This window comes from Symphalangus syndactylus, chromosome 16 (assembly GCF_028878055.3).
Source record: "Symphalangus syndactylus isolate Jambi chromosome 16, NHGRI_mSymSyn1-v2.1_pri, whole genome shotgun sequence".
Lineage (NCBI taxonomy): Eukaryota > Metazoa > Chordata > Mammalia > Primates > Hylobatidae > Symphalangus > Symphalangus syndactylus.
This window is the reverse complement of record NC_072438.2, coordinates 7807826-7952004: the sequence shown is the minus strand read 5'-3', so window position 1 is coordinate 7952004 and position 144179 is coordinate 7807826.

The following is a 144179-nucleotide window of genomic DNA, read 5'->3' as shown; positions in this document are numbered from 1 at the left end:
AGAGGCCTATATTGGGAAAAAGAATATCTTCAAATAAAAACTACACAGATGCATTCTGTGAAACTTATTTCTGATCTGTAAATTCAGTTAACAAAGATAAAACATATTTTTGATTGAGCAGTTATGAAACACTCTTTTTGTAGAAAATGCAAGTGGAGATTCGGAGCGCTAAGAGGGTAATAGTGGAAAAAGGAATGTCTTCAAATATAAACTACACGGAATCATTCGGTGAAACTTCTTTCTGATCTGTGCATTCAGCTAACAGAGTTAAACCATACTTTTGATTGAGCAGATCTGAACACTCTTTCTGTAGAAAATGCAACTGGACATTTGGAGCGCTAAGAGCGTAGTAGTGGAAAAAGGAATATATTCAAATATAAACTACACAGAAGCATTCTGTGAAACTTCTTTCTGATCTGAGCATTCAGCTAACAGAGTTAAACCATACTTTTGATTGAGCAGTTTTGAAACACTCTGTCTGTAGAAAATGCAACTGGACGTTCGTAGCGCTAAGTGGGTAATAGTGGAAAAAAGAATATGTTCAAATATAAACTACACAGAAGCCTTGTATGAAACTTCTTTCTGTTCTGTGCATTCAACAAACAGAGTTGAACCTTACTTTTGATTGAGCCTTTCTGAAACACTCTTTCTGTAGAAACTTCAATTGGACATTCTGAGCGCTAAGAGGCCTATATTGGGAAAAAGCATGTCTACAAATAAAAACTACACAGAAGAATTGTGTGAAACTTCTTTCTGTTCTGTTTGTTCAACTAAAAGAGTTGAACCTTAGTTTTGATTGAGCAGTTATGAAACACTCTTTTTGTAGAAAATGCAAGTGGAGATTCGGAGCGCTAAGAGGGTAATAGTGGAAAAAGGAATGTCTTCAAATATAAACTACACGGAATCATTCTGTGAAACTTCTTTCTGATCTGTGCATTCAGCTAACAGAGTTAAACCATACTTTTGATTGAGCAGAACTGAACACTCTTTCTGTAGAAAATGCAACTGGACATTTGGAGCGCTAAGAGCGTAGTAGTGGAAAAAGGAATATATTCAAATATAAACTACACAGAAGCATTCTGTGAAACTTCTTTCTGATCTGAGCATTCAGCTAACAGAGTTAAACCATACTTTTGATTGAGCAGTTTTGAAACACTCTGTCTGTAGAAAATGCAACTGGACATTCGTAGCGCTAAGTGGGTAATAGTGGAAAAAAGAATATGTTCAAATATAAACTACCCAGAAGCCTTGTATGAAACTTCTTTCTGTTCTGTGCATTCAACTAACAGAGTTGAACCTTACTTTTGATTGAGCCGTTCTGAAACTCTCTTTCTGTAGAAACTGCAATTGGACATTCTGAGCGCTAAGAGGCCTATATTGGGAAAAAGAATGTCTACAAATAAAAACTACACAGAAGAATTGTGTGAAACTTCTTTCTGTTCTGTTTGTTCAACTAAAAGAGTTGAACCTTAGTTTTGATTGAGCCGTTCTGAAACACTCTTTCTGTAGAAAATGCAAGTGGAGATTCGGAGCGCTAAGAGGGTAATAGTGGAAAAAGGAATGTTTCCAAATATAAACTACACAGAATCATTCTGTGAAACTTCTTTCTGATCTGTGCATTCAGCTAACAGAGTTAAACCATACTTTTGATTGAGCAGATCTGAACACTCTTTGTGTAGAAAATGCAACTGGACATTTGGAGCGCTAAGAGAGTAGTAGTGGAAAAAGGAATATATTCAAATATAAACTACACAGAAGCATTCTGTGAAACTTCTTTCTGATCTGAGCATTCAGCTAACAGAGTTAAACCATACTTTTAATTGAGCAGTTTTGAAACCCTCTGTCTGTAGAAAATGCAACTGGACATTCGTAGCGCTAAGTGGGTAATAGTGGAAAAAAGAATATGTTCAAATATAAACTACACAGAAGCATTGTATGAAACTTCTTTCTGTTCTGTGCATTCAACTAACAGAGTTGAACCTTACTTTTGATTGAGCCTTTCTGAAACACTCTTTCTGTAGAAACTGCAATTGGACATTCTGAGCGCTAAGAGGCCTCTATTGGGAAAAATAATATCTTCAAATAAAAACTACACAGAAGCATTGTGTGAAACTTATTTCTGATATGTTCATTAAGCTAACCGAGTTAAACCATACTTTTGATTGCGCAGTTCTGAACACTCTTTCTGTAGAAAATGCAAGTGGACATTCGGAGCGCTAAGAGGGTAATTGTGGAAAAAGGAATATATTCAAATATAAACTACACAGTAGCATTCTGTGAAAATTCTTTCTGTTCTGTGCATTCAACTAACAGAGTTGAACCTTACTTTTGATTGAGCCGTTCTGAAACACTCTTTCTGTAGAAACTGCAATTGGACATGCTAAGCGCTAAGAGGCCTATATTGGGAAAAAGAATATCTTCAAATAAAAACTACACAGATGCATTCTGTGAAACTTATTTCTGATCTGTAAATTCAGTTAACAGAGATAAAACATATTTTTGATTGAGCAGTTATGAAACACACTTTTTGTAGAAAATGCAAGTGGAGATTCGGAGCGCTAAGAGGGTAATAGTGGAAAAAGGAATGTCTTCAAATATAAACTACACGGAATCATTCGGTGAAACTTCTTTCTGATCTGTGCATTCAGCTAACAGAGTTAAACCATACTTTTGATTGAGCAGATCTGAACACTCTTTCTGTAGAAAATGCAACTGGACATTTGGAGCGCTAAGAGCGTAGTAGTGGAAAAAGGAATATATTCAAATATAAACTACACAGAAGCATTCTGTGAAACTTCTTTCTGATCTGAGCATTCAGCTAACAGAGTTAAACCATACTTTTGATTGAGCAGTTTTGAAACACTCTGTCTGTAGAAAATGCAACTGGACATTCGTAGCGCTAAGTGGGTAATAGTGGAAAAAAGAATATGTTCAAATATAAACTACACAGAAGCCTTGTATGAAACTTCTTTCTGTTCTGTGCATTCAACTAACAGAGTTGAACCTTACTTTTGATTGAGCCGTTCTGAAACACTCTTTCTGTAGAAACTGCAATTGGACATTCTGAGCGCTAAGAGGCCTATATTGGGAAAAAGAATGTCTACAAATAAAAACTACACAGAAGAATTGTGTGAAACTTCTTTCTGTTCTGTTTGTTCAACTAAAAGAATTGAACCTTAGTTTTGATTGAGCCGTTCTGAAACACTCTTTCTGTAGAAAATGCAAGTGGAGATTCGGAGCGCTAAGAGGGTAATAGTGGAAAAAGGAATGTCTCCAAATATAAACTACACAGAATCATTCTGTGAAACTTCTTTCTGATCTGTGCATTCAGCTAACAGAGTTAAACCATACTTTTGATTGAGCAGATCTGAACACTCTTTCTGTAGAAAATGCAACTGGACATTTGGAGCGCTAAGAGAGTAGTAGTGGAAAAAGGAATATATTCTAATATAAACTACACAGAAGCATTCTGTGAAATTTCTTTCTGATCTGAGCATTCAGCTAACAGAGTTAAACCATACTTTTGATTGAGCAGTTTTGAAACACTCTGTCTGTAGAAAATGCAACTGGACATTCGTAGCGCTAAGTGGGTAATAGTGGAAAAAAGAATATGTTCAAATATAAACTACACAGAAGCATTGTATGAAACTTCTTTCTGTTCTGTGCATTCAACTAACAGAGTTGAACCTTACTTTTGATTGAGCCGTTCTGAAACACTCTTTCTGTAGAAACTGCAATTGGACATTCTGAGCGCTAAGAGGCCTATATTGGGAAAAAGAATGTCTACAAATAAAAACTACACAGAAGAATTGTGTGAAACTTCTTTCTGTTCTGTTTGTTCAACTAAAAGAGTTGAACCTTAGTTTTGATTGAGCAGTTATGAAACACTCTTTTTGTAGAAAATGCAAGTGGAGATTCGGAGCGCTAAGAGGGTAATAGTGGAAAAAGGAATGTCTTCAAATATAAACTACACGGAATCATTCGGTGAAACTTCTTTCTGATCTGTGCATTCAGCTAACAGAGTTAAACCATACTTTTGATTGAGCAGAACTGAACACTCTTTCTGTAGAAAATGCAACTGGACATTTGGAGCGCTAAGAGCGTAGTAGTGGAAAAAGGAATATATTCAAATATAAACTACACAGAAGCATTCTGTGAAACTTCTTTCTGATCTGAGCATTCAGCTAACAGAGTTAAACCATACTTTTGATTGAGCAGTTTTGAAACACTCTGTCTGTAGAAAATGCAACTGGACATTCGTAGCGCTAAATGGGTAATAGTGGAAAAAAGAATATGTTCAAATATAAACTACCCAGAAGCCTTGTATGAAACTTCTTTCTGTTCTGTGCATTCAACTAACAGAGTTGAACCTTACTTTTGATTGAGCCGTTCTGAAACACTCTTTCTGTAGAAACTGCAATTGGACATTCTGAGCGCTAAGAGGCCTATATTGGGAAAAAGAATGTCTACAAATAAAAACTACACAGAAGAATTGTGTGAAACTTCTTTCTGTTCTGTTTGTTCAACTAAAAGAGTTGAACCTTAGTTTTGATTGAGCCGTTCTGAAACACTCTTTCTGTAGAAAATGCAAGTGGAGATTCGGAGTGCTAAGAGGGTAATAGTGGAAAAAGGAATGTTTCCAAATATAAACTACACAGAATCATTCTGTGAAACTTGTTTCTGATCTGTGCATTCAGCTAACAGAGTTAAACCATACTTTTGATTGAGCAGATCTGAACACTCTTTCTGTAGAAAATGCAACTGGACATTTGGAGCGCTAAGAGAGTAGTAGTGGAAAAAGGAATATATTCAAATATAAACTACACAGAAGCATTCTGTGAAACTTCTTTCTGATCTGAGCATTCAGCTAACAGAGTTAAACCATACTTTTAATTGAGCAGTTTTGAAACCCTCTGTCTGTAGAAAATGCAACTGGACATTCGTAGCGCTAAGTGGGTAATAGTGGAAAAAAGAATATGTTCAAATATAAACTACACAGAAGCATTGTATGAAACTTCTTTCTGTTCTGTGCATTCAACTAACAGAGTTGAACCTTACTTTTGATTGAGCCTTTCTGAAACACTCTTTCTGTAGAAACTGCAATTGGACATTCTGAGCACTAAGAGGCCTCTATTGGGAAAAATAATATCTTCAAATAAAAACTACACAGAAGTATTGTGTGAAACTTATTTCTGATATGTTCATTAAGCTAACCGAGTTAAACCATACTTTTGATTGCGCAGTTCTGAACACTCTTTCTGTAGAAAATGCAAGTGGACATTCGGAGCGCTAAGAGGGTAATTGTGGAAAAAGGAATATATTCAAATATAAACTACACAGTAGCATTCTGTGAAAATTCTTTCTGTTCTGTGCATTCAACTAACAGAGTTGAACCTTACTTTTGATTGAGCCGTTCTGAAACACTCTTTCTGTAGAAACTGCAATTGGACATGCTAAGCGCTAAGAGGCCTATATTGGGAAAAAGAATATCTTCAAATAAAAACTACACAGATGCATTCTGTGAAACTTATTTCTGATCTGTAAATTCACTTAACAGAGATAAAACATATTTTTGATTGAGCAGTTATGAAACACTCTTTTTGTAGAAAATGCAAGTGGAGATTCGGAGCGCTAAGAGGGTAATAGTGGAAAAAGGAATGTCTTCAAATATAAACTACACGGAATCATTCGGTGAAACTTCTTTCTGATCTGTGCATTCAGCTAACAGAGTTAAACCATACTTTTGATTGAGCAGATCTGAACACTCTTTCTGTAGAAAATGCAACTGGACATTTGGAGCGCTAAGAGCGTAGTAGTGGAAAAAGGAATATATTCAAATATAAACTACACAGAAGCATTCTGTGAAACTTCTTTCTGATCTGAGCATTCAGCTAACAGAGTTAAACCATACTTTTGATTGAGCAGTTTTGAAACACTCTGTCTGTAGAAAATGCAACTGGACATTCGTAGCGCTAAGTGGGTAATAGTGGAAAAAAGAATATGTTCAAATATAAACTACCCAGAAGCCTTGTATGAAACTTCTTTCTGTTCTGTGCATTCAACTAACAGAGTTGAACCTTACTTTTGATTGAGCCGTTCTGAAACACTCTTTCTGTAGAAACTGCAATTGGACATTCTGAGCGCTAAGAGGCCTATATTGGGAAAAAGAATGTCTACAAATAAAAACTACACAGAAGAATTGTGTGAAACTTCTTTCTGTTCTGTTTGTTCAACTAAAAGAGTTGAACCTTAGTTTTGATTGAGCCGTTCTGAAACACTCTTTCTGTAGAAAATGCAAGTGGAGATTCGGAGCGCTAAGAGGGTAATAGTGGAAAAAGGAATGTTTCCAAATATAAACTACACAGAATCATTCTGTGAAACTTCTTTCTGATCTGTGCATTCAGCTAACAGAGTTAAACCATACTTTTGATTGAGCAGATCTGAACACTCTTTCTGTAGAAAATGCAACTGGACATTTGGAGCGCTAAGAGAGTAGTAGTGGAAAAAGGAATATATTCAAATATAAACTACACAGAAGCATTCTGTGAAACTTCTTTCTGATCTGAGCATTCAGCTAACAGAGTTAAACCATACTTTTAATTGAGCAGTTTTGAAACACTCTGTCTGTAGAAAATGCAACTGGACATTCGTAGCGCTAAGTGGGTAATAGTGGAAAAAAGAATATGTTCAATTATAAACTACACAGAAGCATTGTATGAAACTTCTTTCTGTTCTGTGCATTCAACTAACAGAGTTGAACCTTACTTTTGATTGAGGCTTTCTGAAACACTCTTACTGTAGAAACTGCAATTGGACATTCTGAGCGCTAAGAGGCCTCTATTGGGAAAAATAATATCTTCAAATAAAAACTACACAGAAGCATTGTGTGAAACTTATTTCTGATATGTTCATTAAGCTAACCGAGTTAAACCATACTTTTGATTGCGCAGTTCTGAACACTCTTTCTGTAGAAAATGCAAGTGGACATTCGGAGCGCTAAGAGGGTAATTGTGGAAAAGGGAATATATTCAAATATAAACTACACAGTAGCATTATGTGAAAATTCTTTCTGTTCTGTGCATTCAACTAACAGAGTTGAACCTTACTTTTGATTGAGCCGTTCTGAAACACTCTTTCTGTAGAAACTGCAATTGGACATGCTAAGCGCTAAGAGGCCTATATTGGGAAAAAGAATATCTTCAAATAAAAACTACACAGATGCATTCTGTGAAACTTATTTCTGATCTGTAAATTCAGTTAACAAAGATAAAACATATTTTTGATTGAGCAGTTATGAAACACTCTTTTTGTAGAAAATGCAAGTGGAGATTCGGAGCGCTAAGAGGGTAATAGTGGAAAAAGGAATGTCTTCAAATATAAACTACACGGAATCATTCGAATAAACTTCTTTCTGATCTGTGCATTCAGCTAACAGAGTTAAACCATACTTTTGATTGAGCAGATCTGAACACTCTTTCTGTAGAAAATGCAACTGGACATTTGGAGCGCTAAGAGCGTAGTAGTGGAAAAAGGAATATATTCAAATATAAACTACACAGAAGCATTCTGTGAAACTTCTTTCTGATCTGAGCATTCAGCTAACAGAGTTAAACCATACTTTTGATTGAGCAGTTTTGAAACACTCTGTCTGTAGAAAATGCAACTGGACGTTCGTAGCGCTAAGTGGGTAATAGTGGAAAAAAGAATATGTTCAAATATAAACTACACAGAAGCCTTGTATGAAACTTCTTTCTGTTCTGTGCATTCAACAAACAGAGTTGAACCTTACTTTTGATTGAGCCTTTCTGAAACACTCTTTCTGTAGAAACTTCAATTGGACATTCTGAGCGCTAAGAGGCCTATATTGGGAAAAAGAATGTCTACAAATAAAAACTACACAGAAGAATTGTGTGAAACTTCTTTCTGTTCTGTTTGTTCAACTAAAAGAGTTGAACCTTAGTTTTGATTGAGCAGTTATGAAACACTCTTTTTGTAGAAAATGCAAGTGGAGATTCGGAGCGCTAAGAGGGTAATAGTGGAAAAAGGAATGTCTTCAAATATAAACTACACGGAATCATTCTGTGAAACTTCTTTCTGATCTGTGCATTCAGCTAACAGAGTTAAACCATACTTTTGATTGAGCAGAACTGAACACTCTTTCTGTAGAAAATGCAACTGGACATTTGGAGCGCTAAGAGCGTAGTAGTGGAAAAAGGAATATATTCAAATATAAACTACACAGAAGCATTCTGTGAAACTTCTTTCTGATCTGAGCATTCAGCTAACAGAGTTAAACCATACTTTTGATTGAGCAGTTTTGAAACACTCTGTCTGTAGAAAATGCAACTGGACATTCGTAGCGCTAAGTGGGTAATAGTGGAAAAAAGAATATGTTCAAATATAAACTACCCAGAAGCCTTGTATGAAACTTCTTTCTGTTCTGTGCATTCAACTAACAGAGTTGAACCTTACTTTTGATTGAGCCGTTCTGAAACTCTCTTTCTGTAGAAACTGCAATTGGACATTCTGAGCGCTAAGAGGCCTATATTGGGAAAAAGAATGTCTACAAATAAAAACTACACAGAAGAATTGTGTGAAACTTCTTTCTGTTCTGTTTGTTCAACTAAAAGAGTTGAACCTTAGTTTTGATTGAGCCGTTCTGAAACACTCTTTCTGTAGAAAATGCAAGTGGAGATTCGGAGCGCTAAGAGGGTAATAGTGGAAAAAGGAATGTTTCCAAATATAAACTACTCAGAATCATTCTGTGAAACTTCTTTCTGATCTGTGCATTCAGCTAACAGAGTTAAACCATACTTTTGATTGAGCAGATCTGAACTCTCTTTCTGTAGAAAATGCAACTGGACATTTGGAGCGCTAAGAGAGTAGTAGTGGAAAAAGGAATATATTCAAATATAAACTACACAGAAGCATTCTGTGAAACTTCTTTCTGATCTGAGCATTCAGCTAACAGAGTTAAACCATACTTTTGATTGAGCAGTTTTGAAACACTCTGTCTGTAGAAAATGCAACTGGACATTCGTAGCGCTAAGTGGGTAATAGTGGAAAAAAGAATATGTTCAAATATAAACTACACAGAAGCATTGTATGAAACTTCTTTCTGTTCTGTGCATTCAACTAACAGAGTTGAACCTTACTTTTGATTGAGCCTTTCTGAAACACTCTTTCTGTAGAAACTGCAATTGGACATTCTGAGCGCTAAGAGGCCTCTATTGGGAAAAATAATATCTTCAAATAAAAACTACACAGAAGCATTGTGTGAAACTTATTTCTGATAAGTTCATTAAGCTAACCGAGTTAAACCATACTTTTGATTGCGCAGTTCTGAACACTCTTTCTGTAGAAAATGCAAGTGGACATTCGGAGCGCTAAGAGGGTAATTGTGGAAAAAGGAATATATTCAAATATAAACTACACAGTAGCATTCTGTGAAAATTCTTTCTGTTCTGTGCATTCAACTAACAGAGTTGAACCTTACTTTTGATTGAGCCGTTCTGAAACACTCTTTCTGTAGAAACTGCAATTGGACATGCTAAGCGCTAAGAGGCCTATATTGGGAAAAAGAATATCTTCAAATAAAAACTACACAGATGCATTCTGTGAAACTTATTTCTGATCTGTAAATTCAGTTAACAGAGATAAAACATATTTTTGATTGAGCAGTTATGAAACACTCTTTTTGTAGAAAATGCAAGTGGAGATTCGGAGCGCTAAGAGGGTAATAGTGGAAAAAGGAATGTCTTCAAATATAAACTACACGGAATCATTCGGTGAAACTTCTTTCTGATCTGTGCATTCAGCTAACAGAGTTAAACCATACTTTTGATTGAGCAGATCTGAACACTCTTTCTGTAGAAAATGCAACTGGACATTTGGAGCGCTAAGAGCGTAGTAGTGGAAAAAGGAATATATTCAAATATAAACTACACAGAAGCATTCTGTGAAACTTCTTTCTGATCTGAGCATTCAGCTAACAGAGTTAAACCATTCTTTTGATTGAGCAGTTTTGAAACACTCTGTCTGTAGAAAATGCAACTGGACATTCGTAGCGCTAAGGGGGTAATAGTGGAAAAAAGAATATGTTCAAATATAAACTACACAGAAGCCTTGTATGAAACTTCTTTCTGTTCTGTGCATTCAAGTAACAGAGTTGAACCTTACTTTTTATTGAGCCGTTCTGAAACACTCTTTCTGTAGAAACTGCAATTGGACATTCTGAGCGCTAAGAGGCCTATATTGGGAAAAAGAATGTCTACAAATAAACACTACACAGAAGAATTGTGTGAAACTTCTTTCTGTTCTGTTTGTTCAACTAAAAGAGTTGAACCTTAGTTTTGATTGAGCCGTTCTGAAACACTCTTTCTGTAGAAAATGCAAGTGGAGATTCGGAGCGCTAAGAGGGTAATAGTGGAAAAAGGAATGTCTCCAAATATAAACTACACAGAATCATTCTGTGAAACTTCTTTCTGATCTGTGCATTCAGCTAACAGAGTTAAACCATACTTTTGATTGAGCAGATCTGAACACTCTTTCTGTAGAAAATGCAACTGGACATTTGGAGCGCTAAGAGAGTAGTAGTGGAAAAAGGAATATATTCAAATATAAACTACACAGAAGCATTCTGTGAAATTTCTTTCTGATCTGAGCATTCAGCTAACAGAGTTAAACCATACTTTTGATTGAGCAGTTTTGAAACACTCTGTCTGTAGAAAATGCAACTGGACATTCGTAGCGCTAAGTGGGTAATAGTGGAAAAAAGAATATGTTCAAATATAAACTACACAGAAGCATTGTATGAAACTACTTTCTGTTCTGTGCATTCAACTAACAGAGTTGAACCTTACTTTTGATTGAGCCGTTCTGAAACACTCTTTCTGTAGAAACTGCAATTGGACATTCTGAGTGCTAAGAGGCCTCTATTGGGAAAAATAATATCTTCAAATCAAAACTACACAGAAGCATTGTGTGAAACTTATTTCTGATATGTTCATTAAGCTAACTGAGTTAAACCATACTTTTGATTGCGCAGTTCTGAACACTCTTTCTGTAGAAAATGCAAGTGGACATTCGGAGCGCTAAGAGGGTAATTGTGGAAAAAGGAATATATTCAAATATAAACTACACAGTAGCATTCTGTGAAAATTCTTTCTGTTCTGTGCATTCAACTAACAGAGTTGAACCTTACTTTTGATTGAGCCGTTCTGAAACACTCTTTCTGTAGAAACTGCAATTGGACATGCTAAGCGCTAAGAGGACTATATTGGAAAAAAGAATATCTTCAAATAAAAACTACACAGATGCATTCTGTGAAACTTATTTCTGATCTGTATATTCAGTTAACAGAGATAAAACATATTTTTGATTGAGCAGTTATGAAACACTCTTTTTGTAGAAAATGCAAGTGGAGATTCGGAGCGCTAAGAGGGTAATAGTGGAAAAAGGAATGTCTTCAAATATAAACTACACGGAATCATTCGGTGAAACTTCTTTCTGATCTGTGCATTCAGCTAACAGAGTTAAACCATACTTTTGATTGAGCAGATCTGAACACTCTTTCTGTAGAAAATGCAACTGGACATTTGGAGCGCTAAGAGCGTAGTAGTGGAAAAAGGAATATATTCAAATATAAACTACACAGAAGCATTCTGTGAAACTTCTTTCTGATCTGAGCATTCAGCTAACAGAGTTAAACCATACTTTTGATTGAGCAGTTTTGAAACACTCTGTCTGTAGAAAATGCAACTGGACATTCGTAGCGCTAAGTGGGTAATAGTGGAAAAAAGAATATGTTCAAATATAAACTACACAGAAGCCTTGTATGAAACTTCTTTCTGTTCTGTGCATTCAACTAACAGAGTTGAACCTTACTTTTGATTGAGCCGTTCTGAAACACTCTTTCTGTAGAAACTGCAATTGGACATTCTGAGCGCTAAGAGGCCTATATTGGGAAAAAGAATGTCTACAAATAAAAACTACACAGAAGAATTGTGTGAAACTTCTTTCTGTTCTGTTTGTTCAACTAAAAGATTTGAACCTTAGTTTTGATTGAGCCGTTCTGAAACACTCTTTCTGTAGAAAATGCAAGTGGAGATTCGGAGCGCTAAGAGGGTAATAGTGGAAAAAGGAATGTCTCCAAATATAAACTACACAGAATCATTCGGTGAAACTTCTTTCTGATCTGTGCATTCAGCTAACAGAGTTAAACCATACTTTTGATTGAGCAGATCTGAACACTCTTTCTGTAGAAAATGCAACTGGACATTTGGAGCGCTAAGAGCGTAGTAGTGGAAAAAGGAATATATTCAAATATAAACTACACAGAAGCATTCTGTGAAACTTCTTTCTGATCTGAGCATTCAGCTAACAGAGTTAAACCATACTTTTGATTGAGCAGTTTTGAAACACTCTGTCTGTAGAAAATGCAACTGGACATTCGTAGCGCTAAGTGGGTAATAGTGGAAAAAAGAATATGTTCAAATATAAACTACCCAGAAGCCTTGTATGAAACTTCTTTCTGTTCTGTGCATTCAACTAACAGAGTTGAACCTTACTTTTGATTGAGCCGTTCTGAAACACTCTTTCTGTAGAAACTGCAATTGGACATTCTGAGCGCTAAGAGGCCTATATTGGGAAAAAGAATGTCTACAAATAAAAACTACACAGAAGAATTGTGTGAAACTTCTTTCTGTTCTGTTTGTTCAACTAAAAGAGTTGAACCTTAGTTTTGATTGAGCCGTTCTGAAACACTCTTTCTGTAGAAAATGCAAGTGGAGATTCGGAGCGCTAAGAGGGTAATAGTGGAAAAAGGAATGTTTCCAAATATAAACTACACAGAATAATTCTGTGAAACTTCTTTCTGATCTGTGCATTCAGCTAACAGAGTTAAACCATACTTTTGATTGAGCAGATCTGAACACTCTTTCTGTAGAAAATGCAACTGGACATTTGGAGCGCTAAGAGAGTAGTAGTGGAAAAAGGAATATATTCAAATATAAACTACACAGAAGCATTCTGTGAAACTTCTTTCTGATCTGAGCATTCAGCTAACAGAGTTAAACCATACTTTTAATTGAGCAGTTTTGAAACACTCTGTCTGTAGAAAATGCAACTGGACATTCGTAGCGCTAAGTGGGTAATAGTGGAAAAAAGAATATGTTCAAATATAAACTACACAGAAGCATTGTATGAAACTTCTTTCTGTTCTGTGCATTCAACTAACAGAGTTGAACCTTACTTTTGATTGAGCCTTTCTTAAACACTCTTTCTGTAGAAACTGCAATTGGACATTCTGAGCGCTAAGAGGCCTCTATTGGGAAAAATAATATCTTCAAATAAAAACTACACAGAAGCATTGTGTGAAACTTATTTCTGATATGTTCATTAAGCTAACCGAGTTAAACCATACTTTTGATTGCGCAGTTCTGAACACTCTTTCTGTAGAAAATGCAAGTGGACATTCGGAGCGCTAAGAGGGTAATTGTGGAAAAAGGAATATATTCAAATATAAACTACACAGTAGCATTCTGTGAAAATTCTTTCTGTTCTGTGCATTCAACTAACAGAGTTGAACCTTACTTTTGATTGAGCCGTTCTGAAACACTCTTTCTGTAGAAACTGCAATTGGACATGCTAAGCGCTAAGAGGCCTATATTGGGAAAAAGAATATCTTCAAATAAAAACTACACAGATGCATTCTGTGAAACTTATTTCTGATCTGTAAATTCAGTTAACAGAGATAAAACATATTTTTGATTGAGCAGTTATGAAACACTCTTTTTGTAGAAAATGCAAGTGGAGATACGGAGCGCTAAGAGGGTAATAGTGGAAAAAGGAATGTCTTCAAATATAAACTACACGGAATCATTCGGTGAAACTTCTTTCTGATCTGTGCATTCAGCTAACAGAGTTAAACCATACTTTTGATTGAGCAGATCTGAACACTCTTTCTGTAGAAAATGCAACTGGACATTTGGAGCGCTAAGAGCGTAGTAGTGGAAAAAGGAATATATTCAAATATAAACTACACAGAAGCATTCTGTGAAACTTCTTTCTGATCTGAGCATTCAGCTAACAGAGTTAAACCATACTTTTGATTGAGCAGTTTTGAAACACTCTGTCTGTAGAAAATGCAACGGGACATTCGTAGCGCTAAGTGGGTAATAGTGGAAAAAAGAATATGTTCAAATATAAACTACACAGAAGCCTTGTATGAAACTTCTTTCTGTTCTGTGCATTCAACTAACAGAGTTGAACCTTACTTTTGATTGAGCCGTTCTGAAACACTCTTTCTGTAGAAACTGCAATTGGACATTCTGAGCGCTAAGAGGCCTATATTGGGAAAAAGAATGTCTACAAATAAAAACTACACAGAAGAATTGTGTGAAACTTCTTTCTGTTCTGTTTGTTCAACTAAAAGAGTTGAACCTTAGTTTTGATTGAGCCGTTCTGAAACACTCTTTCTGTAGAAAATGCAAGTGGAGATTCGGAGCGCTAAGAGGGTAATAGTGGAAAAAGGAATGTCTCCAAATATAAACTACACAGAATCATTCTGTGAAACTTCTTTCTGATCTGTGCATTCAGCTAACAGAGTTAAACCATATTTTGATTGAGCAGATCTGAACACTCTTTCTGTAGAAAATGCAACTGGACATTTGGAGCGCTAAGAGCGTAGTAGTGGAAAAAGGAATATATTCAAATATAAACTACACAGAAGCATTCTGTGAAACTTCTTTCTGATCTGAGCATTCAGCTAACAGAGTTAAACCATACTTTTGATTGAGCAGTTTTGAAACACTCTGTCTGTAGAAAATGCAACTGGACATTCGTAGCGCTAAGTGGGTAATAGTGGAAAAAAGAATATGTTCAAATATAAACTACCCAGAAGCCTTGTATGAAACTTCTTTCTGTTCTGTGCATTCAACTAACAGAGTTGAACCTTACTTTTGATTGAGCCGTTCTGAAACCCTCTTTCTGTAGAAACTGCAATTGGACATTCTGAGCGCTAAGAGGCCTATATTGGGAAAAAGAATGTCTACAAATAAAAACTACACAGAAGAATTGTGTGAAACTTCTTTCTGTTCTGTTTGTTCAACTAAAAGAGTTGAACCTTAGTTTTGATTGAGCCGTTCTGAAACACTCTTTCTGTAGAAAATGCAAGTGGAGATTCGGAGCGCTAAGAGGGTAATAGTGGAAAAAGGAATGTTTCCAAATATAAACTACACAGAATCATTCTGTGAAACTTCTTTCTGATCTGTGCGTTCAGCTAACAGAGTTAAACCATACTTTTGATTGAGCAGATCTGAACACTCTTTCTGTAGAAAATGCAACTGGACATTTGGAGCGCTAAGAGAGTAGTAGTGGAAAAAGGAATATATTCAAATATAAACTACACAGAAGCATTCTGTGAAACTTCTTTCTGATCTGAGCATTCAGCTAACAGAGATAAACCATACTTTTAATTGAGCAGTTTTGAAACACTCTGTCTGTAGAAAATGCAACTGGACATTCGTAGCGCTAAGTGGGTAATAGTCGAAAAAAGAATATGTTCAAATATAAACTACACAGAAGCATTGTATGAAACTTCTTTCTGTTCTGTGCATTCAACTGAGTTGATCCTTACATTTGATTGAGCCTTTCTGAAACACTCTTTCTGTAGAAACTGCAATTGGACATTCTGAGCGCTAAGAGGCCTCTATTGGGAAAAATAATATCTTCAAATAAAAACTACACAGAAGCATTGTGTGAAACTTATTTCTGATATGTTCATTAAGCTAACCGAGTTAAACCATACTTTTGATTGCGCAGTTCTGAACACTCTTTCTGTAGAAAATGCAAGTGGACATTCGGAGCGCTAAGAGGGTAATTGTGGAAAAAGGAATATATTCAAATATAAACTACACAGTAGCATTCTGTGAAAATTCTTTCTGTTCTGTGCATTCAACTAACAGAGTTGAACCTTACTTTTGATTGAGCCGTTCTGAAACACTCTTTCTGTAGAAACTGCAATTGGACATGCTAAGCGCTAAGAGGCCTATATTGGGAAAAAGAATATCTTCAAATAAAAACTACGCAGATGCATTCTGTGAAACTTATTTCTGATCTGTAAATTCAGTTAACAGAGATAAAACATATTTTTGATTGAGCAGTTATGAAACACTCTTTTTGTAGAAAATGCAAGTGGAGATTCGGAGCGCTAAGAGGGTAATAGTGGAAAAAGGAATGTCTTCAAATATAAACTACACGGAATCATTCGGTGAAACTTCTTTTTGATCTGTGCATTCAGCTAACAGAGTTAAACCATACTTTTGATTGAGCAGATCTGAACACTCTTTCTGTAGAAAATGCAACTGGACATTTGGAGCGCTAAGAGCGTAGTAGTGGAAAAAGTAATATATTCAAATATAAACTACACAGAAGCATTCTGTGAAACTTCTTTCTGATCTGAGCATTCAGCTAACAGAGTTAAACCATACTTTTGATTGAGCAGTTTTGAAACACTCTGTCTGTAGAAAATGCAACTGGCCATTCGTAGCGCTAAGTGGGTAATAGTGGAAAAAAGAATATGTTCAAATATAAACTACACAGAAGCCTTGTATGAAACTTCTTTCTGTTCTGTGCATTCAACTAACAGAGTTGAACCTTACTTTTGATTGAGCCGTTCTGAAACACTCTTTCTGTAGAAACTGCAATTGGACATTCTGAGCGCTAAGAGGCCTATATTGGGAAAAAGAATGTCTACAAATAAAAACTACACAGAAGAATTGTGTGAAACTTCTTTCTGTTCTGTTTGTTCAACTAAAAGAGTTGAACCTTAGTTTTGATTGAGCCGTTCTGAAACACTCTTTCTGTAGAAAATGCAAGTGGAGATTCGGAGCGCTAAGAGGGTAATAGTGGAAAAAGGAATGTCTCCAAATATAAACTACACAGAATCATTCTGTGAAACTTCTTTCTGATCTGTGCATTCAGCTAACAGAGTTAAACCATACTTTTGATTGAGCAGATCTGAACACTCTTTCTGTAGAAAATGCAACTGGACATTTGGAGCGCTAAGAGAGTAGTAGTGGAAAAAGGAATGTATTCAAATATAAACTACACAGAAGCATTCTGTGAAATTTCTTTCTGATCCGAGCATTCAGCTAACAGAGTTAAACCATACTTTTGATTGAGCAGGTTTGAAACACTCTGTCTGTAGAAAATGCAACTGGACATTCGTAGCGCTAAGTGGGTAATAGTGGAAAAAAGAATATGTTCAAATATAAACTACACAGAAGCATTGTATGAAACTTCTTTCTGTTCTGTGCATTGAACTAACAGAGTTGAACCTTACTTTTGATTGAGCCGTTCTGAAACACTCTTTCTGTAGAAACTGCAATTGGACATTCTGAGCGCTAAGAGGCCTATATTGGGAAAAAGAATGTCTACAAATAAAAACTACACAGAAGAATTGTGTGAAACTTCTTTCTGTTCTGTTTGTTCAACTAAAAGAGTTGAACCTTAGTTTTGATTGAGCAGTTATGAAACACTCTTTTTGTAGAAAATGCAAGTGGAGATTCGGAGCGCTAAGAGGGTAATAGTGGAAAAAGGAATGTCTTCAAATATAAACTACACGGAATCATTCGGTGAAACTTCTTTCTGATCTGTGCATTCAGCTAACAGAGTTAAACCATACTTTTGATTGAGCAGATCTGAACACTCTTTCTGTAGAAAATGCAACTGGACATTTGGAGCGCTAAGAGCGTATAGTGGAAAAAGGAATATATTCAAATATAAACTACACAGAAGCATTCTGTGAAACTTCTTTCTGATCTGAGCATTCAGCTAACAGAGTTAAACCATACTTTTGATTGAGCAGTTTTGAAACACTCTGTCTGTAGAAAATGCAACTGGACATTCGTAGCGCTAAGTGGGTAATAGTGGAAAAAAGAATATGTTCAAATATAAACTACCCAGAAGCCTTGTATGAAACTTCTTTCTGTTCTGTGCATTCAACTAACAGAGTTGAACCTTACTTTTGATTGAGCCGTTCTGAAACACTCTTTCTGTAGAAACTGCAATTGGACATTCTGAGCGCTAAGAGGCCTATATTGGGAAAAAGAATGTCTACAAATAAAAACTACACGGAAGAATTGTGTGAAACTTCTTTCTGTTCTGTTTGTTCAACTAAAAGAGTTGAACCTTAGTTTTGATTGAGCCGTTCTGAAACACTCTTTCTGTAGAAATTGCAAGTGGAGATTCGGAGCGCTAAGAGGGTAATAGTGGAAAAAGGAATGTTTCCAAATATAAACTACACAGAATCATTCTGTGAAACTTCTTTCTGATCTGTGCATTCAGCTAACAGAGTTAAACCATACTTTTGATTGAGCAGATCTGAACACTCTTTCTGTAGAAAATGCAACTGGACATTTGGAGCGCTAAGAGAGTAGTAGTGGAAAAAGGAATATATTCAAATATAAACTACACAGAAGCATTCTGTGAAACTTCTTTCTGATCTGAGCATTCAGCTAACAGAATTAAACCATACTTTTAATTGAGCAGTTTTGAAACACTCTGTCTGTAGAAAATGCAACTGGACATTCGTAGCGCTAAGTGGGTAATAGTGGAAAAAAGAATATGTTCAAATATAAACTACACAGAAGCATTGTATGAACCTTCTTTCTGTTCTGTGCATTCAACTAACAGAGTTGAACCTTACTTTTGATTGAGCCTTTCTGAAACACTCTTTCTGTAGAAACTGCAATTGGACATTCTGAGCGCTAAGAGGCCTCTATTGGGAAAAATAATATCTTCAAATAAAAACTACACAGAAGCATTGTGTGAAACTTATTTCTGATATGTTCATTAAGCTAACCGAGTTAAACCATACTTTTGATTGCGCAGTTCTGAACACTCTTTCTGTAGAAAATGCAAGTGGACATTCGGAGCGCTAAGAGGGTAATTGTGGAAAAAGGAATATATTCAAATATAAACTACACAGTAGCATTCTGTGAAAATTCTTTCTGTTCTGTGCATTCAACTAACAGAGTTGAACCTTACTTTTGATTGAGCCGTTCTGAAACACTCTTTCTGTAGAAACTGCAATTGGACATGCTAAGCGCTAAGAGGCCTATATTTGGAAAAAAATATCTTCAAATAAAAACTACACAGATGCATTCTGTGAAACTTATTTCTGATCTGTAAATTCAGTTAACAGAGATAAAACATATTTTTGATTGAGCAGTTATGAAACACTCTTTTTGTAGAAAATGCAAGTGGAGATTCGGAGCGCTAAGAGGGTAATAGTGGAAAAAGGAATGTCTTCAAATATAAACTACACGGAATCATTCGGTGAAACTTCTTTCTGATCTGTGCATTCAGCTAACAGAGTTAAACCATACTTTTGATTGAGCAGATCTGAACACTCTTTCTGTAGAAAATGCAACTGGACATTTGGAGCGCTAAGAGCGTAGTAGTGGAAAAAGGAATATATTCAAATATAAACTACACAGAAGCATTCTGTGAAACTTCTTTCTGATCTGAGCATTCAGCTAACAGAGTTAAACCATACTTTTGATTGAGCAGTTTTGAAACACTCTGTCTGTAGAAAATGCAACTGGACATTCGTAGCGCTAAGTGGGTATTAGTGGAAAAAAGAATATGTTCAAATATAAACTACACAGAAGCCTTGTATAAAACTTCTTTCTGTTCTGTGCATTCAACTAACAGAGTTGAACCTTACTTTTGATTGAGCCGTTCTGAAACACTCTTTCTGTAGAAACTGCAATTGGACATTCTGAGCGCTAAGAGGCCTATATTGGGAAAAAGAATGTCTACAAATAAAAACTACACAGAAGAATTGTGTGAAACTTCTTTCTGTTCTGTTTGTTCAACTAATAGAGTTGAACCTTAGTTTTGATTGAGCCGTTCTGAAACACTCTTTCTGTAGAAAATGCAAGTGGAGATTCGGAGCGCTAAGAGGGTAATAGTGGAAAAAGGAATGTCTCCAAATATAAACTACACAGAATCATTCTGTGAAACTTCTTTCTGATCAGTGCATTCAGCTAACAGAGTTAAACCATACTTTTGATTGAGCAGTTTTGAAACACTCTGTCTGTAGAAAATGCAACTGGACATTCGTAGCGCTAAGTGGGTAATAGTGGAAAAAAGAATGTGTTCAAATATAAACTACACAGAAGCATTGTATGAAACTTCTTTCTGTTCTGTGCATTCAACTAACAGAGTTGAAACTTACTTTTGATTGAGCCTTTCTGAAACACTCTTTCTGTAGAAACTGCAATTGGACATTCTGAGCGCTAAGAGGCCACTATTGGGAAAAATAATATCTTCAAATAAAAACTACACAGAAGCATTGTGTGAAACTTATTTCTGATATGTTCATTAAGCTAACAGAGTTAAACCATACTTTTGATTGCGCAGTTCTGAACACTCTTTCTGTAGAAAATGCAAGTGGACATTCGGAGCGCTAAGAGGGTAATAGTGGAAAAAGGAATATATTCATATATAAACTACACAGAAGCATTCTGTGAAAATTCTTTCTGTTCTGTGCATTCAACTAACAGAGTTGAACCTTACTTTTGATTGAGCCGTTCTTAAACACTCTTTCTGTAGAAACTGCAATTGGACATGCTAAGCGCTAAGAGGCCTACATTGGGAAAAAGAATATCTTCAAATAAAAACTACACAGATGCATTCTGTGAAACTTATTTCTGATCACTAAATTCAGTTAACAGAGATAAAACATATTTTTGATTGAGCAGTTATGAAACACTCTTTTTGTAGAAAATGCAAGTGGAGATTCGGAGCGCTAAGAGGGTAATAGTGGAAAAAGGAATGTCTACAAATATAAACTACACGGAATCATTCGGTGAAACTTCTTTCTGATCTGTGCATTCAGCTAACAGAGTTAAACCATACTTTTGATTGAGCAGATCTGAACACTCTTTCTGTAGAAAATGCAACTGGACATTTGGAGCGCTAAGAGCGTAGTAGTGGAAAAAGAAATATATTCAAATATAAACTACACAGATTCATTCTGTGAAACTTCCTTGTGATCTGAGCATTCAGCTAACAGAGTTAAACCATACTTTTGATTGAGCAGTTTTGAAACACTCTGTCTGTAGAAAATGCAACTGGACATTCGTAGCGCTAAGTGGTTAATAGTGGAAAAAAGAATATGTTCAAATATAAACTGCACAGAAGCCTTGTATGAAACTTCTTTCTGTTCTGTGCATTCAACTAACAGAGTTGAACCTTACTTTTGATTGAGCCGTTCTGAAACACTCTTTCTGTAGAAACTGCAATTGGACATTCTGAGCGCTAAGAGGCCTATATTGGGAAAAAGAATGTCTACAAATAAAAACTACACAGAAGAATTGTGTGAAACTTCTTTCTGTTCTGTTTGTTCAACTAAAAGAGTTGAACCTTAGTTTTGATTGAGCCCTTCTGAAACACTCTTTCTGTAGAAAATGCAAGTGGAGATTCGGAGTGCTAAGAGGGTAATAGTGGAAAAAGGAATGTCTCCAAATATAAACTACACAGAATCATTCTGTGAAACTTCTTTCTGATCTGTGCATTCAGCTAACAGAGTTAAACCATACTTTTGATTGGGCAGATCTGAACACTCTTTCTGTAGAAAATGCAACTGGACATTTGGAGCGCTTATAGAGTAGTAGTGGAAAAAAGAATATATTCAAATATAAACTACACAGAAGCATTCTGTGAAATATCTTTCTGATCTGAGCATTCAGCTAACAGAGTTAAACCATACTTTTGATTGAGCAGTTTTGAAACACTCTGTCTGTAGAAAATGCAACTGGACATTCGTAGCGCTAATTGGGTAATAGTGGAAAAAAGAATATGTTCAAATATAAACTACACAGAAGCATTGTATGAAACTTCTTTCTGTTCTGTGCATTCAACTATCAGAGTTGAACCTTACTTTTGATTGAGCCGTTCTGAAACACTCTTTCTGTAGAAACTGCAATTGGACATTCTGAGCGCTAAGAGGCCTATATTGGGAAAAAGAATGTCTACAAATAAAAACTACACAGAAGAATTGTGTGAAACTTCTTTCTGTTCTGTTTGTTCAACTAAAAGAGTTGAACCTTAGTTTTGATTGAGCCGTTCTGAAACACTCTTTCTGTAGAAAATGCAAGTGGAGATTCGGAGCGCTAAGAGGGTAATAGTGGAAAAATGAATGTCTCCAAATGTAAACTACACAGAATCATTCTGTGAAACTTCTTTCTGATCTGTATATTCAGCTAACAGAGTTAAACCATACTTTTGATTGAGCAGATCTGAACACTCTTTCAGTAGAAAATGCAACTGGACATTTGGAGCGCTAAGAGAGTAGTAGTGGAAAAAGGAATATATTCAAATATAAACTACACAGAAGCATTCTGTGAAACTTCTTTCTGATCTGAGCATTCAGCTAACAGAGTTAAACCATACTTTTGATTGAGCAGTTTTGAAACACTCTGTCTGTAGAAAATGCAACTGGACATTCGTAGCGCTAAGTGGGTAATAGTGGAAAAAAGAATGTGTTCAAATATAAACTACACAGAAGCATTGTATGAAACTTCTTTCTGTTCTGTGCATTCAACTAACAGAGTTGAACCTTACTTTTGATTGAGCCTTTCTGAAACACTCTTTCTGTAGAAACTGCAATTGGACATTCTGAGCGCTAAGAGGCCTCTATTGGGAAAAATAATATCTTCAAATAAAAACTACACAGAAGCATTGAGTGAAACTTATTTCTGATATGTTCATTAAGCTAACCGAGTTAAACCATACTTTTGATTGCGCAGTTCTGAACACTCTTTCTGTAGAAAATGCAAGTGGACATTCGGAGCGCTAAGAGGGTAATTGTGGAAAAAGGAATATATTCAAATATAAACTACACAGTAGCATTCTGTGAAAATTCTTTCTGTTCTGTGCATTCAACTAACAGAGTTGAACCTTACTTTTGATTGAGCCGTTCTGAAACACTCTTTCTGTAGAAACTGCCATTGGACATGCTAAGCGCTAAGAGGCCTACATTGGGAAAAAGAATATCTTCAAATAAAAACTACACAGATGCATTCTGTGAAACTTATTTCTGATCTGTAAATTCAGTTAACAGAGATAAAACATATTTTTGATTGAGCAGTTATGAAACACTCTTTTTGTAGAAAATGCAAGTGGAGATTCGGAGCGCTAAGAGGGTAATAGTGGAAAAAGGAATGTCTTCAAATATAAACTACACGGAATCATTCGGTGAAACTTCTTTCTGATCTGTGCATTCAGCTAACAGAGTTAAACCATACTTTTGATTGAGCAGATCTGAACACTCTTTCTGTAGAAAATGCAACTGGACATTTGGAGCGCTAAGAGCGTAGTAGTGGAAAAAGGAATATATTCAAATATAAACTACACAGAAGCATTCTGTGAAACTTCTTTCTGATCTGAGCATTCAGCTAACAGAGTTAAACCATACTTTTGATTGAGCAGTTTTGAAACACTCTGTCTGTAGAAAATGCAACTGGACATTCGTGCGCTAAGTGGGTAATAGTGGAAAAAAGAATATGTTCAAATATAAACTACCCAGAAGCCTTGTATGAAACTTCTTTCTGTTCTGTGCATTCAACTAACAGAGTTGAACCTTACTTTTGATTGAGCCGTTCTGAAACACTCTTTCTGTAGAAACTGCAATTGGACATTCTGAGCGCTAAGAGGCCTATATTGGGAAAAAGAATGTCTACAAATAAAAACTACACAGAAGAATTGTGTGAAACTTCTTTCTGTTCTGTTTGTTCAACTAAAAGAGTTGAACCTTAGTTTTGATTGAGCCGTTCTGAAACACTCTTTCTGTAGAAAATGCAAGTGGAGATTCGGAGCGCTAAGAGGGTAATAGTGGAAAAAGGAATGTCTTAAAATATAAACTACACAGAATCATTCTGTGAAACTTCTTTCTGATCTGTGCATTCAGCTAACAGAGTTAAACCATACTTTTGATTGAGCAGATCTGAACACTCTTTCTGTAGAAAATGCAACTGGACATTTGGAGCTCTAAGAGAGTAGTAGTGGAAAAAGGAATATATTCAAATATAAACTACACAGAAGCATTCTGTGAAACTTCTTTCTGATCTGAGCATTCAGCTAACAGAGTTAAACCATACTTTTGATTGAGCAGTTTTGAAACACTCTGTCTGTAGAAAATGCAACTGGACATTCGTAGCGCTAAGTGGGTAATAGTGGAAAAAAGAATATGTTCAAATATAAACTACACAGAAGCATTGTATGAAACTTCTTTCTGTTCTGTGCATTCAACTAACAGAGTTGAACCTTACTTTTGATTGAGCCTTTCTGAAACACTCTTTCTGTAGAAACTGCAATTGGACATTCTGAGCGCTAAGAGGCCTCTATTGGGAAAAATAATATCTTCAAATAAAAACTACACAGAAGCATTGTGTGAAACTTATTTCTGATATGTTCATTAAGCTAACAGAGTTAAACCATACTTTGGATTGCGCAGTTCTGAACACTCTTTCTGTAGAAAATGCAAGTGGACATTCGGAGCGCTAAGAGGGTAATAGTGGAAAAAGGAATATATTCAAATATAAACTACACAGTAGCATTCTGTGAAAATTCTTTCTGTTCTGTGCATTCAACTAACAGAGTTGAACCTTACTTTTGATTGAGCCGTTCTGAAACACTCTTTCTGTAGAAACTGCAATTGGACATGCTAAGCGCTAAGAGGCCTACATTGGGAAAGAGAATATCTTCAAATAAAAACTACACAGATGCATTCTGTGAAACTTATTTCTGATCTGTAAATTCAGTTAACAGAGATAAAACATATTTTTAATTGAGCAGTTATGAAACACACTTTTTGTAGAAAATGCAAGTGGAGATTCGGAGAGCTAAGAGGGTAATAGTGGAAAAAGGAATGTCTTCAAATATAAACTACACAGAATCATTCGGTGAAACTTCTTTCTGATCTGTGCATTCAGCTAACAGAGTTTAACCATACTTTTGATTGAGCAGATCTGAACACTCTTTCTGTAGAAAATGCAACTGGACATTTGGAGCGCTAAGAGCGTAGTAGTGGAAAATGGAATATATTCAAATATAAACTACACAGAAGCATTCTGTGAAACTTCTTTCTGATCTGAGCATTCAGCTAACAGAGTTAAACCATACTTTTGATTGAGCAGTTTTGAAACACTCTGTCTGTAGAAAATGCAACTGGACATTCGTAGCGCTAAGTGGGTAATAGTGGAAAAAAGAATATGTTCAAATATGAACTACACAGAAGCATGGTATGAAACTTCTTTCTGTTCTGTGCATTCAACTAACAGAGTTGAACCTTACTTTTGATTGAGCCGTTCTGAAACACTCTTTCTGTAGAAACTGCAATTGGACATTCTGAGCGCTAAGAGGCCTATATTGGGAAAAAGAATGTCTACAAATAAAAACTACACAGAAGAATTGTGTGAAACTTCTTTCTGTTCTGTTTGTTCAACTAAAAGAGTTGAACCTTAGTTTTGATTGAGCCGTTCTGAAACACTCTTTCTGTAGAAAATGCAAGTGGAGATTCGGAGCGCTAAGAGGGTAATAGTGGAAAAAGGAATGTCTCCAAATATAAACTACACAGAATCATTCTGTGAAACTTCTTTCTGATCTGTGCATTCAGCTAACAGAGTTAAACCATACTTTTGATTGAGCAGATCTCAACACTCTTTCTGTAGAAAATGCAACTGGACATTTGGAGCGCTAAGAGAGTAGTAGTGGAAAAAGGAATATATTCAAATATAAACTACACAGAAGCATTCTGTGAAACTTCTTTCTGATCTGAGCATTCAGCTAACAGAGTTAAACCATACTTTTAATTGAGCAGTTTTGAAACACTCTGTCTGTAGAAAATGCAACTGGACATTCGTAGCGCTAAGTGGGTAATAGTGGAAAAAAGAATATGTTCAAATATAAACTACACAGAAGCATTGTATGAAACTTCTTTCTGTTCTGTGCATTCAACTAACAGAGTTGAACCTTACTTTTGATTGAGCCTTTCTGAAACCCTCTTTCTGTAGAAACTGCAATTGGGCATTCTGAGCGCTAAGAGGCCTCTATTGGGAAAAATAATATCTTCAAATAAAAACTACACAGAAGCATTGTGTGAAACTTATTTCTGATATGTTCATTAAGCTAACCGAGTTAAACCATACTTTTGATTGCGCAGTTCTGAACACTCTTTCTGTAGAAAATGCAAGTGGACATTCGGAGCGCTAAGAGGGTAATTGTGGAAAAAGGAATATATTCAAATATAAACTACACAGTAGCATTCTGTGAAAATTCTTTCTGTTCTGTGCATTCAACTAACAGAGTTGAACCTTACTTTTGATTGAGCCGTTCTGAAACACTCTTTCTGTAGAAACTGCAATTGGACATGCTAAGCGCTAAGAGGCCTACATTGGGAAAATGAATATCTTCAAATTAAAACTACACAGATGCATTCTGTGAAACTTATTTCTGATCTGTAAATTCAGTTAACAGAGATAAAACATATTTTTGATTGAGCAGTTATGAAACACTCTTTTTGTAGAAAATGCAAGTGGAGATTCGGAGCGCTAAGAGGGTAATAGTGGAAAAAGGAATGTCTTCAAATATAAACTACACGGAATCATTCGGTGAAACTTCTTTCTGATCTGTGCATTCAGCTAAAAGAGTTAAACCATACTTTTGATTGAGCAGATCTGAACACTCTTTCTCTAGAGAATGCAACTGGACATTTGGAGCGCTAAGAGCGTAGTAGTGGAAAAAGGAATATATTCAAATATAAACTACACAGAAGCATTCTGTGAAACTTCTTTCTGATCTGAGCATTCAGCTAACAGAGTTAAACCATACTTTTGATTGAGCAGTTTTGAAACACTCTGTCTGTAGAAAATGCAACTGGACATTCGTAGCGCTAAGTGGGTAATAGTGGAAAAAAGAATATGTTCAAATATAAACTACACAGAAGCCTTGTATGAAACTTCTTTCTGTTCTGTGCATTCAACTAACAGAGTTGAACCTTACTTTTGATTGAGCCGTTCTGAAACACTCTTTCTGTAGAAACTGCAATTGGACATTCTGAGCGCTAAGAGGCCTATATAGGGAAAAAGAATGTCTACAAATAAAAACTACACAGAAGAATTGTGTGAAACTTCTTTCTGTTCTGTTTGTTCAAATAAAAGATTTGAACATAAGTTTTGATTGAGCCGTTCTGAAACACTCTTTCTGTAGAAAATGCAAGTGGAGATTCGGAGCGCTAAGAGGGTAATAGTGGAAAAAGGAATGTCTCCAAATATAAACTACACAGAATCATTCTGTGAAACTGCTTTCTGATCTGTGCATTCAGCTAACAGAGTTAAACCATACTTTTGATTGAGCAGATCTCAACACTCTTTCTGTAGAAAATGCAACTGGACATTTGGAGCGCTAAGAGAGTAGTAGTGGAAAAAGGAATATATTCAAATATAAACTACACAGAAGCATTCTGTGAAATTTCTTTCTGATCTGAGCATTCAGCTAACAGAGTTAAACCATACTTTTGATTGAGCAGTTTTGAAACACTCTGTCTGTAGAAAATGCAACTGGACATTCGTAGCGCTAAGTGGGTAATAGTGGAAAAAAGAATATGTTCAAATATAAACTACACAGAAGCATTGTATGAAACTTCTTTCTGTTCTGTGCATTCAACTAACAGAGTTGAACCTTACTTTTGATTGAGCCGTTCTGAGACACTCTTTCTGTAGAAACTGCAATTGGACATTCTGAGCGCTAAGAGGCCTATATTGGGAAAAAGAATGTCTACAAATAAAAACTACAGGGAAGAATTGTGTGAAACTTCTTTCTGTTCTGTTTGTTCAACTAAAAGAGTTGAACCTTAGTTTTGATTGAGCCGTTCTGAAACACGCTTTCTGTAGAAAATGCAAGTGGAGATTCGGAGCGCTAAGGGGGTAATAGTGGAAAAAGGAATGTCTCCAAATATGAACTACGCAGAATCATTCTGTGAAACTTCTTTCTGATCTGTGCATTCAGCTAACAGAGTTAAACCATACTTTTGATTGAGCAGATCTGAACACTCTTTCTGTAGAAAATGCAACTGGACATTTGGAGCGCTAAGAGAGTAGTAGTGGAAAAAGGAATATATTCAAATATAAACTACACAGAAGCATTCTGTGAAACTTCTTTCTGATCTGAGCATTCAGCTAACAGAGTTAAACCATACTTTTGATTGAGCAGTTTTGAAACACTCTGTCTGTAGAAAAAGCAACTGGACATTCGTAGCGCTAAGTGGGTAATAGTGGAAAAAATAATATGTTCAAATATAAACTACACAGAAGCATTGTATGAAACTTCTTTCTGTTCTGTGCATTCAACTAACAGAGTTGAACCTTACTTTTGATTGAGCCGTTCTGAAACACTCTTTCTGTAGAAACTGCAATTGGACATTCTGAGCGCTAAGAGGCTTATATTGGGAAAAAGAATGTCTACAAATAAAAACTACACAGAAGAATTGTGTGAAACTTTTTTCTGTTCTGTTTGTTCAACTAAAAGAGTTGAACCTTAGTTTTGATTGAGCCGTTCTGAAACACTCTTACTGTAGAAAATGCAAGTGGAGATTCGGAGCGCTAAGAGGGTAATAGTGGAAAAAGGAATATCTTCAAATATAAACTACACAGAAGCATTCTGTGAAACTTCTTTCTGATCTGAGCATTCAGCTAACAGAGTTAAACCATACTTTTGATTGAGCAGTTTTGAAACACTCTGTCTGTAGAAAATGCAACTGGACATTCGTAGCGCCAAGTGGGTAATAGTGGAAAAAAGAATATGTTCAAATATAAACTACACAGAAGCATTGTATGAAATTTCTTTCTGTTCTGTGCATTCAACTAATAGAGTTGAAACTTACTTTTGATTGAGTCTTTCTGAAACACTCTTTCTGTAAAAACTGCAATTGGACATTCTGAGCGCTAAGAGGCCTATATTGGGAAAAATAATATCTTCAAATAAAAACTACACAGAAGCATTGTGTGAAACTTATTTCTGATATGTTCATTAAGCTAACAGAGTTAAACCATACTTTTGATTGCGCAGTTCTGAACACTCTTTCTGTAGAAAATGCAAGTGGACATTCGGAGCGCTAAGAGGGTAATAGTGGAAAAAGGAATATATTCAAATATAAACTACACAGTAGCATTCTGTGAAAATTCTTTCTGTTCTGTGCATTCAACTAACAGAGTTGAACCTTACTTTTGATTGAGCCGTTCTGAAACACTCTTTCTGTAGAAACTGCAATTGGACATGCTAAGCGCTAAGAGGCCTACATTGGGAAGACGAATATCTTCAAATAAAAACTACACAGATGCATTCTGTGAAACTTATTTCTGATCTGTATTTTCAGTTAACAGAGATAAAACATATTTTTGATTGAGCAGTTATGAAACACTCTTTTTGTAGAAAATGCAAGTGGAGATTCGGAGCGCTAAGAGGGTAATAGTGGAAAAAGGAATGTCTTCAAATATAAACTACACAGAATCATTCGGTGAAACTTCTTTCTGATCTGTGCATTCAGCTAACAGAGTTAAACCATACTTTTGATTGAGCAGATCTGAACACTCTTTCTGTTGAAAATGCAACTGGACATTTGGAGCGCTAACAGCGTAGTAGTGGAAAAAGGAATATATTCAAATATAAACTACACAGAAGCATTCTGTGAAACTTCTTTCTGATCTGAGCATTCAGCTAACAGAGTTAAACCATACTTTTGATTGAGCAGTTTTGAAACACTCTGTCTGTAGAAAATGCAACTGGACATTCGTAGCGCTAAGTGGGTAATAGTGGAAAAAAGAATATATTCAAATATAAACTACACAGAAGCATTGTATGAAACTTCTTTCTGTTCTGTGCATTCAACTAACAGAGTTGAACCTTAGTTTTGATTGAGCCGTTCTGAAACACTCTTTCTGTAGAAACTGCAATTGGACATTCTGAGCGCTAAGAGGCCTATATTGGGAAAAAGAATGTCTACAAATAAAAACTACACGGAAGAATTGTGTGAAACTTCTTTCTGTTCTGTTTGTTCAACTAAAAGAGTTGAACCTTAGTTTTGATTGAGCCGTTCTGAAACACGCTTTCTGTAGAAAATGCAAGTGGAGATTCGGAGCGCTAAGGGGGTAATAGTGGAAAAAGGAATGTCTCCAAATATGAACTACACAGAATCATTCTGTGAAACTTCTTTCTGATCTGTGCATTCAGCTAACAGAGTTAAACCATACTTTTGATTGAGCAGATCTGAACACTCTTTCTGTAGAAAATGCAACTGGACATTTGGAGCTCTAAGAGAGTAGTAGTGGAAAAAGGAATATATTCATATATAAACTACACAAAAGCATTCTGTGAAACTTCTTTCTGATCTGAGCATTCAGCTAACAGAGTTAAAGCATACTTTTGATTGAGCAGTTTTGAAACACTCTGTCTGTAGAAAATGCAACTGGACATTCGTAGCGCTAAGTGGGTAATAGTGGAAAAAAGAATATGTTCAAATATAAACTACACAGAAGCATTGTATGAAACTTCTTTCTGTTCTGTGCATTCAACTAACAGAGTTGAACCTTACTTTTGATTGAGCCTTTCTGAAACACTCTTTCTGTAGAAACTGCAATTGGACATTCTGAGCGCTAAGAGGCCTCTATTGGGAAAAATAATATCTTCAAATAAAAACTACACAGAAGCATTGTGTGAAACTTATTTCTGATATGTTCATTAAGCTAACAGAGTTAAACCATACTTTGGATTGCGCAGTTCTGAACACTCTTTCTGTAGAAAATGCAAGTGGACATTCGGAGCGCTAAGATGTTAATAGTGGAAAAAGGAATATATTCAAATATAAACTACACAGTAGCATTCTGTGAAAATTCTTTCTGTTCTGTGCATTCAACTAACAGAGTTGAACCTTACTTTTGATTGAGCCGTTCTGAAACACTCTTTCTGTAGAAACTGCAATTGGACATGCTAAGCGCTAAGAGGCCTACATTGGGAAAGAGAATATCTTCAAATAAAAACTACACAGATGCATTCTGTGAAACTTATTTCTGATCTGTAAATTCAGTTAACAGAGATAAAACATATTTTTGATTGAGCAGTTATGAAACACTCTTTTTGTAGAAAATGCAAGTGGAGATTCGGAGAGCTAAGATGGTAATAGTGGAAAAAGGAATGTCTTCAAATATAAACTACACAGAATCATTCGGTGAAACTTATTTCTGATCTGTGCATTCAGCTAACAGAGTTTAACCATACTTTTGATTGAGCAGATCTGAACACTCTTTCTGTAGAAAATGCAACTGGACATTTGGAGCGCTAAGAGCGTAGTAGTGGAAAATGGAATATATTCAATTATAAACTACACAGAAGCATTCTGTGAAACTTCTTTCTGATCTGAGCATTCAGCTAACAGAGTTAAACCATACTTTTGATTGAGCAGTTTTGAAACACTCTGTCTGTAGAAAATGCAACTGGACATTCGTAGCGCTAAGTGGGTAATAGTGGAAAAAAGAATATGTTCAAATATGAACTACACAGAAGCATGGTATGAAACTTCTTTCTGTTCTGTGCATTCAACTAACAGAGTTGAACCTTACTTTTGATTGAGCCGTTCTGAAACACTCTTTCTGTGGAAAATGCAAGTAGAGATTCGGAGCGATAAGAGGGTAATAGTGGAAAAAGGAATGTCTACAAATATAAACTACACAGAATCATTCTGTGAAACTTCTTTCTGATCTGTGCATTCAGCTAACAGAGTTAAACCATACTTTTGATTGAGCAGATCTGAACACTCTTTCTGTAGAAAATGCAACTGGACATTTGGAGCGCTAAGAGCATAGTAGTGGAAAAAGGAATATATTCAAATATAAACTACACAGAAGCATTCTGTGAAACTTCTTTCTGATCTGAGCATTCAGCTAACAGAGTTAAACCATACTTTTGATTGAGCAGTTTTGAAACACTCTGTCTGTAGAAAATGCAACTGGACATTCGTAGCGCTACGTGGGTAATAGTGGAAAAAAGAATATGTTCAAATATGAACTACACAGAAGCATTGTATGAAACTTCTTTCTGTTCTGTGCATTCAACTAACAGAGTTGAACCTTACTTTTGATTGAGCCGTTCTGAAACACTCTTTCTGTAGAAACTGCAATTGGACATTCTGAGCGCTAAGAGGCCTATATTGGGAAAAAGAATGTCTACAAATAAAAACTACACAGAAGAATTGTGTGAAACTTCTTTCTGTTCTGTTTGTTCAACTAAAAGAGTTGAACCTTAGTTTTGATTGAGCCGTTCTGAAACACTCTTTCTGTAGAAAATGCAAGTGGAGATTCGGAGCGCTAAGAGGGTAATAGTGGAAAATGGAATGTCTCCAAATATAAACTACACAGAATCATTCTGTGAAACTTCTTTCTGATCTGTGCATTCAGCTAACAGAGTTAAACCATACTTTTGATTGAGCAGATCTGAACACTCTTTCTGTAGAAAATGCAACTGGACATTTGGAGCGCTAAGAGAGTAGTAGTGGAAAAAGGAATATATTCAAATATAAACTACACAGAAGCATTCTGTGAAACTTCTTTCTGATCTGAGCATTCAGCTAACAGAGTTAAACCATACTTTTGATTGAGCAGTTTTGAAACACTCTGTCTGTAGAAAATGCAACTGGTCATTCGTAGCGCTAAGTGGGTAATAGTGGAAAAAAGAATATGTTCAAATATGAACTACACAGAAGCATTGTATGAAAATTCTTTCTGTTCTGTGCATTCAACTAGCAGAGTTGAACCTCACTTTAGATTGAGCCGTTCTGAAACACTCTTTCTGTAGAAACTGCAATTGGACATTCTGAGCGCTAAGAGGCCTCTATTGGGAAAAATAATATCTTCAAATAAAAACTACACAGAAGCATTGTGTGAAACTTATTTCTGATATGTTCATTAAGCTAACAGAGTTAAACCATACTTTTGATTGCGCAGTTCTGAACACTCTTTCTGTAGAAAATGCAAGTGGTCATTCGGAGCGCTAAGAGGGTAATAGTGGAAAAAGGAATATATTCAAATATAAACTACACAGTAGCATTCTGTGAAAATTCTTTCTGTTCTGTGCATTCAACTAACAGATTTGAACCTTACTTTTGATTGAGCCGTTCTGAAACTCTCTTTCTATAGAAACTGCAATTGGACATGCTAAGCGCTAAGAGGCCTACACTGGGAAAAAGAATATCTTCATATAAAAACTACACAGATGCATTTTGTGAAACTTATTTCTGATCTGTAAATTCAGTTAACAGAGATAAAACATATTTTTGACTGAGCAGTTATGAAACACTCTTTTTGTAGAAAATGCAAGTGCAGATTCGGAGCGCTAAGAGGTTAATAGTGGAAAAAGGAATGTCTTCAAATATAAACTAAACAGAATCATTCGGTGAAACTTCTTTCTGATCTGTGCATTCAGCTAACAGAGTTAAACCATCCTTTTGATTGAGCAGATCTGAACACTCTTTCTGTAGAAAATGCAACTGGACATTTGGAGCGCTAAGAGCGTAGTAGTGGAAAAAGGAATATATTCAAATATAAACTACACAGAAGCATTCTGTGAAACTCCTTTCTGATCTGAGCATTCAGCTAACAGAGTTAAACCATACTTTTGATTGAGCAGTTTTGAAACACTCTGTCTGTAGAAAATGCAACTGGACATTCGTAGCGCTAAGTGGGTAATAGTGGAAAAAAGAATATGTTCAAATATAAACTACACAGAAGCATTGTATGAAACTTCTTTCTGTTCTGTGCATTCAACTAACAGAGTTGAACCTTACTTTTGATTGAGCCGTTCTGAATCACTCTTTCTGTAGAAACTGCAATTAGACATTCTGAGCGCTAAGAGGCCTATATTGGGAAAAAGAATGTCTACAAATAAAAACTACACAGAAGAATTGTGTGAAACTTCTTTCTGTTCTGTTTGTTCAACTAAAAGAGTTGAACCTTAGTTTTGATTGAGCCGTTCTGAAACACTCTTTCTGTAGAAAATTCAAGTGGAGATTCGGAGCGCTAAGAGGATAATAGTGGAAAAAGGAATGTCTCCAAATATAAACTACACAGAATCATTCTGTGAAACTTCTTTCTGATCTGTGCATTCAGCTAACAGAGTTAAACCATACTTTTGATTGAGCAGATCTGAACACTCTTTCTGTAGAAAATGCAACTGGACATTTGGAGCGCTAAGAGAGTAGTAGTGGAAAAAGGAATATATTCAAATATAAACTACACAGAAGCATTCTGTGAAACTTCTTTCTGATCTGAGCATTCAGCTAACAGAGTTAAACCTTACTTTTGATTGAGCAGTTTTGAAACACTCTGTCTGTAGAAAATGCAACTGGACATTCGTAGCGCTAAGTGGGTAATAGTGGAAAAAAGAATATGTTCAAATATAAACTACACAGAAGCATTGTATGAAACTTCTTTCTGTTCTGTGCATTCAACTAACAGAGTTGAACCTTACTTTTGATTGAGCCTTTCTGACACACTCTTTCTGTAGAAACTGCAATTGGACATTCTGAGCGCTAAGAGGCCTTTATTGGGAAAAATAATATCTTCAAATAAAAACTACACAGAAGCATTGTGTGAAACTTATTTCTGATATGTTCATTAAGCTAACAGAGTTAAACCATACTTTTGATTGCGCAGTTCTGAACACTCTTTCTGTAGAAAATGTAAGTGGACATTCGGAGCGCTAAAAGGGTAATAGTGGAAAAAGGAATATATTCAAATATAAACTACACAGTAGCATTCTGTGAAAATTCTTTCTGTTCTGTGCATTCAACTAACAGAGTTGAACCTTACTTTTCATTGAGCCGTTCTGAAACACTCTTTCTGTATAAACTGCAATTGGACATGCTAAGCGCTAAGAGGCCTACATTGGGAAAAAGAATATCTTCAAATAAAAACTACACAGATGCATTCTGTGAAACTTATTTCTGATCTGTAAATTCAGTTAACAGAGATAAAACATATTTTTGATTGAGCAGTTATGAAACACTCTTTTTGTAGAATATGCAAGTGGAGATTCGGAGCGCTAAGTGGGTAATAGTAGAAAAAGGAATGTCTTCAAATATAAACTACACAGAATCATTCGGTGAAACTTCTTTCTGATCAGTGCATTCAGCTAACAGAGTTAAACCATACTTTTGATTGAGCAGATCTGAACACTCTTTCTGTAGAAAATGCAACTGGACATTTGGAGCGCTAAGAGCGTAGTAGTGGAAAAAGGAATATATTCAAATATAAACTACACAGAAGCATTCTGTGAAACTTCTTTCTGATCTGAGCATTCAGCTAACAGAGCTAAACCATACTTTTGATTGAGCAGTTTTGAAACATTCTGTCTGTAGAAAATGCAACTGGACATTCGTAGCGCTAAGTGGGTAATAGTGGAAAAAAGAATATGTTCAAATATGAACTACACAGAAGCATTGTATGAAACTTCTTTCTGTTCTGTGCATTCAACTAACAGAGTTGAACCTTACTTTTGATTGAGGCGTTCTGAAACACTCTTTCTGTAGAAACTGCAATTGGACATTCTGAGCGCTAAGAGGCATATATTGGGAAAAAGAATGTCTACAAATAAAAACTACACAGAAGAATTGTGTGAAACTTCTTCCTGTTCTGTTTGTTCAACTAAAAGAGTTGAACCTTAGTTTTGATTGAGCCGTTCTGAAACACTCTTTTTGTAGAAAATGCAAGTGGAGATTCGGAGCGCTAAGAGGGTAATAGTGGAAAAAGGAATGTCTCCAAATATAAACTACACAGAATCATTCTGTGAAACTTCTTTCTGATCTGTGCATTCAGCTAACAGAGTTAAACCATACTTTTGATTGAGCAGATCTGAACACTCTTTCTGTAGAAAATGAAACTGGACATTTGGAGCGCTAAGAGAGTAGTAGTGGAAAAAGGAATATATTCAAATATAAACTACACAGAAGCATTCTGTGAAACTTCTTTCTGATCTGAGCATTCAGCTAACAGAGTTAAACCATACTTTTTATTGAGCAGTTTTGAAACACTCTGTCTGTAGAAAATGCAACTGGACATTCGTAGCGCCAAGTGGGTAATAGTGGAATAAAAATATGTTCAAATATAAACTACACAGAAGCATTGTATGAAACTTCTTTCTGTTCTGTGCATTCAACTAACAGAGTTGAACCTTACTTTTGATTGAGCCTTTCTGAAACACTCTTTCTGTAGAAACTGCAATTGGACATTCTGAGCGCTAAGAGGCCTCTATTGGGGAAAATAATATCTTGAAATAAAAACTACACAGAAGCATTGTGTGAAACTTATTTCTGATATGTTCATTAAGCTAACAGAGTTAAACCATACTTTTGATTGCGCAGTTCTGAACACTCTTTCTGTAGAAAATGCAAGTGGACATTCGGAGCGCTAAGAGGGTAATAGTGGAAAAAGGAATATATTCAAATATAAACTACACAGTAGCATTCTGTGAAAATTCTTTCTGTTCTGTGCATTCAACTAACAGAGTTGAACCTTACTTTTGATTGAGCCGTTCTGAAACACTCTTTCTGTAGAAACTGCAATTGGACATGCTAAGCGCTAAGAGGCCTATATTGGGAAAAAGAATATCTTCAAATAAAAACTACACAGATGCATTCTGTGAAACTTATTTCTGATCTGTAAATTCAGTTAACAGAGATAAAACATATTTTTGATTGAGCAGTTATGAAACACTCTTTTTGTAGAAAATGCAAGTGGAGATTCGGAGCGCTAAGAGGGTAATAGTGGAAAAAGGAATGTCTTCAAATATAAACTACACAGAATCATTCGGTGAAACTTCTTTCTGATCTGTGCATTCAGCTAACTGAGTTAAACCATACTTTTGATTGAGCAGATCTGAACACTCTTTCTGTAGAAAATGCAACTGGACATTTGGAGCGCTAAGAGCGTAGTAGTGGAAAAAGGAATATATTCAAATATAAACTACACAGAAGCATTCTGTGAAACTTCTTTCTGATCTGAGCATTCAGCTAACAGAGTTAAACCATACTTTTGATTGAGCAGTTTTGAAACACTCTGTCTGTAGAAAATGCAACTGGACATTCGTAGCGCTAAGTGGGTAATAGTGGAAAAAAGAATATGTTCAAATATAAACTACACAGAAGCATTGTATGAAACTTCTTTCTGTTCTGTGCATTCAACTAACAGAGTTGAACCTTACTTTTGATTGAGCCGTTCTGAAACACTCTTTCTGTAGAAACTGCAATTGGACATTCTGAGCGCTAAGAGGCCTATATTGGGAAAAAGAATGTCTACAAATAAAAACTACACAGAAGAATTGTGTGAAACTTCTTTCTGTTCTGTTTGTTCAACTAAAAGAGTTGAACATTAGTTTTGATTGAGCCGTTCTGAAACACTCTTTCTGTAGAAAATGCAAGTGGAGATTCGGAGCGCTAAGAGGGTAATAGTGGAAAAAGGAATGTCTCCAAATATAAACTACACAGAATCATTCTGTGAAACTTGTTTCTGATCTGTGCATTCAGCTAACAGAGTTAAACCATACTTTTGATTGAGCAGATCTGAACACTCTTTCTGTAGAAAATGCAACTGAACATTTGGAGCGCTAAGAGAGTAGTAGTGGAAAAAGGAATATATTCAAATATAAACTACACAGAAGCATTCTGTGAAACTACTTTCTGATCTGAGCATTCAGCTAACAGAGTTAAACCATACTTTTGATTGAGCAGTTTTGAAACACTCTGTCTGTAGAAAATGGAACTGGACATTCGTAGCGCTAAGTGGGTAATAGTGGAAAAAAGAATATGTTCAAATATAAACTACACAGAAGCATTGTATGAAACTACTTTCTGTTCTGTGCATTCAACTAACAGAGTTGAACCTTACTTTTGATTGAGCCTTTCTGAAACACTCTTTCTGTAGAAACTGCAATTGGACATTCTGAGCGCTAAGAGGCCTCTATTGGGAAAAATAATATCTTCAAATAAAAACTACACAGAAGCATTGTGTGAAACTTATTTCTGATATGTTCATTAAGCTAACAGAGTTAAACCATACTTTTGATTGCACAGTTCTGAACACTCTTTCTGTAGAAAATGCAAGTGGACATTCGGAGCGCTAAGAGGGTAATAGTGGAAAAAGGAATATATTCAAATATAAACTATACAGTAGCATTCTGTGAAAATACTTTCTGTTCTGTGCATTCAACTAACAGAGTTGAACCTTACTTTTGATTGAGCCGTTCTGAAACACTCTTTCTGTAGAAACTGCAATTGGACATGCTAAGCGCTAAGAGGCCTACATTGGGAAAAAGAATATCTTCAAATAAAAACTACACAGATGCATTCTGTGAAACTTATTTCTGATCTGTAAATTCAGTTAACAGAGATAAAACATATTTTTGATTGAGAAGTTATGAAACACTCTTTTTGTAGAAAATGCAAGTGGAGATTCGGAGCGCTAAGGGGGTAATAGTGGAAAAAGGAATGTCTTCAAATATAAACTACACAGAATCATTCGGTGAAACTTCTTTCTGATCTGTGCATTCAGCTAACAGAGTTAAACCATACTTTTGATTGAGCAGATCTGAACACTCTTTCTGTAGAAAATGCAACTGGACATTTGGAGCGCTAAGAGCGTAGTAGTGGAAAAAGGAATATATTCAAATATAAACTACACAGAAGCATTCTGTGAAACTTCTTTCTGATCTGAGCATTCAGCTAACAGAGTTAAACCATACTTTTGATTGAGCAGTTTTGAAACACTCTGTCTGTAGAAAATGCAACTGGACATTCGTAGCGCTAAGTGGGTAATAGTGGAAAAAAGAATATGTTCAAATATAAACTACACAGAAGCATTGTATGAAACTTCTTTCTGTTCTGTGCATTCAACTAACGGAGTTGAACCTTACTTTTGATTGAGCCGTTCTGAAACACTCTTTCTGTAGAAACTGCAATTGGACATTCTGAGCGCTAAGAGGCCTCTATTGGGAAAAATAATATCTTCAAATAAAAACTACACAGAAGTATTGTGTGAAACATATTTCTGATATGTTCTTTAAGCTAACAGAGTTAAACCATACTTTTGATTGCGCAGTTCTGAACACTCTTTCTGTAGAAAATGCAAGTGGACATTCGGAGCGCTAAGAGGGTAATAGTGGAAAAAGGAATATATTCAAATATAAACTACACAGTAGCATTCTGTGAAAATTCTTTCTGTTCTGTGCATTCAACTAACAGAGTTGAACCTTACTTTTGATTGAGCCGTTCTGAAACACTCTTTCTGTAGAAACTGCAATTGGACATGCTTAGCGCTAAGCGGCCTACATTGGGATAAAGAATATCTTCAAATAAAAACTACACAGATGCATTCTGTGAAACTTATTTCTGATCTGTAAATTCAGTTAACAGAGATAAAACATATTTTTGATTGAGCAGTTATGAAACACTCTTTTTGTAGAAAATGCAAGTGGAGATTCGGAGCGCTAAGAGGGTAATAGTGGAAAAAGGAATGTCTTCAAATATAAACTACACAGAATCATTCGGTGAAACTTCTTTCTGATCTGTGCATTCAGCTAACAGAGTTAAACCATACTTTTGATTGAGCAGATCTGATCACTCTTTCTGTAGAAAATGCAACTGGACATTTGGAGCACTAAGAGCGTAGTAGTGGAAAAAGGAATATATTCAAATATAAACTACACAGAAGCATTCTGTGAAACTTCTTTCTGATCTGAGCATTCAGCTAACAGAGTTAAATCATACTTTTGATTGAGCAGTTTTGAAACACTCTGTCTGTAGAATATGCAACTGGACATTCGTAGCGCTAAGTGGGTAATAGTGGAAAAAAGAATATGTTCAAATATAAACTACACAGAAGCATTGTATGAAACTTCTTTCTGTTCTGTGCATTCAACTAACAGAGTTGAACCTTACTTTTGATTGAGCCGTTCTGAAACACTCTTTCTGTAGAAACTGCAATTGGACATTCTGAGCGCTAAGAGGCCTATATTATGAAAAAGAATGTCTACAAATAAAAACTACACAGAAGAATTGTGTGAAACTTCTTTCTGTTCTGTTTGTTCAACTAAAAGATTTGAACCTTAGTTTTGATTGAGCCGTTCTGAAACACTCTTTCTGTAGAAAATGCAAGTGGAGATTCGGAGCGCTAAGAGGGTAATAGTGGAAAAAGGAATGTCTCCAAATATAAACTACACAGAATCATTCTGTGAAACTTCTTTCTGATCTGTGCATTCAGCTAACAGAGTTAAACCATACTTTTGATTGAGCAGATCTGAACACTCTTTCTGTAGAAAATGCAACTGGACATTTGGAGCGCTAAGAGCGTAGTAGTGGAAAAAGGATTATATTCAAATATAAACTACACAGAAGCATTCTGTGAAACTTCTTTCTGATCTGAGCATTCAGCTAACAGAGTTAAACCATACTTTTGATTGAGCAGTTTTGAAACACTCTGTCTGTAGAAAATGCAACTGGACATTCGTAGCGCTAAGTGGGTAATAGTGGAAAAAAGAATATGTTCAAATATAAACTACACAGAAACATTGTATGAAACTTCTTTCTGTTCTGTGCATTCAACTAACAGAGTTGAACCTTACTTTTGATTGAGCCTTTCTGAAACACTCTTTCTGTAGAAACTGCAATTGGACATTCTGAGCGCTAAGAGGCCTCTATTGGGAAAAATAATATCTTCAAATAAAAACTACACAGAAATATTGTGTGAAACTTATTTCTGATATGTTCATTAAGCTAACAGAGTTAAACCATACTTTTGATTGCGCAGTTCTGAACACTCTTTCTGTAGAAAATGCAAGTGGACATTCGGAGCGCTAAGAGGGTAATAGTGGAAAAAGGAATATATTCAAATATAAACTACACAGTAGCATTCTGTGAAAATTCTTTCTGTTCTGTGCATTCAACTAACAGAGTTGAACCTTACTTTTGATTGAGCCGTTCTGAAACACTATTTCTGTAGAAACTGCAATTGGACATGCTAAGCGCTAAGAGGCCTACATTGGGAAAAAGAATATCTTCAAATAAAAACTACACAGATGCATTCTGTGAAACTTATTTCTGATCTGTAAATTCAGTTAACAGAGATAAAACATATTTTTGATTGAGCAGTTATGAAACACTCTTTTTGAAGAAAATGCAAGTGGAGATTCGGAGCGCTAAGAGAATAATAGTGGAAAAAGGAATGTCTTTAAATATAAACTACACAGAATCATTCGGTGAAACATCTTTCTGATCTGTGTATTCAGCTAACAGAGTTAAACCATACTTTTGATTGAGCAGATCTGAACACTCTTTCTGTAGAAAATGCAACTGGACATTTGGAGCGCTAAGAGCTTAGTAGTGGAAAAAGGAATATATTCAAATATAAACTACACAGAAGCATTCTGTGAAACTTCTTTCTGATCTGAGCATTCAGCTAACAGAGTTAAACCATACTTTTGATTGAGCAGTTTTGAAACACTCTGTCTGTAGAAAATGCAACTGGACATTCGTAGCGCTAAGTGGGTAGTAGTGGAAAAAAGAATATGTTCAAATATAAACTACACAGAAGCATTGTATGAAACTGCTTTCTGTTCTGTGCATTCAACTAACAGAGTTGAACCTTACGTTTGATTGAGCCGTTCTGAATCACTCTTTCTGTAGAAACTGCAATTGGACATTCTGAGCGCTAAGAGGCCTCTATTGGGAAAAATAATATCTTCAAATAAAAACTACACAGAAGCATTGTGTGAAACTTATTTCTGTTCTGTTTGTTCAACTAAAAGAGTTGAACCTTAGTTTTGATTGCGCAGTTCTGAACACTCTTTCTGTAGAAAATGCAAGTGGACATTCGGAGCGATAAGAGGGTAATAGTGGAAAAAGGAATATATTCAAATATAAACTACACAGTAGCATTCTGTGAAAATTCTTCCTGTTCTGTGCATTCAACTAACAGAGTTGAACCTTACTTTTGATTGAGCCGTTCTGAAACACTCTTTCTGTAGAAACTGCAATTGGACATGCTAAGCGCTAAGAGGCCTACATTGGGAAAAAGAATATCTTCAAATAAAAACTACACAGATGCATTCTGTGAAACTTATTTCTGATCTGTAAATTCAGTTAACAGAGATAAAACATATTTTTGATTGAGCAGTTATGAAACACTCTTTTTGTAGAAAATGCAAGTGGAGATACGGAGCGCTAAGAGGGTAATAGTGGAAAAAGGAATGTCTTCAAATATAAACTACACAGAATCATTCGGTGAAACTTCTTTCTGATCTGTGCATTCAGCTAACAGAGTTAAACCATACTTTTGATTGAGCAGATCTGAACACTCTTTCTGTAGAAAATGCAACTGGACATTTGGAGTGCTAAGAGCGTAGTAGTGGAAAAAGGAATATATTCAAATATAAACCACACAGAAGCATTCTGTGAAACTTCTTTCAGATCTGAGCATTCCACTAACAGAATTAAACCATACCTTGATTGAGCAGTTTTGAAACACTCTGTCTGTAGAAAATGCAACTGGACATTCGTAGCGCTAAGTGGGTAATAGTGGAAAAAAGAATATGTTCAAATATAAACTACACAGAAACATTGTAAGAAACTTCTTTCTGTTCTGTGCATTCAACTAACAGAGTTGAACCTTACTTTTGATTGAGCCGTTCTGAAACACTCTTTCTGTAGAAACTGCAATTGGACATTCTGAGGGCTAAGAAGCCTATATTTGGAAAAAGAATGTCTACAAATAAAAACTACACAGAAGAATTGTGTGAAACTTCTTTCTGTTCTGTTTGTTCAACTAAAAGAGTTGAACCTTAGTTTTGATTGAGCCGTTCTGAAACACACTTTCTGTAGAAAATGCAAGTGGAGATTCGGAGCGCTAAGAGGGTAATAGTGGAAAAAGGAATGTCTCCAAATATAAACTACACAGAATCATTCTGTGAAACTTCTTTCTGATCTGTGCATTCAGCTAACAGAGTTAAACCATACTTTTGATTGAGCAGATCTGAACACTCTTTCTGTAGAAAATGCAACTGGATATTTGGAGCGCTAAGAGAGTAGTAGTGGAAAAAGGAATATACTCAAATATAAACTACACAGAAGCATACTGTGAAACTTCTTTCTGATCTGAGCATTCAGCTAACAGAGTTAAACCATACTTTTGATTGAGCAGTTTTGAAACACTCTGTCTGTAGAAAATGCAACTGGACATTCGTAGTGCTAACTGGGTAATAGTGGAAAAAAGAATATGTTCAAATATAAACTACACAGAAACATTGTATGAAACTTCTTTCTGTTCTGTGCATTCAACTAACAGAGTTGAACCTTACTTTTGATTGAGCCTTTCTGAATCACTCTTTCTGTAGAAACTGCAATTGGACATTCTGAGCGCTAAGAGGCCTCTATTGGGAAAAATAATATCTTCAAATAAAAACTACACAGAAGCATTGTATGAAACTTCTTTCTGTTCTGTGCATTCAACTAACAGAGTTTAACCTTACGTTTGATTGAGCCGTTCTGAATCACTCTTTCTGTAGAAACTGCAATTGGACATTCTGAGCGCTAAGAGGCCTATATTGGGAAAAAGAATGTCTACAAATAAAAACTACCCAGAAGCATTGTGTGAAACTTCTTTCTGTTCTGTTTGTTCAACTAAAAGAGTTGAACCTTAGTTTTGATTGAGCCGTTCTGAAACACTCTTTCTGTAGAAAATGCAAGTGGAGATTCGGAGCGCTAAGAGGGTAATAGTGGAAAAAGGAATGTCTCCAAATATAAACTACACAGAATCATTCTGTGAAACTTCTTTCTGATCTGTGCATTCAGCTAACAGGGTTAAACCATACTTTTGATTGAGCAGATCTGAACACTCTTTCTGTAGAAAATGCAACTGGACATTTGGAGCGCTAAGAGAGTAGTAGTGGAAAAAGGAATATATTCAAATATAAACTACACAGAAGCATTCTGTGAAACTTCTTTCTGATCTGAGCATTCAGCTAACAGAATTAAACCATACTTTTGATTGAGCAGTTTTGAAACACTCTGTCTGTAGAAAATGCAACTGGACATTCGGAGCGCTAAGTGGGTAATAGTGGAAAAAAGAATATGTTCAAATATAAACTACACAGAAGCATTGTATGAAACTTCTTTCTGTTCTGTGCATTCAACTAACAGAGTTGAACCTTACATTTGATTGAGCCTTTCTGAAACACTCTTTCTGTAGAAACTGCAATTGGACATTCTGAGCGCTAAGAGGCCTATATTGGGAAAAATAATATCTTCAAATAAAAAATACACAGAAGCATTGTGTGAAACTCATTTCTGATATGTTCATTAAGCTAACAGAGTTAAACCATACTTTTGATTGCGCAGTTCTGAACACTCTTTCTGTAGAAAATGCAAGTGGACATTCGGAGCGCTAAGAGGGTAATAGTGGAAAAAGGAATATATTCAAATATAAACTACACAGTAGCATTCTGTGAAAATTCTTTCTGTTCTGTGCATTCAACCAACAGAGTTGAACCTTACTTTTGATTGAGCCGTTCTGAAACACTCTTTCTGTAGAAACTGCAATTGGACATGCTAAGCGCTAAGAGGCCTACATTGGGAAAAAGAATATCTTCAAATAAAAACTACACAGATGCATTCTGTGAAACTTATTTCTGATCTGTAAATTCAGTTAACAGAGATAAAACATATTTTTGATTGAGCAGTTATGAAACACTCTTTTTGAAGAAAATGCAAGTGGAGATTCGGAGCGCTAAGAGGGTAATAGTGGAAAAAGGAATGTCTTCAAATATAAACTACACAGAATCATTCGGTGAAACTTCTTTCTGATCTGTGCATTCAGCTAACAGAGTTAAACCATACTTTTGATTGAGCAGATCTGAACACTCTTTCTGTAGAAAATGCAACTGGACATTTGGAGCGCTAAGAGCGTAGTAGTGGAAAAAGGAATATATTCAAATATAAACTACACAGAAGCATTCTGTGAAACTTCTTTCTGATCTGAGCATTCAGCTAACAGAGTTAAACCATACTTTTGATTGAGCAGTTTTGAAACACTCTGTCTGTAGAAAATGCAAGTGGACATTCGTAGCGCTAAGTGGGTAATAGTGGAAAAAAGAATATGTTCAAATATAAACTACACAGAAGCATTGTATGAAACTTCTTTCTGTTCTGTGCGTTCAACTAACAGAGTTGAACCTTACGTTTGATTGAGCCGTTCTGAATCACTCTTTCTGTAGAAACTGCAATTGGACATTCTGAGCGCTAAGAGGCCTATATTGGGAAAAAGAATGTCTACAAATAAAAACTACACAGAAGCATTGTGTGAAACTTCTTTCTGTTCTGTTTGTTCAACTAAAAGGGTTGAACCTTAGTTTTGATTGCGCAGTTCTGAACACTCTTTTTGTAGAAAATGCAAGTGGACATTCGGAGCGCTAAAAGGGTAATAGTGGAAAAAGGAATATATTCAAATATAAACTATACAGTAGCATTCTGTGAAAATTCTTCCTGTTCTGTGCATTCAACTAACAGAGTTGAACCTTACTTTTGATTGAGCCGTTCTGAAACACTCTTTCTGTAGAAACTGCAATTGGACATGCTAAGCGCTAAGAGGCCTACATTGGGAAAAAGAATATCTTCAAATAAAAACTACACAGATGCATTCTGTGAAACTTATTTCTGATCTGTAAATTCAGTTAACAGAGATAAAACATATTTTTGATTGAGCAGTTATGAAACACTCTTTTTGTAGAAAATGCAAGTGGAGATTCGGAGCGCTAAGAGGGTAATAGTGGAAAAAGGAATGTCTTCAAATATAAACTACACAGAATCATTCGGTGAAACTTCTTTCTGATCTGTGCATTCAGCTAACAGAGTTAAACCATACTTTTGATTGAGCAGATCTGAACACTCTTTCTGTAGAAAATGCAACTGGACATTTGGAGCGCTAAGAGCGTAGTAGTGGAAAAAGGAATATATTCAAATATAAACTACACAGAAGCATTCTGTGAAACTTTTTTCTGATCTGAGCATTCAGCTAACAGAGTTAAACCATACTTTGATTGAGCAGTTTTGAAACACTCTGTCTGTAGAAAATGCAACTGGACATTCGTAGCGCTAAGTGGGTAATAGTGGAAAAAAGAATATGTTCAAATATAAACTACACAGAAGCATTGTATGTAACTTCTTTCTGTTCTGTGCATTCAACTAACAGAGTTGAACCTTACTTTTGATTGAGCCGTTCTGAAACACTCTTTCTGTAGAAACTGCAATTGGACATTCTGAGCGCTAAGAGGCCTATATTTGGAAAAAGAATATCTTCAAATAAAAAATACACAGAACCATTGTGTGAAACTCATTTCTGATATGTTCATTAAGCTAACAGAGTTAAACCATACTTTTGATTGCGCAGTTCTGAACACTCTTTCTGTAGAAAATGCAAGTGGACATTCGGAGCGCTAAGAGGGTAGTAGTGGAAAAAGGAATATATTCAAATATAAACTACACAGTAGCATTCTGTGAAAATTCTTTCTGTTCTGTGCATTCAACTAACAGAGTTGAACCTTACTTTTGATTGAGCCGTTCTGAAACACTCTGTAGAAACTGCAATTGGACATGCTAAGCGCTAAGAGGCCTACATTGGGAAAAAGAATATCTTCAAATAAAAACTACACAGATGCATTCTGTGAAACTTATTTCTTTTCTGTAAATTCAGTTAACAGAGATAAAACATATTTTTGATTGAGCAGTTATGAAACACTCTTTTTGAAGAAAATGCAAGTGGAGATTCGGAGCGCTAAGAGGGTAATAGTGGAAAAAGGAATGTCTTCAAATATAAACTACACAGAATCATTCGGTGAAACTTCTTTCTGATCTGTGCATTCAGCTAACAGAGTTAAACCATACTTTTGATTGAGCAGATCTGAACACTCTTTCTGTAGAAAATGCAACTGGACATTTGGAGCGCTAAGAGCGTAGTAGTGGAAAAAGGAATATATTCAAATATAAACTACACAGAAGCATTCTGTGAAACTTCTTTCTGATCTGAGCATTCAGCTAACAGAGTTAAACCATACTTTTGATTGAGCAGTTTTGAAACACTCTGTCTGTAGAAAATGCAACTGGACATTCGTAGCGCTAAGTGGGTAATAGTGGAAAAAAGAATATGTTCAAGTATAAACTACACAGAAGCATTGTATGAAACTTCTTTCTGTTCTGTGCATTCAACTAACAGAGTTGAACCTTACGTTTGATTGAGCCGTTCTGAATCACTCTTTCTGTAGAAACTGCAATTGGACATTCTGAGCGCTAAGAGGCCTATATTGGGAAAAAGAATGTCTACAAATAAAAACTACACAGAAGCATTGTGTGAAATTCTTTCTGTTCTGTTTGTTCAACTAAAAGAGTTGAACCTTAGTTTTGATTGAGCCGTTCTGAAACACTCTTTCTGTAGAAAATGCAAGTGGAGATTCGGAGCGCTAAGAGGGTAATAGTGGAAAAAGGAATGTCTCCAAATATAAACTACACAGAATCATTCTGTGAAACTTCTTTCTGATCTGTGCATTCAGCTAACAGATTTAAAACATACTTTTGATTGAGCAGATCTGAACACTCTTTCTGTAGAAAATGCAACTGGACATTTGGAGCGCTAAGAGAGTAGTAGTGGAAAAAGGAATATATTCAAATATAAACTACACAGAAGCATTCTGTGAAACTTCTTTCTGATCTGAGCATTCAGCTAACAGAATTAAACCATACTTTTGATTGAGCAGTTTTGAAACACTCTGTCTGTAGAAAATGCAACTGGACATTCGTAGCGCTAAGTGGGTAATAGTGGAAAAAAGAATATGTTCAAATATAAACTACACAGAAGCATTGTATGAAACTTCTTTCTGTTCTGTGCATTCAACTAACAGAGTTGAACCTTACTTTTGATTGAGCCTTTCTGAAACACTCTTTCTGTAGAAACTGCAATTGGACATTCTGAGCGCTAAGAGGCCTCTATTGGGAAAAATAATATCTTCAAATAAAAAATACACAGAAGCATTGTGTGAAACTCATTTCTGATATGTTCATTAAGCTAACAGAGTTAAACCATACTTTTGATTGCGCAGTTCTGAACACTCTTTCTGTAGAAAATGCAAGTGGACATTCGGAGCGCTAAGAGGGTAATAGTGGAAAAAGGAATATATTCAAATATAAACTACACAGTAGCATTCTGTGAAAATTCTTTCTGTTCTGTGCATTCAACCAACAGAGTTGAACCTTACTTTTGATTGAGCCGTTCTGAAACACTCTTTCTGTAGAAACTGCAATTGGACATGCTAAGCGCTAAGAGGCCTACATTGGGAAAAAGAATATCTTCAAATAAAAACGACACAGATGCATTCTGTGAAACTTATTTCTGATCTGTAATTTCAGTTAACAGAGATAAAACATATTTTTGATTGAGCAGTTATGAAACACTTTTTGAAGAAAATGCAAGTGGAGATTCGGAGCGCTAAGAGGGTAATAGTGGAAAAAGGAATGTCTTCAAATATAAACTACACAGAATCATTCGGTGAAACTTCTTTCTGATCTGTGCATTCAGCTAACAGAGTTAAACCATACTTTTGATTGAGCAGATCTGAACACTCTTTCTGTAGAAAATGCAACTGGACATTTGGAGCGCTAAGAGCGTAGTAGTGGAAAAAGGAATATATTCAAATATAAACTACACAGAAGCATTCTGTGAAACTTCTTTCTGATCTGAGCATTCAGCTAACAGAGTTAAACCATACTTTTGATTGAGCAGTTTTGAAACACTCTGTCTGTAGAAAATGCAACTGGACATTCGTAGCGCTAAGTGGGTAATAGTGGAAAAATAATATGTTCAAATATAAACTACACAGAAGCATTGTATGAAACTTCTTTCTGTTCTGTGCATTCAACTAACAGAGTTGAACCTTACGTTTGATTGAGCCGTTCTGAATCACTCTTTCTGTAGAAACTGCAATTGGACATTCTGAGCGCTAAGAGGCCTATATTGGGAAAAAGAATGTCTACAAATAAAAACTACACAGAAGCATTGTGTGAAACTTCTTTCTGTTCTGTTTGTTCAACTAAAAGGGTTGAACCTTAGTTTTGATTGCGCAGTTCTGAACACTCTTTTTGTAGAAAATGCAAGTGGACATTCGGAGCGCTAAGGGGGTAATAGTGGAAAAAGGAATATATTCAAATATAAACTACACAGTAGCATTCTGTGAAAATTCTTCCTGTTCTGTGCATTCAACTAACAGAGTTGAACCTTACTTTTGATTGAGCTTTTCTGAAACACTCTTTCTGTAGAAACTGCAATTGGACATGCTAAGCGCTAAGAGGCCTACATTGGGAAAAAGAATATCTTCAAATAAAAACTACACAGATGCATTCTGTGAAACTTATTTCTGATCTGTAAATTCAGTTAACGGAGATAAAACATATTTTTGATTGAGCAGTTATGAAACACTCTTTTTGTAGAAAATGCAATTGGAGATTCGGAGCGCTAAGAGGGTAATAGTGGAAAAAGGAATGTCTTCAAATATAAACTACACAGAATCATTCGGTGAAACTTCTTTCTGATCTGTGCATTCAGCTAACAGAGTTAAACCATACTTTTGATTGAGCAGATCTGAACACTCTTTCTGTAGAAAATGCAACTGGACATTTGGAGCGCTAAGAGCGTAGTAGTGGAAAAAGGAATATATTCAAATATAAACTACACAGAAGCATTCTGTGAAACTTTTTTCTGATCTGAGCATTCAGCTAACAGAGTTAAACCATACTTTGATTGAGCAGTTTTGAAACACTCTGTCTGTAGAAAATGCAACTGGACATTCGTAGCGCTAAGTGGGTAATAGTGGAAAAAAGAATATGTTCAAATATAAACTACACAGAAGCATTGTATGAAACTACTTTCTGTTCTGTGCATTCAACTAACAGAGTTGAACCTTACTTTTGATTGAGCCGTTCTGAAACACTCTTTCTGTAGAAACTGCAATTGGACATTCTGAGCGCTAAGAGGCCTATATTTGGAAAAAGAATGTCTACAAATAAAAACTACACAGAAGAATTGTGTGAAACTTCTTTCTGTTCTGTTTGTTCAACTAAAAGAGTTGAACCTTAGTTTTGATTGAGCCGTTCTGAAACACTCTTTCTGTAGAAAATGCAAGTGGAGATTCGGAGCGCTAAGAGGGTAATAGTGGAAAAAGGAATGTCTCCAAATATAAACTACACAGAATCATTCTGTGAAACTTCTTTCTGATCTGTGCATTCAACTAACAGAGTTAAACCATACTTTTGATTGAGCAGATCTGAACACTCTTTCTGTAGAAAATGCAACTGGACATTTGGAGCGCTAAGAGAGTAGTAGTGGAAAAAGGAATATATTCAAATATAAACTACACAGAAGCATACTGTGAAACTTCTTTCTGATCTGAGCATTCAGCTAACAGAGTTAAACCATACTTTTGATTGAGCAGTTTTGAAACACTCTGTCTGTAGAAAATGCAACTGGACATTCGTAGCGCTAAGTGGGTAATAGTGGAAAAAAGAATATGTTCAAATATAAACTACACAGAAGCATTGTATGAAACTTCTTTCTGTTCTGTGCATTCAACTAACAGAGTTGAACCTTACTTTTGATTGAGCCTTTCTGAATCACTCTTTCTGTAGAAACTGCAATTGCACATTCTGAGCGCTAAGAGGCCTCTATTGGGAAAAATAATAACTTCAAATAAAAACTACACAGAAGCATTGTGTGAAACTTCTTTCTGTTCTGTTTGTTCAACTAAAAGAGTTGAACCTTAGTTTTGATTGCGCAGTTCTGAACACTCTTTCTGTAGAAAATGCAAGTGGACATTCGGAGCGCTAAGAGGGTAATAGTGGAAAAAGGAATATATTCAAATATAAACTACACAGTAGCATTCTGTGAAAATTCTTCTGTTCTGTGCATTCAACTAACAGAGTTGAACCTTACTTTTGATTGAGCCGCTCTGAAACACTCTTTCTGTAGAAACTGCAATTGGACATGCTAAGCGCTAAGAGGCCTATATTGGGAAAAAAAATATCTTCAAATAAAAACTACACAGATGCATTCTGTGAAACTTATTTCTGATCTGTAAATTCAGTTAACAGAGATAAAACATATTTTTGATTGAGCAGTTATGAAACACTCTTTTTGAAGAAAATGCAAGTGGAGATTCGGAGCGCTAAGAGGGTAATAGTGGAAAAAGGAATGTCTTCAAATATAAACTACACAGAATCATTCGGTGAAACTTCTTTCTGATCTGTGCATTCAGCTAACAGAGTTAAACCATACTTTTGATTGAGCAGATCTGAACACTCTTTCTGTAGAAAATGCAACTGGACTTTTGGAGCGCTAAGAGCGTAGTAGTGGAAAACGGAATATATTCAAATATAAACTACACAGAAGCATTCTGTGAAACTTCTTTCTGATCTGAGCATTCAGCTAACAGAGTTAAACCATACTTTTGATTGAGCAGTTTTGAAACACTCTGTCTGTAGAAAATGCAACTGGACATTCGTAGCGCTAAGTGGGTAATAGTGGAAAAAAGAATATGTTCAAATATAAACTACACAGAAGCATTGAATGAAACTTCTTTCTGTTCTGTGCATTCAACTAACAGAGTTGAACCTTACTTTTGATTGAGCCGTTCTGAAACACTCTTTCTGTAGAAACTGCAATTGGACATTCTGAGCGCTAAGAGGCCTATATTTGGAAAAAGAATGTCTACAAATAAAAACTACACAGAAGAATTGTGTGAAACTTCTTTCTGTTCTGTTTGTTCAACTAAAAGAGTTGAACCTTAGTTTTGATTGAGCCTTTCTGAAACACTCTTTCTGTAGAAAATGCAAGTGGAGATTCGGAGCGCTAAGAGGGTAATAGTGGAAACAGGAATGTCTCCAAATATAAACTACACAGAATCATTCTGTGAAACTTCTTTCTGATCTGTGCATTCAGCTAACAGAGTTAAACCATACTTTTGATTGCGCAGTTCTGAACACTCTTTCTGTAGAAAATGCAAGTGGACATTCGGAGCGCTAAGAGGGTAATAGTGGAAAAAGGAATATATTCAAATATAAACTACACAGTAGCATTCTGTGAAAATTCTTTCTGTTCTGTGCATTCAACTAACAGAGTTGAACCTTACTTTTGATTGAGCCGTTCTGAAACACTCTTTCTGTAGAAACTGCAATTGGACATGCTAAGCGCTAAGAGGCCTACATTGGGAAAAAGAATATCTTCAAATAAAAACTACACAGATGCATTCTGTGAAACTTATTTCTGATCTGTAAATTCAGCTAACAGAGATAAAACATATTTTTGATTGAGCAGTTATGAAACACTCTTTTTGAAGAAAATGCAAGTGGAGATTCAGAGCGCTAAGAGGGTAATAGTGGAAAAAGGAATATATTCAAATATAAACTACACAGAAACATTCTGTGAAACTTCTTTCTGATCTGTGCATTCAGCTAACAGAGTTAAACCATACTTTTGATTGAGCAGATCTGAACACTCTTTCTGTAGAAAATGCAACTGGACATTTGGAGCGCTAAGAGCGTAGTAGTGGAAAAAGGAATATATTCAAATATAAACTACACAGAAGCATTCTGTGAAACTTCTTTCTGATCTGAGCATTCAGCTAACAGAGTTAAACCATACTTTTGATTGAGCAGTTTTGAAACACTCTGTCTGTAGAAAATGCAACTGGACATTCGTAGCGCTAAGTGGGTAATAGTGGAAAAAAGAATATGTTCAAATATAAACTACACAGAAGCATTGTATGAAACTTCTTTCTGTTCTGTGCATTCAACTAACAGAGTTGAACCTTACGTTTGATTGAGCAGTTCTGAATCACTCTTTCTGTAGAAACTGCAATTGGACATTCTGAGCACTAAGAGGCCTATATTGGGAAAAAGAATGTCTACAAATAAAATCTACACAGAAGCATTGTGTGAAACTTCTTTCTGTTCTGTTTGTTCAACTAAAAGAGTTGAACCTTAGTTTTGATTGCGCAGTTCTGAACACTCTTTCTGTAGAAAATGCAAGTGGACATTCGGAGCGCTAAGAGGGTAATAGTGTAAAAAGGAATATATTCAAATATAAACTACACAGTAGCATTCTGTGAAAATTCTTCCTGTTCTGTGCATTCAACTAACAGAGTTGAACCTTACTTTTGATTGAGCCGTTCTGAAACAATCTTTCTGTAGAAACTGCAATTGGACATGCTAAGCGCTAAGAGGCCTACATTAGGAAAAAGAATATCTTCAAATAAAAACTACACAGATGCATTCTGTGAAACTTATTTCTGATCTGTAAATTCAGTTAACAGAGATAAAACATATTTTTGATTGAGCAGTTATGAAACACTCTTTTTGTAGAAAATGCAAGTGGAGATTCGGAGCGCTAAGGGGGTAATAGTGGAAAAAGGAATGTCTTCAAATATAAACTACACAGAATCATTCGGTGAAACTTCTTTCTGATCTGTGCATTCAGCTAACAGAGTTAAACCATACTTTTGATTGAGCAGATCTGAACACTCTTTCTGTAGAAAATGCAACTGGACATTTTGAGCGCTAAGAGCGTAGTAGTGGAAAAAGGAATATATTCAAATATAAACTACACAGAAGCATTCTGTGAAACTTCTTTCTGATCTGAGCATTCAGCTAACAGAGTTAAACCATACTTTCGATTGAGCAGTTTTGAAACACTCTGTCTGTAGAAAATGCAACTGGACATTCGTAGCGCTAAGTGGGTAATAGTGGAAAAAAGAATATGTTCAAATATAAACTACACAGAAGCATTGTATGAAACTTCTTTCTGTTCTGTGCATTCAACTAACAGAGTTGAACCTTACGTTTGATTGAGCCGTTCTGAATCACTCTTTCTGTAGAAACTGCAATTGGACATTCTGAGCGCTAAGAGGCCTATATTGGGAAAAAGAATGTCTACAAATAAAAACTACACAGAAGCATTGTGTGAAACTTCTTTCTGTTCTGTTTGTTCAACTAAAAGAGTTGAACCTTAGTTTTGATTGCGCAGTTCTGAACACTCTTTCTGTAGAAAATGCAAGTGGACATTCGGAGCGCTAAGAGGGTAACAGTGGAAAAAGGAATATATTCAAATATAAATTACACAGTAGCATTCTGTGAAAATTCTTCCTGTTCTGTGCATTCAACTAACAGTGTTGAACCTTACTTTTGATTGAGCCATTCTGAAACACTCTTTCTGTAGAAACTGCAATTGGACATGCTAAGCGCTAAGAGGCCTACATTGGGAAAAAGAATATCTTCAAATAAAAACTACACAGATGCAGTCTGTGAAACTTATTTCTGATCTGTAAATTCAGTTAACAGAGATAAAACATATTTTTGATTGAGCAGTTATGAAACACTCTTTTTGTAGAAAATGCAAGTGGAGATTCGGAGCGCTAAGAGGGTAATAGTGGAAAAAGGAATGTCTTCAAATATAAACTACACAGAATCATTCGGTGAAACTTCTTTCTGATCTGTGCATTCAGCTAACAGAGTTAAACCATACTTTTGATTGAGCAGATCTGAACACTCTTTCTGTAGAAAATGCAACTGGACATTTGGAGCGCTAAGAGCGTAGTAGTGGAAAAAGGAATATATTCAAATATAAACTACACAGAAGCATTCTGTGAAACTTCTTTCTGATCTGAGCATTTAGCTAACAGAGTTAAACCATAATTTTGATTGAGCAGTTTTGAAACACTCTGTCTGTAGAAAATGCAACTGGACATTCGTAGCGCTAAGTGGGTAATAGTGGAAAAAAGAATATGTTCAAGTATAAACTACACAGAAGAATTGTATGAAACTTCTTTCTGTTCTGTGCATTCAACTAACAGAGTTGAACCTTACGTTTGATTGAGCCGTTCTGAATCACTCTTTCTGTAGAAACTGCAATTGGACATTCTGAGCGCTAAGAGGCCTATATTGGGAAAAAGAATGTCTACAAATAAAAACTACACAGAAGCATTGTGTGAAATTCTTTCTGTTCTGTTTGTTCAACTAAAAGAGTTGAACCTTAGTTTTGATTGAGCCGTTCTGAAACACTCTTTCTGTAGAAAATGCAAGTGGAGATTCGGAGCGCTAAGAGGGTAATAGTGGAAAAAGGAATGTCTCCAAATATAAACTACACAGAATCATTCTGTGAAACTTCTTTCTGATCTGTGCATTCAACTAACAGAGTTAAACCATACTTTTGATTGAGCAGATCTGAACACTCTTTCTGTAGAAAATGCAACTGGACATTTGGAGCGCTTAGAGAGTAGTAGTGGAAAAAGGAATATATTCAAATATAAACTACACAGAAGCATACTGTGAAACTTCTTTCTGATCTGAGCATTCAGCTAACAGAGTTAAACCATACTTTTGATTGAGCAGTTTTGAAACACTCTGTCTGTAGAAAATGCAACTGGACATTCGTAGCGCTAAGTGGGTAATAGTGGAAAAAAGAATATGTTCAAATATAAACTACACAGAAGCATTGTATGAAACTTCTTTCTGTTCTGTGCATTCAACTAACAGAGTTGAACCTTACTTTTGATTGAGCCTTTCTGAATCACTCTTTCTGTAGAAACTGCAATTGCACATTCTGAGCGCTAAGAGGCCTCTATTGGGAAAAATAATAACTTCAAATAAAAACTACACAGAAGCATTGTGTGAAACTTCTTTCTGTTCTGTTTGTTCAACTAAAAGAGTTGAACCTTAGTTTTGATTGCGCAGTTCTGAACACTCTTTCTGTAGAAAATGCAAGTGGACATTCGGAGCGCTAAGAGGGTAATAGTGGAAAAAGGAATATATTCAAATATAAACTACACAGTAGCATTCTGTGAAAATTCTTCTGTTCTGTGCATTCAACTAACAGAGTTGAACTTTACTTTTGATTGAGCCGCTCTGAAACACTCTTTCTGTAGAAACTGCAATTGGACATGCTAAGCGCTAAGAGGCCTATATTGGGAAAAAGAATATCTTCAAATAAAAACTACACAGATGCATTCTGTGAAACTTATTTCTGATCTGTAAATTCAGTTAACAGAGATAAAACATATTTTTGATTGAGCAGTTATGAAACACTCTTTTTGAAGAAAATGCAAGTGGAGATTCGGAGCGCTAAGAGGGTAATAGTGGAAAAAGGAATGTCTTCAAATATAAACTACACAGAATCATTCGGTGAAACTTCTTTCTGATCTGTGCATTCAGCTAACAGAGTTAAACCATACTTTTGATTGAGCAGATCTGAACACTTTTTCTGTAGAAAATGCAACTGGACTTTTGGAGCGCTAAGAGCGTAGTAGTGGAAAACGGAATATATTCAAATATAAACTACACAGAAGCATTCTGTGAAACTTCTTTCTGATCTGAGCATTCAGCTAACAGAGTTAAACCATACTTTTGATTGAGCAGTTTTGAAACACTCTGTCTGTAGAAAATGCAACTGGACATTCGTAGCGCTAAGTGGGTAATAGTGGAAAAAAGAATATGTTCAAATATAAACTACACAGAAGCATTGAATGAAACTTCTTTCTGTTCTGTGCATTCAACTAACAGAGTTGAACCTTACTTTTGATTGAGCCGTTCTGAAACACTCTTTCTGTAGAAACTGAAATTGGACATTCTGAGCGCTAAGAGGCCTATATTTGGAAAAAGAATGTCTACAAATAAAAACTACACAGAAGAATTGTGTGAAACTTCTTTCTGTTCTGTTTGTTCAACTAAAAGAGTTGAACCTTAGTTTTGATTGAGCCTTTCTGAAACACTCTTTCTGTAGAAAATGCAAGTGGAGATTCGGAGCGCTAAGAGGGTAATAGTGGAAACAGGAATGTCTCCAAATATAAACTACACAGAATCATTCTGTGAAAATTCTTTCTGATCTGTGCATTCAGCTAACAGAGTTAAACCATACTTTTGATTGAGCAGATCTGAACACTCTTTCTGTAGAAAATGCAACTGGACATTTGGAGCGCTAAGAGAGTAGTAGTGGAAAAAGGAATATATTCAAATATAAACTACACAGAAGCATTCTGTGAAACTTATTTCTGATCTGAGCATTCAGCTAACAGAGTTAAACCATACTTTTGATTGAGCAGTTTTGAAACACTCTGTCTGTAGAAAATGCAACTGGACATTCGTAGCGCTAAGTGGGTAATAGTGGAAAAAAGAATATGTTCAAATATAAACTACACAGAAGCATTGTATGAAACTTCTTTCTGTTCTGTGCATTCAACTAACAGAGTTGAACCTTACTTTTGATTGAGCCTTTCTGAAACTCTCTTTCTGTAGAAACTGCAATTGGACATTCTGAGCGCTAAGAGGCCTCTATTGGGAAAAATAATATCTTCAAATAAAAACTACACAGAAGCATTGTGTGAAACTTATTTCTGATATGTTCATTAAGCTAACAGAGTTAAACCATACTTTTGATTGCGCAGTTCTGAACACTCTTTCTGTAGAAAATGCAAGTGGACATTCGGAGCGCTAAGAGGGTAATAGTGGAAAAAGGAATATATTCAAATATAAACTACACAGTAGCATTCTGTGAAAATTCTTTCTGTTCTGTGCATTCAACTAACAGAGTTGAACCTTACTTTTGATTGAGCCGTTCTGAAACACTCTTTCTGTAGAAACTGCAATTGGACATGCTAAGCGCTAAGAGGCCTACATTGGGAAAAAGAATATCTTCAAATAAAAACTACACAGATGCATTCTGTGAAACTTATTTCTGATCTGTAAATTCAGCTAACAGAGATAAAACATATTTTTGATTGAGCAGTTATGAAACACTCTTTTTGAAGAAAATGCAAGTGGAGATTCGGAGCGCTAAGAGGGTAATAGTGGAAAAAGGAATGTCTTCAAATATAAACTACACAGAATCATTCGGTGAAACTTCTTTCTGATCTGTGCATTCAGCTAACAGAGTTAAACCATACTTTTGATTGAGCAGATCTGAACACTCTTTCTGTAGAAAATGCAACTGGACATTTGGAGCGCTAAGAGCGTAGTAGTGGAAAAAGGAATATATTCAAATATAAACTACACAGAAGCATTCTGTGAAACTTCTTTCTGATCTGAGCATTCAGCTAACAGAGTTAAACCATACTTTTGATTGAGCAGTTTTGAAACACTCTGTCTGTAGAAAATGCAACTGGACATTCGTAGCGCTAAGTGGGTAATAGTGGAAAAAAGAATATGTTCAAATATAAACTACACAGAAGCATTGTATGAAACTTCTTTCTGTTCTGTGCATTCAACTAACAGAGTTGAACCTTACGTTTGATTGAGCCGTTCTGAATCACTCTTTCTGTAGAAACTGCAATTGGACATTCTGAGCACTAAGAGGCCTATATTGGGAAAAAGAATGTCTACAAATAAAATCTACACAGAAGCATTGTGTGAAACTTCTTTCTGTTCTGTTTGTTCAACTAAAAGAGTTGAACCTTAGTTTTGATTGCGCAGTTCTGAACACTCTTTCTGTAGAAAATGCAAGTGGACATTCGGAGCGCTAAGAGGGTAATAGTGTAAAAAGGAATATATTCAAATATAAACTACACAGTAGCATTCTGTGAAAATTCTTCCTGTTCTGTGCATTCAACTAACAGAGTTGAACCTTACTTTTGATTGAGCCATTCTGAAACAATCTTTCTGTAGAAACTGCAATTGGACATGCTAAGCGCTAAGAGGCCTACATTAGGAAAAAGAATATCTTCAAATAAAAACTACACAGATGCATTCTGTGAAACTTATTTCTGATCTGTAAATTCAGTTAACAGAGATAAAACATATTTTTGATTGAGCAGTTATGAAACACTCTTTTTGTAGAAAATGCAAGTGGAGATTCGGAGCGCTAAGAGGGTAATAGTGGAAAAAGGAATGTCTTCAAATATAAACTACACAGAATCATTCGGTGAAACTTCTTTCTGATCTGTGCATTCAGCTAACAGAGTTAAACCATACTTTTGATTGAGCAGATCTGAACACTCTTTCTGTAGAAAATGCAACTGGACATTTTGAGCGCTAAGAGCGTAGTAGTGGAAAAAGGAATATATTCAAATATAAACTACACAGAAGCATTCTGTGAAACTTCTTTCTGATCTGAGCATTCAGCTAACAGAGTTAAACCATACTTTTGATTGAGCAGTTTTGAAACACTCTGTCTGTAGAAAATGCAACTGGACATTCGTAGCGCTAAGTGGGTAATAGTGGAAAAAAGAATATGTTCAAATATAAACTACACAGAAGCATTGTATGAAACTTCTTTCTGTTCTGTGCATTCAACTAACAGAGTTGAACCTTACGTTTGATTGAGCCGTTCTGAATCACTCTTTCTGTAGAAACTGCAATTGGACATTCTGAGCGCTAAGAGGCCTATATTGGGAAAAAGAATGTCTACAAATAAAAACTACACAGAAGCATTGTGTGAAACTTCTTTCTGTTCTGTTTGTTCAACTAAAAGAGTTGAACCTTAGTTTTGATTGCGCAGTTCTGAACACTCTTTCTGTAGAAAATGCAAGTGGACATTCGGAGCGCTAATAGGGTAATAGTGGAAAAAGGAATATATTCAAATATAAATTACACAGTAGCATTCTGTGAAAATTCTTCCTGTTCTGTGCATTCAACTAACAGTGTTGAACCTTACTTTTGATTGAGCCATTCTGAAACACTCTTTCTGTAGAAACTGCAATTGGACATGCTAAGCGCTAAGAGGCCTACATTGGGAAAAAGAATATCTTGAAATAAAAACTACACAGATGCAGTCTGTGAAACTTATTTCTGATCTGTAAATTCAGTTAACAGAGATAAAACATATTTTTGATTGAGCAGTTATGAAACACTCTTTTTGTAGAAAATGCAAGTGGAGATTCGGAGCGCTAAGAGGGTAATAGTGGAAAAAGGAATGTCTTCAAATATAAACTACACAGAATCATTCGGTGAAACTTCTTTCTGATCTGTGCATTCAGCTAACAGAGTTAAACCATACTTTTGATTGAGCAGATCTGAACACTCTTTCTGTAGAAAATGCAACTGGACATTTGGAGCGCTAAGAGCGTAGTAGTGGAAAAAGGAATATATTCAAATATAAACTACACAGAAGCATTCTGTGAAACTTCTTTCTGATCTGAGCATTCAGCTAACAGAGTTAAACCATACTTTTGATTGAGCAGTTTTGAAACACTCTGTCTGTAGAAAATGCAACTGGACATTCGTAGCGCTAAGTGGGTAATAGTGGAAAAAAGAATATGTTCAAATATAAACTACACAGAAGCATTGTATGAAACTTCTTTCTGTTCTGTACATTCAACTAACAGAGTTGAACCTTACTTTTGATTGAGCCGTTCTGAAACACTCTTTCTGTAGAAACTGCAATTGGACATTCTGAGCGCTAAGAGGCCTATATTTGGAAAAAGAATGTCTACAAATAAAAACTACACAGAAGAATTGTGTGAAACTTCTTTCTGTTCTGTTTGTTCAACTAAAAGAGTTGAACCTTAGTTTTGATTGAGCCGTTCTGAAACACTCTTTCTGTAGAAAATGCAAGTGGAGATTCGGAGCACTAAGAGGGTAATAGTGGAAAAAGGAATGTCTCCAAATACAAACTACACAGAATCATTCTGTGAAACTTCTTTCTGATCTGTGCATTCAGCTAACAGAGTTAAACCATACTTTTGATTGAGCAGATCTGAACACTCTTTCTGTAGAAAATGCAACTGGACATTTGGAGCGCTAAGAGAGTAGTAGTGGAAAAAGGAATATATTCAAATATAAACTACACAGAAGCATTCTGTGAAATTTCTTTCTGATCTGAGCATTCAGCTAACAGAATTAAACCATACTTTTGATTGAGCAGTTTTGAAACACTCTGTCTGTAGAAAATGCAACTGGACATTCGTAGCGCTAAGTGGGTAATAGTGGAAAAAAGAATATGTTCAAATATAAACTACACAGAAGCATTGTATGAAACTTCTTTCTGTTCTGTGCATTCAACTAACAGAGTTGAACCTTACTTTTGATTGAGCCTTTCTGAAACACTCTTTCTGTAGAAACTGCAATTGGACATTCTGAGCGCTAAGAGGCCTCTATTGGGAAAAATATTATCTTCAAATAAAAAATACACAGAAGCATTGTGTGAAACTCATTTCTGATATGTTCATTAAGCTAACAGAGTTAAACCATACTTTTGATTGCGCAGTTCTGAACACTCTTTCTGTAGAAAATGCAAGTGGACATTCGGAGCGCTAAGAGGGTAATAGTGGAAAAAGGAATATATTCAAATATAAACTACACAGAAGCATTCTGTGAAACTTCTTTCTGATCTGAGCATTCAGCTAACAGAGTTAAACCATACTTTTGATTGAGCAGTTTTGAAACACTCTGTCTGTAGAAAATGCAACTGGACATTCGTAGCGCTAAGTGGGTAATAGTGGAAAAAAGAATATGTTCAAATATAAACTACACAGAAGCATTGTATGAAACTTCTTTCTGTTCTGTGCATTCAACTAACAGAGTTGAACCTTACGTTTGATTGAGCCGTTCTGAATCACTCTTTCTGTAGAAACTGCAATTGGACATTCAGAGCACTAAGAGGCCTATATTGGGAAAAAGAATGTCTACAAATAAAATCTACACAGAAGCATTGTGTGAAATTTCTTTCTGTTCTGTTTGTTCAACTAAAAGAGTTGAACCTTAGTTTTGATTGCGCAGTTCTGAACACTCTTTCTGTAGAAAATGCAAGTGGACATTCGGAGCGCTAAGAGGGTAATAGTGTAAAAAGGAATATATTCAAATATAAACTACACAGTAGCATTCTGTGAAAATTCTTCCTGTTCTGTGCATTCAACTAACAGAGTTGAACCTTACTTTTGATTGAGCCGTTCTGAAACAATCTTTCTGTAGAAACTGCAATTGGACATGCTAAGCGCTAAGAGGCCTACATTAGGAAAAAGAATATCTTCAAATAAAAACTACACAGATGCATTCTGTGAAACTTATTTCTGATCTGTAAATTCAGTTAACAGAGATAAAACATATTTTTGATTGAGCAGTTATGAAACACTCTTTTTGTAGAAAATGCAAGTGGAGATTCGGAGCGCTAAGAGGGTAATAGTGGAAAAAGGAATGTCTTCAAATATAAACTACACAGAATCATTCGGTGAAACTTCTTTCTGATCTGTGCATTCAGCTAACAGAGTTAAACCATACTTTTGATTGAGCAGATCTGAACACTCTTTCTGTAGAAAATGCAACTGGACATTTTGAGCGCTAAGAGCGTAGTAGTGGAAAAAGGAATATATTCAAATATAAACTACACAGAAGCATTCTGTGAAACTTCTTTCTGATCTGAGCATTCAGCTAACAGAGTTAAACCATACTTTTGATTGAGCAGTTTTGAAACACTCTGTCTGTAGAAAATGCAACTGGACATTCGTAGCGCTAAGTGGGTAATAGTGGAAAAAAGAATATGTTCAAATATAAACTACACAGAAGCATTGTATGAAACTTCTTTCTGTTCTGTGCATTCAACTAACAGAGTTGAACCTTACGTTTGATTGAGCCGTTCTGAATCACTCTTTCTGTAGAAACTGCAATTGGACATTCTGAGCGCTAAGAGGCCTATATTGGGAAAAAGAATGTCTACAAATAAAAACTACACAGAAGCATTGTGTGAAACTTCTTTCTGTTCTGTTTGTTCAACTAAAAGAGTTGAACCTTAGTTTTGATTGCGGAGTTCTGAACACTCTTTCTGTAGAAAATTCAAGTGGACATTCGGAGCGCTAAGAGGGTAATAGTGGAAAAAGGAATATATTCAAATATAAATTACACAGTAGCATTCTGTGAAAATTCTTCCTGTTCTGTGCATTCAACTAACAGTGTTGAACCTTACTTTTGATTGAGCCATTCTGAAACACTCTTTCTGTAGAAACTGCAATTGGACATGCTAAGCGCTAAGAGGCCTACATTGGGAAAAAGAATATCTTGAAATAAAAACTACACAGATGCAGTCTGTGAAACTTATTTCTGATCTGTAAATTCAGTTAACAGAGATAAAACATATTTTTGATTGAGCAGTTATGAAACACTCTTTTTGTAGAAAATGCAAGTGGAGATTCGGAGCGCTAAGAGGGTAATAGTGGAAAAAGGAATGTCTTCAAATATAAACTACACAGAATCATTCGGTGAAACTTCTTTCTGATCTGTGCATTCAGCTAACAGAGTTAAACCATACTTTTGATTGAGCAGATCTGAACACTCTTTCTGTAGAAAATGCAACTGGACATTTGGAGCGCTAAGAGCGTAGTAGTGGAAAAAGGAATATATTCAAATATAAACTACACAGAAGCATTCTGTGAAACTTCTTTCTGATCTGAGCATTCAGCTAACAGAGTTAAACCATACTTTTGATTGAGCAGTTTTGAAACACTCTGTCTGTAGAAAATGCAACTGGACATTCGTAGCGCTAAGTGGGTAATAGTGGAAAAAAGAATATGTTCAAATATAAACTACACAGAAGCATTGTATGAAACTTCTTTCTGTTCTGTACATTCAACTAACAGAGTTGAACCTTACTTTTGATTGAGCCGTTCTGAAACACTCTTTCTGTAGAAACTGCAATTGGACATTCTGAGCGCTAAGAGGCCTATATTTGGAAAAAGAATGTCTACAAATAAAAACTACACAGAAGAATTGTGTGAAACTTCTTTCTGTTCTGTTTGTTCAACTAAAAGAGTTGAACCTTAGTTTTGATTGAGCCGTTCTGAAACACTCTTTCTGTAGAAAATGCAAGTGGAGATTCGGAGCACTAAGAGGGTAATAGTGGAAAAAGGAATGTCTCCAAATATAAACTACACAGAATCATTCTGTGAAACTTCTTTCTGATCTGTGCATTCAGCTAACAGAGTTAAACCATACTTTTGATTGAGCAGATCTGAACACTCTTTCTGTAGAAAATGCAACTGGACATTTGGAGCGCTAAGAGAGTAGTAGTGGAAAAAGGAATATATTCAAATATAAACTACACAGAAGCATTCTGTGAAATTTCTTTCTGATCTGAGCATTCAGCTAACAGAATTAAACCATACTTTTGATTGAGCAGTTTTGAAACACTCTGTCTGTAGAAAATGCAACTGGACATTCGTAGCGCTAAGTGGGTAATAGTGGAAAAAAGAATATGTTCAAATATAAACTACACAGAAGCATTGTATGAAACTTCTTTCTGTTCTGTGCATTCAACTAACAGAGTTGAACCTTACTTTTGATTGAGCCTTTCTGAAACACTCTTTCTGTAGAAACTGCAATTGGACATTCTGAGCGCTAAGAGGCCTCTATTGGGAAAAATATTATCTTCAAATAAAAAATACACAGAAGCATTGTGTGAAACTCATTTCTGATATGTTCATTAAGCTAACAGAGTTAAACCATACTTTTGATTGCGCAGTTCTGAACACTCTTTCTGTAGAAAATGCAAGTGGACATTCGGAGCGCTAAGAGGGTAATAGTGGAAAAAGGAATATATTCAAATATAAACTACACAGAAGCATTCTGTGAAACTTCTTTCTGATCTGAGCATTCAGCTAACAGAGTTAAACCATACTTTTGATTGAGCAGTTTTGAAACACTCTGTCTGTAGAAAATGCAACTGGACATTCGTAGCGCTAAGTGGGTAATAGTGGAAAAAAGAATATGTTCAAATATAAACTACACAGAAGCATTGTATGAAACTTCTTTCTGTTCTGTGCATTCAACTAACAGAGTTGAACCTTACGTTTGATTGAGCCGTTCTGAATCACTCTTTCTGTAGAAACTGCAATTGGACATTCTGAGCGCTAAGAGGCCTATATTGGGAAAAAGAATGTCTACAAATAAGAACTACACAGAAGCATTGTGTGAAACTTCTTTCTGTTCTGTTTGTTCAACTAAAAGATTTGAAACTTAGTTTTGATTGCTCAGTTCTGAACACTCTTTTTGTAGAAAATGCAAGTGGACATTCGGAGCGCTAAGAGGGTAATAGTGGAAAAAGGAATATATTCAAATATAAACTACACAGTAGCATTCTGTGAAAATTCTTCCTGTTCTGTGCATTCAACTAACAGAGTTGAACCTTCCTTTTGATTGAGCCGTTCTGAAACACTCTTTCTGTAGAAACTGCAATTGGACATGCTAAGCGCTAAGAGGCCTACATTGGGAAAAAGAATATCTTCAAATAAAAACTACACAGATGCATTCTGTGAAACTTATTTCTGATATGTAAATTCAGTTAACAGAGATAAAACATATTTTTGATTGAGCAGTTATGAAACACTCTTTTTGTAGAAAATGCAAGTGGAGATTCGGAGCGCTAAGAGGGTAATAGTGGAAAAAGGAATGTCTTCAAATATAAATTACACAGAATCATTCGGTGAAACTTCTTTCTGATCTGTGCATTCAGCTAACAGAGTTAAACCATACTTTTGATTGAGCAGATCTGAACACTCTTTCTGTAGAAAATGCAACTGGACATTTGGAGCGCTAAGAGCGTAGTAGTGGAAAAAGGAATATATTCAAATATAAACTACACAGAAGCATTCTGTGAAACTTCTTTCTGATCTGAGCATTCAGCTAACAGAGTTAAACCATACTTTGATTGAGCAGTTTTGAAACACTCTGTCTGTAGAAAATGCAACTGGACATTCGTAGCGCTAAGTGGGTAATAGTGGAAAAAAGAATATGTTCAAATATAAACTACACAGAAGCATTGTATGAAACTTCTTTCTGTTCTGTGCATTCAACTAACAGAGTTGAACCTTACTTTTGATTGAGCCGTTCTGAAACACTCTTTCTGTAGAAACTGCAATTGGACATTCTGAGCGCTAAGAGGCCTATATTTGGAAAAAGAATGTCTACAAATAAAAACTACACAGAAGAATTGTGTGAAACTTCTTTCTGTTCTGTTTGTTCAACTAAAAGAGTTGAACCTTAGTTTTGATTGAGCCGTTCTGAAACACTCTTTCTGTAGAAAATGCAAGTGGAGATTCGGAGCGCTAAGAGGGTAATAGTGGAAAAAGGAATGTCTCCAAATATAAACTACACAGAATCATTCTGTGAAACTTCTTTCTGATCTGTGCATTCAACTAACAGAGTTAAACCATACTTTTGATTGAGCAGATCTGAACACTCTTTCTGTAGAAAATGCAACTGGACATTTGGAGCGCTAAGAGAGTAGTAGTGGAAAAAGGAATATATTCAAATATAAACTACACAGAAGCATACTGTGAAACTTCTTTCTGACCTGAGCATTCAGCTAACAGAGTTAAACCATACTTTTGATTGAGCAGTTTTGAAACACTCTGTCTGTAGAAAATGCAACTGGACATTCGTAGCGCTAACTGGGTAATAGTGGAAAAAAGAATATGTTCAAATATAAACTACACAGAAGCATTGTATGAAACTTCTTTCTGTTCTGTGCATTCAACTAACAGAGTTGAACCTTACTTTTGATTGAGCCTTTCTGAATCACTCTTTCTGTAGAAACTGCAATTGGACATTCTGAGCGCTAAGAGGCCTCTATTGGGAAAAATAATATCTTCAAATAAAAACTACCCAGAAGCATTGTGTGAAACTTCTTTCTGTTCTGTTTGTTCAACTAAAAGAGTTGAACCTTAGTTTTGATTGCGCAGTTCTGAACACTCTTTCTGTAGAAAATGCAAGTGGACATTCGGAGCGCTAAGAGGGTAATAGTGGAAAAAGGAATATATTCAAATATAAACTACACAGTAGCATTCTGTGAAAATTCTTCCTGTTCTGTGCATTCAACTAACAGAGTTGAACCTTACTTTTGATTGAGCCGTTCTGAAACACTCTTTCTGTAGAAACTGCAATTGGACATGCTAAGCGCTAAGAGGCCTACATTGGGAAAAAGAATATCTTCAAATAAAAACTACACAGATGCATTCTGTGAAACTTATTTCTGATCTGTAAATTCAGTTAACAAAGATAAAACATATTTTTGATTGAGCAGTTATGAAACACTCTTTTTGTAGAAAATGCAAGTGGAGATTCGGAGCGCTAAGGGGGTAATAGTGGAAAAAGGAATGTCTTCAAATATAAACTACACAGAATCATTCGGTGAGACTTCTTTCTGATCTGTGCATTCAGCTAACAGAGTTAAACCATACTTTTGATTGAGCTGATCTGAACAGTCTTTCTGTAGAAAATTCAACTGGACATTTGGAGCGCTAAGAGCGTAGTAGTGGAAAAAGGAATATATTCAAATATAAACTACACAGAAGCATTCTGTGAAACTTCTTTCTGATCTGAGCATTCAGCTAACAGAGTTAAACCATACTTTTGATTGAGCAGTTTTGAAACACTCTGTCTGTAGAAAATGCAACTGGACATTCGTAGCGCTAAGTGGGTAATAGTGGAAAAAAGAATATGTTCAAATATAAACTACACAGAAGCATTGTATGAAACTTCTTTCTGTTCTGTGCATTCAACTAACAGAGTTGAACCTTACTTTTGATTGAGCCGTTCTGAAACACTCTTTCTGTAGAAACTGCAATTGGACATTCTGAGCGCTAAGAGGCCTATATTTGGAAAAAGAATGTCTACAAATAAAAACTACACAGAAGAATTGTGTGAAACTTCTTTTTGTTCTGTTTGTTCAACTAAAAGAGTTGAACCTTAGTTTTGATTGAGCCGTTCTGAAACACTCTTTCTGTAGAAAATGCAAGTGGAGATTCGGAGCACTAAGAGGGTAATAGTGGAAAAAGGAATGTCTCCAAATGTAAACTACACAGAATCATTCTGTGAAACTTCTTTCTGATCTGTGCATTCAGCTAACAGAGTTAAACCATACTTTTGATTGAGCAGATCTGAACACTCTTTCTGTAGAAAATGCAACTGGACATTTGGAGCGCTAAGAGAGTAGTAGTGGAAAAAGGAATATATTCAAATATAAACTACACAGAAGCATTCTGTGAAACTTCTTTCTGATCTGAGCATTCAGCTAACAGAGTTAAACCATACTTTTGATTGAGCAGTTTTGAAACACTCTGTCTGTAGAAAATGCAACTGGACATTCGTAGCGCTAAGTGGGTAATAGTGGAAAAATGAATATGTTCAAATATAAACTACACAGAAGCATTGTATGAAACTTCTTTCTGTTCTGTGCATTCAACTAACAGAGTTGAACCTTACTTTTGATTGAGCCTTTCTGAAACACTCTTTCTGTAGAAACTGCAATTGGACATTCTGAGCGCTAAGAGGCCTCTATTGGGAAAAATAATATCTTCAAATAAAAACTACACAGAAGCATTGTGTGAAACTTATTTCTGATATGTTCATTAAGCTAACAGAGTTAAACCATACTTTTGATTGCGCAGTTCTGAACACTCTTTCTGTAGAAAATGCAAGTGGACATTCGGAGCGCTAAGAGGGTAATAGTGGAAAAAGGAATATATTCAAATATAAACTACACAGTAGCATTCTGTGAAAATTCTTTCTGTTCTGTGCATTCAACTAACAGAGTTGAACCTTACTTTTGATTGAGCCGTTCTGAAACACTCTTTCTGTAGAAACTGCAATTGTACATGCTAAGCGCTAAGAGGCCTACATTGGGAAAAAGAATATCTTCAAATAAAAACTACACAGATGCATTCTGTGAAACTTATTTCTGATCTGTAAATTCAGTTAACAGAGATAAAACATATTTTTGATTGAGCAGTTATGAAACACTCTTTTTGAAGAAAATGCAAGTGGAGATTCGGAGCGCTAAGAGGGTAATAGTGGAAAAAGGAATGTCTTCAAATATAAACTACACAGAATCATTCGGTGAAACTTCTTTCTGATCTGTGCATTCAGCTAACAGAGTTAAACCATACTTTTGATTGAGCAGATCTGAACACTCTTTCTGTAGAAAATGCAACTGGACATTTGGAGCGCTAAGAGCGTAGTAGTGGAAAAAGGAATATATTCAAATATAAACTACACAGAAGCATTCTGTGAAACTTCTTTCTGATCTGAGCATTCAGCTAACAGAGTTAAACCATACTTTTGATTGAGCAGTTTTGAAACACTCTGTCTGTAGAAAATGCAACTGGACATTCGTAGCGCTAAGTGGGTAATAGTGGAAAAAAGAATATGTTCAAATATAAACTACACAGAAGCATTGTATGAAACTTCTTTCTGTTCTGTGCATTCAACTAACAGAGTTGAACCTTACGTTTGATTGAGCCGTTCTGAATCACTCTTTCTGTAGAAACTGCAATTGGACATTCTGAGCGCTAAGAGGCCTCTATTGGGAAAAATAATATCTTCAAATAAAAACTACACAGAAGCATTGTGTGAAACTTATTTCTGATATGTTCATTAAGCTAACAGAGTTAAACCATACTTTTGATTGCGCAGTTCTGAACACTCTTTCTGTAGAAAATGCAAGTGGACATTCGGAGCGCTAAGAGGGTAATATTGGAAAAAGGAATATATTGAAATATAAACTACACAGTAGCATTCTGTGAAAATTCTTTCTGTTCTGTGCATTCAACTAACGGAGTTGAACCTAACTTTTGACTCAGCCGTTCTGAAACACTCTTTCTGTAGAAACTGCAATTGGACATGCTAAGCGCTAAGAGGCCTACATTGTGGAAAAGAATATCTTCAAATAAAAACTACACAGATGCATTCTGTGAAACTTATTTCTGATCTGTAAATTCAGTTAACAGAGATAAAACATATTTTTGATTGAGCAGTTATGAAACACTCTTTTTGTAGAAAATGCAAGTGGAGATTCGGAGCGCTAAGTGGGTAATAGTGGAAAAAGGTATGTCTTCAAATATAAACTACACGGAATCATTCGGTGAAACTACTTTCTGATCTGTGCATTCAGCTAACAGAGTTAAACCATACTTTTGATTGAGCAGATCTGAACACTCTTTCTGTAGAAAATGCAACTGGACATTTGGAGCGCTAATAGCGTACTAGTGGAAAAAGGAATATATTCAAATATAAACTACACAGAAGCATTCTGTGAAACTTCTTTCTGATCTGAGCATTCAGCTAACAGAGTTAAACCATACTTTTTATTGAGCAGTTTTGAAACACTCTGTCTGTAGAAAATGCAACTGGACATTCGTAGCGCTAAGTGGGTAATAGTGGAAAAAGGAATATGTTCAAATATAAACTACACAGAAGCATTGTATGAAACTTCTTTCTGTTCTGTGCATTCAACTAACAGAGTTGAACCTTACTTTTGATTGAGCCATTCTGAAACACTCTTTCTGTAGAAACTGCAATTGGACATTCTGAGCGCTAGGAGGCCTATATTGGGAAAAAGAATGTCTACAAATAAAAACTACAGAGAAGAATTGTGTGAAACTTCTTTCTGTTCTGTTTGTTCAACTAAAAGTGTTGAACCTTAGTTTTGATTGAGCCGTTCTGAAACACTCTTTCGGTAGAAAATGCAAGTGTAGATTCGGAGCGCTAAGAGGTTAATAGTGGAAAAAGGAATGTCTCCAAATATAAACTACACAGAATTATTCTGTGAAACTTCTTTCTGATCTGTGCATTCAGCTAACAGAGTTAAACCATACTTTTGATTGAGCAGATCTGAACACTCTTTCTGTAGAAAATGCAACTGGGCATTTGGAGCGCTAAGAGAGTAGTAGTGGAAAAAGGAATATATTCAAATATAAACGACACAGAAGCATTCTGTGAAACTTCTTTCTGATCTGAGCATTCAGCTAACAGAGTTAAACCATACTTTTGATTGAGCAGTTTTGAAACACTCTGTCTGTAGAAAATGCAACTGGACATTCGTAGCGCTAGGTGTGTATTTGTGGAAAAAAGAATACGTTCAAATATAAACTACACAGAAGCATTGTATGAAAATTCTTTCTGTTCTGTGCATTCAACTAACAGAGTTGAACTTACTTTTTATTGAGCCTTTCTGAAACACTCTTTCTGTAGAAACTGCAATTGGACATTCTGAGCGCTAAGAGGCCTATATTGGGAAAAATAATATCTTCAAATAAAAACTACACAGAAGCATTGTGTGAAAATTATTTCTGATATGTTCATTAAGCTAACAGAGTTAAACCATACTTTTGATTGCAAAGTTCTGAACACTCTTTCTGTAGAAAATGCAAGTGGACATTCGGAGCGCTAAGAGGGTAATAGTGGAAAAAGGAATATATTCAAATATAAACTACACAGTAGCATTCTGTGAAAATTCTTTCTGTTCTGTGCATTCAACTAACAGAGTTGAACCTTACTTTTGATAGAGCCGTTCTGAAACACTCTTTCTGTAGAAACTGCAATTGGACATTCTGAGCGCTAGGAGGCCTATATTGGGAAAAAGAATGTCTACAAATAAAAACTACACAGAAGAATTGTTTGAAACTTTTTTCTGTTCTGTTTGTTCAACTAAAAGAGTTGAACCTTAGTTTTGATTGAGCCGTTCTGAAACACTCTTTCTGTAGAAAATGCAAGTGGAGATTCGGAGCGCTAAGACGGTAATAGTGGAAAAAGGAATGTCTCCAAATATAAACTACACAGAATCATTCTGTGAAAATTCTTTCTGATCTGTGCATTCAGCTAACAGAGTTAAACCATACTTTTGATTGAGCAGATCTGAACAATCTTTCTGTAGAAAATGCAACTGGACATTTGGAGCGCTAAGAGAGTAGTAGTGGAAAAAGGAATATATTCAAATATAAACTACACAGAAGCATTCTGTGAAACTTCTTTCTGATCTGAGCATTCAGCTAACAGAGTTAAACCATACTTTTGATTGAGCAGTTTTGAAACACTCTGTCTGTAGAAAATGCAACTGGACATTCGTAGCGCTAAGTGGGTAATAGTGGAAAAAAGAATATGTTCAAATATAAACTACACAGAAGCATTGTATGAAACTTCTTTCTGTTCTGTGCATTCAACTATCAGAGTTGAACCTTACTTTTGATTGAGCCGTTCTGAAACACTCTTTCTGTAGAAACTGCAATTGGACATTCTGAGCGCTAGGAGGCCTATATTGGGAAAAAGAATGTCTACAAATAAAAACTACACAGAAGAATTGTGTGAAACTTCTTTCTGTTCTGTTTGTTCAACTAAAAGAGTTGAACCTTAGTTTTGATTGAGCCGTTCTGAAACACTCTTTCTGTAGAAAATGCAATTGGACATTCTGAGCGCTAAGAGGCCTATATTGGGAAAAAGAATGTCTACAAATAAAAACTACACAGAAGAATTGTGTGAAACTTCTTTCTGTTCTGTTTGTTCAACTAAAAGAGTTGAACCTTAGTTTTGATTGAGCCGTTCTGAAACACTCTTTCTGTAGAAACTGCAATTGGACATTCTGAGCGCTAAGAGGCCTCTATTGGGAAAAATAATATCTTCAAATAAAAACTACACAGAAGCATTGTGTGAAACTTATTTCTCATATGTTCATTAAGCTAACAGAGTTAAACCATACTTTTGATTGCGCAGTTCTGAACACTCTTTCTGTAGAAAATGCAAGTGGACATTCGGAGCGCTAAGAGGGTAATATTGGAAAAAGGAATATATTGAAATATAAACTACACAGTAGCATTCTGTGAAAATTCTTTCTGTTCTGTGCATTGAACTAACAGAGTTGAACCTTACTTTTGATAGAGCCGTTCTGAAACACTCTTTCTGTAGAAACTGCAATTGGACATTCTGAGCGCTAGGAGGCCTATATTGGGAAAAAGAATGTCTACAAATAAAAACTACACAGAAGAATTGTGTGAAACTTTTTTCTGTTCTGTTTGTTCAACTAAGAGTTGAACCTTAGTTTTGATTGAGCCGTTCTGAAACACTCTTTCTGTAGAAAATGCAAGTGGAGATTCGGAGCGCTAAGACGGTAATAGTGGAAAAAGGAATGTCTCCAAATATAAACTACACAGAATCATTCTGTGAAAATTCTTTCTGATCTGTGCATTCAGCTAACAGAGTTAAACCATACTTTTGATTGGGCAGATCTGAACAATCTTTCTGTAGAAAATGCAACTGGACATTTGAGCGCTAAGAGAGTAGTAGTGGAAAAAGGAATATATTCAAATATAAACTACACAGAAGCATTCTGTGAAACTTCTTTCTGATCTGAGCATTCAGCTAACAGAGTTAAACCATACTTTTGATTGAGCAGTTTTGAAACACTCTGTCTGTAGAAAATGCAACTGGACATTCGTAGCGCTAAGTGGGTAATAGTGGAAAAAAGAATATGTTCAAATATAAACTACACAGAAGCATTGTATGAAACTTCTTTCTGTTCTGTGCATTCAACTATCAGAGTTGAACCTTACTTTTGATTGAGCCGTTCTGAAACACTGTTTCTGTAGAAACTGCAATGGGACATTCTGAGCGCTAGGAGGCCTATATTGGGAAAAAGAATGTCTACAAATAAAAACTACACAGAAGAATTGTGTGAAACTTCTTTCTGTTCTGTTTGTTCAACTAAAAGAGTTGAACCTTAGTTTTGATTGAGCCGTTCTGAAACACTCTTTCTGTAGAAAATGCAAGTGAAAATTCGGAGCGCTAAGAGGGTAATAGTGGAAAAAGGAATGTCTCCAAATATAAACTACACAGAATCATTCTGTGAAACTTCTTTCTGATCTGTGCATTCAGCTAACAGAGTTAAACCATACTTTTGATTGAGCAGATCTGAACACTCTTTCTGTAGAAAATGCAACTGGACATTTGGAGCGCTAAGAGCGTAGTAGTGGAAAAAGGAATATATTCAAATATAAACTACACAGAAGCATTCTGTGAAACTTCTTTCTGATCTCAGCATTCAGCTAACAGAGTTAAACCATACTTTTGATTGAGCAGATCTGAACACTCTTTCTGTAGAAAATGCAACTGGACATTTTGAGCGCTAAGAGCGTAGTAGTGCAAAAAGGAATATATTCAAATATAAACTACACAGAAGCATTCTGCGAAACTACTTTCTGATCTGAGCATTCAGCTAACAGAGTTAAACCATACTTTTGATTGAGCAGTTTTGAAACACTCTCTCTGTAGAAAATACAACTGGACATTCGTAGCGCTAAGTGGGCAATAATGGAAAAAAGAATATGTTCAAATATAAACTACACAGAAGCATTGTATGAAACTTCTATCTGTTCTGTGCATTCAACTAACAGAGTTGAACCTTAATTTTGATTGAGCCGTTCTGAAACACTCTTTCTGTAGAAACTGCAATTGGACATGCTAAGCGCTAAGAGGCCTACATTGGGAAAAAGAATGTCTACAAATAAAAACTACAGAGAAGAATTGTGTGAAACTTCTTTCTGATCTATAAATTCAGTTAACAGAGATAAAACATATTTTTGATTGAGCAGTTATGAAACACTCTTTTTGTAGAAAATGCAAGTGGAGATTTGGAGCGCTAAGAGGGTAACAGTGGAAAAAGGAATGTCTTCAAATATAAACTACACAGAATCATTCGGTGAAACTTCTTTCTGATCTGTGCATTCAGCTAACAGAGTTAAACCATACTTTTGTTTGAGCAGATCTGAACACTCTTTCTGTTGAAAATGCAACTGGACATTTGGAGCCCTAAGAGCGTAGTAGTGGAAAAAGGAATATATTCAAATATAAACTACACAGAAGCATTCTGTGAAACTTCTTTCTGATCTGAGCATACAGCTAACAGATTTAAACCATACTTTTGATTGAGCAGTTTTGAAACACTCTGTCTGTAGAAAATGCAACTGGACATTCGTAGCGCTAAGTGGGTAATAGTGGAAAAGAGAATATGTTCAAATATAAACTGCACAGAAGCATTGTATGAAACTTCTTTCTGTTCTGTGCATTCAACTAACAGAGTTGAACCTTCCTTTTGATTGAGCCGTTCTGAAACACTCTTTCTGTAGAAACTGCAATTGGACATTCTGAGCGCTAAGAGGCCTATATTGGGAAAAAGAATGTCTACAAATAAAAACTACACAGAAGAATTGTGTGAAACTTCTTTCTGTTCTGTTTGTTCAACTAAAAGAGTTGAACCTTAGTTTTGATTGAGCCGTTCTGAAACACTCTTTCTGTAGAAAATGCAAGTGGAGATTCAGAGCGCTAAGAGGGTAATAGTGGAAAAAGGAATGTCTCCAAATATAAACTACACAGAATCATTCTGTGAAACTTCTTTCTGATCTGTGCATTCAGCTAACAGAGTTAAACCATACTTTTGATTGAGCAGATCTGAACACTCTTTCTGTAGAAAATGCAACTGGACATTTGGAGCGCTAAGAGAGTAGTAGTGGAAAAAGGAATATATTCAAATATAAACTACACAGAAGCATTCTGTGAAACTTCTTTCTGATCTGAGCATTCAGCTAACAGAGTTAAACCATACTTTTGATTGAGCAGTTTTGAAACACTCTGTCTGTAGAAAATGCAACTGGACATTCGTAGCGCTAAGTGGGTAATAGTGGAAAAATGAATATGTTCAAATATAAACTACACAGAAGCATTGTATGAAACTTCTTTCTGTTCTGTGCATTCAACTAACAGAGTTGAACCTTACTTTTGATTGAGCCTTTCTGAAACACTCTTTCTGTAGAAACTGCAATTGGACATTCTGAGCGCTAAGAGGAATTTATTGGGAAAAATAATATCTTCAAATAAAAACTACACAGAAGCATTGTGTGAAACATATTTCTGATATGTTCATTAAGCTAACAGAGTTAAACCATACTTTTGATTGCGCAGTTCTGAACACTCTTTCTGTAGAAAATGCAAGTGGACATTCGGAGCGCTAAGAGGGTAATAGTGTAAAAAGGAATATATTCAAATATAAAGTACACAGTAGCATTCTGTGAAAACTCTTTCTGTTCTGTGCATTCAACTAACAGAGTTGAACCTTACTTTTGATTGAACCGTTCTGAAACACTCTTTCTGTAGAAACTGCAATTGGACATGCTAAGCGCTAAGAGGCCTACATTGGGAAAAAGAATATCTTCAAATAAAAACTACACAGATGCATTCTGTGAAACTTATTTCTGATCTGTAAATTCAGTTAACAGAGATAAAACATATTTTTGATTGAGCAGTTATGAAACACTCTTTTTGTAGAAAATGCAAGTGGAGATTCGGAGCGCTAAGAGGGTAATAGTGGAAAAAGGAATGTCTTCAAATATAAACTACACAGAATCATTCGGTGAAACTTCTTTCTGATCTGTGCATTCAGCTAACAGAGTTAAACCATACTTTTGATTGAGCAGATCTGAACACTCTTTCTGTAGAAAATGCAACTGGACATTTTGAGCGCTAAGAGAGTAGTAGTGGAAAAAGGAATATATTCAAATATAAACTACACAGAAGCATTCTGTGAAACTTCTTTCTGATCTGAGCATTCAGCTAACAGAGTTAAACCATACTTTTGATTGAGCAGTTTTGAAACACTCTGTCTGTAGAAAATGCAACTGGACATTCGTAGCGCTAAGTGGGTAATAGTGGAAAAAAGAATATGTTCAAATATAAACTACACAGAAGCATTGTATGAAACTTCTTTCTGTTCTGTGCATTCAACTATCAGAGTTGAACCTTACTTTTGATTGAGCCGTTCTGAAACACTCTTTCTGTAGAAACTGCAATGGGACATTCTGAGCGCTAGGAGGCCTATATTGGGAAAAAGAATGTCTACAAATAAAAACTACACAGAAGAATTGTGTGAAACTTCTTTCTGTTCTGTTTGTTCAACTAAAAGAGTTGAACCTTAGTTTTGATTGAGCCGTTCTGAAACACTCTTTCTGTAGAAAATGCAAGTGAAAATTCGGAGCGCTAAGAGGGTAATAGTGGAAAAAGGAATGTCTCCAAATATAAACTACACAGAATCATTCTGTGAAACTTCTTTCTGATCTGTGCATTCAGCTAACAGAGTTAAACCATACTTTTGATTGAGCAGATCTGAACACTCTTTCTGTAGAAAATGCAACTGGACATTTGGAGCGCTAAGAGCGTAGTAGTGGAAAAAGGAATATATTCAAATATAAACTACACAGAAGCATTCTGTGAAACTTCTTTCTGATCTCAGCATTCAGCTAACAGAGTTAAACCATACTTTTGATTGAGCAGATCTGAACACTCTTTCTGTAGAAAATGCAACTGGACATTTTGAGCGCTAAGAGCGTAGTAGTGCAAAAAGGAATATATTCAAATATAAACTACACAGAAGCATTCTGCGAAACTTCTTTCTGATCTGAGCATTCAGCTAACAGAGTTAAACCATACTTTTGATTGAGCAGTTTTGAAACACTCTCTCTGTAGAAAATACAACTGGACATTCGTAGCGCTAAGTGGGCAATAATGGAAAAAAGAATATGTTCAAATATAAACTACACAGAAGCATTGTATGAAACTTCTATCTGTTCTGTGCATTCAACTAACAGAGTTGAACCTTAATTTTGATTGAGCCGTTCTGAAACACTCTTTCTGTAGAAACTGCAATTGGACATGCTAAGCGCTAAGAGGCCTACATTGGGAAAAAGAATGTCTACAAATAAAAACTACAGAGAAGAATTGTGTGAAACTTCTTTCTGATCTATAAATTCAGTTAACAGAGATAAAACATATTTTTGATTGAGCAGTTATGAAACACTCTTTTTGTAGAAAATGCAAGTGGAGATTTGGAGCGCTAAGAGGGTAACAGTGGAAAAAGGAATGTCTTCAAATATAAACTACACAGAATCATTCGGTGAAACTTCTTTCTGATCTGTGCATTCAGCTAACAGAGTTAAACCATACTTTTGTTTGAGCAGATCTGAACACTCTTTCTGTTGAAAATGCAACTGGACATTTGGAGCCCTAAGAGCGTAGTAGTGGAAAAAGGAATATATTCAAATATAAACTACACAGAAGCATTCTGTGAAACTTCTTTCTGATCTGAGCATACAGCTAACAGATTTAAACCATACTTTTGATTGAGCAGTTTTGAAACACTCTGTCTGTAGAAAATGCAACTGGACATTCGTAGCGCTAAGTGGGTAATAGTGGAAAAGAGAATATGTTCAAATATAAACTGCCCAGAAGCATTGTATGAAACTTCTTTCTGTTCTGTGCATTCAACTAACAGAGTTGAACCTTCCTTTTGATTGAGCCGTTCTGAAACACTCTTTCTGTAGAAACTGCAATTGGACATTCTGAGCGCTAAGAGGCATATATTGGGAAAAAGAATGTCTACAAATAAAAACTACACAGAAGAATTGTGTGAAACTTCTTTCTGTTCTGTTTGTTCAACTAAAAGAGTTGAACCTTAGTTTTGATTGAGCCGTTCTGAAACACTCTTTCTGTAGAAAATGCAAGTGGAGATTCAGAGCGCTAAGAGGGTAATAGTGGAAAAAGGAATGTCTCCAAATATAAACTACACAGAATCATTCTGTGAAACTTCTTTCTGATCTGTGCATTCAGCTAACAGAGTTAAACCATACTTTTGATTGAGCAGATCTGAACACTCTTTCTGTAGAAAATGCAACTGGACATTTGGAGCGCTAAGAGAGTAGTAGTGGAAAAAGGAATATATTCAAATATAAACTACACAGAAGCATTCTGTGAAACTTCTTTCTGATCTGAGCATTCAGCTAACAGAGTTAAACCATACTTTTGATTGAGCAGTTTTGAAACACTCTGTCTGTAGAAAATGCAACTGGACATTCGTAGCGCTAAGTGGGTAATAGTGGAAAAAAGAATATGTTCAAATATAAACTACACAGAAGCATTGTATGAAACTTCTTTCTGTTCTGTGCATTCAACTAACAGAGTTGAACCTTACTTTTGATTGAGCCTTTCTGAAACACTCTTTCTGTAGAAACTGCAATTGGACATTCTGAGCGCTAAGAGGAATTTATTGGGAAAAATAATATCTTCAAATAAAAACTACACAGAAGCATTGTGTGAAACATATTTCTGATATGTTCATTAAGCTAACAGAGTTAAACCATACTTTTGATTGCGCAGTTCTGAACACTCTTTCTGTAGAAAATGCAAGTGGACATTCGGAGCGCTAAGAGGGTAATAGTGTAAAAAGGAATATATTCAAATATAAACTACACAGTAGCATTCTGTGAAAACTCTTTCTGTTCTGTGCATTCAACTAACAGAGTTGAACCTTACTTTTGATTGAACCGTTCTGAAACACTCTTTCTGTAGAAACTGCAATTGGACATGCTAAGCGCTAAGAGGCCTACATTGGGAAAAAGAATATCTTCAAATAAAAACTACACAGATGCATTCTGTGAAACTTATTTCTGATCTGTAAATTCAGTTAACAGAGATAAAACATATTTTTGATTGAGCAGTTATGAAACACTCTTTTTGTAGAAAATGCAAGTGGAGATTCGGAGCGCTAAGAGGGTAATAGTGGAAAAAGGAATGTCTTCAAATATAAACTACACAGAATCATTCGGTGAAACTTCTTTCTGATCTGTGCATTCAGCTAACAGAGTTAAAGCATACTTTTGATTGAGCAGATCTGAACACTCTTTCTGTAGAAAATGCAACTGGACATTTGGAGCGCTAAGAGCGTAGTAGTGGAAAAAGGAATATATTCAAATATAAACTACACAGAAGCATTCTGTGAAACTTCTTTCTGATCTGAGCATTCAGCTAACAGAGTTAAACCATACTTTTGATTGAGCAGTTTTGAAACACTCTGTCTGTAGAAAATGCAACTGGACATTCGTAGCGCTAAGTGGGTAATAGTGGAAATAAGAATATGTTCAAATATAAACTACACAGAAGCATTGTATGAAACTCCTTTCTGTTCTGTGCATTCAACTAACAGAGTTGAACCTTACTTTTGATTGAGCCGTTCTGAAACACTCTTTCTGTAGAAACTGCAATTGGACATTCTGAGCGCTAAGAGGCCTATATTGGGAAAAAGAATGTCTACAAATAAAAACTACACAGAAGAATTGTGTGAAACTTCTTTCTGTTCTGTTTGTTCAACTAAAAGAGTTGAACCTAAGTTTTGATTCAGCCGTTCTGAAACACTCTTTCTGTAGAAAATGCAAGTGGAGATTCGGAGCGCTAAGAGGGTAATAGTGGAAAAAGGAATGTCTCCAAATATAAACTACACAGAATCATTCTGTGAAACTTCTTTCTGGTCTGTGCATTCAGCTAACAGAGTTAAACCATACTTTTGATTGCGCAGTTCTGAACACTCTTTCTGTAGAAAATGCAAGTGGACATTCGGAGCGCTAAGAGGGTAATAGTGGAAAAAGGAATATATTCATATATAAACTACACAGTAGCATTCTGTAAAAATTCTTTCTGTTCTGTGCATTCAACTAACAGAGTTGAACCATACTTTTGATTGAGCAGTTTTGAAACACTCTGTCTGTAGAAAATGCAACTGGCCATTCGTAGCGCTAAGTGGGTAATAGTGGAAAAAAGAATATGTTCAAATATAAACTACACAGAAGCATTGTATGAAACTTCTTTCTGTTCTGTGCATTCAACTAACAGAGTTGAACCTTACTTTTGATTGAGCCGTTCTGAAACACTCTTTCTGTAGAAACTGCAATTGGACATTCTGAGCGCCAAGAGGCCTATATTGGGAAAAAGAATGTCTACAAATAAAAACTACACAGAAGAATTGTGTGAAACTTCTTTCTGTTCTGTTTGTTCAACTAAAAGAGTTGAACCTTAGTTTTGATTGAGCCGTTCTGAAACACTCTTTCTGTAGAAAATGCAACTGGAGATTTGGAGCGCTAAGAGCTTAGTAGTGGAAAAAGGAATATATTCAAATATAAACTACACAGAAGCATTCTGTGAAACTTCTTTCTGATCTGAGCATTCAGCTAAAAGAGTTAAACCATACTTTTTATTGAGCAGTTTTTAAACACTCTGTCTGTAGAAAATGCAACTGGACATTCGTAGCACTAAGTGGGTAATAGTGGAAAAAAGTATATGTTCAAATATAAACTACACAGAAGCATTGTATGAAACTTCTTTCTGTTCTGTGCATTCAACTAACAGAGTTGAACCTTACTTTTGATTGAGCCGTTCTGAAACACTCTTTCTGTAGAAACTGCAATTGGACATTCTGAGCGCTAAGAGGCCTATATTGGGAAAAAGAATGTCTACAAATAAAAACTACACAGAAGAATTGTGTGAAACTTCTTTCTGTTCGGTTTGGTCAACTAAAAGAGTTGAACCTTAGTTTTGATTGAGCCGTTCTGAAACACTCTTTCTGTAGAAAATGCAAGTGGAGATTCGGAGCGCTAAGAGGGTAATAGTGGAAAAAGGAATGTCTCCAAATATAAACTACACAGAATCATTCTGTGAAACTTCTTTCTGCTCTGTGCGTTCAGCTAACAGAGTTAAACCATACTTTTGATTGAGCAGATCTGAACACTCTTTCTGTAGAAAATGCAACTGGACATTTGGAGCGCTAAGAGAGTAGTAGTGGAAAAAGGAATATATTCAAATATAAACTACACAGAAGCATTCTGTGAAACTTCTTTCTGATCTGAGCATTCAGCTAACAGAGTTAAACCATACTTTTGATTGAGCAGTTTTGAAACACTCTGTCTGTAGAAAATGCAACTGGACATTCGTAGCGCTAAGTGGGTAATAGTGGAAAAAAGAATATGTTCAAATATAAACTACACAGAAGCATTGTATGAAACTTCTTTCTGTTCTGTGCATTCAACTAACAGAGTTGAACCTTACTTTTGATTGAGCCTTTCTGAAACACTCTTTCTGTAGAAACTGCAATTGGACATTCTGAGCGCTAAGAGGCCTCTATTGGGAAAAATAATATCTTCAAATAAAAACTACACAGAAGCATTGTGTGAAACATATTTCTGATATGTTCATTAAGCTAACAGAGTTAAACCATACTTTTGATTGCGCAGTTCTGAACACTCTTTCTGTAGAAAATGCAAGTGGACATTCGGAGCGCTAAGAGGGTAATAGTGGAAAAAGGAATATATTCAAATATAAACTACACAGTAGCATTCTGTGAAAATTCTTTCTGTTCTGTGCATTCAACTAACAGAGTTGAACCTTACTTTTGATTGAGCCGTTCTGAAACACTCTTTCTGTAGTAACTGCAATTGGACATGCTAAGCGCTAAGAGGCCTACATTGGGAAAAAGAATATCTTCAAATAAAAACTACACAGATGCATTCTGTGTAACTTATTTCTGATCTGTAAATTCAGTTAACAGATATAAAACATATTTTTGATTGAGCAGTTATGAAACACTCTTTTTGTAGAAAATGCAAGTGGAGATTCGGAGCGCTAAGAGGGTAACAGTGGAAAAATGAATGTCTTCAAATATAAACTACACAGAATCATTCGGTGAAACTTATTCCTGATCTGTGCATTCAGCTAACAGAGTTAAACCATACTTTTGATTGAGCAGATCTGAACACTCTTTCTGTAGAAAATGCAACTGGACATTTGGAGCGCTAAGAGCGTAGTCGTGGACAAAGGAATATATTCAAATATAAACTACACAGAAGCATTCTGTGAAACTTCTTTCTGATCTGAGCATTCAGCTAACAGAGTTAAACCATACTTTTGATTGAGCAGTTTTGAAACACTCTGTCTGTAGAAAATGCAACTGGACATTCGTAGCGCTAAGTGGGTAATAGTGGAAAAAAGAATATGTTCAAATATTAACTACACAGAAGCATTGTATGAAACTTCTTTCTGTTCTGTGCATACAACTAACAGAGTTGAACCTTACTTTTGATTGAGCCGTTCTGAAAGACTCTTTCTGTAGAAACTGCAATTGGACATTCTGAGCGCTAAGAGGCCTATATTGGGAAAAAGAATGTCTACAAATAAAAACTACACAGAAGAATTTTGTGAAACTTCTTTCTGTTCTGTTTGTTCAACTAAAAGAGTTGAACCTTAGTTTTGATTGAGCCGTTCTGAAACACTCTTTCTGTAGAAAATGCAAGTGGAGATTCGGAGCGCTAAGAGGGTAGTAGTGGAAAAAGGAATATATTCAAATATAAACTACACAGAAGCATTCTGTGAAACTTCTTTCTGATCTGAGCATTCAGCTAACAGAGTTAAACCATACTTTTGATTGAGCAGTTTTGAAACACTCTGTCTGTAGAAAATGCAACTGGACATTCGTAGCACTAAGTGGGTAATAGTGGAAAAAAGAATATGTTCAAATATAAACTACACAGAAGCATTGTATGAAACATCTTTCTGTTCTGTGCATTCAACTAACAGAGTTGAACCTTACTTTTGATTGAGACGTTCTGAAACACTCTTTCTGTAGAAACTGCAATTGGACATTCTGAGCGCTAGGAGGCCTATATTGGGAAAAAGAATGTCTACAAATAAAAACTACACAGAAGAATTGTGTGAAACTTCTTTCGGTTCTGTTTGTTCAACTAAAAGAGTTGAACCTTAGTTTTGTTTGAGCCGTTCTGAAACACTCTTTCTGTAGAAAATGCAAGTGGAGATTCGGAGCGCTAAGAGGGTAATAGTGGAAAAAGGAATGTCTCCAAATATAAACTACACAGAATCATTCTGTGAAACTTCTTTCTGATCTGTGCATTCAGCTAACAGATTTAAACCATACTTTTGATTGAGCAGATCTGAACACTCTTTCTGTAGAAAATGCAACTGGACATTTGGAGCGCTAAGAGAGTAGTAGTGGAAAAAGGAATATATTCAAATATAAACTACACAGAAGCATTCTGTGAAACTTCTTTCTGATCTGAGCATTCAGCTAACAGAGTTAAACCACACTTTTGATTGAGCAGTTTTGAAACACTCTGTCTGTAGAAAATGCAACTGGACATTCGTAGCGCTAAGTGGGTAATAGTGGAAAAAAGAATATGTCCAAATATAAACTACACAGAAGCATTGTATGAAACTTCTTTCTGTTCTGTGCATTCAACTAACAGAGTTGAACCTTACTTTTGATTGAGCCTTTCTGAAACACTCTTTCTGTAGAAACTGCAATTGGACATTCTGAGCGCTAAGAGGCCTATATTGGGAAAAATAATATCTTCAAATAAAAACTACACAGAAGCATTGTGTGAAACTCATTTCTGATATGTTCATTAAGCTAACAGAGTTAAACCATACTTTTGATTGCGCAGTTCTGAACACTCTTTCTGTAGAAAATGCAAGTGGACATTCGGAGCGCTAAGAGGGTAATAGTGGAAAAAGGAATATATTCAAATATAAACTACACAGTAGCATTCTGTGAAAATTCTTTCTGTTCTGTGCATTCAACTAACAGAGTTGAACCTTACTTTTGATTGAGCCGTTCTGAAACACTCTTTCTGGAGAAACTGCAATTGGACATGCTAAGCGCTAAGAGGCCTACATTGGGAAAAAGAATATCTTCAAATAAAAACTACACAGATGCATTCTGTGAAACTTATTTCTGATCTGTAAATTCAGTTAACAGAGATAAAACATATTTTTGATTGAGCAGTTATGAAACACTCTTTTTGTAGAAAATGCAAGTGGAGATTCGGAGCGCTAAGGGGGTAATAGTGGAAAAAGGAATGTCTTCAAATATAAACTACACAGAATCATTCGGTGAAACTTCTTTCTGATCTGTGCATTCAGCTAACAGAGTTAAACCATACTTTTGATTGAGCAGATCTGAACACTCTTTCTGTTGAAAATGCAACTGGACATTTGGAGCGCTAAGAGCGTAGTAGTGGAAAAAGGAATATATTCAAATATAAACTACACAGAAGCATTCTGTGAAACTTCTTTCTGATCTGAGCATTCAGCTAACAGAGTTAAACCATACTTTTGATTGAGCAGTTTTGAAACACTCTGTCTGTAGAAAATGCAACTGGACATTCGTAGCGCTAAGTGGGTAATAGTGGAAAAAAGAATATGTTCAAATATAAACTACACAGAAGCATTGTATGAAACTTCTTTCTGTTCTGTGCATTCAACTATCAGAGTTGAACCTTAATTTTGATTGAGCCGTTCTGAAACACTCTTTCTGTAGAAACTGCAATTGGACATTCTGAGCGCTAGGAGGCCTATATTGGGAAAAAGAATGTCTACAAATAAAAACTACACAGAAGAATTGTGTGAAACTTCTTTATGTTCTGTTTGTTCAACTAAAAGAGTTGAACCTTAGTTTTGATTGAGCCGTTCTGAAACACTCTTTCTGTAGAAAATGCAAGTGAAAATTCGGAGCGCTAAGAGGGTAATAGTGGAAAAAGGAATGTCTCCAAATATAAACTACACAGAATCACTCTCTGAAACTTCTTTCTGATCTGTGCATTCAGCTAACAGAGTTAAACCATACTTTTGATTGAGCAGATCTGAACACTCTTTCTGTAGAAAATGCAACTGGACATTTGGAGCGCTAAGAGCGTAGTAGTGGAAAAAGGAATATATTCAAATATAAACTACACAGAAGCATTCTGTGAAACTTCTTTCTGATCTGAGCATTCAGCTAACAGAGTTAAACCATACTTTTGATTGAGCAGATCTGAACACTCTTTCTGTAGAAAATGCAACTGGACATTTGGAGCGCTAAGAGCGTAGTAGTGGAAAAAGGAATATATTCAAATATAAACTACACAGAAGCATTCTGTGAAACTTCTTTCTGATCTGAGCATTCAGCTAACAGAGTTAAACCATACTTTTGATTGAGCAGTTTTGAAACACTCTCTCTGTAGAAAATACAACTGGACATTCGTAGCGCTAAGTGGGTAATAATGGAAAAAAGAATATGTTCAAATATAAACTACACAGAAGCATTGTATGAAACTTCTATCTGTTCTGTGCATTCAACTAACAGAGTTGAACCTTAATTTTGATGGAGCCGTTCTGAAACACTCTTTCTGTAGAAACTGCAATTGGACATGCTAAGCGCTAAGAGGCCTACATGGGGAAAAAGAATGTCTACAAATAAAAACTACACAGAAGAATTGTGTGAAACTTCTTTCTGATCTATAAATTCAGTTAACAGAGATAAAACATATTTTTGATTGAGCAGTTATGAAACACTCTTTTTGTAGAAAATGCAAGTGGAGATTCGGAGCGCTAAGAGGGTAATAGTGGAAAAAGGAATGTCTTCAAATATAAACTACACAGAATCATTCGGTGAAACTTCTTTCTGATCTGTGCATTCAGCTAACAGAGTTAAACCATACTTTTGATTGAGCAGATCTGAACACTCTTTCTGTTGAAAATGCAACTGGACATTTGGAGCCCTAAGAGCGTAGTAGTGGAAAAAGGAATATATTCAAATATAAACTACACAGAAGCATTCTGTGAAACTTCTTTCTGATCTGAGCATACAGCTAACAGAGTTAAACCATACTTTTGATTGAGCAGTTTTGAAACACTCTGTCTGTAGAAAATGCAACTGGACATTCCTAGCGCTAAGTGGGTAATAGTGGAAAAAAGAATATGTTCAAATATAAACTACACAGAAGCATTGTATGAAACTTCTTTCTGTTCTGTGCATTCAACTAACAGAGTTGAACCTTACTTTTGATTGAGCCGTTCTGAAACACTCTTTCTGTAGAAACTGCAATTGGACATTCTGAGCGCCAAGAGGCCTATATTGGGAAAAAGAATGTCTACAAATAAAAACTACACAGAAGAATTGTGTGAAACTTCTTTCTGTTCTGTTTGTTCAACTAAAAGAGTTGAACCTTAGTTTTGATTGAGCCGTTCTGAAACACTCTTTCTGTAGAAAATGCAAGTGGAGATTCAGAGCGCTAAGAGGGTAATAGTGGAAAAAGGAATGTCTCCAAATATAAACTACACAGAATCATTCTGTGAAACTTCTTTCTGATCTGTGCATTCAGCTAACAGAGTTAAACCATACTTTTGATTGAGCAGATCTGAACACTCTTTCTGTAGAAAATGCAACTGGACATTTGGAGCGCTAAGAGAGTAGTAGTGGAAAAAGGAATATATTCAAATATAAACTACACAGAAGCATTCTGTGAAACTTCTTTCTGATCTGAGCATTCAGCTAACAGAGTTAAACCATACTTTTGATTGAGCAGTTTTGAAACACTCTGTCTGTAGAAAATGCAACTGGACATTCGTAGCGCTAAGTGGGTAATAGTGGAAAAAAGAATATGTTCAAATATAAACTACACAGAAGCATTGTATGAAACTTCTTTCTGTTCTGTGCATTCAACTAACAGAGTTGAACCTTACTTTTGATTGAGCCTTTCTGAAACACTCTTTCTGTAGAAACTGCAATTGGACATTCTGAGCGCTAAGAGGCCTCTATTGGGAAAAATAATATCTTCAAATAAAAACTACACAGAAGCATTGTGTGAAACATATTTCTGATATGTTCATTAAGCTAACAGAGTTAAACCATACTTTTGATTGCGCAGTTCTGAACACTCTTTCTGTAGAAAATGCAAGTGGACATTCGGAGCGCTAAGAGGGTAATAGTGGAAAAAGGAATATATTCAAATATAAACTACACAGTAGCATTCTGTGAAAATTCTTTCTGTTCTGTGCATTCAACTAACAGAGTTGAACCTTACTTTTGATTGAGCCGTTCTGAAACACTCTTTCTGTAGTAACTGCAATTGGACATGCTAAGCGCTAAGAGGCCTACATTGGGAAAAAGAATATCTTCAAATAAAAACTACACAGATGCATTCTGTGTAACTTATTTCTGATCTGTAAATTCAGTTAACAGATATAAAACATATTTTTGATTGAGCAGTTATGAAACACTCTTTTTGTAGAAAATGCAAGTGGAGATTCGGAGCGCTAAGAGGGTAACAGTGGAAAAATGAATGTCTTCAAATATAAACTACACAGAATCATTCGGTGAAACTTATTCCTGATCTGTGCATTCAGCTAACAGAGTTAAACCATACTTTTGATTGAGCAGATCTGAACACTCTTTCTGTAGAAAATGCAACTGGACATTTGGAGCGCTAAGAGCGTAGTCGTGGACAAAGGAATATATTCAAATATAAACTACACAGAAGCATTCTGTGAAACTTCTTTCTGATCTGAGCATTCAGCTAACAGAGTTAAACCATACTTTTGATTGAGCAGTTTTGAAACACTCTGTCTGTAGAAAATGCAACTGGACATTCGTAGCGCTAAGTGGGTAATAGTGGAAAAAAGAATATGTTCAAATATTAACTACACAGAAGCATTGTATGAAACTTCTTTCTGTTCTGTGCATACAACTAACAGAGTTGAACCTTACTTTTGATTGAGCCGTTCTGAAAGACTCTTTCTGTAGAAACTGCAATTGGACATTCTGAGCGCTAAGAGGCCTATATTGGGAAAAAGAATGTCTACAAATAAAAACTACACAGAAGAATTTTGTGAAACTTCTTTCTGTTCTGTTTGTTCAACTAAAAGAGTTGAACCTTAGTTTTGATTGAGCCGTTCTGAAACACTCTTTCTGTAGAAAATGCAAGTGGAGATTCGGAGCGCTAAGAGGGTAGTAGTGGAAAAAGGAATATATTCAAATATAAACTACACAGAAGCATTCTGTGAAACTTCTTTCTGATCTGAGCATTCAGCTAACAGAGTTAAACCATACTTTTGATTGAGCAGTTTTGAAACACTCTGTCTGTAGAAAATGCAACTGGACATTCGTAGCACTAAGTGGGTAATAGTGGAAAAAAGAATATGTTCAAATATAAACTACACAGAAGCATTGTATGAAACATCTTTCTGTTCTGTGCATTCAACTAACAGAGTTGAACCTTACTTTTGATTGAGACGTTCTGAAACACTCTTTCTGTAGAAACTGCAATTGGACATTCTGAGCGCTAGGAGGCCTATATTGGGAAAAAGAATGTCTACAAATAAAAACTACACAGAAGAATTGTGTGAAACTTCTTTCGGTTCTGTTTGTTCAACTAAAAGAGTTGAACCTTAGTTTTGTTTGAGCCGTTCTGAAACACTCTTTCTGTAGAAAATGCAAGTGGAGATTCGGAGCGCTAAGAGGGTAATAGTGGAAAAAGGAATGTCTCCAAATATAAACTACACAGAATCATTCTGTGAAACTTCTTTCTGATCTGTGCATTCAGCTAACAGATTTAAACCATACTTTTGATTGAGCAGATCTGAACACTCTTTCTGTAGAAAATGCAACTGGACATTTGGAGCGCTAAGAGAGTAGTAGTGGAAAAAGGAATATATTCAAATATAAACTACACAGAAGCATTCTGTGAAACTTCTTTCTGATCTGAGCATTCAGCTAACAGAGTTAAACCACACTTTTGATTGAGCAGTTTTGAAACACTCTGTCTGTAGAAAATGCAACTGGACATTCGTAGCGCTAAGTGGGTAATAGTGGAAAAAAGAATATGTCCAAATATAAACTACACAGAAGCATTGTATGAAACTTCTTTCTGTTCTGTGCATTCAACTAACAGAGTTGAACCTTACTTTTGATTGAGCCTTTCTGAAACACTCTTTCTGTAGAAACTGCAATTGGACATTCTGAGCGCTAAGAGGCCTATATTGGGAAAAATAATATCTTCAAATAAAAACTACACAGAAGCATTGTGTGAAACTCATTTCTGATATGTTCATTAAGCTAACAGAGTTAAACCATACTTTTGATTGCGCAGTTCTGAACACTCTTTCTGTAGAAAATGCAAGTGGACATTCGGAGCGCTAAGAGGGTAATAGTGGAAAAAGGAATATATTCAAATATAAACTACACAGTAGCATTCTGTGAAAATTCTTTCTGTTCTGTGCATTCAACTAACAGAGTTGAACCTTACTTTTGATTGAGCCGTTCTGAAACACTCTTTCTGGAGAAACTGCAATTGGACATGCTAAGCGCTAAGAGGCCTACATTGGGAAAAAGAATATCTTCAAATAAAAACTACACAGATGCATTCTGTGAAACTTATTTCTGATCTGTAAATTCAGTTAACAGAGATAAAACATATTTTTGATTGAGCAGTTATGAAACACTCTTTTTGTAGAAAATGCAAGTGGAGATTCGGAGCGCTAAGGGGGTAATAGTGGAAAAAGGAATGTCTTCAAATATAAACTACACAGAATCATTCGGTGAAACTTCTTTCTGATCTGTGCATTCAGCTAACAGAGTTAAACCATACTTTTGATTGAGCAGATCTGAACACTCTTTCTGTTGAAAATGCAACTGGACATTTGGAGCGCTAAGAGCGTAGTAGTGGAAAAAGGAATATATTCAAATATAAACTACACAGAAGCATTCTGTGAAACTTCTTTCTGATCTGAGCATTCAGCTAACAGAGTTAAACCATACTTTTGATTGAGCAGTTTTGAAACACTCTGTCTGTAGAAAATGCAACTGGACATTCGTAGCGCTAAGTGGGTAATAGTGGAAAAAAGAATATGTTCAAATATAAACTACACAGAAGCATTGTATGAAACTTCTTTCTGTTCTGTGCATTCAACTATCAGAGTTGAACCTTAATTTTGATTGAGCCGTTCTGAAACACTCTTTCTGTAGAAACTGCAATTGGACATTCTGAGCGCTAGGAGGCCTATATTGGGAAAAAGAATGTCTACAAATAAAAACTACACAGAAGAATTGTGTGAAACTTCTTTATGTTCTGTTTGTTCAACTAAAAGAGTTGAACCTTAGTTTTGATTGAGCCGTTCTGAAACACTCTTTCTGTAGAAAATGCAAGTGAAAATTCGGAGCGCTAAGAGGGTAATAGTGGAAAAAGGAATGTCTCCAAATATAAACTACACAGAATCACTCTCTGAAACTTCTTTCTGATCTGTGCATTCAGCTAACAGAGTTAAACCATACTTTTGATTGAGCAGATCTGAACACTCTTTCTGTAGAAAATGCAACTGGACATTTGGAGCGCTAAGAGCGTAGTAGTGGAAAAAGGAATATATTCAAATATAAACTACACAGAAGCATTCTGTGAAACTTCTTTCTGATCTGAGCATTCAGCTAACAGAGTTAAACCATACTTTTGATTGAGCAGATCTGAACACTCTTTCTGTAGAAAATGCAACTGGACATTTGGAGCGCTAAGAGCGTAGTAGTGGAAAAAGGAATATATTCAAATATAAACTACACAGAAGCATTCTGTGAAACTTCTTTCTGATCTGAGCATTCAGCTAACAGAGTTAAACCATACTTTTGATTGAGCAGTTTTGAAACACTCTCTCTGTAGAAAATACAACTGGACATTCGTAGCGCTAAGTGGGTAATAATGGAAAAAAGAATATGTTCAAATATAAACTACACAGAAGCATTGTATGAAACTTCTATCTGTTCTGTGCATTCAACTAACAGAGTTGAACCTTAATTTTGATGGAGCCGTTCTGAAACACTCTTTCTGTAGAAACTGCAATTGGACATGCTAAGCGCTAAGAGGCCTACATGGGGAAAAAGAATGTCTACAAATAAAAACTACACAGAAGAATTGTGTGAAACTTCTTTCTGATCTATAAATTCAGTTAACAGAGATAAAACATATTTTTGATTGAGCAGTTATGAAACACTCTTTTTGTAGAAAATGCAAGTGGAGATTCGGAGCGCTAAGAGGGTAATAGTGGAAAAAGGAATGTCTTCAAATATAAACTACACAGAATCATTCGGTGAAACTTCTTTCTGATCTGTGCATTCAGCTAACAGAGTTAAACCATACTTTTGATTGAGCAGATCTGAACACTCTTTCTGTTGAAAATGCAACTGGACATTTGGAGCCCTAAGAGCGTAGTAGTGGAAAAAGGAATATATTCAAATATAAACTACACAGAAGCATTCTGTGAAACTTCTTTCTGATCTGAGCATACAGCTAACAGAGTTAAACCATACTTTTGATTGAGCAGTTTTGAAACACTCTGTCTGTAGAAAATGCAACTGGACATTCCTAGCGCTAAGTGGGTAATAGTGGAAAAAAGAATATGTTCAAATATAAACTACACAGAAGCATTGTATGAAACTTCTTTCTGTTCTGTGCATTCAACTAACAGAGTTGAACCTTACTTTTGATTGAGCCGTTCTGAAACACTCTTTCTGTAGAAACTGCAATTGGACATTCTGAGCGCCAAGAGGCCTATATTGGGAAAAAGAATGTCTACAAATAAAAACTACACAGAAGAATTGTGTGAAACTTCTTTCTGTTCTGTTTGTTCAACTAAAAGAGTTGAACCTTAGTTTTGATTGAGCCGTTCTGAAACACTCTTTCTGTAGAAAATGCAAGTGGAGATTCAGAGCGCTAAGAGGGTAATAGTGGAAAAAGGAATGTCTCCAAATATAAACTACACAGAATCATTCTGTGAAACTTCTTTCTGATCTGTGCATTCAGCTAACAGAGTTAAACCATACTTTTGATTGAGCAGATCTGAACACTCTTTCTGTAGAAAATGCAACTGGACATTTGGAGCGCTAAGAGAGTAGTAGTGGAAAAAGGAATATATTCAAATATAAACTACACAGAAGCATTCTGTGAAACTTCTTTCTGATCTGAGCATTCAGCTAACAGAGTTAAACCATACTTTTGATTGAGCAGTTTTGAAACACTCTGTCTGTAGAAAATGCAACTGGACATTCGTAGCGCTAAGTGTGTAATAGTGGAAAAAAGAATATGTTCAAATATAAACTACACAGAAGCAGTGTATGAAACTTCTTTCTGTTCTGTGCATTCAACTAACAGAGTTGAACCTCACTTTTGATTGAGCCTTTCTGAAACACTCTTTCTGTAGAAACTGCAATTGGACATTCTGAGCGCTAAGAGGCCTTTATTGGGAAAAATAATATCTTCAAATAAAAACTACACAGAAGCATTGTGTGAAACTTATTTCTGATATGTTCATTAAGCTAACAGAGTTAAACCATACTTTTGATTGCGCAGTTCTGAACACTCTTTCTGTAGAAAATGCAAGTGGACATTCGGAGCGCTAAGAGGGTAATAGTGGAAAAAGGAATATATTCAAATATAAACTACACAGTAGCATTCTGTGAAAACTCTTTCTGTTCTGTGCATTCAACTAACAGAGTTGAACCTTACTTTTGATTGAGCCGTTCTGAAACACTCTTTCTGTAGAAACTGCAATTGGACATGCTAAGCGCTAAGAGGCCTACATTGGGAAAAAGAATATCTTCAAATAAAAACTACACAGATGCATTCTGTGAAACTTATTTCTGATCTGTAAATTCAGTTAACAGAGATAAAACATATTTTTGATTGAGCAGTTATGAAACACTCTTTTTGTAGAAAATGCAAGTGGAGATTCGGAGCGCTAAGAGGGTAATAGTGGAAAAAGGAATGTCTTTAAATATAAACTACACAGAATCATTCGGTGAAACTTCTTTCTGATCTGTGCATTCAGCTAACAGAGTTAAACCATACTTTTGATTGAGCAGATCTGAACACTCTTTCTGTAGAAAATGCAACTCGACATTTGGAGCGCTAAGAGCGTAGTAGTGGAAAAAGGAATATATTCAAATATAAACTACACAGAAGCATTCTGTGAAACTTCTTTCTGATCTGAGCATTCAGCTAACAGAGTTAAACCATACTTTTGATTGAGCAGTTTTGAAACACTCTGTCTGTAGAAAATGCAACTGGACATTCGTAGCGCTAAGTGGGTAATAGTGGAAAAAAGAATATGTTCAAATATAAACTACACAGAAGCATTGTATGAAACTTCTTTCTGTTCTGTGCATTCAACTAACAGAGTTGAACCTTACTTTTGATTGAGCCGTTCTGAAAGACTCTTTCTGTAGAAACTGCAATTGGACATTCTGAGCGCTAAGAGGCCTATATTGGGAAAAAGAGTGTCTACAAATAAAAACTACACAGAAGAATTGTGTGAAACTTCTTTCTGTTCTGTTTGTTCAACTAAAAGAGTTGAACCTTAGTTTTGATTGAGCCGTTCTGAAACACTCTTTCTGTAGAAAATGCAAGTGGAGATTCGGAGCGCTAAGAGGGTAGTAGTGGAAAAAGGAATATATTCAAATATAAACTACACAGAAGCATTCTGTGAAATTTCTTTCTGGTCTGTGCATTCAGCTAACAGAGTTAAACCATACTTTTGATTGAGCAGTTTTGAAACACTCTGTCTGTAGAAAATGCAACTGGACATTCGTAGCACTAAGTGGGTAATAGTGGAAAAAAGAATATGTTCAAATATAAACTACACAGAAGCATTGTATGAAACTTCTTTCTGTTCTGTGCATTCAACTAACAGAGTTGAACCTTACTTTTGATTGAGCCGTTCTGAAACACTCTTTCTGTAGAAACTGCAATTGGACATTCTGAGCGCTAAGAGGCCTATATTGGGAAAAAGAATGTCTACAAATAAAAACTACACAGAAGAATTGTGTGAAACTTCTTTCTGTTCTGTTTGTTCAACTAAAAGAGTTGAACCTTAGTTTTGTTTGTGCCGTTCTGAAACACTCTTTCTGTAGAAAATGCAAGTGGAGATTCGGAGCGCTAAGAGGGTAATAGTGGAAAAAGTAATGTCTCCAAATATAAACTACACAGAATCATTCTGTGAAACTTCTTTCTGATCTGTGCATTCAGCTAACAGATTTAAACAATACTTTTGATTGAGCAGATCTGAACACACTTTCTGTAGAAAATGCAACTGGACATTTGGAGCGCTAAGAGAGTAGTAGTGGAAAAAGGAATATATTCAAATATAAACTACACAGAAGCATTCTGTGAAACTTCTTTCTGATCTGAGCATTCAGCTAACAGAGTTAAACCATACTTTTGATTGAGCAGTTTTGAAACACTCTGTCTGTAGAAAATGCAACTGGACATTCGTAGCGCTAAGTGGGTAATAGTGGAAAAAAGAATATGTTCAAATATAAACTACACAGAAGCATTGTATGAAACTTCTTTCTGTTCTGTGCATTCAACTAACAGAGTTGAACCTTACTTTTGATTGAGCCTTTCTGAAACACTCTTTCTGTAGAAACTGCAATTGGAAATTCTGAGCGCTAAGAGGCCTCTATTGGGAAAAAAAAAATCTTCAAATAAAAACTACACAGAAGCATTGTGTGAAACTTATTTCTGATATGTTCATTAAGCTAACAGAGTTAAACCATACTTTTGATTGCGCAGTTCTGAACTCTCTTTCTGTAGAAAATGCAAGTGGACATTCGGAGCGCTAAGAGGGTAATAGTGTAAAAAGGAATATATTCAAATATAAACTACACAGTAGCATTCTGTGAAAATTCTTTCTGTTCTGTGCATTCAACTAACAGAGTTGAACCTTACTTTTGATTGAGCCGTTCTGAAACACTCTTTCTGTAGAAACTGCAATTGGACATGCTAAGCGCTAAGAGGCCTACATTGGGAAAAAGAATATCTTCAAATAAAAACTACACAGATGCATTCTGTGAAACTTATTTCTGATCTGTAAATTCAGTTAACAGAGATAAAACATATTTTTGATTGAGCAGTTATGAAACACTCTTTTTGTAGAAAATGCAAGTGGAGATTCGGAGCGCTAAGAGGGTAATAGTGGAAAAAGGAATGTCTTCAAATATAAACTACACAGAATCATTCGGTGAAACTTCTTTCTGATCTGTGCATTCAGCTAACAGAGTTAAACCATACTTTTGATTGAGCAGATCTGAACACTCTTTCTGTTGAAAATGCAACTGGACATTTGGAGCGCTAAGAGCGTAGTAGTGGAAAAAGGAATATATTCAAATATAAACTACACAGAAGCATTCTGTGAAACTTCTTTCTGATCTGAGCATTCAGCTAACAGAGTTAAACCATACTTTTGATTGAGCAGTTTTGAAACACTCTGTCTGTAGAAAATGCAACTGGACATTCGTAGCGCTAAGTGGGTAATAGTGGAAAAAAGAATATGTTCAAATATAAACTACACAGAAGCATTGTATGAAACTTCTTTCTGTTCTGTGCATTCAACTATCAGAGTTGAACCTTACTTTTGATTGAGCCGTTCTGAAACACTCTTTCTGTAGAAACTGCAATTGGACATTCTGAGCGCTAGGAGGCCTATATTGGGAAAAAGAATGTCTACAAATAAAAACTACACAGAAGAATTGTGTGAAACATCTTTCTGTTCTGTTTGTTCAACTAAAAGAGTTGAACCTTAGTTTTGATTGAGCCGTTCTGAAACACTCTTTCTGTAGAAAATGCAAGTGAAAATTCGGAGCGATAAGAGGGTAATAGTGGAAAAAGGAATGTCTCCAAATATAAACTACACAGAATCATTCTCTGAAACTTCTTTCTGATCTGTGCATTCAGCTAACAGAGTTAAACCATACTTTTGATTGAGCAGATCTGAACACTCTTTCTGTAGAAAATGCAACTGGACATTTGGAGCGCTAAGAGCGTAGTAGTGGAAAAAGGAATATATTCAAATATAAACTACACAGAAGCATTCTGTGAAACTTCTTTCTGATCTCAGCATTCAGCTAACAGAGTTAAACCATACTTTTGATTGAGCAGATCTGAACACTCTTTCTGTAGAAAATGCAACTGGACATTTTGAGCGCTAAGAGCGTAGTAGTGCAAAAAGGAATATATTCAAATATAAACTACACAGAAGCATTCTGTGAAACTTCTTTCTGATCTGAGCATTCAGCTAACAGAGTTAAACCATACTTTTGATTGAGCAGTTTTGAAACACTCTCTCTGTAGAAAATACAACTGGACATTCGTAGCGCTAAGTGGGCAATAATGGAAAAAAGAATATGTTCAAATATAAACTACACAGAAGCATTGTATGAAACTTCTATCTGTTCTGTGCATTCAACTAACAGAGTTGAACCTTAATTTTGATTGAGCCGTTCTGAAACACTCTTTCTGTAGAAACTGCAATTGGACATGCTAAGCGCTAAGAGGCCTACATTGGGAAAAAGAATGTCTACAAATAAAAACTACAGAGAAGAATTGTGTGAAACTTCTTTCTGATCTATAAATTCAGTTAACAGAGATAAAACATATTTTTGATTGAGCAGTTATGAAACACTCTTTTTGTAGAAAATGCAAGTGGAGATTTGGAGCGCTAAGAGGGTAACAGTGGAAAAAGGAATGTCTTCAAATATAAACTACACAGAATCATTCGGTGAAACTTCTTTCTGATCTGTGCATTCAGCTAACAGAGTTAAACCATACTTTTGTTTGAGCAGATCTGAACACTCTTTCTGTTGAAAATGCAACTGGACATTTGGAGCCCTAAGAGCGTAGTAGTGGAAAAAGGAATATATTCAAATATAAACTACACAGAAGCATTCTGTGAAACTTCTTTCTGATCTGAGCATACAGCTAACAGATTTAAACCATACTTTTGATTGAGCAGTTTTGAAACACTCTGTCTGTAGAAAATGCAACTGGACATTCGTAGCGCTAAGTGGGTAATAGTGGAAAAGAGAATATGTTCAAATATAAACTGCCCAGAAGCATTGTATGAAACTTCTTTCTGTTCTGTGCATTCAACTAACAGAGTTGAACCTTCCTTTTGATTGAGCCGTTCTGAAACACTCTTTCTGTAGAAACTGCAATTGGACATTCTGAGCGCTAAGAGGCCTATATTGGGAAAAAGAATGTCTACAAATAAAAACTACACAGAAGAATTGTGTGAAACTTCTTTCTGTTCTGTTTGTTCAACTAAAAGAGTTGAACCTTAGTTTTGATTGAGCCGTTCTGAAACACTCTTTCTGTAGAAAATGCAAGTGGAGATTCAGAGCGCTAAGAGGGTAATAGTGGAAAAAGGAATGTCTCCAAATATAAACTACACAGAATCATTCTGTGAAACTTCTTTCTGATCTGTGCATTCAGCTAACAGAGTTAAACCATACTTTTGATTGAGCAGATCTGAACACTCTTTCTGTAGAAAATGCAACTGGACATTTGGAGCGCTAAGAGAGTAGTAGTGGAAAAAGGAATATATTCAAATATAAACTACACAGAAGCATTCTGTGAAACTTCTTTCTGATCTGAGCATTCAGCTAACAGAGTTAAACCATACTTTTGATTGAGCAGTTTTGAAACACTCTGTCTGTAGAAAATGCAACTGGACATTCGTAGCGCTAAGTGGGTAATAGTGGAAAAAAGAATATGTTCAAATATAAACTACACAGAAGCATTGTATGAAACTTCTTTCTCTTCTGTGCATTCAACTAACAGAGTTGAACATTACTTTTGATTGAGCCTTTCTGAAACACTCTTTCTGTAGAAACTGCAATTGGACATTCTGAGCGCTAAGAGGCCTTTATTGGGAAAAATAATATCTTCAAATAAAAACTACACAGAAGCATTGTGTGAAACATATTTCTGATATGTTCATTAAGCTAACAGAGTTAAACCATACTTTTGATTGCGCAGTTCTGAACACTCTTTCTGTAGAAAATGCAAGTGGACATTCGGAGCGCTAAGAGGGTAATAGTGTAAAAAGGAATATATTCAAATATAAACTACACAGTAGCATTCTGTGAAAACTCTTTCTGTTCTGTGCATTCAACTAACAGAGTTGAACCTTACTTTTGATTGAACCGTTCTGAAACACTCTTTCTGTAGAAACTGCAATTGGACATGCTAAGCGCTAAGAGGCCTACATTGGGAAAAAGAATATCTTCAAATAAAAACTACACAGATGCATTCTGTGAAACTTATTTCTGATCTGTAAATTCAGTTAACAGAGATAAAACATATTTTTGATTGAGCAGTTATGAAACATTCTTTTTGTAGAAAATGCAAGTGGAGATTCGGAGCGCTAAGAGGGTAATAGTGGAAAAAGGAATGTCTTCAAATATAAACTACACAGAATCATTCGGTGAAACTTCTTTCTGATCTGTGCATTCAGCTAACAGAGTTAAACCATACTTTTGATTGAGCAGATCTGAACACTCTTTCTGTAGAAAATGCAACTGGACATTTGGAGCGCTAAGAGCGTAGTAGTGGAAAAAGGAATATATTCAAATATAAACTACACAGAAGCATTCTGTGAAACTTCTTTCTGATCTGAGCATTCAGCTAACAGAGTTAAACCATACTTTTGATTGAGCAGTTTTGAAACACTCTGTCTGTAGAAAATGCAACTGGACATTCGTAGCGCTAAGTGGGTAATAGTGGAAATAAGAATATGTTCAAATATAAACTACACAGAAGCATTGTATGAAACTTCTTTCTGTTCTGTGCATTCAACTAACAGAGTTGAACCTTACTTTTGATTGAGCCGTTCTGAAACACTCTTTCTGTAGAAACTGCAATTGGACATTCTGAGCGCTAAGAGGCCTATATTGGGAAAAAGAATGTCTACAAATAAAAACTACACAGAAGAATTGTGTGAAACTTCTTTCTGTTCTGTTTGTTCAACTAAAAGAGTTGAACCTAAGTTTTGATTCAGCCGTTCTGAAACACTCTTTCTGTAGAAAATGCAAGTGGAGATTCGGAGCGCTAAGAGGGTAATAGTGGAAAAAGGAATGTCTCCAAATATAAACTACACAGAATCATTCTGTGAAACTTCTTTCTGGTCTGTGCATTCAGCTAACAGAGTTAAACCATACTTTTGATTGCGCAGTTCTGAACACTCTTTCTGTAGAAAATGCAAGTGGACATTCGGAGCGCTAAGAGGGTAATAGTGGAAAAAGGAATATATTCATATATAAACTACACAGTAGCATTCTGTAAAAATTCTTTCTGTTCTGTGCATTCAACTAACAGAGTTGAACCATACTTTTGATTGAGCAGTTTTGAAACACTCTGTCTGTAGAAAATGCAACTGGCCATTCGTAGCGCTAAGTGGGTAATAGTGGAAAAAAGAATATGTTCAAATATAAACTACACAGAAGCATTGTATGAAACTTCTTTCTGTTCTGTGCATTCAACTAACAGAGTTGAACCTTACTTTTGATTGAGCCGTTCTGAAACACTCTTTCTGTAGAAACTGCAATTGGACATTCTGAGCGCCAAGAGGCCTATATTGGGAAAAAGAATGTCTACAAATAAAAACTACACAGAAGAATTGTGTGAAACTTCTTTCTGTTCTGTTTGTTCAACTAAAAGAGTTGAACCTTAGTTTTGATTGAGCCGTTCTGAAACACTCTTTCTGTAGAAAATGCAACTGGAGATTTGGAGCGCTAAGAGCTTAGTAGTGGAAAAAGGAATATATTCAAATATAAACTACACAGAAGCATTCTGTGAAACTTCTTTCTGATCTGAGCATTCAGCTAAAAGAGTTAAACCATACTTTTTATTGAGCAGTTTTTAAACACTCTGTCTGTAGAAAATGCAACTGGACATTCGTAGCACTAAGTGGGTAATAGTGGAAAAAAGTATATGTTCAAATATAAACTACACAGAAGCATTGTATGAAACTTCTTTCTGTTCTGTGCATTCAACTAACAGAGTTGAACCTTACTTTTGATTGAGCCGTTCTGAAACACTCTTTCTGTAGAAACTGCAATTGGACATTCTGAGCGCTAAGAGGCCTATATTGGGAAAAAGAATGTCTACAAATAAAAACTACACAGAAGAATTGTGTGAAACTTCTTTCTGTTCGGTTTGTTCAACTAAAAGAGTTGAACCTTAGTTTTGATTGAGCCGTTCTGAAACACTCTTTCTGTAGAAAATGCAAGTGGAGATTCGGAGCGCTAAGAGGGTAATAGTGGAAAAAGGAATGTCTCCAAATATAAACTACACAGAATCATTCTGTGAAACTTCTTTCTGCTCTGTGCGTTCAGCTAACAGAGTTAAACCATACTTTTGATTGAGCAGATCTGAACACTCTTTCTGTAGAAAATGCAACTGGACATTTGGAGCGCTAAGAGAGTAGTAGTGGAAAAAGGAATATATTCAAATATAAACTACACAGAAGCATTCTGTGAAACTTCTTTCTGATCTGAGCATTCAGCTAACAGAGTTAAACCATACTTTTGATTGAGCAGTTTTGAAACACTCTGTCTGTAGAAAATGCAACTGGACATTCGTAGCGCTAAGTGGGTAATAGTGGAAAAAAGAATATGTTCAAATATAAACTACACAGAAGCATTGTATGAAACTTCTTTCTGTTCTGTGCATTCAACTAACAGAGTTGAACCTTACTTTTGATTGAGCCTTTCTGAAACACTCTTTCTGTAGAAACTGCAATTGGACATTCTGAGCGCTAAGAGGCCTCTATTGGGAAAAATAATATCTTCAAATAAAAACTACACAGAAGCATTGTGTGAAACATATTTCTGATATGTTCATTAAGCTAACAGAGTTAAACCATACTTTTGATTGCGCAGTTCTGAACACTCTTTCTGTAGAAAATGCAAGTGGACATTCGGAGCGCTAAGAGGGTAATAGTGGAAAAAGGAATATATTCAAATATAAACTACACAGTAGCATTCTGTGAAAACTCTTTCTGTTCTGTGCATTCAACTAACAGAGTTGAACCTTACTTTTGATTGAGCCGTTCTGAAACACTCTTTCTGTAGAAACTGCAATTGGACATGCTAAGCGCTAAGAGGCCTACATTGGGAAAAAGAATATCTTCAAATAAAAACTACACAGATGCATTCTGTGAAACTTATTTCTGATCTGTAAATTCAGTTAACAGAGAGAAAACATATTTTTGATTGAGCAGTTATGAAACACTCTTTTTGTAGAAAATGCAAGTGGAGATTCGGAGCGCTAAGAGGGTAATAGTGGAAAAAGGAATGTCTTCAAATATAAACTACACAGAATCATTCGGTGAAACTTCTTTCTGATCTGTGCATTCAGCTAACAGAGTTAAAGCATACTTTTGATTGAGCAGATCTGAACACTCTTTCTGTAGAAAATGCAACTGGACATTTGGAGCGCTAAGAGCGTAGTCGTGGACAAAGGAATATATTCAAATATAAACTACACAGAAGCATTCTGTGAAACTTCTTTCTGATCTGAGCATTCAGCTAACAGAGTTAAACCATACTTTTGATTGAGCAGTTTTGAAACACTCTGTCTGTAGAAAATGCAACTGGACATTCGTAGCGCTAAGTGGGTAATAGTGGAAATAAGAATATGTTCAAATATAAACTACACAGAAGCATTGTATGAAACTTCTTTCTGTTCTGTGCATTCAACTAACAGAGTTGAACCTTACTTTTGATTGAGCCGTTCTGAAACACTCTTTCTGTAGAAACTGCAATTGGACATTCTGAGCGCTAAGAGGCCTATATTGGGAAAAAGAATGTCTACAAATAAAAACTACACAGAAGAATTTTGTGAAACTTCTTTCTGTTCTGTTTGTTCAACTAAAAGAGTTGAACCTTAGTTTTGATTGAGCCGTTCTGAAACACTCTTTCTGTAGAAAATGCAAGTGGAGATTCGGAGCGCTAAGAGGGTAGTAGTGGAAAAAGGAATATATTCAAATATAAACTACACAGAAGCATTCTGTGAAACTTCTTTCTGATCTGAGCATTCAGCTAACAGAGTTAAACCATACTTTTGATTGAGCAGTTTTGAAACACTCTGTCTGTAGAAAATGCAACTGGACATTCGTAGCACTAAGTGGGTAATAGTGGAAAAAAGAATATGTTCAAATATAAACTACACAGAAGCATTGTATGAAACATCTTTCTGTTCTGTGCATTCAACTAACAGAGTTGAACCTTACTTTTGATTGAGACGTTCTGAAACACTCTTTCTGTAGAAACTGCAATTGGACATTCTGAGCGCTAGGAGGCCTATATTGGGAAAAAGAATGTCTACAAATAAAAACTACACAGAAGAATTGTGTGAAACTTCTTTCGGTTCTGTTTGTTCAACTAAAAGAGTTGAACCTTAGTTTTGTTTGAGCCGTTCTGAAACACTCTTTCTGTAGAAAATGCAAGTGGAGATTCGGAGCGCTAAGAGGGTAATAGTGGAAAAAGGAATGTCTCCAAATATAAACTACACAGAATCATTCTGTGAAACTTCTTTCTGATCTGTGCATTCAGCTAACAGATTTAAACCATACTTTTGATTGAGCAGATCTGAACACTCTTTCTGTAGAAAATGCAACTGGACATTTGGAGCGCTAAGAGAGTAGTAGTGGAAAAAGGAATATATTCAAATATAAACTACACAGAAGCATTCTGTGAAACTTCTTTCTGATCTGAGCATTCAGCTAACAGAGTTAAACCACACTTTTGATTGAGCAGTTTTGAAACACTCTGTCTGTAGAAAATGCAACTGGACATTCGTAGCGCTAAGTGGGTAATAGTGGAAAAAAGAATATGTCCAAATATAAACTACACAGAAGCATTGTATGAAACTTCTTTCTGTTCTGTGCATTCAACTAACAGAGTTGAACCTTACTTTTGATTGAGCCTTTCTGAAACACTCTTTCTGTAGAAACTGCAATTGGACATTCTGAGCGCTAAGAGGCCTATATTGGGAAAAATAATATCTTCAAATAAAAACTACACAGAAGCATTGTGTGAAACTCATTTCTGATATGTTCATTAAGCTAACAGAGTTAAACCATACTTTTGATTGCGCAGTTCTGAACACTCTTTCTGTAGAAAATGCAAGTGGACATTCGGAGCGCTAAGAGGGTAATAGTGGAAAAAGGAATATATTCAAATATAAACTACACAGTAGCATTCTGTGAAAATTCTTTCTGTTCTGTGCATTCAACTAACAGAGTTGAACCTTACTTTTGATTGAGCCGTTCTGAAACACTCTTTCTGGAGAAACTGCAATTGGACATGCTAAGCGCTAAGAGGCCTACATTGGGAAAAAGAATATCTTCAAATAAAAACTACACAGATGCATTCTGTGAAACTTATTTCTGATCTGTAAATTCAGTTAACAGAGATAAAACATATTTTTGATTGAGCAGTTATGAAACACTCTTTTTGTAGAAAATGCAAGTGGAGATTCGGAGCGCTAAGGGGGTAATAGTGGAAAAAGGAATGTCTTCAAATATAAACTACACAGAATCATTCGGTGAAACTTCTTTCTGATCTGTGCATTCAGCTAACAGAGTTAAACCATACTTTTGATTGAGCAGATCTGAACACTCTTTGTGTTGAAAATGCAACTGGACATTTGGAGCGCTAAGAGCGTAGTAGTGGAAAAAGGAATATATTCAAATATAAACTACACAGAAGCATTCTGTGAAACTTCTTTCTGATCTGAGCATTCAGCTAACAGAGTTAAACCATACTTTTGATTGAGCAGTTTTGAAACACTCTGTCTGTAGAAAATGCAACTGGACATTCGTAGCGCTAAGTGGGTAATAGTGGAAAAAAGAATATGTTCAAATATAAACTACACAGAAGCATTGTATGAAACTTCTTTCTGTTCTGTGCATTCAACTATCAGAGTTGAACCTTAATTTTGATTGAGCCGTTCTGAAACACTCTTTCTGTAGAAACTGCAATTGGACATTCTGAGCGCTAGGAGGCCTATATTGGGAAAAAGAATGTCTACAAATAAAAACTACACAGAAGAATTGTGTGAAACTTCTTTCTGTTCTGTTTGTTCAACTAAAAGAGTTGAACCTTAGTTTTGATTGAGCCGTTCTGAAACACTCTTTCTGTAGAAAATGCAAGTGAAAATTCGGAGCGCTAAGAGGGTAATAGTGGAAAAAGGAATGTCTCCAAATATAAACTACACAGAATCACTCTCTGAAACTTCTTTCTGATCTGTGCATTCAGCTAACAGAGTTAAACCATACTTTTGATTGAGCAGATCTGAACACTCTTTCTGTAGAAAATGCAACTGGACATTTGGAGCGCTAAGAGCGTAGTAGTGGAAAAAGGAATATATTCAAATATAAACTACACAGAAGCATTCTGTGAAACTTCTTTCTGATCTGAGCATTCAGCTAACAGAGTTAAACCATACTTTTGATTGAGCAGATCTGAACACTCTTTCTGTAGAAAATGCAACTGGACATTTGGAGCGCTAAGAGCGTAGTAGTGGAAAAAGGAATATATTCAAATATAAACTACACAGAAGCATTCTGTGAAACTTCTTTCTGATCTGAGCATTCAGCTAACAGAGTTAAACCATACTTTTGATTGAGCAGTTTTGAAACACTCTCTCTGTAGAAAATACAACTGGACATTCGTAGCGCTAAGTGGGTAATAATGGAAAAAAGAATATGTTCAAATATAAACTACACAGAAGCATTGTATGAAACTTCTATCTGTTCTGTGCATTCAACTAACAGAGTTGAACCTTAATTTTGATGGAGCCGTTCTGAAACACTCTTTCTGTAGAAACTGCAATTGGACATGCTAAGCGCTAAGAGGCCTACATGGGGAAAAAGAATGTCTACAAATAAAAACTACACAGAAGAATTGTGTGAAACTTCTTTCTGATCTATAAATTCAGTTAACAGAGATAAAACATATTTTTGATTGAGCAGTTATGAAACACTCTTTTTGTAGAAAATGCAAGTGGAGATTCGGAGCGCTAAGAGGGTAATAGTGGAAAAAGGAATGTCTTCAAATATAAACTACACAGAATCATTCGGTGAAACTTCTTTCTGATCTGTGCATTCAGCTAACAGAGTTAAACCATACTTTTGATTGAGCAGATCTGAACACTCTTTCTGTTGAAAATGCAACTGGACATTTGGAGCCCTAAGAGCGTAGTAGTGGAAAAAGGAATATATTCAAATATAAACTACACAGAAGCATTCTGTGAAACTTCTTTCTGATCTGAGCATACAGCTAACAGAGTTAAACCATACTTTTGATTGAGCAGTTTTGAAACACTCTGTCTGTAGAAAATGCAACTGGACATTCCTAGCGCTAAGTGGGTAATAGTGGAAAAAAGAATATGTTCAAATATAAACTACACAGAAGCATTGTATGAAACTTCTTTCTGTTCTGTGCATTCAACTAACAGAGTTGAACCTTACTTTTGATTGAGCCGTTCTGAAACACTCTTTCTGTAGAAACTGCAATTGGACATTCTGAGCGCCAAGAGGCCTATATTGGGAAAAAGAATGTCTACAAATAAAAACTACACAGAAGAATTGTGTGAAACTTCTTTCTGTTCTGTTTGTTCAACTAAAAGAGTTGAACCTTAGTTTTGATTGAGCCGTTCTGAAACACTCTTTCTGTAGAAAATGCAAGTGGAGATTCAGAGCGCTAAGAGGGTAATAGTGGAAAAAGGAATGTCTCCAAATATAAACTACACAGAATCATTCTGTGAAACTTCTTTCTGATCTGTGCATTCAGCTAACAGAGTTAAACCATACTTTTGATTGAGCAGATCTGAACACTCTTTCTGTAGAAAATGCAACTGGACATTTGGAGCGCTAAGAGAGTAGTAGTGGAAAAAGGAATATATTCAAATATAAACTACACAGAAGCATTCTGTGAAACTTCTTTCTGATCTGAGCATTCAGCTAACAGAGTTAAACCATACTTTTGATTGAGCAGTTTTGAAACACTCTGTCTGTAGAAAATGCAACTGGACATTCGTAGCGCTAAGTGTGTAATAGTGGAAAAAAGAATATGTTCAAATATAAACTACACAGAAGCAGTGTATGAAACTTCTTTCTGTTCTGTGCATTCAACTAACAGAGTTGAACCTTACTTTTGATTGAGCCTTTCTGAAACACTCTTTCTGTAGAAACTGCAATTGGACATTCTGAGCGCTAAGAGGCCTTTATTGGGAAAAATAATATCTTCAAATAAAAACTACACAGAAGCATTGTGTGAAACTTATTTCTGATATGTTCATTAAGCTAACAGAGTTAAACCATACTTTTGATTGCGCAGTTCTGAACACTCTTTCTGTAGAAAATGCAAGTGGACATTCGGAGCGCTAAGAGGGTAATAGTGGAAAAAGGAATATATTCAAATATAAACTACACAGTAGCATTCTGTGAAAACTCTTTCTGTTCTGTGCATTCAACTAACAGAGTTGAACCTTACTTTTGATTGAGCCGTTCTGAAACACTCTTTCTGTAGAAACTGCAATTGGACATGCTAAGCGCTAAGAGGCCTACATTGGGAAAAAGAATATCTTCAAATAAAAACTACACAGATGCATTCTGTGAAACTTATTTCTGATCTGTAAATTCAGTTAACAGAGATAAAACATATTTTTGATTGAGCAGTTATGAAACACTCTTTTTGTAGAAAATGCAAGTGGAGATTCGGAGCGCTAAGAGGGTAATAGTGGAAAAAGGAATGTCTTTAAATATAAACTACACAGAATCATTCGGTGAAACTTCTTTCTGATCTGTGCATTCAGCTAACAGAGTTAAACCATACTTTTGATTGAGCAGATCTGAACACTCTTTCTGTAGAAAATGCAACTCGACATTTGGAGCGCTAAGAGCGTAGTAGTGGAAAAAGGAATATATTCAAATATAAACTACACAGAAGCATTCTGTGAAACTTCTTTCTGATCTGAGCATTCAGCTAACAGAGTTAAACCATACTTTTGATTGAGCAGTTTTGAAACACTCTGTCTGTAGAAAATGCAACTGGACATTCGTAGCGCTAAGTGGGTAATAGTGGAAAAAAGAATATGTTCAAATATAAACTACACAGAAGCATTGTATGAAACTTCTTTCTGTTCTGTGCATTCAACTAACAGAGTTGAACCTTACTTTTGATTGAGCCGTTCTGAAAGACTCTTTCTGTAGAAACTGCAATTGGACATTCTGAGCGCTAAGAGGCCTATATTGGGAAAAAGAGTGTCTACAAATAAAAACTACACAGAAGAATTGTGTGAAACTTCTTTCTGTTCTGTTTGTTCAACTAAAAGAGTTGAACCTTAGTTTTGATTGAGCCGTTCTGAAACACTCTTTCTGTAGAAAATGCAAGTGGAGATTCGGAGCGCTAAGAGGGTAGTAGTGGAAAAAGGAATATATTCAAATATAAACTACACAGAAGCATTCTGTGAAATTTCTTTCTGGTCTGTGCATTCAGCTAACAGAGTTAAACCATACTTTTGATTGAGCAGTTTTGAAACACTCTGTCTGTAGAAAATGCAACTGGACATTCGTAGCACTAAGTGGGTAATAGTGGAAAAAAGAATATGTTCAAATATAAACTACAGAGAAGCATTGTATGAAACTTCTTTCTGTTCTGTGCATTCAACTAACAGAGTTGAACCTTACTTTTGATTGAGCCGTTCTGAAACACTCTTTCTGTAGAAACTGCAATTGGACATTCTGAGCGCTAAGAGGCCTATATTGGGAAAAAGAATGTCTACAAATAAAAACTACACAGAAGAATTGTGTGAAACTTCTTTCTGTTCTGTTTGTTCAACTAAAAGAGTTGAACCTTAGTTTTGTTTGTGCCGTTCTGAAACACTCTTTCTGTTGAAAATGCAAGTGGAGATTCGGAGCGCTAAGAGGGTAATAGTGGAAAAACTAATGTCTCCAAATATAAACTACACAGAATCATTCTGTGAAACTTCTTTCTGATCTGTGCATTCAGCTAACAGATTTAAACAATACTTTTGATTGAGCAGATCTGAACACTCTTTCTGTAGAAAATGCAACTGGACATTTGGAGCGCTAAGAGAGTAGTAGTGGAAAAAGGAATATATTCAAATATAAACTACACAGAAGCATTCTGTGAAACTTCTTTCTGATCTGAGCATTCAGCTAACAGAGTTAAACCATACTTTTGATTGAGCAGTTTTGAAACACTCTGTCTGTAGAAAATGCAACTGGACATTCGTAGCGCTAAGTGGGTAATAGTGGAAAAAAGAATATGTTCAAATATAAACTACACAGAAGCATTGTATGAAACTTCTTTCTGTTCTGTGCATTCAACTAACAGAGTTGAACCTTACTTTTGATTGAGCCTTTCTGAAACACTCTTTCTGTAGAAACTGCAATTGGAAATTCTGAGCGCTAAGAGGCCTCTATTGGGAAAAAAAAAATCTTCAAATAAAAACTACACAGAAGCATTGTGTGAAACTTATTTCTGATATGTTCATTAAGCTAACAGAGTTAAACCATACTTTTGATTGCGCAGTTCTGAACACTCTTTCTGTAGAAAATGCAAGTGGACATTCGGAGCGCTAAGAGGGTAATAGTGGAAAAAGGAATATATTCAAATATAAACTACACAGTAGCATTCTGTGAAAATTCTTTCTGTTCTGTGCATTCAACTAACAGAGTTGAACCTTACTTTTGATTGAGCCGTTCTGAAACACTCTTTCTGGAGAAACTGCAATTGGACATGCTAAGCGCTAAGAGGCCTACATTGGGAAAAAGAATATCTTCAAATAAAAACTACACAGATGCATTCTGTGAAACTTATTTCTGATCTGTAAATTCAGTTAACAGAGATAAAACATATTTTTGATTGAGCAGTTATGAAACACTCTTTTTGTAGAAAATGCAAGTGGAGATTCGGAGCGCTAAGGGGGTAATAGTGGAAAAAGGAATGTCTTCAAATATAAACTACACAGAATCATTCGGTGAAACTTCTTTCTGATCTGTGCATTCAGCTAACAGAGTTAAACCATACTTTTGATTGAGCAGATCTGAACACTCTTTCTGTTGAAAATGCAACTGGACATTTGGAGCGCTAAGAGCGTAGTAGTGGAAAAAGGAATATATTCAAATATAAACTACACAGAAGCATTCTGTGAAACTTCTTTCTGATCTGAGCATTCAGCTAACAGAGTTAAACCATACTTTTGATTGAGCAGTTTTGAAACACTCTGTCTGTAGAAAATGCAACTGGACATTCGTAGCGCTAAGTGGGTAATAGTGGAAAAAAGAATATGTTCAAATATAAACTACACAGAAGCATTGTATGAAACTTCTTTCTGTTCTGTGCATTCAACTATCAGAGTTGAACCTTAATTTTGATTGAGCCGTTCTGAAACACTCTTTCTGTAGAAACTGCAATTGGACATTCTGAGCGCTAGGAGGCCTATATTGGGAAAAAGAATGTCTACAAATAAAAACTACACAGAAGAATTGTGTGAAACTTCTTTCTGTTCTGTTTGTTCAACTAAAAGAGTTGAACCTTAGTTTTGATTGAGCCGTTCTGAAACACTCTTTCTGTAGAAAATGCAAGTGAAAATTCGGAGCGCTAAGAGGGTAATAGTGGAAAAAGGAATGTCTCCAAATATAAACTACACAGAATCACTCTCTGAAACTTCTTTCTGATCTGTGCATTCAGCTAACAGAGTTAAACCATACTTTTGATTGAGCAGATCTGAACACTCTTTCTGTAGAAAATGCAACTGGACATTTGGAGCGCTAAGAGCGTAGTAGTGGAAAAAGGAATATATTCAAATATAAACTACACAGAAGCATTCTGTGAAACTTCTTTCTGATCTGAGCATTCAGCTAACAGAGTTAAACCATACTTTTGATTGAGCAGATCTGAACACTCTTTCTGTAGAAAATGCAACTGGACATTTGGAGCGCTAAGAGCGTAGTAGTGGAAAAAGGAATATATTCAAATATAAACTACACAGAAGCATTCTGTGAAACTTCTTTCTGATCTGAGCATTCAGCTAACAGAGTTAAACCATACTTTTGATTGAGCAGTTTTGAAACACTCTCTCTGTAGAAAATACAACTGGACATTCGTAGCGCTAAGTGGGTAATAATGGAAAAAAGAATATGTTCAAATATAAACTACACAGAAGCATTGTATGAAACTTCTATCTGTTCTGTGCATTCAACTAACAGAGTTGAACCTTAATTTTGATGGAGCCGTTCTGAAACACTCTTTCTGTAGAAACTGCAATTGGACATGCTAAGCGCTAAGAGGCCTACATGGGGAAAAAGAATGTCTACAAATAAAAACTACACAGAAGAATTGTGTGAAACTTCTTTCTGATCTATAAATTCAGTTAACAGAGATAAAACATATTTTTGATTGAGCAGTTATGAAACACTCTTTTTGTAGAAAATGCAAGTGGAGATTCGGAGCGCTAAGAGGGTAATAGTGGAAAAAGGAATGTCTTCAAATATAAACTACACAGAATCATTCGGTGAAACTTCTTTCTGATCTGTGCATTCAGCTAACAGAGTTAAACCATACTTTTGATTGAGCAGATCTGAACACTCTTTCTGTTGAAAATGCAACTGGACATTTGGAGCCCTAAGAGCGTAGTAGTGGAAAAAGGAATATATTCAAATATAAACTACACAGAAGCATTCTGTGAAACTTCTTTCTGATCTGAGCATACAGCTAACAGAGTTAAACCATACTTTTGATTGAGCAGTTTTGAAACACTCTGTCTGTAGAAAATGCAACTGGACATTCCTAGCGCTAAGTGGGTAATAGTGGAAAAAAGAATATGTTCAAATATAAACTACACAGAAGCATTGTATGAAACTTCTTTCTGTTCTGTGCATTCAACTAACAGAGTTGAACCTTACTTTTGATTGAGCCGTTCTGAAACACTCTTTCTGTAGAAACTGCAATTGGACATTCTGAGCGCCAAGAGGCCTATATTGGGAAAAAGAATGTCTACAAATAAAAACTACACAGAAGAATTGTGTGAAACTTCTTTCTGTTCTGTTTGTTCAACTAAAAGAGTTGAACCTTAGTTTTGATTGAGCCGTTCTGAAACACTCTTTCTGTAGAAAATGCAAGTGGAGATTCAGAGCGCTAAGAGGGTAATAGTGGAAAAAGGAATGTCTCCAAATATAAACTACACAGAATCATTCTGTGAAACTTCTTTCTGATCTGTGCATTCAGCTAACAGAGTTAAACCATACTTTTGATTGAGCAGATCTGAACACTCTTTCTGTAGAAAATGCAACTGGACATTTGGAGCGCTAAGAGAGTAGTAGTGGAAAAAGGAATATATTCAAATATAAACTACACAGAAGCATTCTGTGAAACTTCTTTCTGATCTGAGCATTCAGCTAACAGAGTTAAACCATACTTTTGATTGAGCAGTTTTGAAACACTCTGTCTGTAGAAAATGCAACTGGACATTCGTAGCGCTAAGTGTGTAATAGTGGAAAAAAGAATATGTTCAAATATAAACTACACAGAAGCAGTGTATGAAACTTCTTTCTGTTCTGTGCATTCAACTAACAGAGTTGAACCTTACTTTTGATTGAGCCTTTCTGAAACACTCTTTCTGTAGAAACTGCAATTGGACATTCTGAGCGCTAAGAGGCCTTTATTGGGAAAAATAATATCTTCAAATAAAAACTACACAGAAGCATTGTGTGAAACTTATTTCTGATATGTTCATTAAGCTAACAGAGTTAAACCATACTTTTGATTGCGCAGTTCTGAACACTCTTTCTGTAGAAAATGCAAGTGGACATTCGGAGCGCTAAGAGGGTAATAGTGGAAAAAGGAATATATTCAAATATAAACTACACAGTAGCATTCTGTGAAAACTCTTTCTGTTCTGTGCATTCAACTAACAGAGTTGAACCTTACTTTTGATTGAGCCGTTCTGAAACACTCTTTCTGTAGAAACTGCAATTGGACATGCTAAGCGCTAAGAGGCCTACATTGGGAAAAAGAATATCTTCAAATAAAAACTACACAGATGCATTCTGTGAAACTTATTTCTGATCTGTAAATTCAGTTAACAGAGATAAAACATATTTTTGATTGAGCAGTTATGAAACACTCTTTTTGTAGAAAATGCAAGTGGAGATTCGGAGCGCTAAGAGGGTAATAGTGGAAAAAGGAATGTCTTTAAATATAAACTACACAGAATCATTCGGTGAAACTTCTTTCTGATCTGTGCATTCAGCTAACAGAGTTAAACCATACTTTTGATTGAGCAGATCTGAACACTCTTTCTGTAGAAAATGCAACTCGACATTTGGAGCGCTAAGAGCGTAGTAGTGGAAAAAGGAATATATTCAAATATAAACTACACAGAAGCATTCTGTGAAACTTCTTTCTGATCTGAGCATTCAGCTAACAGAGTTAAACCATACTTTTGATTGAGCAGTTTTGAAACACTCTGTCTGTAGAAAATGCAACTGGACATTCGTAGCGCTAAGTGGGTAATAGTGGAAAAAAGAATATGTTCAAATATAAACTACACAGAAGCATTGTATGAAACTTCTTTCTGTTCTGTGCATTCAACTAACAGAGTTGAACCTTACTTTTGATTGAGCCGTTCTGAAAGACTCTTTCTGTAGAAACTGCAATTGGACATTCTGAGCGCTAAGAGGCCTATATTGGGAAAAAGAGTGTCTACAAATAAAAACTACACAGAAGAATTGTGTGAAACTTCTTTCTGTTCTGTTTGTTCAACTAAAAGAGTTGAACCTTAGTTTTGATTGAGCCGTTCTGAAACACTCTTTCTGTAGAAAATGCAAGTGGAGATTCGGAGCGCTAAGAGGGTAGTAGTGGAAAAAGGAATATATTCAAATATAAACTACACAGAAGCATTCTGTGAAATTTCTTTCTGGTCTGTGCATTCAGCTAACAGAGTTAAACCATACTTTTGATTGAGCAGTTTTGAAACACTCTGTCTGTAGAAAATGCAACTGGACATTCGTAGCACTAAGTGGGTAATAGTGGAAAAAAGAATATGTTCAAATATAAACTACAGAGAAGCATTGTATGAAACTTCTTTCTGTTCTGTGCATTCAACTAACAGAGTTGAACCTTACTTTTGATTGAGCCGTTCTGAAACACTCTTTCTGTAGAAACTGCAATTGGACATTCTGAGCGCTAAGAGGCCTATATTGGGAAAAAGAATGTCTACAAATAAAAACTACACAGAAGAATTGTGTGAAACTTCTTTCTGTTCTGTTTGTTCAACTAAAAGAGTTGAACCTTAGTTTTGTTTGTGCCGTTCTGAAACACTCTTTCTGTTGAAAATGCAAGTGGAGATTCGGAGCGCTAAGAGGGTAATAGTGGAAAAACTAATGTCTCCAAATATAAACTACACAGAATCATTCTGTGAAACTTCTTTCTGATCTGTGCATTCAGCTAACAGATTTAAACAATACTTTTGATTGAGCAGATCTGAACACTCTTTCTGTAGAAAATGCAACTGGACATTTGGAGCGCTAAGAGAGTAGTAGTGGAAAAAGGAATATATTCAAATATAAACTACACAGAAGCATTCTGTGAAACTTCTTTCTGATCTGAGCATTCAGCTAACAGAGTTAAACCATACTTTTGATTGAGCAGTTTTGAAACACTCTGTCTGTAGAAAATGCAACTGGACATTCGTAGCGCTAAGTGGGTAATAGTGGAAAAAAGAATATGTTCAAATATAAACTACACAGAAGCATTGTATGAAACTTCTTTCTGTTCTGTGCATTCAACTAACAGAGTTGAACCTTACTTTTGATTGAGCCTTTCTGAAACACTCTTTCTGTAGAAACTGCAATTGGAAATTCTGAGCGCTAAGAGGCCTCTATTGGGAAAAAAAAAATCTTCAAATAAAAACTACACAGAAGCATTGTGTGAAACTTATTTCTGATATGTTCATTAAGCTAACAGAGTTAAACCATACTTTTGATTGCGCAGTTCTGAACACTCTTTCTGTAGAAAATGCAAGTGGACATTCGGAGCGCTAAGAGGGTAATAGTGGAAAAAGGAATATATTCAAATATAAACTACACAGTAGCATTCTGTGAAAATTCTTTCTGTTCTGTGCATTCAACTAACAGAGTTGAACCTTACTTTTGATTGAGCCGTTCTGAAACACTCTTTCTGGAGAAACTGCAATTGGACATGCTAAGCGCTAAGAGGCCTACATTGGGAAAAAGAATATCTTCAAATAAAAACTACACAGATGCATTCTGTGAAACTTATTTCTGATCTGTAAATTCAGTTAACAGAGATAAAACATATTTTTGATTGAGCAGTTATGAAACACTCTTTTTGTAGAAAATGCAAGTGGAGATTCGGAGCGCTAAGGGGGTAATAGTGGAAAAAGGAATGTCTTCAAATATAAACTACACAGAATCATTCGGTGAAACTTCTTTCTGATCTGTGCATTCAGCTAACAGAGTTAAACCATACTTTTGATTGAGCAGATCTGAACACTCTTTCTGTTGAAAATGCAACTGGACATTTGGAGCGCTAAGAGCGTAGTAGTGGAAAAAGGAATATATTCAAATATAAACTACACAGAAGCATTCTGTGAAACTTCTTTCTGATCTGAGCATTCAGCTAACAGAGTTAAACCATACTTTTGATTGAGCAGTTTTGAAACACTCTGTCTGTAGAAAATGCAACTGGACATTCGTAGCGCTAAGTGGGTAATAGTGGAAAAAAGAATATGTTCAAATATAAACTACACAGAAGCATTGTATGAAACTTCTTTCTGTTCTGTGCATTCAACTATCAGAGTTGAACCTTAATTTTGATTGAGCCGTTCTGAAACACTCTTTCTGTAGAAACTGCAATTGGACATTCTGAGCGCTAGGAGGCCTATATTGGGAAAAAGAATGTCTACAAATAAAAACTACACAGAAGAATTGTGTGAAACTTCTTTCTGTTCTGTTTGTTCAACTAAAAGAGTTGAACCTTAGTTTTGATTGAGCCGTTCTGAAACACTCTTTCTGTAGAAAATGCAAGTGAAAATTCGGAGCGCTAAGAGGGTAATAGTGGAAAAAGGAATGTCTCCAAATATAAACTACACAGAATCACTCTCTGAAACTTCTTTCTGATCTGTGCATTCAGCTAACAGAGTTAAACCATACTTTTGATTGAGCAGACCTGAACACTCTTTCTGTAGAAAATGCAACTGGACATTTGGAGCGCTAAGAGCGTAGTAGTGGAAAAAGGAATATATTCAAATATAAACTACACAGAAGCATTCTGTGAAACTTCTTTCTGATCTGAGCATTCAGCTAACAGAGTTAAACCATACTTTTGATTGAGCAGATCTGAACACTCTTTCTGTAGAAAATGCAACTGGACATTTGGAGCGCTAAGAGCGTAGTAGTGGAAAAAGGAATATATTCAAATATAAACTACACAGAAGCATTCTGTGAAACTTCTTTCTGATCTGAGCATTCAGCTAACAGAGTTAAACCATACTTTTGATTGAGCAGTTTTGAAACACTCTCTCTGTAGAAAATACAACTGGACATTCGTAGCGCTAAGTGGGTAATAATGGAAAAAAGAATATGTTCAAATATAAACTACACAGAAGCATTGTATGAAACTTCTATCTGTTCTGTGCATTCAACTAACAGAGTTGAACCTTAATTTTGATGGAGCCGTTCTGAAACACTCTTTCTGTAGAAACTGCAATTGGACATGCTAAGCGCTAAGAGGCCTACATGGGGAAAAAGAATGTCTACAAATAAAAACTACACAGAAGAATTGTGTGAAACTTCTTTCTGATCTATAAATTCAGTTAACAGAGATAAAACATATTTTTGATTGAGCAGTTATGAAACACTCTTTTTGTAGAAAATGCAAGTGGAGATTCGGAGCGCTAAGAGGGTAATAGTGGAAAAAGGAATGTCTTCAAATATAAACTACACAGAATCATTCGGTGAAACTTCTTTCTGATCTGTGCATTCAGCTAACAGAGTTAAACCATACTTTTGATTGAGCAGATCTGAACACTCTTTCTGTTGAAAATGCAACTGGACATTTGGAGCCCTAAGAGCGTAGTAGTGGAAAAAGGAATATATTCAAATATAAACTACACAGAAGCATTCTGTGAAACTTCTTTCTGATCTGAGCATACAGCTAACAGAGTTAAACCATACTTTTGATTGAGCAGTTTTGAAACACTCTGTCTGTAGAAAATGCAACTGGACATTCCTAGCGCTAAGTGGGTAATAGTGGAAAAAAGAATATGTTCAAATATAAACTACACAGAAGCATTGTATGAAACTTCTTTCTGTTCTGTGCATTCAACTAACAGAGTTGAACCTTACTTTTGATTGAGCCGTTCTGAAACACTCTTTCTGTAGAAACTGCAATTGGACATTCTGAGCGCCAAGAGGCCTATATTGGGAAAAAGAATGTCTACAAATAAAAACTACACAGAAGAATTGTGTGAAACTTCTTTCTGTTCTGTTTGTTCAACTAAAAGAGTTGAACCTTAGTTTTGATTGAGCCGTTCTGAAACACTCTTTCTGTAGAAAATGCAAGTGGAGATTCAGAGCGCTAAGAGGGTAATAGTGGAAAAAGGAATGTCTCCAAATATAAACTACACAGAATCATTCTGTGAAACTTCTTTCTGATCTGTGCATTCAGCTAACAGAGTTAAACCATACTTTTGATTGAGCAGATCTGAACACTCTTTCTGTAGAAAATGCAACTGGACATTTGGAGCGCTAAGAGAGTAGTAGTGGAAAAAGGAATATATTCAAATATAAACTACACAGAAGCATTCTGTGAAACTTCTTTCTGATCTGAGCATTCAGCTAACAGAGTTAAACCATACTTTTGATTGAGCAGTTTTGAAACACTCTGTCTGTAGAAAATGCAACTGGACATTCGTAGCGCTAAGTGTGTAATAGTGGAAAAAAGAATATGTTCAAATATAAACTACACAGAAGCAGTGTATGAAACTTCTTTCTGTTCTGTGCATTCAACTAACAGAGTTGAACCTTACTTTTGATTGAGCCTTTCTGAAACACTCTTTCTGTAGAAACTGCAATTGGACATTCTGAGCGCTAAGAGGCCTTTATTGGGAAAAATAATATCTTCAAATAAAAACTACACAGAAGCATTGTGTGAAACTTATTTCTGATATGTTCATTAAGCTAACAGAGTTAAACCATACTTTTGATTGCGCAGTTCTGAACACTCTTTCTGTAGAAAATGCAAGTGGACATTCGGAGCGCTAAGAGGGTAATAGTGGAAAAAGGAATATATTCAAATATAAACTACACAGTAGCATTCTGTGAAAACTCTTTCTGTTCTGTGCATTCAACTAACAGAGTTGAACCTTACTTTTGATTGAGCCGTTCTGAAACACTCTTTCTGTAGAAACTGCAATTGGACATGCTAAGCGCTAAGAGGCCTACATTGGGAAAAAGAATATCTTCAAATAAAAACTACACAGATGCATTCTGTGAAACTTATTTCTGATCTGTAAATTCAGTTAACAGAGATAAAACATATTTTTGATTGAGCAGTTATGAAACACTCTTTTTGTAGAAAATGCAAGTGGAGATTCGGAGCGCTAAGAGGGTAATAGTGGAAAAAGGAATGTCTTTAAATATAAACTACACAGAATCATTCGGTGAAACTTCTTTCTGATCTGTGCATTCAGCTAACAGAGTTAAACCATACTTTTGATTGAGCAGATCTGAACACTCTTTCTGTAGAAAATGCAACTCGACATTTGGAGCGCTAAGAGCGTAGTAGTGGAAAAAGGAATATATTCAAATATAAACTACACAGAAGCATTCTGTGAAACTTCTTTCTGATCTGAGCATTCAGCTAACAGAGTTAAACCATACTTTTGATTGAGCAGTTTTGAAACACTCTGTCTGTAGAAAATGCAACTGGACATTCGTAGCGCTAAGTGGGTAATAGTGGAAAAAAGAATATGTTCAAATATAAACTACACAGAAGCATTGTATGAAACTTCTTTCTGTTCTGTGCATTCAACTAACAGAGTTGAACCTTACTTTTGATTGAGCCGTTCTGAAAGACTCTTTCTGTAGAAACTGCAATTGGACATTCTGAGCGCTAAGAGGCCTATATTGGGAAAAAGAGTGTCTACAAATAAAAACTACACAGAAGAATTGTGTGAAACTTCTTTCTGTTCTGTTTGTTCAACTAAAAGAGTTGAACCTTAGTTTTGATTGAGCCGTTCTGAAACACTCTTTCTGTAGAAAATGCAAGTGGAGATTCGGAGCGCTAAGAGGGTAGTAGTGGAAAAAGGAATATATTCAAATATAAACTACACAGAAGCATTCTGTGAAATTTCTTTCTGGTCTGTGCATTCAGCTAACAGAGTTAAACCATACTTTTGATTGAGCAGTTTTGAAACACTCTGTCTGTAGAAAATGCAACTGGACATTCGTAGCACTAAGTGGGTAATAGTGGAAAAAAGAATATGTTCAAATATAAACTACAGAGAAGCATTGTATGAAACTTCTTTCTGTTCTGTGCATTCAACTAACAGAGTTGAACCTTACTTTTGATTGAGCCGTTCTGAAACACTCTTTCTGTAGAAACTGCAATTGGACATTCTGAGCGCTAAGAGGCCTATATTGGGAAAAAGAATGTCTACAAATAAAAACTACACAGAAGAATTGTGTGAAACTTCTTTCTGTTCTGTTTGTTCAACTAAAAGAGTTGAACCTTAGTTTTGTTTGTGCCGTTCTGAAACACTCTTTCTGTTGAAAATGCAAGTGGAGATTCGGAGCGCTAAGAGGGTAATAGTGGAAAAAGTAATGTCTCCAAATATAAACTACACAGAATCATTCTGTGAAACTTCTTTCTGATCTGTGCATTCAGCTAACAGATTTAAACAATACTTTTGATTGAGCAGATCTGAACACTCTTTCTGTAGAAAATGCAACTGGACATTTGGAGCGCTAAGAGAGTAGTAGTGGAAAAAGGAATATATTCAAATATAAACTACACAGAAGCATTCTGTGAAACTTCTTTCTGATCTGAGCATTCAGCTAACAGAGTTAAACCATACTTTTGATTGAGCAGTTTTGAAACACTCTGTCTGTAGAAAATGCAACTGGACATTCGTAGCGCTAAGTGGGTAATAGTGGAAAAAAGAATATGTTCAAATATAAACTACACAGAAGCATTGTATGAAACTTCTTTCTGTTCTGTGCATTCAACTAACAGAGTTAAACCTTACTTTTGATTGAGCCTTTCTGAAACACTCTTTCTGTAGAAACTGCAATTGGAAATTCTGAGCGCTAAGAGGCCTCTATTGGGAAAAAAAAAATCTTCAAATAAAAACTACACAGAAGCATTGTGTGAAACTTATTTCTGATATGTTCATTAAGCTAACAGAGTTAAACCATACTTTTGATTGCGCAGTTCTGAACTCTCTTTCTGTAGAAAATGCAAGTGGACATTCGGAGCGCTAAGAGGGTAATAGTGTAAAAAGGAATATATTCAAATATAAACTACACAGTAGCATTCTGTGAAAATTCTTTCTGTTCTGTGCATTCAACTAACAGAGTTGAACCTTACTTTTGATTGAGCCGTTCTGAAACACTCTTTCTGTAGAAACTGCAATTGGACATGCTAAGCGCTAAGAGGCCTACATTGGGAAAAAGAATATCTTCAAATAAAAACTACACAGATGCATTCTGTGAAACTTATTTCTGATCTGTAAATTCAGTTAACAGAGATAAAACATATTTTTGATTGAGCAGTTATGAAACACTCTTTTTGTAGAAAATGCAAGTGGAGATTCGGAGCGCTAAGAGGGTAATAGTGGAAAAAGGAATGTCTTCAAATATAAACTACACAGAATCATTCGGTGAAACTTCTTTCTGATCTGTGCATTCAGCTAACAGAGTTAAACCATACTTTTGATTGAGCAGATCTGAACACTCTTTCTGTTGAAAATGCAACTGGACATTTGGAGCGCTAAGAGCGTAGTAGTGGAAAAAGGAATATATTCAAATATAAACTACACAGAAGCATTCTGTGAAACTTCTTTCTGATCTGAGCATTCAGCTAACAGAGTTAAACCATACTTTTGATTGAGCAGTTTTGAAACACTCTGTCTGTAGAAAATGCAACTGGACATTCGTAGCGCTAAGTGGGTAATAGTGGAAAAAAGAATATGTTTAAATATAAACTACACAGAAGCATTGTATGAAACTTCTTTCTGTTCTGTGCATTCAACTATCAGAGTTGAACCTTACTTTTGATTGAGCCGTTCTGAAACACTCTTTCTGTAGAAACTGCAATTGGACATTCTGAGCGCTAGGAGGCCTATATTGGGAAAAAGAATGTCTACAAATAAAAACTACACAGAAGAATTGTGTGAAACATCTTTCTGTTCTGTTTGTTCAACTAAAAGAGTTGAACCTTAGTTTTGATTGAGCCGTTCTGAAACACTCTTTCTGTAGAAAATGCAAGTGAAAATTCGGAGCGATAAGAGGGTAATAGTGGAAAAAGGAATGTCTCCAAATATAAACTACACAGAATCATTCTCTGAAACTTCTTTCTGATCTGTGCATTCAGCTAACAGAGTTAAACCATACTTTTGATTGAGCAGATCTGAACACTCTTTCTGTAGAAAATGCAACTGGACATTTGGAGCGCTAAGAGCGTAGTAGTGGAAAAAGGAATATATTCAAATATAAACTACACAGAAGCATTCTGTGAAACTTCTTTCTGATCTGAGCAATCAGCTAACAGAGTTAAACCATACTTTTGATTGAGCAGATCTGAACACTCTTTCTGTAGAAAATGCAACTGGACATTTGGAGCGCTAAGAGCGTAGTAGTGGAAAAAGGAATATATTCAAATATAAACTACACAGAAGCATTCTGTGAAACTTCTTTCTGATCTGAGCATTCAGCTAACAGAGTTAAACCATACTTTTGATTGAGCAGTTTTGAAACACTCTCTCTGTAGAAAATACAACTGGACATTCGTAGCGCTAAGTGGGTAATAATGGAAAAAAGAATATGTTCAAATATAAACAACACAGAAGCATTGTATGAAACTTCTATCTGTTCTGTGCATTCAACTAACAGAGTTGAACCTTAATTTTGATTGAGCCGTTCTGAAACACTCTTTCTGTAGAAACTGCAATTGGACATGCTAAGCGCTAAGAGGCCTACATGGGGAAAAAGAATGTCTACAAATAAAAACTACAGAGAAGAATTGTGTGAAACTTCTTTCTGATCTGTAAATTCAGTTAACAGAGATAAAACATATTTTTGATTGAGCAGTTATGAAACACTCTTTTTGTAGAAAATGCAAGTGGAGATTCGGAGCGCTAAGAGGGTAATAGTGGAAAAAGGAATGTCTTCAAATATAAACTACACAGAATCATTCGGTGAAACTTCTTTCTGATCTGTGCATTCAGCTAACAGAGTTAAACCATACTTTTGATTGAGCAGATCTGAACACTCTTTCTGTTGAAAATGCAACTGGACATTTGGAGCCCTAAGAGCGTAGTAGTGGAAAAAGGAATATATTCAAATATAAACTACACAGAAGCATTCTGTGAAACTTCTTTCTGATCTGAGCATACAGCTAACAGAGTTAAACCATACTTTTGATTGAGCAGTTTTGAAACACTCTGTCTGTAGAAAATGCAACTGGACATTCGTAGCGCTAAGTGGGTAATAGTGGAAAAGAGAATATGTTCAAATATAAACTACACAGAAGCATTGTATGAAACTTCTTTCTGTTCTGTGCATTCAACTAACAGAGTTGAACCTTCCTTTTGATTGAGCCGTTCTGAAACACTCTTTCTGTAGAAACTGCAATTGGACATTCTGAGCGCTAAGAGGCCTATATTGGGAAAAAGAATGTCTACAAATAAAAACTACACAGAAGAATTGTGTGAAACTTCTTTCTGTTCTGTTTGTTCAACTAAAAGAGTTGAACCTTAGTTTTGATTGAGCCGTTCTGAAACACTCTTTCTGTAGAAAATGCAAGTGAAAATTCGGAGCGATAAGAGGGTAATAGTGGAAAAAGGAATGTCTCCAAATATAAACTACACAGAATCATTCTCTGAAACTTCTTTCTGATCTGTGCATTCAGCTAACAGAGTTAAACCATACTTTTGATTGAGCAGATCTGAACACTCTTTCTGTAGAAAATGCAACTGGACATTTGGAGCGCTAAGAGCGTTGTAGTGGAAAAAGGAATATATTCAAATATAAACTACACAGAAGCATTCTGTGAAACTTCTTTCTGATCTGAGCATTCAGCTAACAGATTTAAACCATACTTTTGATTGAGCAGATCTGAACACTCTTTCTGTAGAAAATGCAACTGGACATTTGGAGCGCTAAGAGCGTAGTAGTGGAAAAAGGAATATATTCAAATATAAACTACACAGAAGCATTCTGTGAAACTTCTTTCTGATCTGAGCATTCAGCTAACAGAGTTAAACCATACTTTTGATTGAGCAGTTTTGAAACACTCTCTCTGTAGAAAATACAACTGGACATTCGTAGCGCTAAGTGGGTAATAATGGAAAAAAGAATATGTTCAAATATAAACTACACAGAAGCATTGTATGAAACTTCTATCTGTTCTGTGCATTCAACTAACAGAGTTGAACCTTAATTTTGATTGAGCCGTTCTGAAACACTCTTTCTGTAGAAACTGCAATTGGACATGCTAAGCGCTAAGAGGCCTACATGGGGAAAAAGAATGTCTACAAATAAAAACTACAGAGAAGAATTGTGTGAAACTTCTTTCTGATCTATAAATTCAGTTAACAGAGATAAAACATATTTTTGATTGAGCAGTTATGAAACACTCTTTTTGTAGAAAATGCAAGTGGAGATTCGGAGCGCTAAGAGGGTAATAGTGGAAAAAGGAATGTCTTCAAATATAAACTACACAGAATCATTCGGTGAAACTTCTTTCTGATCTGTGCATTCAGCTAACAGAGTTAAACCATACTTTTGATTGAGCAGATCTGAACACTCTTTCTGTTGAAAATGCAACTGGACATTTGGAGCCCTAAGAGCGTAGTACTGGAAAAAGGAATATATTCAAATATAAACTACACAGAAGCATTCTGTGAAACTTCTTTCTGATCTGAGCATACAGCTAACAGAGTTAAACCATACTTTTGATTGAGCAGTTTTGAAACACTCTGTCTGTAGAAAATGCAACTGGACATTCGTAGCGCTAAGTGGGTAATAGTGGAAAAGAGAATATGTTCAAATATAAACTACACAGAAGCATTGTATGAAACTTCTTTCTGTTCTGTGCATTCAACTAACAGAGTTGAACCTTCCTTTTGATTGAGCCGTTCTGAAACACTCTTTCTGTAGAAACTGCAATTGGACATTCTGAGCGCTAAGAGGCCTATATTGGGAAAAAGAATGTCTACAAATAAAAACTACACAGAAGAATTGTGTGAAACTTCTTTCTGTTCTGTTTGTTCAACTAAAAGAGTTGAACCTTAGTTTTGATTGAGCCGTTCTGAAACACTCTTTCTGTAGAAAATGCAAGTGTAGATTCAGAGCGCTAAGAGGGTAATAGTGGAAAAAGGAATGTCTCCAAATATAAACTACACAGAATCATTCTGTGAAACTTCTTTCTGATCTGTGCATTCAGCTAACAGAGTTAAACCATACTTTTGATTGAGCAGATCTGAACACTCTTTCTGTAGAAAATGCAACTGGACATTTGGAGCGCTAAGAGAGTAGTAGTGGAAAAAGGAATATATTCAAATATAAACTACACAGAAGCATTCTGTGAAACTTCTTTCTGATCTGAGCATTCAGCTAACAGAGTTAAACCATACTTTTGATTGAGCAGTTTTGAAACACTCTGTCTGTAGAAAATGCAACTGGACATTCGTAGCGCTAAGTGGGTAATAGTGGAAAAAAGAATATGTTCAAATATAAACTACACAGAAGCATTGTATGAAACTTCTTTCTGTTCTGTGCATTCAACTAACAGAGTTGAACCTTACTTTTGATTGAGCCTTTCTGAAACACTCTTTCTGTAGAAACTGCAATTGGACATTCTGAGCGCTAAGAGGTCTTTATTGGGAAAAATAATATCTTCAAATAAAAACTACACAGAAGCATTGTGTGAAACTTATTTCTGATATGTTCATTAAGCTAACAGAGTTAAACCATACTTTTGATTGCGCAGTTCTGAACACTCTTTCTGTAGAAAATGCAAGTGGACATTCGGAGCGCTAAGAGGGTAATAGTGGAAAAAGGAATATATTCAAATATAAACTACACAGTAGCATTCTGTGAAAACCCTTTCTGTTCTGTGCATTCAACTAACAGAGTTGAACCTTACTTTTGATTGAGCCGTTCTGAAACACTCTTTCTGTAGAAACTGCAATTGGACATGCTAAGCGCTAAGAGGCCTACATTGGGAAAAAGAATATCTTCAAATAAAAACTACACAGATGCATTCTGTGAAACTTATTTCTGATCTGTAAATTCAGTTAACAGAGATAAAACATATTTTTGATTGAGCAGTTATGAAACACTCTTTTTGTAGAAAATGCAAGTGGAGATTCGGAGCGCTAAGAGGGTAATAGTGGAAAAATGAATGTCTTCAAATATAAACTACACAGAATCATTCGGTGAAACTTATTCCTGATCTGTGCATTCAGCTAACAGAGTTAAACCATACTTTTGATTGAGCAGATCTGAACACTCTTTCTGTAGAAAATGCAACTGGACATTTCGAGCGCTAAGAGCGTAGTAGTGGAAAAAGGAATATATTCAAATATAAACTACACAGAAGCATTCTGTGAAACATCTTTCTGATCTGAGCATTCAGCTAACAGAGTTAAACCATACTTTTGATTGAGCAGTTTTGAAACACTCTGTCTGTAGAAAATGCAACTGGACATTCGTAGCGCTAAGTGGGTAATAGTGGAAAAAAGAATATGTTCAAATATAAACTACACAGAAGCATTGTATGAAACTTCTTTCTGTTCTGTGCATTCAACTAACAGAGTTGAACCTTACTTTTGATTGAGCCGTTCTGAAACACTCTTTCTGTAGAAACTGCAATTGGACATTCTGAGCGCTAAGAGGCCTATATTGGGAAAAAGAATGTCTACAAATAAAAACTACACAGAAGAATTGTGTGAAACTACTTTCTATTCTGTTTGTTCAACTAAAAGAGTTGAACCTAAGTTTTGATTGAGCCGTTCTGAAACACTCTTTCTGTAGAAAATGCAAGTGGAGATTCGGAGCGCTAAGAGGGTAGTAGTGGAAAAAGGAATATATTCAAATATAAACTACACAGAAGCATTCTGTGAAACTTCTTTCTGGTCTGCGCATTCAGCTAACAGTGTTAAACCATACTTTTGATTGCGCAGTTCTGAACACTCTTTCTGTAGAAAATGCAAGTGGACATTCGGAGCGCTAAGAGGGTAATAGTGGAAAAAGGAATATATTCAAATATAAACTACACAGTAGCATTCTGTAAAAATTCTTTCTGTTCTGTGCATTCAACTAATAGAGTTGAACCATACTTTTGATTGAGCAGTTTTGAAACACTCTGTCTGTAGAAAATGCAACTGGACATTCGTAGCGCTAAGTGGGTAATAGTGGAAAAAAGAATATGTTCAAATATAAACTACACAGTAGCATTGTATGAAACTTCTTTCTGTTCTGTGCATTCAACTAACAGAGTTGAACCTTACTTTTGATTGAGCCGTTCTGAAACACTCTTTCTGTAGAAACTGCAATTGGACATTCTGAGCGCCAAGAGGCCTATATTGGGAAAAGGAATGTCTACAAATAAAAACTACACAGAAGAATTGTGTGAAACTTCTTTCTGTTCTGTTTGTTCAACTAAAAGAGTTGAACCTTAGTTTTGATTGAGCCGTTCTGAAACAATCTTTCTGTAGAAAATGCAACTGGAGATTTGGAGCGCTAAGAGCGTAGTAATGGAAAAAGGAATATATTCAAATATAAACTACACAGAAGCATTCTGTGAAACTTCTTTCTGATCTGAGCATTCAGCTAACAGAGTTAAACCATACTTTTGATTGAGCAGTTTTGAAACACTCTGTCTGTAGAAAATGCAACTGGACATTCGTAGCACTAAGTGGGTAATAGTGGAAAAAAGAATATGTTCAAATATAAACTACACAGAAGCATTGTATGAAACTCCTTTCTGTTCTGTGCATTCAACTAACAGAGTTGAACCTTACTTTTGATTGAGCCGGTCTGAAACACTCTTTCTGTAGAAACTGCAATTGGACATTCTGAGCGCTAAGAGGCCTATATTGGGAAAAAGAATGTCTACAAATAAAAACTACACAGAAGAATTGTGTGAAACTTCTTTCTGTTCGGTTTGTTCAACTAAAAGAGTTGAACCTTAGTTTTGATTGAGCCGTTCTGAAACACTCTTTCTGTAGAAAATGCAAGTGGAGATTCGGAGCGCTAAGAGGGTAATAGTGGAAAAAGGAATGTCTCCAAATATAAACTACACAGAATCATTCTGTGAAACTTCTTTCTGCTCTGTGCGTTCAGCTAACAGAGTTAAACCATACTTTTGATTGAGCAGATCTGAACACTCTTTCTGTAGAAAGTGCAACTGGACATTTGGAGCGCTAAGAGAGTAGTAGTGGAAAAAGTAATATATTCAAATATAAACTACACAGAAGCATTCTGTGAAACTTCTTTCTGATCTGAGCATTCAGCTAACAGAGTTAAACCATACTTTTGATTGAGCAGTTTTGAAACACTCTGTCTGTAGAAAATGCAACTGGACATTCGTAGCGCTAAGCGGGTAATAGTGGAAAAAAGAATATGTTCAAATATAAACTACACAGAAGCATTGTATGAAACTTCTTTCTGTTCTGTGCATTCAACTAACAGAGTTGAACCTTACTTTTGATTGAGCCTTTCTGAAACACTCTTTCTGTAGAAACTGCAATTGGACATTCTGAGCGCTAAGAGGCCTCTATTGGGAAAAATAATCTCTTCAAATAAAAACTACACAGAAGCATTGTGTGAAACTTATTTCTGATATGTTCATTAAGCTAACAGAGTTAAACCATACTTTTGATTGCGCAGTTCTGAACACTCTTTCTGTAGAAAATTCAAGTGGACATTCGGAGCGCTAAGAGGGTAATAGTGGAAAAAGGAATATATTCAAATATAAACTACACAGTAGCATTCTGTGAAAATACTTTCTGTTCTGTGCATTCAACTAACAGAGTTGAACCTTACTTTTGATTGAGCCGTTCTGAAACACTCTTTCTGTAGTAACTGCAATTGGACATGCTAAGCGCTAAGAGGCCTACATTGGGAAAAAGAATATCTTCAAATAAAAACTACACAGATGCATTCTGTGAAACTTATTTCTAATCTGTAAATTCAGTTAACAGATATAAAACATATTTTTGATTGAGCAGTTATGAAACACTCTTTTTGTAGAAAATGCAAGTGGAGATTCGGAGCGCTAAGAGGGTAACAGTGGAAAAATGAATGTCTTCAAATATAAACTACACAGAATCATTCGGTGCAACTTATTCCTGATCTGTGCATTCAGCTAACAGAGTTAAACCATACTTTTGATTGAGCAGATCTGAACACTCTTTCTGTAGAAAATGCAACTGGACATTTGGAGCGCTAAGAGCGTAGTAGTGGAAAAAGGAATATATTCAAATATAAACTACACAGAAGCATTCTGTGAAACTTCTTTCTAATCTGAGCATTCAGCTAACAGAGTTAAACCATACATTTGATCGAGCAGTTTTGAAACACTCTGTCTGTAGAAAATGCAACTGGACATTCGTAGCGCTAAGTGGGTAATAGTGGAAAAAAGAATATGTTCAAATATAAACTACACAGAAGCATTGTATGAAACTTCTTTCTGTTCTGTGCATTCAACTAACAGAGTTGAACCTTACTTTTGATTGAGCCGTTCTGAAAGACTCTTTCTGTAGAAACTGCAATTGGACATTCTGAGCGCTAAGAGGCCTATATTGGGAAAAAGAATGTCTACAAATAAAAACTACACAGAAGAATTGTGTGAAACTTCTTTCTGTTCTGTTTGTTCAACTAAAAGAGTTGAACCTTAGTTTTGATTGAGCCGTTCTGAAACACTCTTTCTGTAGAAAATGCAAGTGGAGATTCGGAGCGCTAAGAGGGTAGTAGTGGAAAAAGGAATATATTCAAATATAAACTACACAGAAGCATTCTGTGAAACTTCTTTCTGATCTGAGCATTCAGCTAACAGAGTTAAACCATACTTTTGATTGAGCAGTTTTGAAACACTCTGTCTGTAGAAAATGCAACTGGACATTAGTAGCACTAAGTGGGTAATAGTGGAAAAAAGAATATGTTCAAATATAAACTACACAGAAGCATTGTATGAAACTTCTTTCTGTTCTGTGCATTCAACTAACAGAGTTGAACCTTACTTTTGATTGAGCCGTTCTGAAACACTCTTTCTGTAGAAACTGCAATTGGACATTCTGAGGGCTAAGAGGCCTATATTGGGAAAAAGAATGTCTACAAATAAAAACTACACAGAAGAATTGTGTGAAACTTCTTTCTGTTCTGTTTGTTCAACTAAAAGAGTTGAACCTTAGTTTTGTTTGAGCCGTTCTGAAACACTCTTTCTGTAGAAAATGCAAGTGGAGATTCGGAGCGCTAAGAGGGTAATAGTGGAAAAAGGAATGTCTCCAAATATAAACTACACAGAATCATTCTGTGAAACTTCTTTCTGATCTGTGCATTCAGCTAACAGATTTAAACCATACTTTTGATTGAGCAGATCTGAACACTCTTTCTGTAGAAAATGCAACTGGACATTTGGAGCGCTAAGAGAGTAGTAGTGGAAAAAGGAATATATTCAAATATAAACTACACAGAAGCATTCTGTGAAACTTCTTTCTGATCTGAGCATTCAGCTAACAGATTTAAACCATACTTTTGATTGAGCAGTTTTGAAACACTCTGTCTGTAGAAAATGCAACTGGACATTCGTAGCGCTAAGTGGGTAATAGTGGAAAAAAGAATATGTTCAAATATAAACTACACAGAAACATTGTATGAAACTTCTTTCTGTTCTGTGCATTCAACTAACAGAGTTGAACCTTACTTTTGATTGAGCCTTTCTGAAACACTCTTTCTGTAGAAACTGCAATTGGACATTCTGAGCGCTAAGAGGCCTCTATTGGGAAAAATAATCTCTTCAAATAAAAACTACACAGAAGCATTGTGTGAAACTTATTTCTGATATGTTCATTAAGCTAACAGAGTTAAACCATACTTTTGATTGCGCAGTTCTGAACACTCTTTCTGTAGAAAATTCAAGTGGACATTCGGAGCGCTAAGAGGGTAATAGTGGAAAAAGGAATATATTCAAATATAAACTACACAGTAGCATTCTGTGAAAATACTTTCTGTTCTGTGCATTCAACTAACAGAGTTGAACCTTACTTTTGATTGAGCCGTTCTGAAACACTCTTTCTGTAGTAACTGCAATTGGACATGCTAAGCGCTAAGAGGCCTACATTGGGAAAAAGAATATCTTCAAATAAAAACTACACAGATGCATTCTGTGAAACTTATTTCTAATCTGTAAATTCAGTTAACAGATATAAAACATATTTTTGATTGAGCAGTTATGAAACACTCTTTTTGTAGAAAATGCAAGTGGAGATTCGGAGCGCTAAGAGGGTAACAGTGGAAAAATGAATGTCTTCAAATATAAACTACACAGAATCATTCGGTGCAACTTATTCCTGATCTGTGCATTCAGCTAACAGAGTTAAACCATACTTTTGATTGAGCAGATCTGAACACTCTTTCTGTAGAAAATGCAACTGGACATTTGGAGCGCTAAGAGCGTAGTAGTGGAAAAAGGAATATATTCAAATATAAACTACACAGAAGCATTCTGTGAAACTTCTTTCTAATCTGAGCATTCAGCTAACAGAGTTAAACCATACATTTGATTGAGCAGTTTTGAAACACTCTGTCTGTAGAAAATGCAACTGGACATTCGTAGCGCTAAGTGGGTAATAGTTGAAAAAAGAATATGTTCAAATATAAACTACACAGAAGCATTGTATGAAACTTCTTTCTGTTCTGTGCATTCAACTAACAGAGTTGAACCTTACTTTTGATTGAGCCGTTCTGAAAGACTCTTTCTGTAGAAACTGCAATTGGACATTCTGAGCGCTAAGAGGCCTATATTGGGAAAAAGAAGGTCTACAAATAAAAACTACACAGAAGAATTGTGTGAAACTTCTTTCTGTTCTGTTTGTTCAACTAAAAGAGTTGAACCTTAGTTTTGATTGAGCCGTTCTGAAACACTCTTTCTGTAGAAAATGCAAGTGGAGATTCGGAGCGCTAAGAGGGTAGTAGTGGAAAAAGGAATATATTCAAATATAAACTACACAGAAGCATTCTGTGAAACTTCTTTCTGATCTGAGCATTCAGCTAACAGAGTTAAACCATACTTTTGATTGAGCAGTTTTGAAACACTCTGTCTGTAGAAAATGCAACTGGACATTAGTAGCACTAAGTGGGTAATAGTGGAAAAAAGAATATGTTCAAATATAAACTACACAGAAGCATTGTATGAAACTTCTTTCTGTTCTGTGCATTCAACTAACAGAGTTGAACCTTACTTTTGATTGAGCCGTTCTGAAACACTCTTTCTGTAGAAACTGCAATTGGACATTCTGAGGGCTAAGAGGCCTATATTGGGAAAAAGAATGTCTACAAATAAAAACTACACAGAAGAATTGTGTGAAACTTCTTTCTGTTCTGTTTGTTCAACTAAAAGAGTTGAACCTTAGTTTTGTTTGAGCCGTTCTGAAACACTCTTTCTGTAGAAAATGCAAGTGGAGATTCGGAGCGCTAAGAGGGTAATAGTGGAAAAAGGAATGTCTCCAAATATAAACTACACAGAATCATTGTGTGAAACTTCTTTCTGATCTGTGCATTCAGCTAACAGATTTAAACCATACTTTTGATTGAGCAGATCTGAACACTCTTTCTGTAGAAAATGCAACTGGACATTTGGAGCGCTAAGAGAGTAGTAGTGGAAAAAGGAATATATTCAAATATAAACTACACAGAAGCATTCTGTGAAACTTCTTTCTGATCTGAGCATTCAGCTAACAGAGTTAAACCATACTTTTGATTGAGCAGTTTTGAAACACTCTGTCTGTAGAAAATGCAACTGGACATTCGTAGCGCTAAGTGGGTAATAGTGGAAAAAAGAATATGTTCAAATATAAACTACACAGAAGCATTGTATGAAACTACTTTCTGTTCTGTGCATTCAACTAACAGAGTTGAACCTTACTTTTGATTGAGCCTTTCTGAAACACTCTTTCTGTAGAAACTGCAATTGGACATTCTGAGCGCTAAGAGGCCTCTATTGGGAAAAAAAATATCTTCAAATAAAAACTACACAGAAGCATTTTGTGAAACTTATTTCTGATATGTTCATTAAGCTAACAGAGTTAAACCATACTTTTGATTGCGCAGTTCTGAACACTCTTTCTGTAGAAAATGCAAGTGTACATTCGGAGCGCTAAGAGGGTAATAGTGGAAAAAGGAATATATTCAAATATAAACTACACAGTAGCATTCTGTGAAAATACTTTCTGTTCTGTGCATTCAACTAACAGAGTTGAACCTTACTTTTGATTGAGCCGTTCTGAAACACTCTTTCTGTAGAAACTGCAATTGGACATGCTAAGCGGTAAGAGCCCTACATTGGGAAAAAGAATATCTTCAAATAAAAACTACACAGATGCATTCTGTGAAACTTATTTCTGATCTGTAAATTCAGTTAACAGAGATAAAACATATTTTTGATTGAGCAGTTACGAAACACTCTTTTTGTAGAAAATGCAAGTGGAGATTCGGAGCGCTAAGAGGGTAATAGTGGAAAAAGGAATGTCTTCAAATATAAACTACACAGAATCATTCGGTGAAACTTCTTTCTGATCTGTGCATTCAGCTAACAGAGTTAAACCATACTTTTGATTGAGCAGATCAGAACACTCTTTCTGTTGAAAATGCAACTGGACATTTGGAGACCTAAGAGCGTAGTAGTGGAAAAAGGAATATATTCAAATATAAACTACACAGAAACATTCTGTGAAACTTCTTTCTGATCTGAGCATTCAGCTAACAGAGTTAAACCATACTTTTGATTGAGCAGTTTTGAAACACTCTGTCTGTAGAAAATGCAACTGTACATTCGTAGCGCTAAATGGGTAATAGTTTAAAAAAGAATATGTTCAAATATAAACTACACAGGAGCATTGTATGAAACTTCTTTCTGTTCTGTGCATTCAACTAACAGAGTTGAACCTTACTTTTGATTGAGCCGTTCTGAAACACTCTTTCTGTAGAAACTGCAATTGGACATTCTGAGCGCTAAGAGGCCTATATTGGGAAAAAGAATGTCTACAAATAAAAACTACACAGAAGAATTGTGTGAAACTTCTTTCTGTTCGGTTTGTTCAACTAAAAGAGTTGAAACTTAGTTTTGATTGAGCCGTTCTGTAACAGTCTTTCTGTAGAAAATGCAAGTGGAGATTCGGAGCGCTAAGAGGGTAATAGTGGAAAAAGGAATGTCTCCAAATATAAACTACACAGAATCATTCTGTGAAACTTCTTTCTGATCTGTGCATTCAGCTAACAGAGTTAAACCATACTTTTGATTGAGCAGATCTGAACACTCTTTCTGTAGAAAATGCAACTGGACATTTGGAGCGCTAAGAGAGTAGTAGTGGAAAAAGGAATATATTCAAATATAAACTACACAGAAGCATTCTGTGAAACTTCTTTCTGATCTGAGCATTCAGCTAACAGAGTTAAACCATACTTTTGATTGAGCAGTTTTGAAACACTCTGTCTGTAGAAAATGCAACTGGACATTCGTAGCGCTAAGTGGGTAATAGTGGAAAAATGAATATGTTCAAATATAAACTGCACTGAAGCATTGTATGAAACTTCTTTCTGTTCTGTGCATTCAACTAACAGAGTTGAACCTTACTTTTGATTGAGCCTTTCTGAAACACTCTTTCTGTAGAAACTGCAATTGAACATTCTGAGCGCTAAGAGGCCTCTATTGGGAAAAATAATATCTTCAAATAAAAACTACACAGAAGCATTGTGTGAAACTTATTTCTGATATGTTCATTAAGCTAACAGAGTTAAACCATACTTTTGATTGCGCAGTTCTGAACACTCTTTCTGTAGAAATTGCAAGTGGACATTCGGAGCGCTAAGAGGGTAATAGTGGAAAAAGGAATATATTCAAATATAAACTACACAGTAGCATTCTGTGAAAATTCTTTCTGTTCTGTGCATTCAACTAACAGAGTTGAACCTTACTTTTGATTGAGCCGTTCTGAAACACTCTTTCTGTAGTAACTGCAATTGGACATGCTAAGCGCTAAGAGGCCTACATTGGGAAAAAGAATATCTTCAAATAAAAACTACACAGATGCATTCTGTGAAACTTATTTCTGATCTGTAAATTCAGTTAACAGATATAAAACATATTTTTGATTGAGCAGTTATGAAACACTCTTTTTGTAGAAAATGCAAGTGGAGATTCGGAGCGCTAAGAGGGTAACAGTGGAAAAATGAATGTCTTCAAATATAAACTACACAGAATCATTCGGTGAAACTTATTCCTGATCTGTGCATTCAGCTAACAGAGTTAAACCATACTTTTGATTGAGCAGATCTGAACACTCTTTCTGTAGAAAATGCAACTGGACATTTGGAGCGCTTAGAGAGTAGTAGTGGAAAAAGGAATATATTCAAATATAAACTACACAGAAGCATTCTGTGAAACTTCTTTCTGATCTGAGCATTCAGCTAACAGAGTTAAACCATACTTTTGATTGAGCAGTTTTGAAACACTCTGTCTGTAGAAAATGCAACTGGACATTCGTAGCGCTAAGTGGGTAATAGTGGAAAAAAGAATATGTTCAAATATGAACTACACAGAAGCATTGTATGAAACTTCTTTCTGTTCTGTGCATTCAACTAACAGAGTTGAACCTTACTTTTGATTGAGCCTTTCTGAAACACTCTTTCTGTAGAAACTGCAATTGGACATTCTGAGCGCTAAGAGGCCTCTATTGGGAAAAATAATATCTTCAAATAAAAACTACACAGAAGCATTTTGTGAAACTTATTTCTGATATGTTCATTAAGCTAACAGAGTTAAACCATACTTTTGATTGCGCAGTTCTGAACACTCTTTCTGTAGAAAATGCAAGTGTACATTCGGAGCGCTAAGAGGGTAATAGTGGAAAAAGGAATATATTCAAATATAAACTACACAGTAGCATTCTGTGAAAATACTTTCTGTTCTGTGCATTCAACTAACAGAGTTGAACCTTACTTTTGATTGAGCCGTTCTGAAACACTCTTTCTGTAGAAACTGCAATTGGACATGCTAAGCGCTAAGAGCCCTACATTGGGAAAAAGAATATCTTCAAATAAAAACTACACAGATGCATTCTGTGAAACTTATTTCTGATCTGTAAATTCAGTTAACAGAGATAAAACATATTTTTGATTGAGCAGTTATGAAACACTCTTTTTGTAGAAAATGCAAGTGGAGATTCGGAGCGCTAAGAGGGTAATAGTGGAAAAAGGAATGTCTTCAAATATAAACTACACAGAATCATTCGGTGAAACTTCTTTCTGATCTGCGCATTCAGCTAACAGAGTTAAACCATACTTTTGATTGAGCAGATCAGAACACTCTTTCTGTTGAAAATGCAACTGGACATTTGGAGACCTAAGAGCGTAGTAGTGGAAAAAGGAATATATTCAAATATAAACTACACAGAAACATTCTGTGAAACTTCTTTCTGATCTGAGCATTCAGCTAACAGAGTTAAACCATACTTTTGATTGAGCAGTTTTGAAACACTCTGTCTGTAGAAAATGCAACTGGACATTCGTAGCGCTAAGTGGGTAATAGTGGAAAAAAGAATATGTTCAAATATAAACTACACAGGAGCATTGTATGAAACTTCTTTCTGTTCTGTGCATTCAACTAACAGAGTTGAACCTTACTTTTGATTGAGCCGTTCTGAAACACTCTTTCTGTAGAAACTGCAATTGGACATTCTGAGCGCTAAGAGGCCTATATTGGGAAAAAGAATGTCTACAAATAAAAACTACACAGAAGAATTGTGTGAAACTTCTTTCTGTTCGGTTTGTTCATCTAAAAGAGTTGAAACTTAGTTTTGATTGAGCCGTTCTGTATCAGTCTTTCTGTAGAAATTGCAAGTGGAGATTCGGAGCGCTAAGAGGGTAATAGTGGAAAAAGGAATGTCTCCAAATATAAACTACACAGAATCATTCTGTGAAACTTCTTTCTGATCTGTGCATTCAGCTAACAGAGTTAAACCATACTTTTGATTGAGCAGATCTGAACACTCTTTCTGTAGAAAATGCAACTGGACATTTGGAGCGCTAAGAGAGTAGTAGTGGAAAAAGGAATATATTCAAATATAAACTACACAGAAGCATTCTGTGAAACTTCTTTCTGATCTGAGCATTCAGCTAACAGAGTTAAACCATACTTTTGATTGAGCAGTTTTGAAACACTCTGTCTGTAGAAAATGCAACTGGACATTCGTAGCGCTAAGTGGGTAATAGTGGAAAAATGAATATGTTCAAATATAAACTGCACAGAAGCATTGTATGAAACTTCTTTCTGTTCTGTGCATTCAACTAACAGAGTTGAACCTTACTTTTGATTGAGCCTTTCTGAAACACTCTTTCTGTAGAAACTGCAATTGAACATTCTGAGCGCTAAGAGGCCTCTATTGGGAAAAATAATATCTTCAAATAAAAACTACACAGAAGCATTGTGTGAAACTTATTTCTGATATGTTCATTAAGCTAACAGAGTTAAACCATACTTTTGATTGCGCAGTTCTGAACACTCTTTCTGTAGAAATTGCAAGTGGACATTCGGAGCGCTAAGAGGGTAATAGTGGAAAAAGGAATATATTCAAATATAAACTACACAGTAGCATTCTGTGAAAATACTTTCTGTTCTGTGCATTCAACTAACAGAGTTGAACCTTACTTTTGATTGAGCCGTTCTGAAACACTCTTTCTGTAGTAACTGCAATTGGACATGCTAAGCGCTAAGAGGCCTACATTGGGAAAAAGAATATCTTCAAATAAAAACAACACAGATGCATTCTGTGAAACTTATTTCTGATCTGTAAATTCAGTTAACAGATATAAAACATATTTTTGATTGAGCAGTTATGAAACACTCTTTTTGTAGAAAATGCAAGTGGAGATTCGGAGCGCTAAGAGGGTAACAGTGGAAAAATGAATGTCTTCAAATATAAACTACACAGAATCATTCGGTGAAACTTATTCCTGATCTGTGCATTCAGCTAACAGAGTTAAACCATACTTTTGATTGAGCAGATCTGAACACTCTTTCTGTAGAAAATGCAACTGGACATTTGGAGCGCTAAGAGCGTAGTAGTGGAAAAAGTAATATATTCAAATATAAACTACACAGAAGCATTCTGTGAAACTTCTTTCTGATCTGAGCATTCAGCTAACAGAGTTAAACCATACTTTTGATTGAGCAGTTTTGAAACACTCTGTCTGTAGAAAATGCAACTGGACATTCGTAGCGCTAAGTGGGTAATAGTGGAAAAAAGAATATGTTCAAATATAAACTACACAGAAGCATTGTATGAAACTTCTTTCTGTTCTGTGCATTCAACTAACAGAGTTGAACCTTACTTTTGATTGAGCCGTTCTGAAAGACTCTTTCTGTAGAAACTGCAATTGGACATTCTGAGCGCTAAGAGGCCTATATTGGGAAAAAGAATGTCTACAAATAAAAACTACACAGAAGAATTGTGTGAAACTTCTTTCTGTTCTGTTTGTTCAACTAAAAGAGTTGAACCTTAGTTTTGATTGAGCCGTTCTGAAACACTCTTTCTGTAGAAAATGCAAGTGGAGATTCGGAGCGTTAAGAGGGTAGTAGTGGAAAAAGGAATATATTCAAATATAAACTACACGGAAGCATTCTGTGAAACTTCTTTCTGATCTGAGCATTCAGCTAACAGAGTTAAACCATACTTTTGATTGAGCAGTTTTGAAACACTCTGTCTGTAGAAAATGCAACTGGACATTCGTAGCACTAAGTGGGTAATAGTGGAAAAAAGAATATGTTCAAATATAAACTACACAGAAGCATTGTATGAAACTTCTTTCTGTTCTGTGCATTCAACTAACAGAGTTGAACCTTACTTTTGATTGAGCCATTCTGAAACACTCTTTCTGTAGAAACTGCAATTGGACATTCTGAGCGCTAAGAGGCCTATATTGGGAAAAAGAATGTCTACAAATAAAAACTACACAGAAGAATTGTGTGAAACTTCTTTCTGTTCTGTTTGTTCAACTAAAAGAGTTGAACCTTAGTTTTGTTTGAGCCGTTCTGAAACACTCTTTCTGTAGAAAATGCAAGTGGAGATTCGGAGCGCTAAGAGGGTAATAGTGGAAAAAGGAATGTCTCCAAATATAAACTACACAGAATCATTCTGTGAAACTTCTTTCTGATCTGTGCATTCAGCTAACAGATTTAAACCATACTTTTGATTGAGCAGATCTGAACACTCTTTCTGTAGAAAATGCAACTGGACATTTGGAGCGCTAAGAGAGTAGTAGTGGAAAAAGGAATATATTCAAATATAAACTACACAGAAGCATTCTGTGAAACTTCTTTCTGATCTGAGCATTCAGCTAACAGAGTTAAACCATACTTTTGATTGATCAGTTTTGAAACACTCTGTCTGTAGAAAATGCAACTGGACATTCGTAGCGCTAAGTGGGTAATAGTGGAAAAAAGAATATGTTCAAATATAAACTACACAGAAGCATTGTATGAAACTTCTTTCTGTTCTGTGCATTCAACTAACAGAGTTGAACCTTACTTTTGATTGAGCCTTTCTGAAACACTCTTTCTGTAGAAACTGCAATTGGAAATTCTGAGCGCTAAGAGGCCTCTATTGGGAAAAAAAATATCTTCAAATAAAAACTAAACAGAAGCATTTTGTGAAACTTATTTCTGATATGTTCATTAAGCTAACAGAGTTAAACCATACTTTTGATTGCGCAGTTCTGAACACTCTTTCTGTAGAAAATGCAAGTGTACATTCGGAGCGCTAAGAGGGTAATAGTGGAAAAAGGAATATATTCAAATATAAACTACACAGTAGCATTCTGTGAAAATACTTTCTGTTCTGTGCATTCAACTAACAGATTTGAACCTTACTTTTGATTGAGCCGTTCTGAAACACTCTTTCTGTAGAAACTGCAATTGGACATGCTAAGCGCTAAGAGGCCTACATTGGGAAAAAGAATATCTTCAAATAAAAACTACACAGATGCATTCTGTGAAATTTATTTCTGATCTGTAAATTCAGTTAACAGAGATAAAACATATTTTTGATTGAGCAGTTATGAAACACTCTTTTTGTAGAAAATGCAAGTGGAGATTCGGAGCGCTAAGAGGGTAATAGTGGAAAAAGGAATGTCTTCAAATATAAACTACACAGAATCATTCGGTGAAACTCATTCCTGATCTGTGCATTCAGCTAACAGAGTTAAACCATACTTTTGATTCAGCAGATCTGAACACTCTTTCTGTAGAAAATGCAACTGGACATTTGGAGCGCTAAGAGAGTAGTAGTGGAAAAAGGAATATATTCAAATATAAACTACACAGAAGCATTCTGTGAAACTTCTTTCTGATCTGAGCATTCAGCTAACAGAGTTAAACCATACTTTTGATTGAGCAGTTTTGAAACACTCTGTCTGTAGAAAATGCAACTGGACATTCGTAGCGCTAAGTGGGTAATAGTGGAAAAATGAATATGTTCAAATATAAACTGCACAGAAGCATTGTATGAAACTTCTTTCTGTTCTGTGCATTCAACTAACAGAGTTGAACCTTACTTTTGATTGAGCCTTTCTGAAACACTCTTTCTGTAGAAACTGCAATTGTACATTCTGAGCGCTAAGAGGAATCTATTGGGAAAAATAATATCTTCAATTAAAAACTACACAGAAGCATTGTGTGAAACTTATTTCTGATATGTTCATTAAGCTAACAGAGTTAAACCATACTTTTGATTGCGCAGTTCTGAACACTCTTTCTGTAGAAAATGCAAGTGGACATTCGGAGCGCTAAGAGGGTAATAGTGGAAAAAGGAATATATTCAAATATAAACTACACAGTAGCATTCTGTGAAAATTCTTTCTGTTCTGTGCATTCAACTAACAGAGTTGAACCTTACTTTTGATTGAGCCGTTCTGAAACACTCTTTGTGTAGTAACTGCAATTGGACATGCTAAGCGCTAAGAGGCCTACATTGGGAAAAAGAATATCTTCAAATAAAAACTACACAGATGCATTCTGTGAAACTTATTTCTGATCTGTAAATTCAGTTAACAGATATAAAACATATTTTTGATTGAGCAGTTATGAAACACTCTTTTTGTAGAAAATGCAAGTGGAGATTCGGAGCGCTAAGAGGGTAATAGTGGAAAAAGGAATGTCTTCAAATATAAACTACACAGAATCATTCGGTGAAACTCATTCCTGATCTGTGCATTCAGCTAACAGAGTTAAACCATACTTTTGATTGAGCAGATCTGAACACTCTTTCTGTAGAAAATGCAACTGGACATTTGGAGTGCTAAGAGCGTATTAGTGGAAAAAGGAATATATTCAAATATAAACTACACAGAAGCATTCTGTGAAACTTCTTTCTGATCTGAGCATTCAGCTAACAGAGTTAAACCATACTTTTGATTGAGCAGTTTTGAAACACTCTGTCTGTAGAAAATGCAACTGGACATTCGTAGCGCTAAGTGGGTAATAGTGGAAAAAAGAATATGTTCAAATATAAACTACACAGAAGCATTGTATGAAACTTCTTTCTGTTCTGTGCATTCAACTAACAGAGTTGAACCTTACTTTTGATTGAGCCGTTCTGAAAGACTCTTTCTGTAGAAACTGCAATTGGTCATTCTGAGCGCTAAGAGGCCTATATTGGGAAAAAGAATGTCTACAAATAAAAACTACACAGAAGAATTGTGTGAAACTTCTTTCTGTTCTGTTTGTTCAACTAAAAGAGTTGAACCTTAGTTTTGATTGAGCCGTTCTGAAACACTCTTTCTGTAGAAAATGCAAGTGGAGATTCGGAGCGCTAAGAGGGTAGTAGTGGAAAAAGGAATATATTCAAATATAAACTACACAGAAGCATTCTGTGAAACTTCTTTCTTATCTGAGCATTCAGCTAACAGAGTTAAACCATACTTTTGATTGAGCAGTTTTGAAACACTCTGTCTGTAGAAAATGCAACTGGACATTCGTAGCACTAAGTGGGTAATAGTGGAAAAAAGAATATGTTCAAATATAAACTACACAGAAGCATTGTATGAAACTTCTTTCTGTTCTGTGCATTCAACTAACAGAGTTGAACCTTACTTTTGATTGAGCCGTTCTGAAACACTCTTTCTGTAGAAACTGCAATTGGACATTCTGAGCGCTAAGAGGCCTATATTGGGAAAAAGAATGTCTACAAATAAAAACTACACAGAAGAGTTGTGTGAAACTTCTTTCTGTTCTGTTTGTTCAACTAAAAGAGTTGAACCTTAGTTTTGTTTGAGCCGTTCTGAAACACTCTTTCTGTAGAAAATGCAAGTGGAGATTCGGAGCGCTAAGAGGGTAATAGTGGAAAAAGGAATGTCTCCAAATATAAACTACACAGAATCATTCTGTGAAACTTCTTTCTGATCTGTGCATTCAGCTAACAGATTTAAACCATACTTTTGATTGAGCAGATCTGAACACTCTTTCTGTAGAAAATGCAACTGGACATTTGGAGCGCTAAGAGTGTAGTAGTGGAAAAAGGAATATATTCAAATATAAACTACACAGAAGCATTCTGTGAAACTTCTTTCTGATCTGAGCATTCAGCTAACAGAGTTAAACCATACTTTTGATTGAGCAGTTTTGAAACACTCTGTCTGTAGAAAATGCAACTGGACATTCGTAGCGCTAAGTGGGTAATAGTGGAAAAAAGAATATGTTCAAATATAAACTACACAGAAGCATTGTATGAAACTTCTTTCTGTTCTGTGCATTCAACTAACAGAGTTGAACCTTACTTTTGATTGAGCCTTTCTGAAACACTCTTTCTGTAGAAACTGCAATTGGACATTCTGAGCGCTAAGAGGCCTCTATTGGGAAAAAAAATATCTTCAAATAAAAACTACACAGAAGCATTTTGTGAAACTTATTTCTGATATGTTCATTAAGCTAACAGAGTTAAACCATACTTTTGATTGCGCAGTTCTGAACACTCTTTCTGTAGAAAATGCAAGTGTACATTCGGAGCGCTAAGAGGGTAATAGTGGAAAAAGGAATATATTCAAATATAAACTACACAGTAGCATTCTGTGAAAATACTTTCTGTTCTGTGCATTCAACTAACAGAGTTGAACCTGACTTTTGATTGAGCCGTTCTGAAACACTCTTTCTGTAGAAACTGCAATTGGACATGCTAAGCGCTAAGAGGCCTACATTGGGAAAAAGAATATCTTCAAATAAAAACTACACAGATGCATTCTGTGAAACTTATTTCTGATCTGTAAATTCAGTTAACAGAGATAAAACATATTTTTGATTGAGCAGTTATGAAACACTCTTTTTGTAGAAAATGCAAGTGGAGATTCGGAGCGCTAAGAGGCCTATATTGGGAAAAAGAATGTCTACAAACAAAAACTACACAGAATCATTCGGTGAAACTTCTTTCTGATCTGTGCATTCAGCTAACAGAGTTAAACCATACTTTTGATTGAGTCGTTCTGAAACACTCTTTCTGTAGAAAATGCAAGTGGAGATTCGGAGCGCTAAGAGGGTAGTAGTGGAAAAAGGAATATATTCAAATATAAACTACACAGAAGCATTCTGTGAAACTTCTTTCTGATCTGAGCATTCAGCTAACAGAGTTAAACCATACTTTTGATTGAGCAGTTTTGAAACACTCTGTCTGTAGAAAATGCAACTGGACATTCGTAGCACTAAGTGGGTAATAGTGGAAAAAAGAATATGTTCAAATATAAACTACACAGAAGCATTGTATGAAACTTCTTTCTGTTCTGTGCATTCAACTAACAGAGTTGAACCTTACTTTTGATTGAGCCGTTCTGAAACACTCTTACTGTAGAAACTGCAATTGGACATTCTGATCGCTAAGAGGCCTATATTGGGAAAAAGAATGTCTACAAATAAAAACTACACAGAAGAATTGTGTGAAACTTCTTTCTGTTCGGTTTGTTCAACTAAAAGAGTTGAACCTTAGTTTTGTTTGAGCCGTTCTGAAACACTCTTTCTGTAGAAAATGCAAGTGGAGATTCGGAGCGCTAAGAGGGTAATAGTGGAAAAAGGAATGTCTCCAAATATAAACTACACAGAATCATTCTGTGAAACTTCTTTCTGATCTGTGCATTCAGCTAACAGAGTTAAACCATACTTTTGATTGAGCAGATCTGAACACTCTTTCTGTAGAAAATGCAACTGGACATTTGTAGCGCTAAGAGAGTAGTAGTGGAAAAAGGAATATATTCAAATATAAACTACACAGAAGCATTCTGTGAAACTTCTTTCTGATCTGAGCATTCAGCTAACAGAGTTAAACCATGCTTTTAATTGAGCAGTTTTGAAACACTCTGTCTGTAGAAAATGCAACTGGACATTCGTAGCGCTAAGTGGGTAATAGTGGAAAAAAGAATATGTTCAAATATAAACTACACAGAAGTATTGTATGAAACTTCTTTCTGTTCTGTGCATTCAACTAACAGAGTTGAACCTTACTTTTGATTGAGCCTTTCTGAAACACTCTTTCTGTAGAAACTGCAATTGGAAATTCTGAGCGCTAAGAGGCCTCTATTGGGAAAAAAAATATCTTCAAACAAAAACTAAACAGAAGCATTTTGTGAAACTTATTTCTGATATGTTCATTAAGCTAACAGAGTTAAACCATACTTTTGATTGCGCAGTTCTGAACACTCTTTCTGTAGAAAATGCAAGTGTACATTCGGAGCGCTAAGAGGGTAATAGTGGAAAAAGGAATATATTCAAATATAAACTACACAGTAGTATTCTGTGAAAATACTTTCTGTTCTGTGCATTCAACTAACAGAGTTGAACCTTACTTTTGATTGAGCCGTTCTGAAACACTCTTTCTGTAGAAACTGCAATTGGACATGCTAAGCGCTAAGAGGCCTACATTGGGAAAAAGAATATCTTCAAATAAAAACTACACAGATGCATTCTGTGAAATTTATTTCTGATCTGTAAATTCAGTTAACAGAGATAAAACATATTTTTGATTGAGCAGTTATGAAACACTCTTTTTGTAGAAAATGCAAGTGGAGATTCGGAGCGCTAAGAGGGTAATAGTGGAAAAAGGAATGTCTTCAAATATAAACTACACAGAATCATTCGGTGAAACTCATTCCTGATCTGTGCATTCAGCTAACAGAGTTAAACCATACTTTTGATTGAGCAGAT